This window comes from Urocitellus parryii, chromosome 5 (assembly GCF_045843805.1).
Source record: "Urocitellus parryii isolate mUroPar1 chromosome 5, mUroPar1.hap1, whole genome shotgun sequence".
Lineage (NCBI taxonomy): Eukaryota > Metazoa > Chordata > Mammalia > Rodentia > Sciuridae > Urocitellus > Urocitellus parryii.
Genome location: NC_135535.1, coordinates 83,653,778 through 83,780,539, shown reverse-complemented (window position 1 = coordinate 83,780,539; position 126,762 = coordinate 83,653,778). Strand labels below are relative to the sequence as shown.

The following is a 126,762-nucleotide window of genomic DNA, read 5'->3' as shown; positions in this document are numbered from 1 at the left end:
TATTAGTGCATTATAGCTATATATAATAGTAGGGTTCATCCTGAAGTAATCACACATGCGGGGAATATAATTTCTCCATTTCTGTTCCCAGTACCTCCTCCCTCATTCCCCTTCATGCTGCCCACCTCTCCATTCTCCACTGCAAAAGTCCCTTTAAGAGTAGGCCATTTGCAAAACCCCCAAACAAACAAACAAACAAACAAAAAAACAGCCTGGCTTCTATAAAATGTTAAGATTATTTGGTTGAAAAGTTTGAAGAATATGTTTTTATCATGAGTAAGTAACTGCACCTTCAAGATCCTTTCCATCTGAAAAACTATATAATTCTTAGTAACTCCTACATGCAAGCTTTACCCTTTACACCACATTTTTCTCTTACGCCTTCTCCCCTCCCACCCCTCCTTTTTTTTTCTTTTCTTCTTTCTTTTTTTTTTTTTGAGACAGGGTCCCACTAAATTGCCCAGGCTGGTCTCAAACCGGTGATCCTCCTGTCTCAGCTTCCCAAGTACCTGTGATTAGAAGCATGCACCACCACATCTGAGACAGGGTCTCACTAAGTGGTTCAGATAGCTTTGAACTTTCTACCATCCTGTCTCAGCCTTCCAAGTAGTTGGGATTCATGCTTTATCCTTTATACTGCATAAGATAGATATTATAGCCTATTTATAGTCTTACAAATGAAATTTTAATTTTTAGTATAGAATAAAATTTACTATACTTGATTTACTATAGTATACTGGGGAAAATAATAAAAAGTATTTTTTACTCCTCTAGCTCTGGTCATATCTATCCTCTTTAGACTTAAAGAAATATAAAAAAACAAAAAGAATTCATAACAAAGTAGAATAGGGATATAGTTCTATTTTTTTTTTCAGTACTGGAGATTGAACCCAGGGGCACTCAGCCACTGAGCCACATACCTAGCCCTTTTTTGTATTTAATTTAGAGACAGGGTCTCACTGAGCTGCTTAGCATCTCACTAAATTGCTGAAATTGGCTTTGACTTGAGATCCTCCTGCCTCAGCCTCCTGAGCTACTGGGATTACAGGCCTGTACCACTATATCTGGTGAATCTAGGTCTCTTAACATCTTGCTTATAAACTGAGAATTCTCTGAATATGATCATACTCTTTTTGCCACTAGATTTATATGCACTTATGTACTAAAATATACAAATTTGATAGAGAAAAAGAGGCTATTGCATTGACCCTGAGTTTAATTCCAGTGACCACCATTTATTCTATGTCTTCTGAAATGTATCTCACTTCATAACAACCAGGACAAGGAAGATATTACTGTTAACCTTTTCCTTGAAACTGAAGCTCAGAGAAGTTAGATGAATTTGCCTGAGATTGCATTCACACCCCACATCCATCTTATTAAAAGGGCCATGCTTCCAATCTTTAAAATGAGGAGAGGAAACACCATGTGAAGACAGAGGCAGATGTTGGTCTGATGTTTCCACAAATCAGGGATACTAAAGGTTGCTGGCAAGTATAGAAGTTAGGAAAGAAACATACAACAGATTCTCCCTTAGAAATTTCAGAAGGAACTAACCCTTTGGACACCTGGAATTTGGATTTCTAGGTACCAGTACTGTGAGACAATAAGTTTATGTCCTTCTAAGTCACCTAGTCTGTGGTACTTTGTTATAATCCTAAAAAACTAATATTCCATGCTTCTACTTTAGAGCAATAATGAGATGGTAAGAGATCATAAAAGATGAGGATGCTAGTTAATACAGATACTTATCCATCTCATGCCATTTATCCCCCCATGAACACACATATGTACTGAATGGTTCCCATGACACATTTAATGCTCATAGCTACAATACTGTGAGACACATGCATTCCCCCATGTTCTAATGGTTGTGTGCTTACCAAGTAGTTGGGATTCATGCTTTATTCTTTATACTGCATAAGATAGATATTATTACCAAGAATCAGTTGTGTTTATTCCCAGTTGTTCTTGCTATAATAATTTTGTAACTTGCTTAATAAAAAAACAGGGGTTCTATGAGGCCAATATCACCCTGATCCCAAAACCAGTCAAAGACACATCAAAGAAAGAAAACTGCAGACCAATATCTCTAATGAACATAGATGCAAAGATTCTCAATAAAATTCTAGCAAATCAAATACAAAAACATATCAAAAAGATTGTGCACCATGATCAAGTGGGATTCAACCCAGGGATGCAAGGTGGGTTCAACATATGGAAATCAATAAATGTAATTCATCACATCAATAGACTTAAAGGGCTGGGGATGTGGCTCAAGCTGTAGCGCGCTCGCCTGGCATGCGTGCGACCCGGGTTCGATCCTCAGCACCACATACCAACAAAGATGTTGTGTCCGCCGAGAACTAAAAAATAAATATTAAAAATTCTCTCTCTCTCTCTCCTCTCTCACTCTCTTTAAAAAAAAATAGACTTAAAGATAAGAATCATATGATCATCTCAATAGATACAGAAAAAGCATTTGACAAAATATAGCACCCCTTTATGTTCAAAACACTAGAAAAACTAGGGATAATAGGAACATATCTCGACATCGTAAAGGCTATCTATCCTAAGCCTCAGGCCACCATCATTCTAAATAGAGAAAAATTGAAGGCATTCCCTCTAAAACCTGGAACAAGACAGGGATGCCCCCTCATCACCACTTCTATTCAATATAGTTCTTGAAACACTGGCCAGAGGAATTAGGCAGACAAATGAAATCAAAGGAATATGTATAGGAAAAGAAGAACTTAAATTAGCAATATTTGCTAATGATGATATGATTCTACACCTAGAAGACCCAAAAACTCCCCCAGAAAACTTCTAGAACTAGTAAATGAATGCAGAAAAGTAATAGGATATAAAATCAACACCCATAAATTAAAGGCATTTCTGTATATCAGTGACAAAGCTGCTGAGAGGGAAATGAAAACTACAGAACCCTAAATAGAGAAATCCAAGAAGACCTTAGAAGATGGGAAGATCTACCTTGTTCTTGGATAGGCAGAATTAATATTATCAAAATGACCATACTACCAAAAGCATTATACAGATTTAATGCAATTCTAATCAAAATCTCTATGACATTCCTCATAGAAATAGAAAAAGCAATGATGAAATTCATCTGGAAAAATAAGAGACCCAGAATAGCTAAAGGAATCCTTAGTAGGAAGAGTGAAGCAGGTGGCATCACTGTACCAGACCTTAAACTATACTACAGAGCAATAGTAACAAAAACAGCATAGTATTGGCACCAAAACAGACTGGTAGACCAATGGTATAGAATAGAGAACACAGAGTCTAACCCACAAAATTACAATTATCTTATATTAGACAAAGGTGCCAAAAACATGCACTGGAGAAAAGATAGCCTCTTCAACAAATGGTGCTGGGAAAACTGGAAATCCATGTACAACAAAATAAAATTAAACCCCTATCTCTCACCATGCACAAAACTTAAAATGGATCAAGGACCTAGGAATTAGACCAGAGACTCAGTGTCTAATAGAAGAAAAAGTAGGCCCTAATCTTCATCATGTGGGATTAGGCCCCAACTTCCTTAATAAGACTCCTATAGTGTAAGAATTAAAACCAAGAATCAATAAATGGGATGGAATCAAACTAAAAAGTTTCTTCTCAGCCAAGAAACAATCTGTGAGGTGAACAGAGAGCCCAAATCCTGGGAGCAAATTTTTTCCCCTCACACATCAGATAGAGCAGTAATCTTTAGGATATATAAAGAACTCAAAAACCAAAAAACAAATAACCCAATCAACAAATGGGCCAAGGACCTGAACAGAAACTTCTCAGAAGAGGATATGCAATCAATCAACAAATATATGAAAAAATGCTCATCATCTCTAGCAATCAGAGAAATGCAAATCAAAACTACTCTAAGATACCATTTCACTCCAGTCAGAACGGCCAGCTATTGTGAAGATAAACAACAGTAAGTGTTGGAGAAGATGTGGGGAAAGGGTATACTCATACATTTCTGGTGGGACTGCAAATTGGTACAGCCAATATGGAAAGCAATATGGAGATTTCCTTGGAAATCTGGGAATGGAAACACCATTTGACCCAGCTATCCCTCTCCTCCGTTTATATGCAATGGACTTAAAAATAGCACACTACAGGGACACAGCCACATCAATGTTTATAGCAGCACAATTCACAATAGCTAAACTTTGGAGCCAACCTAGATGCCCTTCAGTGTATGAATGGATAAAAAAAATGTGATACACACACACACACACACACACACACACACACATACATACAGCATTAAAAGAATAAATCATGGCATTTACAGGTAATGGATGGAGTTAGAGAAGATAATGCTAAGTGAAGTTAGCCAATCCCCAAAAAAACAAATGCTGAATGTTTTCTCTGATATAAGGATGCTGACTCATAGTGGGGTAGGGAGGGGGAGCATAGGAGGATTAGATAAATTCTAGATAGGGAAGAGGGGAGAGAGGGAAAGAGAGGGGGCAGGGGACTAGCAAGGGCTGTGGAATGTGATGGACATCATTATCCAAAGTACATATATGAAGACTCGAATTGGGTGTTAACATACTTTATATATAAACTGAGATGAAAAATTGTGGTATATATGTGTAATAAGAATTGTAATGCAAAAAAAAGTAAATATATAAAGGCATGAATTGGCATGAACATACTCTGTATACAAAGATATGAAAAAATTGTACTTATATGTGTAATAAGAATTGTAAAGCATTCCACTGTCATGTATTTAAAAAAATAAAATCAACAAAATCAATAAACTAAAAAATAAAAATAAATAAAAAATACAGGATAATTTAATTAAGGCTCTAGTATTAATTTGTCCTAGAGTAGGAAGGATTAGGTCATTAAAAGTACACTATGGCTGGGGTTGTGGCTCAGTGGTAGAGCACTCACCTAGCACACACAAGGCCCTGGGTTCAATCCTCAGCACCACATTAGAAAAACAAATAAATAAATAAATAAAGGTATTGTGTACAACTACAACAACAACAAAAAAAAAACCCCAAATATTAAAAAAAAAAAGTACGCTATGTTCTAGGTTCAAGTGAGTTCTTACTTTGTAATTCTAATGCTATCTGACAAATTAACCAAATCATTAAGAGTTATAGGCTATACACACAGGAAGCTATACTTTTAACTGCAGGAGGATAACATCACCCTCCCCTTATCGCAAATCACTTGCACTACTTGAAGACTTTAATAAAAGTGTTGCAAGCAGCCATTGCAAATTGGGGCCCTGGAGTAGAAGGACTGACTCCTATTTTGAGAATCCCATCCAGAATACATCTGCCCCGTGTGAGTCACAATTCCCCAATCCTTTATGGGCCTTATTCGCAATTGTTTTTGAACTAACTGACTTGATTTTTAAAAATCGTTTATCTCTTTTTATTACTTTTTTCTATTTGGGGACATCTCCCTGCACTTCAGACTGGGTCTTTGAGTGTGCAGGCGCTGGAGCCGGCATCCCCTTCCCGGGGGCGGGGCCAGGCTGGCGGGAAGGCGTTCCGTAGCCCAGATCCGCCCGTTGGGGGCGAGGAAGACTTTTTTCCTCCTCCCGCTTTCCGTTCTCGCAGCATGGCGGCCCCCGTGGTCCGCCTGTGGCTCGGCCTTCAGCCGGGGGTTAGGACTCTGCGTGCCCTCTCCACCGTCGTGTCCCCGGCCACTCACGCTCGGAGACCTGGCCTGCGTGAGTGTCTGCCGAGTTGCCTCTAGGTTTGGGGGGAGGTGAAAGGGCGGAATACCGGCCCGACCAGGCCGTAGAGTCCCGGGCAGAGGCCGATTTTCCTCTGCCGGCCTCTTCCCGGCGGGGCCACTAGGAAGGCCGCAGGTGTGGGTCTGTCCTCTGCCCCCGGGTTTCCTGGCTGCCCGCTTCTGCGTGTTCTGGACACTAGCCCAGAAAGTTTGCTCTCTTTCGCGGTGACCGGCATTTTCTGGTGTTCCCACCCCCCGGGGCCACGGCCCGGGTCTCCCTCTTGTTACTAGTGCTCAATGATAAGGTTTGTCGGCAGTGATTGAACCTTGGAGTTTCCCTAATATTTAAAAGGTATACTGCTGTGCCAGAAGAAAGTACAGCTGGGAATCCCAGGTCACCAAATGGGATGACCTTCATTCCAACAGAGATTATAGGGATGCTTGATAGCGTTCTTGACAGAGAAAGATAGTGGAAAAGACAAATTTGTTGACAGAGAAATACTGTGTAGTGTATTTCTCATACTTATCAGAGCACAGTGTCAAGCCATCCCATCTGACTTCCAAGGGCTTTTCGTGTCTTTAAAATAAATTGTAAATTCCTTAATGCATCAATAGTGGCTCCTCATAGCCCTAACACTGTTTATTTTAAATTTTTTATTCTCTGAATACTTAACTTCTACTGTATGCTAGATAGTGCCCTAGATATTGGGGATACAGCAAAGTCCCTGAGCTAGTGAAGTTTACATCCTGTTGGGAAAGTCTGAGTAAAAAAAAAAAAAAAAAAAGTAAACCAGCTATATAAAATTCAAGTATTATAGATGAATGGATAAAGAAAAAATGTGGCATATATAACAATGGAATAGTACTCAGCAATAAAAGAGAATAAAATGATGGCATTTGCAGGTAAATGGATGCCATTGGAGAATATAATGCTAAGTGAAGTTAGCCAATCTCCAAAAACCAAATGCTGAATGTTTTCTCTGATATAAGGAGGCTGATTTATAGTGGGGTAGGGAGGGGGAGCCCCGGAGGAATAGAGGAACTCTATATAGGGCCGAGGGGAAGGGAGGGCGCATGGGGTTTGAAATGATGGTGGAATGTGATGGACATTATTATCCAAAGTACATTTATGAAGCTATGAATTGTGTGAATATACTTTGTATACAGCCATAGATTTGAAAAATTGTGCTCTATATGTGTAATAAGAATTGCAATGCATTCCACTGTCATATAAATTTAAAAATTAATTAAAAATTAATTAATTTACTGTTTTAAGTGGATACTGTTAGGAAGAAAAATAAAGCAGAATATTGAGAATGGTGTATTGGTCAAGTGTTTACTGTTAGGAAGAAAAATAAAGCAGAATATTGAGAATGGTGTATTGGTGGAGTAGTGGCTATAGGGTAGGATGAGATAGTCAGGAAAGACTTCTGAGGAAGTAAATCTTAAACAGAGCCTAGAGATATACAGTATTTGGGATAAGACCATTGTCAGCCTAGGAAACTACAAGTGAAAGGCCCACAAGTAAGAATAAGCTTAGCGATGTAATCAAGGACAGAAAGAAGGCCAACTTTCACCTAGAACTAGTGAGCAAATGGGAGAGTGGTAGGACAAGATGTCAGAGGTAATGGACTGCTCTTATAAATGGTTTGGAAGCATTTGGTTTTGGTATTTGGCTTGAATTTTATTAAAAGCTGGGGATCACGTTGGATAGCTGCTGGCTTTGAACAGGGAAGTGATGTGATTTGCACTTTTAAAAGGCCCTGGCTGCTGAATGGATAAAAATGGAGAATTAATTTTGGAGGGTAATAGTGGAAGCCAGAGACTACTGTTGCAGTAGTCTGAATGTCTTGATGGTGTCTTGAGGTTATAGGAAAAAAGTGGTGTAGTTGGATTTAGGATTTTGAAGTTTGGGCTGATAGGATTTATTGATTTGTTGTGGTCCTTGAGGAGAGGTCTCAAGGAAGCTTGTTAAGATTTTTGTCCTGAGCAATTGGATGAATATTGCAGTACCATTTAAATGGATTGGGAAGACTGGAAGAAATAAATGAAGAACTCTGCCAAGCATTTATTATAATTGAGACATCCATTAAATATCTTTAGCCTCTTTTTTGCTCTTCAGTTCTCTCACTGTTCTCTTACATTTTCAGCCATATTGAATTTGAATTTGTTTACCTACATTGATTTTCCAAATTTTTTTCTAAATACTTTTTCTTACCTGTTGGGTGCTTGGGCTACATACTACTCATCATTCAAGTTTTGGCTTAAAGTTTACTTCCTCTGGGAGGTTTCCCACAACCATATTAGTTACTGTTCCCAGGAGAGACAGAACTGGTAGGATGAATGGAAAGGTGGATAAGTAGATGAAGGGATTTATTAAGGGAATTGGCTCAGATTCAAGGAGGCTGAGAAGTCCTATAACAGACATCTACAAGCTGGCAACACAGGGATGTCAGTAGAGTGGCTCAGTCCAAGTCTGAGAAGAAAAGTATTCTAGCTCCAGCAGAGTTAAACAAATTCACCTTTCCTCTGCCTGTCAATTTTATCCTTCCCCTCATGGGGGGGATTAAGAATGGAACTTATCCACTCAATCTACTGACTCACACACTAATCTCCACTGGAAATACCCTCACAGACACACCCAGAAATAATGCTTTACCAGCCATCAAGTTATCTCTTAATTCAGTCAAGTTGGTACCTCAAATTAACAAAAATGCTGGCCTTAGTGGCACATGCCTGTGATCCTGGGTACTTGAGAGACTGAGACAGGAAAATCTCAAAAGTGTGAAGCTAGCCTGCGCAATTTAGTGAGAACCTGCCTCCAAATTTAAAACAGAGCTGGGGACAGCTCAATGGTAGAGTGCTTGTCTACATGCATGAGACTCTATGTTCCATACCTGGTAACTAATACACACACACACACACACACACACACACACAAACAAACAATTAGTTGACTAGATTCAGTTCCTTGCTGTATGTATCCATAATAGTACACTGTTTATTGAAATCACTTGCTAAAATTCTGCTTTATTTGACAGATTCTACATTCTGTGAAAGGAAGGACTGTCTCTTTTGTTCTTTGCTGACTTCCTAGTTTCTGGTACACAACAGCACTTAAATTTATCAATGAGTGAATGGTAAAGTATTGTGGGATGAAATGAAATATGTCAGATGAAGAAATGGAGTGAATAGGGATGGGGCAGGAGCTAGGAAGATGGGAGGCACATTATAAGTAAAGAACAGAAAGTTGAGAGAAATACTAAAGGGTCTGGTACTTGAAGTTCATTGTAGCTGCAGAACCTTGTAAGGGAAAGTGATCAAATTATGAAGAGTCATACTTTTGTCACCTTAACTTCTTGCTTTTTAGTTTTCTTGAATATAATAGACCTTTAAGAAGGATAATAATAGTACTTGTGTTTGTTGTAATGAGTAAGATTAAATGAAATAATGAAAATCATTTAGTACAGTGTCTTCATGTGAAAATGCTCAATAAATATAGCTGTTCTAGGATAGCAAAACATTCATTTAGATGTTTGAAGTAATCCACATTCTTCTATAATCATGTGATTGGTAGGAATAGCCAGTTTTGTTATTGGTGTTAATTATTGTATCACTGGCTTTTCTAATATATAATAGAGAAGAAAAAACTGAAGGGCTGACATTTTGATAGAATAGAGTGATTCCAAATATGAGCAAGTATATTTATAATTAGGACATTTCAAACCAATCATCTTTAAATATTCGGAATACTTATTTTTATACTTATAATTAGGACATTTAAAACCAATTATCGGGCTAGGGATGTGGCTCAAGCGGTAGTGCGCTCGCCTGGCATGCGTGCAGCCCGGGTTCGATCTTCAGCACCACATACAAACAAAGATGTTGTGTCCGCCGAAAACTAAAAAATAAATATTAAAAAATTCTCTCTCTCTTTCTCTCTCTCTCTCTTAAAAAAATTATCTTTAAATATTCAGAATATTTATTTCTAACTAGGTATTTTAACTTGGGAAAGTAAGTTTATTTTACTGTGAACCTTAAAATTTACTGAAAAATATTTCTCTAGATGATGAGTTCACTGTATCAGCAATCAAAATAAACTTTATGTAACTGTGAACTTTTAAAGACTATTTGTTTTTGTTAAGATGATTTTAATCTGAACTTAAAACAGATTGTCATTTCATGCTTATGTTACTAAGTATTGTTTTGTTTTTTTTTTTTTGAGGGGGGGGGTGTCTTGAACTCAGGGATTGAACTCAGGGGCACTCAACTACTGAACCACATACCCAGCCCTATTTTGTATTTTATTTAGAGGCAGGGTCTCACTGAGTTGCTTAGGCCTTGCTAAATTGCTGAGGCTGGTTTTGAATTCTTGATCCTCCTGCCTTATCCTCCCGAGCTTCTGGGATTACAGGCATGTACCATCATGTCCGGCACTAAATATCTAAAATTGTGTTAGCAAAAAGGGATAATGATGACTGTTGAACAACTCATAAAATCTTCTATCCCTATTATGTTATCTTTTAGGTACAATAGAAAGAACATCCAAAAGTGAAAGGCAGCTGAGAAGAAAGGTAAAACAATTTATATACTCTACTATACACTATTTTAATGATTTCTGAAATTCTAAAGAGAGGCAGATGCTCATTACAATGCAGAAGGGTTCTGTTAGAGAAGGCTTCACAAAGTCATGTTTATTGGGTGATTGCCACAGTCCCAGTAGGGGTTGTTCATCTTTGACCTTTTTTGCTCTGTACCCATAAAATGGGTCATCTTTAAGAGGTATACTCACTCATACTCCCAGGAAACAGAATATAGAACTATTTTTTATGATGCCCTTGTCAGTCATATAGCTTGGGTGTATGCATTCATCCAACCGGTCAGTATTACCCTGTAGGTATCTCTATGGAGGAATCCAAATTATAAGGTCAGTTGATGAGCTTGGAGTCAGAACAAAAGCACATTAGCTGGAAGTTAAGTGGCACCAAATTGCAATCATCTAGGCGGTAGTTTTTGTAGGAATATTACCTGCTTCTAGGACATACACTATACTGGTTTTGATGTTGCTTAGATGGACATTGCTGCATTTTGCCACCTTAAAGCCTACTTTTGTATGCTAGCCATCCTTCTACCATTAAAAAAATATGTATTGTGTGTGTTTTAATATATGTATTTTAAAACACATACATACGTGTGTGTGTGTGTGTGTGTGTGTTAATATGATTGACTAAGCTATCAAGTAGTTTTTCTCTGGGCTCGGGAGACATATAATTTCTCATTATGTATTTATTCAATCTGTTTAGCCCTAATTTACTTATTTCCAAGTTCCAAGTACTTATTTTTTTATTTCCAAGTTCTTAGTGTTCCCTTATATACTGACTTCCATGAAAGAAATATTGTATGATATATAAATAAATATACTGCATAAATAAAATATAAAACAACTGCCAAAAGTCTAATTAAATAATCAATTTTTAGTGAAGGAAATGTGACATTAAAGGAGATCTTTGCCAGAGAGTTTGAAGATACAATTCAGAGATTATTTAAGTAGGTTTTTCATTTGAACAGCAATAGATTTATTGGAGGCAAGATTTTATATAGGTTGCAATTCCACTTTTATTTCTCATAATTACTGCTTATGGTTTAAAATTAAAGAATATGTTTTAAAATTTTAAATATTTTATGTTTCTTAGGCACTGCCTCCTAGGACAGAGAAAATGGCTGTTGACCAGGACTGGCCTAGTGTTTACCCTGTTGCAGCACCATTTAAACCCTCCACAGTACCTCTACCTATTCGAATGGGTTATCCAGTAAACAAAGGAGTGCCTATGGCAAAGGAGGGAAATCTGGAACTTTTAAAGGTAAGATTAACTGCTAGTATATTGGCTCAGACATACCTAAACAAATGCTGATCTCCCCTCTATTCCCACCCACCTTCAAGGTTCAGTATATAGCAGCATATTGTATTTTAATTTAAATTTTCTTTCCAGGTGATAATATTGTACTTTGATCATTCATGATACAAAAGATTCAAAGAATCCTAAGCCTTTGAGAATGTAATTAATCAGTCTGTGTCTTTCCTTGTAGCCTCTAAGAATAGTGAAATAAGCTAATTTGAGATTGAGAATCAGGATGTGAAGATTCCATTTTTTTTCTTTTTTTATTATTTATTTATTTTGCATTACAATTCTTAATACACCATTATACAATAATTTATCATATCTCTGATTATATATAAGGTATGTTGACACCAAATTCACATCTTCATACATGTATTTTGTATAATGATGAGGGTCTCCTTTCACCATCCTTAAGATTCCATTTTTAAAAGAGGAATTTTAAAACTTTCTTTCCAGAAAGGTAGAATATTGTTTAATATTATTGTGATAGTCCACCAACTTTACCTGATTTATTGCTTAAAACAGAATAGTTCATTTTAAAAGCTTCATTTGATAGTATCTATAATGATTTATGTATTTAAAAATAAAACATAAATGCTTAGTCTGAGAGTACATATCTTAGATGATTTCCTTTTAACATACAATGGAAGTTATAGTAGAAAAGGAACTATTTTCCACTAGATGAGAGTCTTCTTTCAGAATCAAAAAAATTTTATTTAAAAGGTGATGTTAAAAAGTGAAAAGGGGGGTCTGCTTAGTGGCAGAGCACTTCCCTGGCATGAGTGAGGCACTGGGTTCAATCCTTAGCACCACATAAAAATGAAACAAATAAAATAAAGGCATGCTGTCCATCTATAACTACAAAGGGAAAAAAAAAAAACTTAAAGTGAAAAAGGAAGAGGAAGAAGCAGTACTCTGCTACTGGACAAAGTGTAAATCAAATTTGGAAATAGGAATACTTCAAGAGATACAAGAAAGCAAACATTGAGGAAAACAAACCTTTTCTTCAAATGAAGAGAAAGAGAACTTAATTGAAAGGGAAGGCCTTTGGAAAATGTCACTGGGTGGGAGAGAACAGCAGTATATTTATAATAATGTTGATGATTGTGAATGGTATCTTAATAAATATAAAAATCCAAACATTTAATGCATGCCATCTATTCAAAAAGTCACAGTATCATTGAATACACTTAACTAAGCTAATGTGTTAAAATGCTTAGAACATTGCCTATGTAAATCCATGTAAACAACGTAAGCTATTATTTTTTCTTTTTATGAACTTGAGGTTTACATTTTCATGTTTCAAAAATATAAACTGAAAGTAGTGGTGAGAGGCTATAATACCACTGCTTTCGGGGGCTGAGGCAGGAAGATCACGATTTCAAGTCCAGCCTGTACACATAGCAAGACCCTGTCTCAAAAAAATAAAAGTATAGTAAATGAAGCCACCCAGCCCATAATTCCAATGGTCAGTGCCTATTTTAATATTGTAAAAGAACTATCAGATTTTATATGCTACATAGTTTATTGGCCTATGATTTAGCTTTATGAGGAAAATTACTTTTTTAAATGTTTTTATTATATTTAACTACCGGACCTATAGTTCTAGCTCTTTAGGAGACTGAGACAAAAATCTAACTTGAGCCTACAAGTTCAAGACCAGGTCACCTTGGGCAACCTAGAGAGACATTGTCTCAAAAAAAAAAAAAAAAGTTGGGCTGGGGATGTGGCTCAAGCGGTGGCGCGCTTGCCTGGCATGCATGCGGTGCTGGGTTCGATCCTCAACACCACATACAAATAAAGATGTTGTGTCTGCCGAAAACTAAAAAATAAATATTAAGGGATTCTCTCTCTGTCTCTCTCTCAAAAAAAAAAAAAAAAAAGCTGTAATTTATTCTTTAAAATTTTCTATTTTAGATTCCCAATTTTCTGCATTTGACTCCTGTAGCAATTAAAAAACACTGTGAAGCTCTTAAAGGTAAGTGATATGTTTTCAAATAAACTTTATGTTGACTTTGAACAACATTTAAAAATTTAAAGACAGATTTTTAAAAAATTGATAATCTCAGGTCTGATGAGATTCAAAGTACTTAGAATAGTGCCTGCATAAGTCCATGTAAACATTAGCTATTATATTCTGATTGTCAGTTTCTTCTTCTTGTTTTTTTAAAGTTTTTTAGTTATTGATGGACTTTTGTTTTATTTATTTATTTATATGCAATGCTGAGAATTAAACCCAGTGTCTTACACACGATAGGTAAGCACTCTGCCACAGAGCTACAACCCCAGCCCAGTTTCTTCTTTTTTAATGAAGGATTTTTAAGTTGTTTTCAGTGAATTATTAGATATCAAATCTGCAACTTTTTTCCCCTCACCACTCTAGACAGTAACAAAGAGAAATTGAAACCATAATCCTTGCTCACATGTTATGAACTTACTGTTGAGTTGTTAAGTCACATACATTAAAAAAATTGAAGAAAATATTGCAGTTTTGCCAATAAATACAAATCAATATGATTCAAACTGAGGATAATAAAGAAGAATGCTAAGTATCACAATAGTCAGTGGGTTCAGTAATGGGATACAACACAGGGAACAGCTATTTTGATGAAATTGTTAAGATTTTTAAAAAATTAGAAGTGATATATGCATATGGTGAATCAAAAGAAGTCTTATGTTTTCTTTTCCATACCAAGCCCATTATTCTAGAAATGTTCTCTTTTAATCATTATTTAGTTCTAGTGATTACTTTCAGAGAGTATTTATTTATACTTATGTTTATAACAAGTACTTTTTATGTTGTGTGTGTATAGAATAAATAATAAAAGTAATCACCAGAATGTGAATTAACACCTCCAGTATGGATTTATTAATTTTTGATCAATATCTATTGATTCATAGGCATAAACATAGATTTCACCCACTTATACTAATTACTACTTCTCCTTACATGCATAAAGGAAAAGACAAATTTTTGTTCATGGTTCTATGTGTTTTCCTAATTATGTATACATTCCAAATTAATTTTGATCTAATTTGCATTGGACTATATATAGAATAAGCACATTTTGAATTGTTCCTGGTTCATAGCTATTAGTGATTGATTTTGTAGTTTAACTCAAGAGTTAGTTCCTTTGGATAAAGTCTTAATGTATTAATGCAGACTAAAAAATGTATAGCTGGCACAGTAGTCCACTCCTGTAATCCCAGGTACCTGGGAGGCTGAGGAATGAGGATTGCAAGTTCAAGGCTAGCCTTGGCAGCTTAGCAAGACCCTGTCTCACAACAAAAAATAAAAAAAGCGCTGGGAATGTTGCTTAGTGGTAGAGTGTGCCTGGGTTCAATACCTAGTACTATAAAAAAGTAAAAATTTAAAATAGAATTTTTTTTTAAAGTATTGTATAAATGTTCAGCATACTTGTTAAGGCTTTTCAGGGAGAAAAAAGAAACCCAGAAACATTTTATAGGTAAGTTGTTTATGTTGGAAGGAAATATAGGATAATGAACATAATTATGATTCAATCTGAGCTTTTGGGAGGACATTACATTAAAAAATATAAGGGAAAAGGTATCAAAGTGTCCTAAATCAGAGGAATAGTAATTTTCTCTTAAAATGAGGATAGAAAAACCTATTTTATTTATGTGGTCCTTTGCTTTGGGATAATGCAATGGCCTTTTCAGGTGTCTGTTTTTATTTGTGCTTAGAATTGAACTAAAATTGATGACTATTCCAAATTTTTGTGCCTTTTGGCACAAATCAGTATCCCTTTTTGATCCTTTGTAATGTCAGTTAACAAGTGCATTACTCTACACTGTGATAAATTCCAATTTTCTTCTTTTTAAACACTATTTTTAAATGTGTGTTTATAATCTAGTATTTGCTTATCTTAATGAAATACTTCTAAAATTCCTAATTTTTAAACCAAAGGCATTCATATGGCACATTTAGAAGAGTAGCATTTCTAAAAAATATTTTTAGTTGTAGATGGACACAATATCTTTATGTATTTTTATGTGGTGCCAAGGGTTAAACCCAGTGACTTACATGTGCTACACAAGGAGCTACATCCCCAGCCCATAGCATTCTCTTTTACAGTACTTAAATAAATTTTTTTTTTAAATCTTTGCTTAATTGTGCCTTTACACTTCTGTCAGCCTCTGGATTTAGATTCCATCTTCCAAAGAACTCAAAATCTTTCAAATATTCTCAGTTCTGTTTCAAATAGGGAAAATCTGAAATGCAGAAAAGTTAGGTAATTTGCCAGAAATTTAATAATCAGTGGTAGAAGTTGAATAAAAACCAAGGTCTTTTATTCATGTCTAGTCCATTGCTCACCTATCAGATGAGTAAAGGCTAACAGGAGTCTATTATATACTCTACAGTTGGCTGTGTTTTTTTTTAGACACATAATTTAGGTAATTGAATTTAAAAACTATAATTATCATCTGGTGATTGAGATGACTTATTCACAGTTTAAAAGAAAAAGATTCAGAACAAACCCAAGAACTCATAATTCTCCAAAGTAGTCTCTTATAAAGAGCTTGGCAGTATTATATCTTATGGTACAGGATGTTGGAATTTGTTCATGATGGGATTGAAATCTAAATTCAAAAGTCTTGCTCTGTTCATTTTTTTAAAATGTCAAATGTTCTTAATTCCAAAATTATGTTTCCCTTCAAGATAACTGAATATTGATCTTTTGAACAGGATGTTTAAAGAATGGTGTGAGCTATGCTTAAATTGTGGGCATGTTTTGAGTCACAGATATCAGAGAATGTTTGTAACTCAGAGTGAAATTTTACTGACTCTGATTTTAAAATTAAGCCTAAAGGGAACTAAATATAGTACTGCATATTAGAAAATTGTTATGTTGGGAATATAGTGTTAGCAATATACCTCTTACTGTCCCTTAAATTATCACAGAGGAGCTCCTACATCCACGTATGTTTATGACCAGCCTTTCTTGCAGTTGGGCTTTGTTGGAGAAAGCCATGAATCTGTGAGGTCTAACTTGTTTGGCCCAAGAAACCAGTTACTTAAAGTAGGGAATTTAAGGAATGAGAAGGGGAGCCTAATAGACTCAGAATTTTTCATCTCAAGCCAGAAGCCCTCTATCACACTAACTCCATAGGAATAGGACAGTATGAAGTCAGCTGTTGACACTAATGGGAGGCTGAAAGGCAGTGCTCTTCTCCTCATTGACCTGACATAATACCTCTGTGCTCTGGAAATCAATTGAAAGCCATAGTCACAGTTACCATGCTTGGAACTTCCTTTTGTGGCCTAGGTCTCAGACCCAGTCCCACCTCTACTCTGGGCTGTTTTGACCAAATATATGAAGACAAAGCTGTTTCTCTTTTCATTTAGCCCCATTGGCACACAGAAGTCATGTGGAAGAAACATGAGTTATTGTAAGGATTCGTATAAGGATGACCTAGGCTTTTATGCCTGTTCAAGTTGAGGCTTTAGTCAGTTCCATTTCTGGAGAAGTATTGACTACACCTTGCTTTCCTCTTAGAACTTTTCTAGAGCCTCTTTCAATTCCTTTCAGCTGATCTTTTATAACCTTCATTTTGGAGTGAGTTAACATTATCCATTGCTTTTCACAAACAGTAATGCTGTGGGCACTGTGAACAGTTTGTTTTTAATTAATAAGGAAGAATTAAATTGTCCCATAAAAGGTATATGTAGAGCCATAATACATTTCAATTTTATTTATTTATTTAAATCTTGGGGCTGGGAATTGAACCTCATGCATGATAAGCACATACTCTACCACAGAAGTTACTGCTCCACCAAAACCTGAGGGTTCTCTTTTAACTGAACACACTGTTCTCAACCAAACCTAATTTATCCAAATCATTCCTATAATTCCTCCTTAGGGCCAGGCATGGTGGCACATGCCTCTAATACCAACAGTCAGCTCTGAGGCAGGAGGATTACAAGCACAAGGCCAGCCTGAGCAACTTAGTAAGATCTTGACTCAAGAAAGTAAAAAGATTTGGAGATGTAGCTCAGAGATAGAACACACCTGGGTTTAATCTCCAGTAAAAAAACTGCCAAAAAAGTACCCTATTTGTACTGAAGAAGAAAAGGGATAAGGAATGATGATGTGTGTGTAAAGAAAATCTGTGTTGTCATTTCATGTGACCTGAGAGTTATATAAATAATTTGGTATTGTCATTATACATTACAATGAGGAATTATTTGCAGAACTATAACTTTTTAAATTCTCAGATTTCTGTACTGAATGGCCAGCTGCACTAGACAGTGATGAGAAATGTGAGAAGCATTTTCCGATTGAAATTGACACAGCTGATTATGTTTCATCAGGACCATCTATTCGAAACCCTAAAGCTCGAGTAGTAACCTTAAGGGTAAGAGATTTGTTAAAAAATAAGAATCATTAGAATACTATATTTAAAAATACATTTTGTAATATGATTACAAAATAAATACATATTTGTCATGGAAAATATAGAAGTTTTAAGTTACAGAATAAAATTGTCTCTAATTCTCCCATTCAAAAATAATAATTATTAATAAGTAGCTCATTTTAGTATAAATACAGGTACCCTTTGTATATTTTAATGGGATGATACCATGTATGTTGTAGTAATCTGTTCTTTTTCACTTATTAAGAATTAAGCAAAAAATAATAATAATTCCTAGTGATTTATGTTTATTTTTTATTTATATATGAGAGTGGAATGCATTACAATTCTTATGTATATAGAGCACAATTTTTCATATATCTCTGATTGTATACATAGTGTATTCACACCAATTTGTGTCTTCATACATGTACTTTGAATAGTAATGATTATCACATTCCACCATCATAATAACCCCATGCCCTCTCCCTTCCCCTCCAACCCCTCTGCCCTATCTAGAGTTTATCTATTCCTCCCATGCTTCCACTCCCTATCCCACTGTGAATAATTCACAATATTTTTAAGCATTCTTTAATTTTATAGTTAATGGCTACATAATGTATATGTGAGCATCTCTTATGTGCCTCGACAATGTTTTTGAGGTTGGGATGCAATGTGCTGTTTTGTTATTGTTGTTGTTGTTTTGTAGTGTTGGTATCAAACCCAGTGCTTTATGAATACTAAGCAAGTACTCTACCACTTGAGTTACATCCCAACCCCAATAATATTCTTTTATGGAAAAAGTTGGAAGCTAGGCGAACCTGCAAGCCACGGGCGGGCGGGTCAGGCCCAGCAACCAGCCAAGTGACTGCAGCTACACGCGCCGGCGGGGAACGCGGACCGGACCCACTAGGACAGGTCCGGTGGATGGCTGAGGGCTAGGCCCGTCCCCTCCCCCAGTGTCTGCAGGTAGGCGGGACTGTGAACACCAGCAGAGCGGGCCCAAAGCCTGCTGAGGGGCGGAACCGGCCCCTCCCCCAGTACCTGCAAGCTAGGCGAACCTGCAAGCCACGGGCGGGCGGGTCAGGCCCAGCAACCAACCAAGTGACAGCAGCTACACACGCCGGCGGGGAACGCGGACCGGACCCACTAGGACAGGTCCGGCGGATGGCTGAGGGCTAGGCCCGTCCCCTCCCCCAGTGTCTGCAGGTAGGCGGGACTGTGAACACCAGCAGAGCGGGCCCAAAGCCTGCTGAGGGGCGGAACCGGCCCCTCCCCCAGTGCCTGCAAGCTAGGCGAACCTGCAACCCATCGGGAGGTTAGGCCCAGCAACCTATGGAGTGACACAGGTGCCCCTGGCGCCTGCTGGGTAGGTGGACCTTTGACCGACCAGCAAAGCAGACCTAGGGCCTGCCAGCATGGTAGACGGATCACACTAATTGGAGGAGGATCACAGCCACTAGCTGCCCTGCAAGGGTGATTTTTCAACTATACAAGAGCAATATAAATAAATAGAGGGGGAAAATATCAAAGACACAACAATTTCACCAAGCAGAAAGAAACGCCAGCAGTATGAAACGACAAGGAAAGAAAGGACCACAGGCAATGCAGGTCAACTCAACTTTAGAAGAGGTAATAGCTGCAACAGATGGAATGTCAGATAGAGAGCTCAGGACATACATGCTTCAGATGATCTGGAGTCTCAAGGAAGACATGAGACAGCAAAATCAGACAATGAAAGATCACATTGACAAACAAATCCAGGAAGTAAAAGATCAATTTCACAGGGAGATAGAGGTAATAAAAAACAAACAAATACAAATACTAGAAATGCAGGAAACAATAAACCAACTTAAAAACTCAATTGAGAATACTACCAGCAGAGTGGATCACTTAGAAGATAGAACATCAGACAATGAAGACAGAGTATTTCAACTTGAAAAGAATATAGATAGCTCAGCAAGTCTACTAAGAAACCATGAGCAGCACATTCAAGAGATATGGGATAATATCAAAAGACCAAACTTAAGAGTCATTGGGATACAGGAAGGCACAGAGCTCCAAACCAAAGGATTAAGCAATCTATTCAGTGAAATAATACAAGAAAACTTCCCAGACTTGAAGAATGAGACAGAATCCCAAATCCTAGAAGCCTACAGGACGCCAAATGTGCAAAATCATAAGAGATCCACACCTAGACACATTATAATGAAGATGTCCAACATACAGAATAAGGAGAGAATTTTAAAAGCTACAAGGGAAAGGAAGCAGATTACATTTAGGGGTAAACCAATCAGAATAACAGCTGATCTCTCAACACAGACTCTAAAAGCTAGAAGATCCTGGAATAACATATTTCAAACGCTTAAAGAAAATGGATTCCAACCAAGAATCTTGTATCCGGCGAAATTAAGCTTCAGGTTAGAAGATGAAATTAAAACCTTCCACGATAAACAAAAGTTAAAAGAATTCGCAGCTAGAAAACCATCTCTTCAAAAAATCCTTGGCAAAACATTACAGGAAGAGGAAATGGAAAATAACATTGATAACCAACAATGGGAGGTAGGACAGTAAAGGGGGGAAAGTAGTCAAAGAGGATAACAAATCAGGTTTAGTAACATCAATAAACAAATATGGATAGAAGAACAAACCATATCTCAATAATAACCCTAAATGTTAATGGCTTAAACTCACCAATTAAGAGACACAGGCTAGTAGAATGGATCACAAAACAAGACCCAACAATATGCTGTCTACAGGAGACGCATTTGATAGGAAAAGATGTACATAGACTGAAGGTGAAAGGTTGGGAAAAATCATATCACTCATATGGACCACGGAAACAAGCAGGAGTGTCCATACTCATATCTAATAAAATAGATTTCAAGCCAAAGCTAATCAAAAGGGATAAAGAAGGACACTTCATACTGCTCAAGGGAACCATACACCAACAAGACATAACAATCATAAATATATATGCCCCAAATAATGGTGCAGCCGTGTTCATCAAGCAAACTCTTCTCAAGTTCAAGAGTCTAATAGACCACCATACAGTAATCATGGGAGACTTCAACACACCTCTCTCACCACTGGACAGATCTTCCAAACAAAAGTTAAATAAGGAAACTATAGAACTCAATAACACAATTAACAACCTAGACTTAATTGACATATATAGACTATACCACCCAACATCAAGTAGCTACACTTTTTTCTCAGCAGCACATGGAACCTTCTCAAAAATAGACCATATACTATGTCACAGGGCAACTCTTAGACGATACAAAGAGGTACAGATAATACCATGCATCTTGTCTGATCATAATGGAATGAAACTGAAAATCAATGATAAAAGAATAAAGGAAAAATCAAACATCACCTGGAGAATGAACAATAGGTTGCTGAGTGATCAATGGGTTTTAGAAGACATCAAGGAGGAAATTAAAAAATTCCTAGAGTTAAATGAAAACACAGACACAACATATCGGAATCTATGGGACACATTGAAAGCAGTTCTAAGAGGAAAATTCATTGCTTGGAGTTCATTCCTCAAAAAAAGAAAAAACCAACAAATAAATGATCTCATACTTCATCTCAAAATCCTAGAAAAAGAAGAGCAAAACAACAGCAAAAGAAGTAGAAGGCAAGAAATAATTAAAATCAGAGCTGAAATTAATGAAATTGAAACAAAAGAAACAATTGAAAAAATTGACAAAACTAAAAGCTGGTTCTTTGAAAAAATAAATAAAATTGACAGACCCTTAGCCATGCTAACGAAGAGAAGAAGAGAGAGAACCCAAATTACTAGCATACGGGATGAAAAAGGCAATATCACAACAGACACTTCAGAAATACAGAAGATAATCAGAAATTACTTTGAATCCTTATACTCCAATAAAATAGAAGATAGTGAAGGCATAGATAAATTCCTTGAGTCTTATGATCTGCCCAGATTGAGCCAGGAGGATATAGACAACCTAAACAGACCAATAACAATAGAGGAAATAGAAGAAACCATCAAAAGACTACCAACTAAGAAAAGCCCAGGACCGGATGGGTATACAGCAGAGTTTTACAAAACCTTTAATGAGGAACTAACACCAATACTTTTCAAGCTATTTCAGGAAATAGAAAAAGAGGGAGAACTTCCAAATTCATTCTACGAGGCCAACATCACCCTGATTCCGAAACCAGACAAAGACACTTCAAAGAAAGAAAACTACAGACCAATATCTCTAATGAACCTTGATGCAAAAATCCTCAATAAAATTCTGGCAAATCGGATTCAAATACATATCAAAAAAATTATACACCATGATCAAGTAGGATTCATCCCTGGTATGCAAGGTTGGTTCAATATACGGAAATCAATAAATGTTATCCACCACATCAATAGACTTAAAAATAAGAACCATATGATCATCTCGATAGATGCAGAAAAAGCTTTCGACAAAGTACAGCATCCCTTTATGTTCAAAACTCTAGAAAAATTAGGGATAACTGGATCATACCTCAACATTGTAAAAGCAATCTATGATAAGCCACAGGCCAGCATCATTCTGAATGGAGAAAAATTGAAGGCATTCCCTCTAAGATCTGGTACAAGACAGGGATGCCCTCTCTCACCACTTCTGTTCAACATAGTCCTCAAAACACTGGCCAGAGCAATTAGGCAGACGAAAGAAATTAAAGGCATAAAAATAGGAAAAGAAGAACTTAAATTATCACTATTTGCAGATGATATGATTCTATATCTAGCAGACCCAAAAGGGTCTACAAAGAAGCTATTAGAGCTAATAAATGAATTCAGCAAAGTGGCAGGATGTAAGATCAACACGCATAAATCAAAGGCATTCCTGTATATCAGCGACAAATCCTCTGAAACGGAAATGAGGACAACTACTCCATTCACAGTATCCCCCCAAAAAATAAAATACTTGGGAATCAACCTAACAAAAGAGGTGAAAGATTTATACAATGAAAATTACAGAACCCTAAAGAAAGACATAGAAGAAGACCTTAGAAGATGGAAAAATATACCCTGCTCATGGATAGGCAGAACTAACATCATCAAAATGGCGATATTACCAAAAGTCCTATATAAGTTCAATGCAATTCCAATCAAAATCCCAACAGCATATCTTGTAGAAATCGATAAAAGAATCATGAAATTCATATGGAATAATAAAAGACCCAGAATAGCAAAAACAATACTAAGCAGGAAGTGTGAATCAGGCGGTATAGCGATACCAGACTTCAAACTATACTACAGAGCAATAGTAACAAAAACAGCATGGTACTGGTACCAAAACAGGCAGGTGGACCAATGGTACAGAATAGAGGACACAGTAACCAATCCACAAAACTACAACTATCTTATTTTTGATAAAGGGGCTAAAAGCATGCAATGGAGGAAGGATAGCATCTTCAACAAATGGTGCTGGGAAAACTGGAAATCCATTTGCACCAAAATGAATCTGAATCCCTATCTCTCGCCGTGCACAAAAGTTAACTCAAAATGGATCAAGGAGCTTGATATTAAATCAGAGACATGGCATCTGATTGAAGAAAAAGTTGGTTATGATCTACACGCTGTGGGATCGGGCTCCAAATTCCTCAATAGGACACCCATAGCACTAGAGTTAACAAATAGAATTAACAAATGGGACTTACTCAAACTAAAAAGTTTTTTCTCAGCAAAAGAAACAATAAGAGAGATAAACAGGGAGCCTACATCCTGGGAACAAATCTTTACTCCCCACACTTCAGATAGAGCCCTAATAACCAGAATATACAAAGAACTCAAAAAATTAGACAATAAGATAACAAATAACCCAATCAATAAATGGGCCAAGGACCTGAACAGACACTTCTCAGAGGAGGACATACAATCAATCAACAAGTACATGAAAAAATGCTCACCATCGCTAGCAGTCAGAGAAATGCAAATCAAAACTACCCTAAGATACCATCTCACTCCAGTAAGACTGGCAGCCATTAGGAAGTCAAACAACAATAAGTGCTGGAGAGGATGCGGGGAAAAGGGCACTCTTGTTCATTGCTGGTGGGACTGCAAATTGGTGCAGCCAATTTGGAAAGCAGTATGGAGATTTCTTGGAAAGCTGGGAATGGAACCACCATTCGACCCAGCTATTCCCCTTCTCGGTCTATTCCCTAAAGCACTAACAAGAGCATGCTACAGGGACACTGCTACATCGATGTTCATAGCAGCTCAATTCACGATAGCAAGACTGTGGAACCAGCCTAGATGCCCTTCAATAGATGAATGGATAAAAAAAATGTGGCATTTATATACTATGGAGTATTACTCTGCATTAAAAAATGACAAAACCATAGAATTTGAAGGGAAATGGATTGCATTAGAGCAGATTATGCTAAGTGAAGCTAGTCAATCTTTAAAAAACAAATACCAAATGACTCCTTTGATATAAGGGGAGTAAACAAGGGCAGGGTAGGGACGAAGAGCTTGAGAAGAAGATTTACATTAAACAGGGATGAGAGGTGGGAGGGAAAGGGAGTGAGAAGGGAAATTGCATGGAAATGGAAGGCGATCCTCAGGGTTATACAAAATGTCATATAAGAGGAAAGGAGGGGTAAGACAAGATAATACAAATGGAAGAAATGATTTACAGTAGAAGGGGTAGAGAGAGAAAAGGGGAGGGGAGGGGAGGGGAGGGGAGGGGAGGGGGGATAGTAGAGAATAGGACAGACAGCAGAATACATCAGACACTAGAAAGGCAATATGTCAATCAATGGAAGGGAAACTGATGTGATACAGCAATTTGTATACGGGGTAAAAGCGGGAGTTCATAATCCACGTGAATCAACCGTGTAATATGATGTATTAAGAACTATGTAATGTTATGAACGACCAATAAAAAAAGAAAAGAAAAAGTTGTAATAAGTATCCTTAGAAACCAATATTTGTATATGTTCCAAATTATGTTCCCAAGATAATTTCCTAAAAGAAAAACTATCAGGGATGGGGTTGTAGTTCAGTGGTAGCATGCTTGCCTAGCATGTGTGAGTCACTGGATTTGATTCTCAGCACTGCATATAAATAAATTAAAAAAAAATAAGGTCTATGAACAACAAAAAAAAGTATTTTAAAAAAAGAAGAACTATCAATTCAAAAGAAGTAGCTCCTTTGAAGTTGTTTGATATAAATTGAAAAATTTCTGCTGAAAATGTAAAAAATAAAACACTAGCAGATTGTGAGAAAGCCTATTTTCTTATACATTCGTGAATGTAGATATTATTACCCTTTCTTTAACCTCTTTTCAGTTGCTCTAGATACCCGTCAACCACTAATCTTTCTGTCTCTATGAATTTGCTTATGCTTGACATTGAATAATAAAATATGTATTCTTTGGGTATGTTTTGTCTGTTCTAGCATGTGTCCTTTTTTACTCCTTTTTATTGCAAAATCACACTTTATTTTATGGATGTACCACATTTTATTTAGCAGTTTTCACAAGAATATAGATGTTGCTGTGTATTTTACATTACATCATAAGACACATAAGGTCTGGTTGTCTGATTTCTTAGTAGACTGAAAGTGAAATTGAGCACATGGTTAAGAGACTTAAAACCTGCGCATTCTATTGTGGAGTTGTTTTTGATTGTTTTGCTTTTGCCTTAAATGACTAACCTATGGATGGATATATTCAATAAGTTTTAATCAAGTAAAATATTTTTTTCCCCTGGTGGTAGTGAGGATTGAACCTAGGGATGCTGTATCCACTAAATGACATCCCCAGCCCTTTTTATTTTATTTTGAGACAGGATCTGCTAATTGCCCAGGCTGGCCTTGATCTTGAGATCCTCCTGCCTTGGCCTTCCAAGACACTGGAATCATAAGCATGCACCATCATACCCAGCTTCATTATATTTTTTAAAATATATTTTTTTTAGTTTTAGATGGACACAATACCTTTCCTTCCTCCCTCCCTCCCTCCTTCCCTCCTTCCTTGAGGATTGAACTGAGGACCTCATGCATGCTCAGCAAGCACTGTACCACTGAGCCACAACCCCAGCCCCCAGCTTCATTATTTTTGATGCTCAAAGTACATTCTAAACTTTCGCCAGTGGGTACTCTTTTAAGTTGGTTCCTTTTGTTTCAATTTATTAGCATTTGAGTTTGCTTGTATTCTAGTATAACACAGTGATCAAGGTGTATATTTCTTATTGTAGACTTGGAATCAGCCATTTCTCTAAGGAGCCCTGATACCTGTTAGTGTACAGTGGTATTAAGAAACCAAAATTGGTATGGTAGAAATTTTCAGTGGATTCTTTCAGAAGTTTTTCAGTAAATAATTGATAAGTTGGGGTTGGGATTGTGGCTCAGTGGTAGAGTGCTCGTCTAGCACATGCAAGGCCCTGGGTTCGATCCTTAGCACCACATAAAATTGAATAAATAAAATAAAGGTATTGTGTCCAACTACTTCTAAAAAATAAATGTTAAAAAAATAATTGATAAGTCATGGTTAATTCCCCCTTTTAATTACATGTAGCTTTTTTTTGGTCATTTGTATTTAACAAAATTTCTAAAATAGTATTTATATTGTCTGTTATGCTGTTCTGTACATTAATGACTATGCCTTTAGTGTTTTGTCTCTTAAGCCTAACGTAGAATTTCAGCTTAATAGTCTTGTTATATTAGAAATGTATCCTATTCCTAATTTATTAGCATTTTTGTAATACTCTCCTTTGAATTCCTGAAACAGTGAATTATATCAATAGTTTTCCAATTCTGAAGCATTTCTGAACTCTAGGCATATCATTCTTTTACTCTGCTGCTGATTTGCCTTGCTAGTAATGTATTTAGGATCATTGTCCTTTCCAATATTGCTTTGGAGAAACATCAAATCACCCCTCTTACCTGGAGCATACTACATGGTATTACATTTCCAAATTTTTGCCCTAGTAACTTGTAATTTAGTATTTGAAGTCTTGGTAAACACAGCAGTCATGGGGCAGTTACTTCATATATTTTTTTAAATTAAACTTTGTATTTTAGAATAGTTTTAAAATTTACAGAAAGTTTCGTGAAAACTACAGAAGATTCTCATATTTTCATTCTGAATTTTCTCCTTTTGGTAGCATTTTACATTATACTATGTTACATTTATCAGGGCTAATGATTTAATTTTTAAAAAATTTTTTTTTGGTATCAGGGATTGAACCTAGTTCTTTTTATATATTTTATTTAGAGACAGAGTCTTGCTGAGTTGTGTGAGTTCTCGCTCAGTTGCTGAGGCTTGCTTCAAGCTAAAGATTATCCTGCCTCAGCCTCTTGAGCTGCTGGGATTACAGGCATGCCTCACTGCATCCAGTTAATGATTTAATATTGATATAATATTCTTAAAGTCTATGCTTTATTTGAATTTGCCTAGCTTTTACCTGATGTTCTTTTTCTGTTTTAGAATGCCATTGAGGGTACCACTTTATATTTAGTCATCATGTCTTCTTGGACTCCTCTTATCTGTGATGTTCCTTAGACTTGTTTTTGATGACCTTAACAGTTTTTTTGTTTTTCCATGCTGGAATTAAACCCAGAGTCTTATGCTTGCTAGTCAAGCACTCTACCACTGAGCTATACCCCAGTCCTAAAAGATATTTCGTTTTTTGTTTTTGAGACTGGATCTTACTGTGTTTTTCAGGCTGGCCTCAAATTCCTAGGCTCAGATGGTCTTCCTGTTCAGCCTCCTGAGTGCTGGGACTCAGGTGTGAGAGAGACACTGTGTCTGACTTGACCTTGACAATTTTAAGAATTTTAATTATGTATTTTTTTAGAATGTCCTTCAACTTGTTATGTATTTTGAGGGGGAAAATTCCAGACATAAATTGTCATTATTATCACATTATATCAAAAGTACTGGCTGTTTACATGATTGTTTACTGATAATGCTAACCTTGATCACCTGGCTGATGCTAATTAGCATTTGTCAGTTTTCTCCAGTATAAAATTATCTTTTTCCTGGGCTGGGGATATAGCTCAGTTGTTAGAGTGCTTGCCCTGCAGGCACAAGGCCCTAGGTTCAATTCCTATCACCACACACACACATAAAAATTACCTTTTTCCTGTCTTTTCCAGGAAAGCGAAGTAACTATGCCAAGCCCACACTTAAGGGGTCAGGAGTTATGCTATACCTCCTTGAGGGAGAAATACCACATTCATTGTTTGGAATTCTATGTGGAAAATTTGTCTGTTCTCCCACATATATGTATTTGTTCAACCATTTATGTCAGTATGGACTCATGGATATTTATTTGATACTCTTTTAATTGGCTTTTCTATTTCTTTGCTATACCTCCATCATCTGATTTTTAAAGTTTTTCTTATTATATGTCACTATAAAATACTCCAGACTCATCTCACATTTTCCCTGTCCTAGTCGAAGAATCAGCCATTACTCCAAATAGCCCTGACTAATGTACTTTTGATTCATCTGGAGAACTGCCCTTCTCTTTGAGGTACCTTTAAGAAACCTCAAAAAAAAAAAAAAAAAGGTTTTTTTGTACTGTATGTAGCCTGTATCCTAGTAAGAACATATAGCAAAAATGTGTTAAATCTATTTTTGTATTAAGTGCTAACATAGATAATTGCCAGGATTTTCTGATGTAGCTGTGATTGATTTGTAATTTTTAAAGCATGGTTTCTTCAGTGTCAGAGACTGAGTATATCCCTAACTCCTGATTAATAACTTTCTTTACTAAGTTTTGGTATCAGGGTCATGCTATATTTATGAGATGAATTTATGAAACAATGGAATTAAGCATTTGCAGTCTAGTTTGTCTCAATCAATACAGTGGGGTAAATATGATTTAAAGATATTCAGATTTTTAAATTCAGAGAAGGAAAGTATTATGTTTTTCTCTATAGTCAGAGAAGTAGTTTAGAATTAAGTACTTATGTTTGTTTAAGACTTTACTTTAAAGCACTGTCTTCTGTTTGTCTCGTTTATTCCTGACAAAGATCCTGTGAATTAAGTTGTACTGAGGAAACTGTCTCAGGGAGGTAAAATAATTTGATTGAAATCACGTAGCAGGTGGCAGTCCTAAAAATCAAACCCAGCTCTTTTCTCATGTGTAATACCAGAATTTTTAAATCATACCATACTTGCATGTAGAGAAAATATCTCACATTTAAACTTTAAATTTATGTTGCTTCTTTTGTGTTAAAATATAGACATTTGAAGATAGACGCATACAGTCACAACCTCCTGTGATTTGAAATATCCATATTATTTTGGGGATAATATTGGTGGCACAATACCTGTTCTTTGAAAAAATAGCAATTTGAAAACAAAAAGCTTAAGCATTGCTTTGAATTTTGATAAGGAAAGACAATTGAATGCCACTCCACCTTGCAATCAGTGTTAGTCCATGTATGACTATAATTCTGCAGTGCCTTTGAGTGCTAGCAGGTGGCGTGAGTGTACTACACACTATTTCTCAAGTATTTATGAGTTTCTGGCATTTAATGTATGTAGTTTTGAACATTAAAATGTCAATGTGAATATGAGTTTTAAGGTTGTTGTTAGCTGCTGTGTTTTTTGATATCTTATGGCAAAAAAGTTAAAACACATTTTAAAAATGCCTTAATGTATTGCTAAACATTATTATGATTTTATTGAAGGGAGTTTCAAAAGGACAGATCACTACATTCTTACTATCCTAATATAAAAGCTATTCATTTTTCTCTGTAGACTGTGCATATGCGCAGATATGTGCATATGCACATGTATTTGCATAATTATAATAATGTAGGTACATTTTCTTTTTTTTCTTGTAATTCTCCATCTTGTTATTAATCTGATTTTTCATAAAATGGGTTATTTATCTCTTAAGCTGTAAACCTAGTTGTTGATACATATTCTTTCCAGAAGACTGTGATAATTCCTAGTCCATTGCCAGAAACAAAATAGATATTTTTCTTGCATTCAAAGATTTGCCATTCAGTGGGGAAAAATGACATATAAATAGGCTACTGTGGCATGGTGTCTTGAGGGAAGTGCAGGATTATTGAAGCTAGAGACAAGAACCAGATGGAATTTAAAAACACTTAGCCTGTTTGCTTCTTCATGAACACTTTCTTAATGCTCTACATGGAAGAATAATCTATGCTTGCTATGGTTTGGATAAGAGTTTGTCTCCCAAGGATTCTTGCATTGGTAGCCCCTCAGTGTGGCAGTCTTGGGAGGAGCCAGACCTTTAAGAAGTGATGTCTAGTGGGAGGTCCTTTGGTAATTTTGGGGAGGGATTAAGGTAGTTCTAGAAGAGAATAAAGTCATTCTCAGTGTGAGTCCTTTACAAGAGTGAGTCTAACCCCTGAATTTTTTTCTGGCTTCCTGTCTTGCAATATGTTTTCCTTTTTTTATATGTCCTCCTACATTCTGATGCCAGTGCCTTGATCTCAAACCTCCAGAACTGTGAGCTAAATAAATTTCTTTATAAAATTACTCAGTTTCAGATATTTCATATAATAATCAAAAATAGGTGAATACAATGCTTCACTTTATTTAACTGTATTATCATATCATACCTATTCATCTCTAGATACTTTTAGCTCATGCTATAATCTCTACAATTTAAAAAGTATGTTATTTTATTCCAGTATTTCCCAAAACATGTGTTAAGGAAGACTAATTCTGTGAATTATTCCTTGAAAATTGAAATCTGAGGTCAAATAAATTTGAGAATCATTTATATACCAATCCTGTATTTTAAAGTCTCAAAATACTCTAAGAAATACATTTTTAAAATCCTGTTAATAAACTCAGCATTTCCTAAAAGTAAAAAACAAAAAAAAAATCTTAACAGGCTGTGTATTAACTTTTGGAAAACATTGAACTGAATTGTTTAAAATGTTTTGAGCTGGGCGCAGTGGCACATGCCTGTAATCCCAATGGCTCAGGAGGCTAAGGCAGGAGGATTGCAAGTTCAAAGCCAGCCTCAGCAACTTAGTGAACCCCTGAGCAACTTAGCAAGACCTTGTCTCAAAATAAAACATAAAAAGGTTGGGGATGTGTAGCTCAATGGTTAAACACTCCTGGATTCAATCCCTGGTATCAAAAAAAAAAAAAAAGTTTTGATCCTTCCCTGATGTAATATTCCAGCCTCTGAGACATCTGTAGCTTTAAAAAATGAATGTCCCTAAAATAGTTGCAGTGATATAGGTCTTATAATTGCATGGTAGAAATTTCTTAAAGCTATTATATTTTATCCATTTATTCTAGTGTCCAACTTTGATAATACTAATTGAGCTTAATTCTGTTTGTGCTTCTAATAAACAGTGTAATTTGTCTTCTTTAGGACATGTCATTAATTCTTTCAGGAAGGTACACATGCTCAGAACTTTCAAAGAACTCCCAATAATATATTCTTTTTATTTTATTTCTTTTTCTTTCCACGAACAAGATCAGGCTTTATAGTGTATGCCATTGTAACTGTATAGAAAGTAGTTTGAAAAGATTTATGTTTTGTAGGTTTAATATCAATACAAATAACATTGCTACTTCTTTAAACAAATTATATGAAATTATTTTTTTCAAATAATTTTTTCTTTTATTTTTAAGGTGAAACTTTCCAGTTTGAATTTAGATGATCATGCAAAGAAGAAACTTATTAAACTTGTAGGAGAACGATACTGCAAGACCACAGATGTACTTACCATCAAAACAGATAGGTAAAGAAAGAAAAGTTGAGCAGACTGTGCACATGTGTTTTTTTGTCCTCCAGTACTTCAGCAATACTTGAGTAATGAAAGGTTATTAGCAAAGTTGTTCAATTCTTATTTTTAATATCTTCACACTAGCCTACTTTTGTTAGGTTGTTCCTGTATGCAGAGAGGACTGCTTAGCTAAATTATTGCTATTTTAATATTAATTTTTATATATCCGTGCATATAAAACTTAGATTTTGAAGACAAAGTATGATTTGCTAGTGATTAATGCTTAAACAGGTAGTTTGTTTTTTTGTTTTCTTAATTGGCTTTATTTGTGATTCTGTAATCTGGCAACATCTCATTCCATAAAATAGAATACATGTTCCCGTAAATAGGTTTTTACAAAATGAAAGCATCACAAAGAGTCTTGTAGTTCAAAATTAAAATTATCAAATTGTACATGTGGAAATTTATCTAGGCATTTCTGGGAATAAGCAGAATTCCAGAGCCAGGATAGATATTTATAAGTCCAGTTATAGTTTATCATATATGAATTTATTAGTTTTATGATTTTCAATTGATTAAAAGAAAGGTTGTTGGTATATCTTTGCTAAATGGTTATTTTGTTATTAGAATTATACTTCAATTGTTTCTAAATTATGTCAAAATATAAAAGACCTGTCTTTAGAGAAAAGTGAGTGTACAGGTCACCTTTCTCTCTGCCTAACCCAGTTTCAAAGCATTTGGAGGTATCAGAAACAATTTGGTGTTACATCATCAGTCTTGCTGATAGGAAGAGGGAACATGGCATACATAGAGATATAGTAATAGGGTAGAGGCAGAAAAGAAAGGAACCATAGTTTCTGATTATTTCTTATGAGGGAAATAGATATGAAACATATTAGGAATATTCCTTTTACTCTTTTTAAAAATTGCAAAATAATGTTGAATTTTTACTTTGTTCAACTTTAAAAATACCCTTTAAATGTTACTGTTTGAAACTCTATAAGTACCTGATAATGTTGCTTTTTTTCCAGTATCAGTATATATGTTTTATGGTAATGATTATATAGAATAGATAACTATTAAATAAACATAAAGGAAGAATGAACAGTGTAGTTAGTTAAGTCATTTGTCATTTTATGGTTTTATTTTATATCTTAAGAAATTGGAAGAAATTTTTTCTTTTTCTTTTATTAATTAACCTTAATACATGTGCTATCTTATGTATATGTAGAAGTTCTAACTAATTTTAGGATATTAGTTCTGTCTTAAATATAGCAGTAATAGTACAGAATTGTATGTAGTGTAACTCATATTTAAAGAGAATCAGCTCTGGAGAAATCAACACTTGATTAGCATCTATCATCTGCCTATTTGTTTTATTTATTTATTTTGAGATAGAATCTTGGTGGGTTGCCCAGTCTGGCTTTGAACTCCTGGACTCTAGCAATACTCCTACCTCAACCTCCCAAGTAGATGAGACTTTTTCACACCATTGCACCCAGCTTGTCTTAACTATTTTTAAAATGGTTCATTAGATATGCTTATGCCATTCAGCAGATTTGGACATGGCGAAGGGGACTTCAGTTGGACACAGTCATTAAAAATAGCATAAGCTGTTGTATACAAATAACTACATTAGTGACGAAAGCAGAGTTGAAAATAACACTAGTGTTCAGTATCCTTAAATAATGTTATACATAGAATGATATACATAGAATGTTCTTATTCTAAAAACAAAATTTTCTTAAAAGCAGAGAATTTCTAAAGATATTATCTTCTGTATATGCTTTGCAAATCATTCTGTATACTAAGTTTCTAGAATTTTGACTTCTTCCTTCTTTCTCTTTTAAAGGTGCCCTTTAAAAAGACAGAATTATGATTATGCAATGTATCTACTAACAGTTTTATACCATGAATCTTGGGTAAGTGTGTATGAATGTTTAATGATTTTTTTAGTGTAATTTAGATGACATTATCCTTTTAAAATACTCTTGTGTGGCGAGTACTTAATTGAATATTTTGTGGACCACCACAAAATATTATTATTCGATTATTCCATAGTCGAAGCATGTATGGAATAGCATAGGTGGCTTCTCTTGATACCCAAAATGAAAATCTTGAAGTAGTTTAGCTAGTCCATCTCAGGCCCATATTAAAAAGTGCCTGAAATACTCTTGAAATGCAGAGTTTCTGACTTTTGCTAGAAAATCACAGTGTTTTGCTTTGCTGTTATGTTTTGTTTTCTGTTTGAGTGAAAGTTGTCTGTTATGGGAGAATAATCATTTTTTGTGTAACTTTAGAATTTATGGTTTATCCTGTTTTCCAAAACTTTGTAGAAAGGTATTTTAGGTTTATTAAAATTTTTAGTTAACATTTACTATCTGACTGTTACACATTAGGAACAGTTAAGAGCAATTAATTATTTAGATAGTATTAAAAGTTGTCTTGTGGGGCTGTGGTTGTAGCTCAGTGGTAGAGTACTAGCTTAGAGTGGGTGAGGCACTGGGTTCAATCCTCAGCACCCATAAAAAATAAAGGCATTGTGTCCACCTACAACTTAAAAAAGAAAAGTGGTCTTGTGTCTGAATTTATTCAGTTATAATAGAAGTATATATACATTTATGAGAAAGATTTTGCTATATTTGAGCATCAACTCATCTGATTTAATGTTAGAAACTGGAATTTTTTTTAAAGCATTTTTAGTTGTAGATGGACAAAATGCCTTTATTTTATTTATTTTTATGTGGTGGTAAGGATCACACCCAGTGCCTCACATGTGCTAGGTAAGTGAACTGTCACTGAGCTACAACCATAGCCCACTGATATGTTTTGTGTTTAGGTAATTCAAAGTTTTAATTATTGTTGGGTATCCTAGCTACTGAAATAGGAGAACCACAAGTTCAAAGCCAGCCTTGGCAACTTAGCAAGACCCTGTCTCAAAATAAAAAGGGGCTGGGGACACAGCTCAGTGGTAAGATTCCCTTGGATTCAACCCCCAGTACCACAATAAAAAAATAATCATTTTAAGAATGCATTCAAATTAAGTTAAATTTTTGTAGATTGTCCAACATAAGGAACTTAGGAGATTTGGTAGCATTTCATATTAGGAACATTTGAAGGACTAGAGCTAGCTACAGAAAGTCACTCTCTTTAGATGTTCAAAGAACTTCATATGAAGGAGAACTTAAATAATTTGTTTTTATGACTTAAAGATATAACTCAGTGGAAGCAATAGTAAGATTTCAATTCATTAAATGAGAACCTTTCAAGAGAAACATCCATAGATGCCGTGGGCTACTTTGATGGGTAGAATATGTTCCATGTATTGTCCTTCTTCTCTAAGATATGGTAAAAGAAACATATTCCTGGGACAGGTAGTTGCATTAGATGGCTTTTGGGACTTCCTTCCAGCCTTCAGATACTGTGATTCTGTGAATACATGCAGCTGTTCTCCTAACTGTTCACAGCATGTTTATTGATGTTAATAATAAAACAGTTTTAAAAGAGAATGAGTGGCAAGTGGAAACAAAGAAAATTTTATTTCAAGGTTAGTAAAGAACAAAAAGTAGCTAGTTGCTCTTTTCTTCTTTTGCAGTATTCTCATTTTCATAATTCAGCTGAATTTTCTAATTTGTGGCTTCAGGAGCAATATGATAATAACAGTTAATCTCTCTTTAACTGTTATGTCAGTTGATTTTAGAAATCCCTTTGGCTTAAGATGATTAAGTTCCCTTCAGAACCAGCAACATGGCTGAATTAACTACAGTTGTATGGCTAGTGCCTAAAGAGTTAATAATAAACCATAAAATCCAAACAGTTTTGAATTTTTCCAACAGTCTGTAAAATGAATTGCCCCAAAGGAAATGCAGGCATAAATAAATTCAGTGAACGTTGACTTACTGGATTCTTTCTGTGGTTCCATGACATAGAATCCAAACAAGCTTGTATTCTGGATTCATGCAAGAAGCCTTTGATCTTTAATGCTAATTACTTTGATGCCAAGATGGGTAGCCACATATAACTGTCCTAAACAGATATAATTAAAGAATTCCTATATTAAAATTGGCTCATAGTCCTTTCTAAACAAGTACCATCAGTGAAGAAGCTTTAAGAGAATGCAGATGAGCCATGAAATTTTGCAGAGCTACTGGAACAGAATTTTTATTGAATCAAAATTCTTTTTTCCCTCACCAGCATGGAATTCATACTTGAAATTGATGTTACCACCTGGCATTTAATCCAGTATTTTAAAAGCCCCTGTTTAATCCATTGCTTTCTTTTTTATAGGCTAGCTTCTAAGCATTTCATACTCAAATATGTGTATGCCTTGGCTTTTTAACCTTTCCATGGAAGTTACCTTTAAATAGCATTGAGAGGAAAGTAGTTGGAAACCTTCTGAAGAAGGTTCATCTATACTTAAGCTTAAGGATGTTACTGTTGTATAATATTCAAAACAGTTTAACTATAGAAGTATCAAAAACTGGATTCCAGGGTTGGGGATATAGCTCATTTGGTGGAGTGCTTGCCTAGAATTTACAACGCCCTGGGTTCAATTCCCAACATCACCACCACCACCAAAAAAAAAAAAAAAAAGGACTGGATTCCAATGCCAGTTTCATTGCTTTCAACCTCTGAGGTTCAGTTTTCTTCTAGAGAGTTTTTGGATAATTTAGAGAACACCTATGTAAGTGTGGAGCAAATAATGGGTTCTCAGTAAATGGCTATTAATATTGTTAACAATACTAAAATGAAGAAACTTTTTTTCTTAGAATTTCAAATTCATTTATTTCTAATTTCAGTACATAGTTTACGTTGACAGAGTTTACCCAATTAAAGTCATATATGTACCCTACAGTGTTTAAAATTTTAGAACATATATTCTACTCAGACTTTGACTTAATTTATAATAGTGAAACTTCCGAAATTAACTTTTATTACATGATGTTTGTTAATCTAAACCTTCCAAAAGCAATTGGGTTAAGAAATGATTGAAAAAAGCATTTCCTAGAAGTCTTGCCGAAAGATAGAGTGAAACACAAACACAATAAAAAAATAATCATTTTAAGAATGCATTCAAATTAAGTTAAATTTTTGTAGATTGTCCAACATAGGGAACTTAGGAGATTCGGTAGCATTTCATATTAGGAACATTTGAAGGACTAGAGCTAGCTGCAGAAAGTCACTCTCTTTAGATGTACCTACATTTACTCTGGAAGATGTAGAGCTCTGAAATCAAATTCCAAAGATTCTTCAGTGGTATTGATATTGAATTAGTACTAACGATTACTTTTTAAAATTTAAATTTTGGGCTGTCTTATTGGATTTCATGACAGACTTATTGTCAAAAATATATCTAGCTTTGTAATAGAGTGATTCTGAAGTTAGTTAACAAAAATTTCTAAGTTAGATAATTTTATACTTACTAATACAGGTCATTTTTAAATGGGATCTTACTGCAAATACTTTTGATAAAAGTAAAGTTGAAAGGAGTAGAGGCATTCAAGCCATATTGAGTAAGCTCTACTGGGCAGTGTTCATGATACTTATAATGGTACCTCCATCAAGTCTTGCCCCACAGACTCTAGGGATGATCCAACCTTAGCACAACTGTGAACTTGGAATGGATGTTCATTGAGCAGAAATTGAACCTGTGCCAGAAGTACTACCTGGGTGGGTTGACTTTCCTGTTTGTTCTCTGGCTGGTCAACATTTGCTTTTTCTAAGTCTACCTTCCCTCCGCCTGCACTGAGCAGAGCTAAATCAAAAGTTAAGTCTGGGGCTTCCTTTTCTGGGTGATCATGCTCAACACCTGAATCACCATTTTCTAGATTTACCAGTTCTGCTGGGCCACACTATGCCCCTGATACCCCCTGCCAACTTCTGCACAGGACCTGCTCATTCTCAGAATGGGCTTCTCTTCTCTAAATTCACACTCAAGCCCCTAATACTTGTTCCCTTTTCCCATATTCTCTGCTGACATCCTCCAGCAAAGAATCTTGACTTAAAAAAATACTTTTGCAAAACCATAATCACCATTTAATTTTGAGTTCATTTTGATTGTATGTGTGTGCTGACATACACATGCATTGCCAAGTTCTATTAGAGAATACTTGAACAATGTTTGCTATGTTGTTTACTCTTTCTTATATTCAACAGCTGTTTAGTTCTTGTATACAGCCAGCCCTCCAAATCCATGGGTTTCACACCCATGGATTCAGTCAATCTCAGATCAAAAATAGTCTTTTAAAAATTGCAGCTGTTGGGGGCTAGGGTTGTGGCTCAGTGGTAGAATGCTTGCCTAGTGTATTCGAGGCTCTGGGTTCGATCTTCAGCACCACATAGAAATAAATAAATGAAAACAAAGGTATTGTGTCCAACTACAACTTAAAAAAATAATTTTAAAAAATCGCAGCTGTTGGGCTGGAGTTGTAGCTCAGTGGCATAATGTTTACCTAGTACATGTGAGGCACTGGGTTCAAGCTTCAGTACTACATAAAAATAAATAAATAAAAGTATTGTGTCCATCTACAACAACAAAAAAAATTTTAAATGCAGCTGTTTTGAACATTAGCAGTCTTTTTTGTTGTTATTATTCCCAAAATATTTGACAACTGTATATAATAACTGTTTACATAGCATTTACATTGAGGAAACTTAAACTTCTGCAGATTTAGGAATCTGCAGACTCCTGGAACCAATCCCCGATGGATTGGGACAACCATACAAGAAAAGGTGCTATAATCCGTAGGACTATCAAAATGAATGAGCCTTCACCCTTAGGCACCTTTATTTCTGGAGGGAAATTGATGGTTATAATACAGTCTGTTGAGCTGGATAGCAGAAATTAGGCATAGTGCTGTGAGAGATGCAGACCAGAATGAATTCTACCTGACAGCTTCAAAGGAGTGGTGACAATTTTGGAAGATGAATAGGAGAATATAGTACAGAAATGGGTGAAGGACTTTCCAGACTTTGTGAGGTTAGAGAGTAGGCAGAGGTTTGGTTTGGAAGGATATAGACTAACAGGATGGGGTTAGAAAATGAGACTGGCAATAAGTTAGGTCCAGATTGTGAAGCATGCTGTATAGCTTATTCACAAAGTACACATTTGTAATCAGAGGGCAACATCAAGCATTTTACTAGTTGTCTGAAAAGACATCTCTCACTATTTTAGAGTTTATAAAGGAATAAGTTGTCCTGTATCAAATGTCAAGTGTTCTTTCATTAAAAATGACAAATGTTTATTAATTGCCATTTATTTGCATGCCATCATTAGATATAGAGGTTTATATGAAACAGAAAAAACATAGTTCCCAATGGCAGAATACTAGTGAAAACCAGCATGTTTAGTAATAAATATTATAAGTGTTGTAAGGGTTGTTTTAGTTTGGGCTCTGCTCTAACAAATTACCACAGATTACGTGGCTTTAAAAAAAGAAATTTAATTCTCACAGTTCTGGAGCTGGGAAATCAGAAATCAGAGTGCAGCATGGTTGGACTAGAGTCAAGGCCCTCTTCCTGGTTTGCAGTAGCTGTCTTCTTGATGTATCCTTGCATCAACCAGAGAGAGAGGAAGCAAGCGCTTTCCTATCTTCTTATGGAGGCACTAGTCTCATCATGAAGTCAACATTGTTGGCCTCATTATTTCCCAAAGACCCTATCTCCAAATGCTGTCATATTGGGGCTGGGGTTTCAATGTGAATTTTGGGAAGACACAGACATTCAAGGGTTGTATTATTTAGTATTTAATTTTTTATTCTTTCCCACTTACTCCTTTAAATATATAGCCTTCAAGGCATTAAGATCTGATTTGAGCCTCTTATTCTGTATCTAACCCCTATTTTTGTACAGGTAGGTTTTTTGTTTTGTTTTCGCAGTACTGGGGATTGAAACCAGGGATTCTGTACCACTGAGCTCTACCTCTAGTCCCTTTTTAAAAAATTTTTATGTTGCTGAAGCTGGCCTCCAACTTGTGATCCTCTTTCTTCAGCCTCCTGTGTCTGGCGAAGTTATACTATCTTACTTTCTGTATTGGTCACTAAGCACTTGACTATAGATACTTTGTCATTTATTGTTGTTTTGCCTTTCTAACTAATTGTAAAGGGCTTCATTAGCAAGGATCTGACCTTATTGTAATTTGTGCTTCAAAGTATCTAGGTTAATGTTAGGTAAGAACACTTAATATTATAATAGCTTTTGAAACAAATATTATCCATTCTTTTAAATTTTTATAAATAGTCTTTTGAAATAGGTTTTCAACTCTATGTTCACAAATAAGGTGACAAATCAAGAGGTAAACTTCCCTTTCAGTATTATAAAATGTGCCATATTTATTAGATGTTAGCAATAATTAGCTTACTGGTGTGAACTATTAATAATTCTTAGATAAAATTATTAACAGTCAAAAATTATGACCTCTTTTGAAGAAATATCTTTGCAAAAGTTAAAGAGACAGTGTTCATAAATGTATAATTTGGATTATGTGTAGATCAGGTTTTTCATATGATTTTATTTTTAAAGTTTAAAATTGTTCTAATTCAAAATAAATAGATAAATTGTTCTAATTCTACATTATTTTGGAAGCTCTCCACAATGTTTGCTTTTGTGAGTTTATTTTATGATGCAAATTTATATTTGACAAAGTTCATAGAATCTGTATTCTTTAAAAATATTGGCTTCTCCTAGCAAGGTACATCTATTTCACATGAAGTGTGTATTCTGTTTCACACTTCATGCATAAACCTAATACTACATGTTTGCTAAAGAAATGCAACTGTCTAACCACATTAACTGAACTCATATAATGAGTCTGAGAATTAATGCTGGGCCAGTAACAATAAAGAGTGACTACATGCCACAGTTTTACTTGATTCCATACAAATATGTCTGACCTTTGTTCTAAAAGTGGATCTGTGGTGTTTCTACCACAGAAACACCTGTCATCTGTGTCTTTATCTAGATTTCTATTTTAATTTCTCTGCTGTTTCAAATGATCACCTTGGGTTAACATAAAAAAGAAACCATGCTGGGCATGGTGGTGAACACCTGTAATCCCAGCTGAGGCAGGAGGATCACAAATTCTAGCCTAGCCTGAGCAATTTAGCAAAACCCTTTCTCAAAATAAAGTTTTTTTCAATATGACAGAATAGAGAATGTCACTTTCCTGGCTACACCGTGGAGTAAAACCAAGAAAGCAGACAGGCAGCTTCTCAGCAAGGTGGGTAACCCAAAAAAAGGCAGGGAGGACTTTACTTGAATTTAAAACTGGACATTCAGAGCAGATTGGGGACTCAGGAGGTTGGATGTATAAAATGAGGAAAGAATCCCCAGCAGCACAGCCACTGCTGTGGCCAGGCTGGAAGCACCAGCCAGAGTGGTTTCTTCACAAGTGAGGTGGAGGTATAAGGGGATTAAAGGAAACTGAATTTTTAGGAGGCCTGATGTGTGTGTCTGGGTATGGAACATTTATAGATCAGCAACATTGCCCCGACAAACCTGAAAGGCACACTGCACATATCCCTGTGCAGAAAAGAAGCCATCATCTCTCCAGTTGAAGTGCAGAAGACAAAAGAAGGAACCATTTTGCAGCTGCAGTGGGGGAGTGGGGAGGGCGGACAGCTAAAGAAGCTAATTTCCTGACACACCCGAGTTTGACCCATAATACAGGCCCAGGAAGCACACACTGCATGCCATAAAGTGTGTATAAGCAACTAGGAAAAAAAATCAAACATGGAAAGAAGTTTACTGGTTGTGAAAATCCACCTAGCTTTACCCCTCCCCAGTAAACCTGCTGCTTGCAGCACTGGCAGGGAGAGAACACATCTGGTCAGGAACCAAAAGGGTGGGGGCAGGAGAGATTGAGTTTGAACTCAAGACCAGGAAATGTGGGGCCTGCAGGTGATGTAGGAGACTAAGAATTGACTCCTGTACTACATAAGTGGAACCCAGGGGAGATACCCGGGGTATAGTCTTCTAGTGTGGACTGTCAATTTCTGGGCCCTGGAGGTATGCTGAAAAATCTCCAGACCAATTGGCATTCAGCAAAGAACCTGGTGCCCACTTAAGCCTAAACCCTGCCTCTAGGAATTCCACCTACAGGATTACCTCTTTCCAGCAGCCCAGAGAGTGGAGCATCTCAATCCAGATGACCCTGCCTAAAACTGCTGAGAAGAGAAGCTGAGAATTTTTTGAACTCCAGTGGAAAGAACTCTTTAACTTTTCATCAGGATTTTTTTCTTTCTTTTTCTTTTCTCTGTTTAATTGTGATCTTAATGATACATGGGCATTTATACATACTCATATCTGGGCTTTTTTCTCATTTCTCACATTTCTAAAGCCAGTCATTTTTCATGGATCAGTTTTTTGAGAACTAGGATATTTGATCAGTGTATTTTAGTTTTGTTTTGATTCTCTTTATTTTTAATTTTTTTAAATTTATTTTTCACTTACCTGTTTCCCTTTATTTTCTCTTTTCTTCCACTAACAGTCAGTCTTTGTTGTTCTTTCACTCTTCCTTTAAATTTTTACTTCTGTCTTCTCTCCTCCTCCCTCATAATCATCACATCCTATATCACTTATGTTCACCCCCTGACCACCATTTGAAATTATAAATCCTTTTGCAAACTTGCAGTTTTTATTATAGGCAATAACTGATCACATCATTTCTGTTTATTGTGATGATTAACATTAAGATGATATAGTAGGAACTCTTTGGTTTAATGCTGTATATTGTTTGCATTGGTTATTATTATTTGTCTCCCCCTAAATGGTGAGGTACTGGAAACCTTCAGGAACACTACAAGCACACAGGGTAGAAACTCTGCTATCTCAGATCCTACTGCTAGATGGTTAGACACACAACTAACATGAAAAGCAAGGAAACAAATTGCCCCAAACAAACCAAGATACTTCAAAACAGAATCTAACACCACCATGGTGGAAGAAATGTCAGAGAAAGAATTTAGAATGTACATAGTTAGAACTAATCTGCAAGATAAAGGGCGATATCAGAGAAAAAAAATACAGGAAATGAAAGATCACTTCAGTAAAAAGAGATTCTGAAAAATAATCAAGCAGAAATCCTCAAAATGAAGGAATCAATAAACCTAATTAAGAATTCAATGGAAAGCATTATCAACATACTAGACTACTTGGAAAGCAGAATTTCAGGCAATGAAGACAAATATATAATCTTGAAAACAAAGTTGACCATGGAGAAAATATGTTAAGAGACCATGAACAGAACTTCCAAGAAATATGGGATAACTAGAAAAGACCAAATTTAAGATTTGAGGGGATAAATGAAGTCTTGGAGATACAAAACAAAGTAATGCACAGTCTTTTCAATGAAATAATATCAGAAAATTTCCTAAATCTAAAGAATGAAATGGAAAATCAAATACAGGAGGCTTAAAGTTCCACCAATATACAAAATTACAACATACCCATACCAAGTCACATTATTATGAAAATGCTTAACATACAGAATAAGGATAGAATTTTAAAGGCAGCCAGAGAAAAATAGTAGGTAACATTTAGAGGGAAAACAATTTGGATCTCAGCTGACTTCTCAACCCAGACCCTCAGAGCTAGAAGGTCTTGGATATATACCAAGCTCTGAAAGAAAATGGATGCCAGCTGAGACTACTACGTCCAGCAAATTTAAGCTTCAGAATTGATGATGAAATAAAAATCTTCTGGAGGAAGACGCCCGGCGCCAAGCCAGACCGGAGGAGGAAGTCCGGCCCCACCCCGAGTGCTAGTCTGGAGGAAGCCCATCAACCCTTAAAACCCATCAAAGGGGGTGTGGCTACCAGCACGGTTCTGCGGCTGATCCAGGTACCCGGTTTCCAACTCCCCCACCCTTAGCTGCGATAACTCAAAATATTTCCCACAAGCTTTTCGGGGTTGTAGCTATCAACGCAAAACAACAACTTTACAGGCACCTGGTTTCTACCTCAGAGACTAGAGTAGGGAAGATACAGGTGGAAGCTCATTTCCTTTCACACTGGCTATATCCACCACCCTGCATACAGAGGCTCAAGCTAGGAATAGATAACGCCACCTACTGGAAGCAAGGAAAACAGTGTTCTGAGAGACTTTTTTTTTCTCTTTTCTTCTCTCTCTTCCACAACTTCAGCATATGTGAAACCAAGAACTGTGCATGAACAACCGAATTACCAAAGTAATATAATATAGAGGAATTGCATATACCCCACCTTCCCCCCATTTTTTTCTTTATTTCTATCTTACTTTCCTTCTCTTATTTCTCTTTTCTTCCTTGTTATTTTTTTTTCTTTTTTTTTTTTCATTCTATTCTCTCTATCCCACTTTCAATCTCCTAACTTTTGCTATCTATACATAGGGTAACCATCTAAATACAGATAGGAGGTTGAGTCTATACATTCTTCCATAAATTACCAGTCTATTGGTTAGAGTTCTCCAAAGGTGCTGTTAGTTTAACCTCATACCCTCACTCCTTTCCCTCTAAGTATAACATGCTTCGTCTGAAATTAAGTTTTCTATAGGCCACCAGATATGGTACACCTTTTATGAAACTAATGAATATATTCTTAAGTAATAATTAAAAACAATATCTATAGTCTTAGAATCTAACTACAGGAGACTCATCTGATAGGAAAAGACATACACAGACTGAAGGTGAAAGGTTGGGAAAAATCATATCACTCATACGGACCCCGGAATCAAGCAGGGGTGTCCATAGTTGTATCAAATAAAATAGACTTCAAGCCAAAGTTAATCAAAAGGGATAAACAAGGACACTACATACTGCTCAAGGGAACCATACACCAATAAAACTTGAGGATCATTAATATATATGCCCCAAACAAACTCTTCTCAAGTTCAAGAGTTTAATAGACCACAACACAATAATCATGGGAGATTTTAACACACCTCTCTCACCAATGGACAGATCTTCCAAACAAAAGTTGAATAAAGAAACCATAGAGCTCAATAATACAATTAATAATTTAGACTTAATTGACATATACAGAATATACCACCCAATATCAAGCGGATACACTTTCTTCTCAGCAGCACATGGATCCTTCTCAAAAATAGACCATATATTATGTCACTGGGCAAATCTTAGCAATTACAAAGGAGTTGAGATACTACCATGCATTTTATCTGATCATAATGGAATGAAATTGGAAATCAATAATAAAATGAGAACGGAAAAATCCTACATCATATGGAGATTAAACAATATGCTACTGAATGAACAAAGGGTTACAGAAGACATCAAAGAGAAAATTAAAAAATTCTTAGAGGTAAACAAAAACTCAGACATAACATATCGAAGTCTCTGGGACACTATGAAAGCAGTACTAAGAGGAAAATTCATGGAGTTCATTCCTTAAAAGAAGGAAAAGCCAACAAATAAATGACCTCACACTACACCTCGAAGCCTTAGAAAAAGAAGAACAAATCAGCAGCAAATACAGTAGAAGGCAAGAAATAATTAAAATTAGAGCTGAAATCAATGAAATCGAAACAAAAGAAACAATTGAAAAAATTGACAAAACTAAAAGTTGGTTCTTTGAAAAAATAAATAAGATTGATAGACCACTAGCCACGCTAACAAAGAAGAGAGAGAACCCAAATTACTAGCTTACGGGATGAAAAAGGCAACATCACAACAGACAATTCAGAAATACAGAAGATAATTAGAAATTATTTTGAAACCCTATACTCTAATAAAATAGAAGATAGTGAAGGCATCGATAAATTCCTTAAGACATATAAACTACCCAGATTGAGTCAGGAAGATTTAAACAGACCAATATCAAGTGAGGAAATAGAAGAAGCCATCAAAAGACTACCAACCAAGAAAAGCCCAGGACCGGATGGATATACAGCAGAGTTTTAAAGACTACCAACCAAGAAAAGCCCAGGACCGGATGGATATACAGCAGAGTTTTACAAGAACTTTAAAGAAGAACTAATACCAATACTCCACAATCTATTTCAGGAGATAGAAAAAGAGGGAGAACTTCCAAATTCATTCTATGAGGCCAATATCACCCTGATTTCCGAACCAGATAAAGACACCTCAAGGAAAGAAAACTACAGACCAATATCCCTAATGAATTTAGATGCAAAAATCCTCAATAAAATTCTGGCAAATCGTATACAAAAACATATCAAAAAGATCGTGCACCATGATCAAGTAGGATTCATCCCTGGGATGCAAGGCTGGTTCAATATACAGAAATCAATAAACGTTATTCACCACATCAGTAGACTTAATGATAAGAACATATGATAATCTCGATAGATGCAGAAAAAGCATTCGACAAAGTACAGCATCCCTTTATGTTCAAAACATTAGAAAAACTAGGGGGGGCTGGGGATGTGGCTCAAGCGGTAGCGCGCCATGCCTGGCATGCGTGCGGCCCGGGTTCGATCCTCAGCACTACATACCAACAAAGATGTTGTGTCCGCCGAGAACTAAAAAATAAATATTAAAAATTCTCTCTCTCTCTCTCTCTCTCTCTCTCTCTCTCTCTCTCTCTCCTCTCTCACTCTCTCTTTAAAAAAAAAAAAAAAGAAAAAAGAAAAACTAGGGATAACAGGAACTTACCTCAACATTGTAAAAGCTATCTATGCTAAGCCTCAGACTAGCATCATTCTAAATGGAGAAAAACTGAAGGCATTCCCTCTAAAATCTGGAACAAGACAAGGATGCCCTCTCTCACCACTTCTATTCAATATAGTTCTCGAAATACTGGCCAGAGCAATTAGACAGACGAAAGAAATTAAAGGCATTAAGATAGGAAAAGAAGAACTTAAATTATCACTATTTGCGGATGATATGATCCTATACCTAGAAGACACAAAAGGGTCTAAAAAGAAACTACTAGAGCTAATAAATGAATTCAGCAAAGTGGCAGGATATAAAATCAACATGCATAAATCAAAGGCATTCCTGTATATCAGTGACAAATCTTCTGAACTGGAAATGAGGAAAACCACCCCATTCACAATATCCTCAAAAAAAATAAAATAAAATACTTGGGAATCAACCTAACAAAAGAGGTGAAAGATTTATACAATGAAAACTACAGAACCCTAAAGAGAGAAATAGAAGAAGACCTTAGAAGATGGAAAAATATACCCTGTTCATGGATAGGCAGAACTAACATCATCAAAATGACGATATTACCATAAGTTCTCTATAGGTTCAATGCAATGCCAATCAAAATCCCAAGGGCATTTCTTCTAGAAATAGATAAAGCAATCATGAAATTCATATGGAAAAATAAAAGACCCAGAAATAAAAATCTTCCATAATAAACAAAAGTTAAAAGAATTCACAACTAGAAAGCCTGTACTACAAAACATTCTCAATAAAATATTTCATGAAGAAGAAATTTTTTTAAAAGTGAAAATCAGCAAAAGCAGGAAGTAACATTGGAAGAATAGTCAAAGTAAAACTAATTCAAAGTAAAAGCAAGAAATAAATCAAAATGGAAGAGAATAAAAGTCATTTCTCAATAATAACATTGAATGTAAATGGCCTAAACCCACCAATCAAAAGACATAGACTGGGTGGGCAGAGCTGGGGTTGTCCCTGGTGGCCCTGTTGAGGCCCACCCTCTCCTTCCAGCCGCCTCTTCTGTCCCCTCCACCAACCCTGCCACAACCATAGGATCATCAGCCCTTTGCTGCAGACAAAAAAGCAAGTTGCAATTGGACAGGAAAAGAATGGCATTCAAACAGATTTCTAGCAACAAGTGCTTTAGGGGATTGCAGAAAGTATTTGAACATTACAGTGTTGAGCTGAACTGCAAAATGAAATCTACTCACCATTGAAGGCAGAAAGTGGAAAATGCCCTGCACTGTATTGGGTGTCTGGTTTCACTTGCATAGAACAGAATGTTATATCAAAATCTGGTTACTATCAAGCTGCCTCAAAACACGATCTTGTGGTCATTGCTTCAGATACTAGACCTTGAGGCTACAATATTAAAGGAGAAGATGAGAGCTGGGAATTGGCACTGGTGCTGGGTTTTATGTGAATGCCACCAAAGATCCTTGGAAGACTAATAACAGAATGTACTCTTAAGTAACAGAGGAGCTTCCCCAACTCATAGATGACAATTTTCCAGTGCATCCCCAAAGGATGTCTATTTTTGGCTACTCTATGGGAGGGCATGGAACTCTGATTTGTGCTTTGAAAAATCCTGGAAAATACACTTCTGTGTCAGCATTTGCTCCAATTTGCAACCCAGTGCTCTGTCCTTGGGGCAAAAAAGCCTTTAGCGGTTATTTGGGAACAGGTCAAAATAAATGGAAGGCATGTGATGCGACCCATTTTGTGAAGTTCTATCCAGATTCTCAGCTGGGCATACTAATTGATCAAGGGAAAGATGACTGGTTTCTTCTAGGTGGATAGCTATTCCCTAAACATTTCTGCCTATGCAGAAAAGAAAATCCCTATTGTTTTTAGATTACAGGAGGGTTATGATCATAGCTACCACTTCATTGCAACCTTTGTTGCTGATCACATCAGACATCATGCAAAATACCTGACTGCATGAAAAACTTCTAATAAGGGAGTCTCTTCAAGATTATAAAAATTAGAATTGCTGAGGGAAAATATTTCAAAACATTGGATTTCATAACTCTAAAGGAACTTCATTGAACGATTAAATCACCTAAATAAATATATATTTTTTAAAAAAAGACATAGACTGGCAAATTGGATTTGAAAACATGACACAACAATATGCTGTCTCCAAGAGACTCACCTCATAGGCAAAGACATCCACAAACTGAAGGTAAAAGGATGAGGGAAAAAACATATCTTTCATAAGGATCTCGTAAACAAGCAAGAGTTTCTACCCTCATATCAGATAAAGTGGACTTCAAGTGAAAGTTAATCAAAAGGGACAAAGAAGGACACTTTTTAAGGGAACAATATATCAACAAGACATGACAATTGTAATTATTTATGCCTCAAACCATGAGGCATCTATGTACATCAAACCCTTCTCAGTTTTAAGAATCAAATAGATCACAACACAATAATATCGGGTAATTTTGACATGCCTCTGTCACCACTGGATAGACCCTCCAAACAAAAACTAATTAAGGAAGCTATAGAACTAAAAAATACAATGGATAATTTAGATAATTTAGACTTTACAGACATATATAGAATATTTCATCCATCAACGACTGAATACACTTACTTCTTAGCAGCACATGGGTCCTTCTTTAATATAGACTATGTTATGTAAGTTATCTCGTATGTTAGCATGCAATTGTAGTACTTTAATATATTTTTATTGTCAGTAGGGTTATTTTGATAGCTCCCTTTCCACTGATATTTTTGTGATCTTTCTTTTTCTTGATTACATTTCTATTTCTACTCTTAGTTTTTCCTTCCTACTACCTAATTAGAAAATAATCTGATTGTTAATCTAGCTTCTTTCTGATACAGGTACTTTTAAGTTATAAATGTTCATCTGAGTAGTGTTTCATCCCAGAGATTCTGATATTTTAAGCTTTTATTATCACTTAGTTCAAAGCACTTTTTATTTACTTTTCTTGTGCTTTCTTCCTTCACCTGTGTTTATAAATGTGAATTTAATTTTGAAGTAGTTGATATGTAGGGGAAGGGTTCTATATATCTTAGGTGGTTGATTTCTAATGTCATAAATCATGCAGGAAAAACAGTCTGCATAATTTTAAATTTTAAAAGAAAACAATGGAAATGCTTTTTATAGTGATTGTATTGTTGCACGTGTGTCAAAACTGATCAAATTGCATACCTCAAATATGTACATTTTATTGTACTTCAATTTTGTCTCAGTAGAGCTGTAAAAAAAGAAAAAATAAATTATAAAGGGATAGGGATATAGCTCAGTGGTTGAATGTTTGTTGGTATGCACAAAGCTCTGGGTTCAGTTCCTGATACTCCATGGAAAAGAGGGGTGGGAAGGAATCCTAAGGGGTGGGAGAAGAATTATTCCTTTCTTAAAAGATTTTTCAATGTGGGGCTGGGGATGTGGCTCAAGCGGTAGCGCGCTCTCCTGGCATGCGTGCGGCCTGGGTTCGATCCTCAGCACCACATACAAAGATGATGTGCCTGCCAAAAACTAAAAATTCATTCATTCTCTCTCTCTCTCTCTCTCTCTCTCTCTCTCTCTCTCTCTCTCTCTCTCTCTCTCTCTTTAAAAAATAAAATAAAATAAAAAAATTTTTAAAGAAAGATTTTCCAATGTAAAATGTCTTTTTTTTTTTTTTAACACAAAGTATTTAGTGTGGCCATCCATTTTAAATTAGGGTTAAATTTGAAGATTAAGAATCAAATAATTTATCTTATTTCAACTTCTTCGTTTTTACATTGAGGAATTCAGACATAGAGAAGAGGTCAGGTACTTTTCCCAAGATCACAGGAACTTATTATCAGAGGAACCCAGACCTGAACTACAACTTCAGAGTTTCATATTCTTTGCATAGTATCATATTTAGTTTTGAATATTAGGTAATAACAGATAAAATCAAAGCTGACTTTGGCTAGTAGATTGCTGTCTTCTCAAAATTAGCATTTGACTGATTGAAAATTCACTGATCTCTGCAACCTGTTTTCAGCTGGGGTAAGATCTGTCTCAACTGTGAACCTTCTTAAACTATAGACACCTGGGCTCCACAGAATCAGACTCTAGCCACGAGTGTAGCTTAGAGGCTCCACAGCTGATTCTGATGCTGAACCCTGGTTATGAATGACTTCCTTTTTTTAAATGAATTGTTTTTCTTATGACAAAGAGACTTGGAAAGGAGAGCTCAGAGACAGAATTTAGGGTTTGTTAAACACACCACTGGGAGTTTTGGAGAGAGCCAGCTAAAGTTCTCTTTAGAGGAGTTGGTCCTTTTACCTAGAAGAATGAAATAGCACTATACACATTTTTTTTCCCTTAGTCTTTGAATGTTAATAAGGAAACTGATTAGAAATTTGGCCTCTTTTTTTTTTGGGGGGGGGGGGCGGGTACCAGGGTTGAACTCAGGGGCACTCGACCACTGAGCCACATCTCCAGCCCTATTTTGTATTTTATTTAGAGACAGGGTCTCACTGAGTTGCTTAGCATCTCACTTTTGCTGAGGTTGGCTTTGAACTCACAAGCTTCCCAAGCCGCTGAGATTACAGGCATGCGCCACCATGCCCAGCTAGTGCCACCACTCACCTCCTTTTGAGACAGTTTTTGTATTTGCATGGAGTATCAAAGCTGATGATGTCTGGTGGGAGTTAGAATGCCAGGAATAGGCAAGAAAGTGAAGGGATTTGTCTGTCACACACTTAGGAGTTTAGATTTGTTGTAGAAAGCAGTAGCTCTAGATCCCTGAGTGGGATGGTGATACCCTGAAGGTGATGCACATATGCACCTCAGATCTTGTTGCCTTCAGCCATGACCTTGTTTAACTTCTGACTCTCAAAAGCCTATATATGTAAAAATCTTTAAGAAAAACCCCTTGTTCATCTTTTCCATGCAGTGGCTGAAGTCAAAAATCTGAGAGTTATACTGTCTTCTTTCCTCTCTCCTATATCTGTTAACAATTTTTTTTCAGTTTTTGCTTTTATATACCTGCTAAAACTATTTTCTCCTCTTCATCCTCACTGCTATTACTCCAGAATAATCTTTATCATCTTTCACCTGAATAATTGTAAGAGCCTTCTAATTCAGTTCCTGTCTTAGTCACTTTCTGTATTACAGTTAGGGTAATTATTGTAGAAAAAGAAAGAAAAGGAAAAATCCCCCAAATCTGTTGTATCACATTCTTTTATAAAACCCTTCAGGGCTGGGCATGTGGCTCAAGCGGTAGCGCGCTGGCCTGGCATGTGTGCGGCCAGGGTTCGATCCTCAGCACCACATACCAACAAAGATGTTGTGTCTGCCGAGAACTGAAAAATAATAAATATTTTAAAAATCTCTCTCTCTCTCTCTCTCTCTCTCTCTCTCTCTCTCTCTCCTCTTTCACTCTCTCTTTAAAAAAAAAGAAAAAAAAAACCTTCAATGTTTCCCCATTTCCTAGGATAAAGTCTAAACTGTAGCATATCATTGGCAGTAATTTGCTACTTCATTACCAGTTACTTAGGAAATGTAGGTTTTAAACCCTGTACCTAAGCCATAATACAAAATTCTCTCAATTTTTCAAGTATTATTGTCTTATCCTTTTTTGCAATTGATCAGTTTTGCAAATTCATACGAATCTTTTAATACTCCCCAAATGTAACCTCTCTTAGATGTTTCCTGCCACTCCTTTTTCCTTGTCAAGTTAGCATTAGTTTTATCACTTTTATGGTAATTGCCTGTATATATGTCCACCTCACTCCATTAGAGTTTGTGATTACTGAGGGTAAGGACTGTATATTTCATTCATCTTTATTTTCTCATCATCTAGTATAGTATCTGGCGTGTTAGCATTCAGTCATTTTTTAAAGACTGATCTAAATTGAATTGATTTCTGTGCAATTCAGTTAAAATTTGGCTTTGGTAGCTGAAAGAATTGACAGCAGGGGTTTTTTTTTTCCACTTTTCATCCATTATGAATATTCACCTCTCCCTGTTTTTTTTTATGATTTTAACGTTCCTTGCAATTTTTTAAATCATTAAGCTGTTTTCCCTCATATAGTACAATTCTTTGCTTGTAATCATAAGTTGTGGAATATTACTATGATTCATGCTGCAAGCAAAGGGAGTTGTAAATAAAATGTTAGGAGGTGATAAATTTGTATGTTTAGTGAAGCAGATACTTTTTTGCCTACTGTAGCTTGAGAATATACTGACCATTACATCAATTAGCTGTGTATGCTTTTCTTTTTATTAAATTTATACTTAAAAGGGGGAAAAGATGATAGGTTCAGATTAAGTTATTCTTGTGTTCTTTTGATAATCTTTTTACCATGTCTCTGTGTTCCTCCTTAGAACATGTTGTTCTACCACTAACAAACAATGTGGTTTGTGGCAAATTATTTAATTGCTCTGGACTTTAGTTTCCTGGTCTGTAAAGCAGATGATAATATCACGAACTCATAGGATTGTGTGAGAATTCAACTAGTTAATGCATTTAAGGGTCTGAAAATAGTGGTTGGTATGTAGCAAGTATCCTAATAGCCATTTGTCCTCATCCCCTCATTGGCTTTCATTCACTTCCTTGAATGTGCTAAGCTTTTTCCAGCTCCAAGGCCTTTGTGGATGCTTTTCCTCCACTGGGATTACAAACTTTGACTGGCTCCTATTCAACTTAAGGTTTCTCATTAGACTGGCAGTTCCAGGAGAGTACAGTGTCTGGCATAGTAATTAGGCAGTAAAAATTATTGAATGAATGAGTAAATGATAATTGAGCCAACTGGAAAAGAAAACAGGATCACATGGAATGGAAAGTTGCTGCTTCTAGGTTTGTGGTCAGACAGGTTTTCTCATTGCAGGCAGTGAGGAAAAGAGAAACTGTGCATTATATACATACTTTTAGATTAAATTGTGAACACAAATGTTTAGTGATTGGAACATTAAAATAGGTGTCTATAATATAATTGAACCCTTTGCCTGAATGATGATCAACTTTAGCTTAGAGTGGAATTTTAATTGTCCCCAATAATTTATTAATTTAATATATTAATTTTAAAGCATAAACATACTTTATGCTTTAAAATTAATATATTCCAATCATACTTAGTGCTGGGCTTTATTATTTATTTATTTATTTTTAAATTGTGGTTCTGGGCATTGAATCCAGGCACACTGTACAACTAAACTACATACCCAGCTCCCACTTTTAAAAAATATTTTGAGACAGGATCTCACTAAGTTGCCCAGGCTGGCTTGAACTTGTGTTCCTCCTGTCTGAGTCTCCTGAGTAGTTGGGAATGCTTTCACACACTAACCATGCATAGCTATTTATTAATGACATCTAATAAGTTAAATTTAAAAGTTAAATTTATTATTTATTAATGACATTTTTCTTCTCTTCAAATATTTATTGTACAGCTGCCATTGTGTCTTAAGAGATCCATAAAGCTCCAGTTGGTATTGTCCAACAGAAGGAATTCCTGTTTTTTTCTCTTAAGCAGACAGGGTCAGGGTTTTATTTAATACATTCATGATTGACTTGGGTTAGGACTGGTTGTAGTTCTTTTAAGATTTTTTGGTTGAGTATTTGTAAAAGGACCTCCTCCCTCTAGCAGGACTGTCTCCTAAATACTGTGAGATTTTGGGACATTACACTTTGTTTTTTAGAAGCCCTGGCGCCCTAGTTTCCTATTTATAGCTTCAGAACTAAAACCAGTTATGTTTGTGGCTTCTCAAATTCTAATCTATCACACAAACCCTGGCTAGTAGCTCAAACCTCCCAAACCACTCATTTCTCTTCCATTAGATAGCATGCGCGAGGCCTTGGGTTCAATCCCTAGCACTAGAGGGAAAAAAGTATCACCTTTAGATTGTGACAGAAAAGAGCAGACTTCTTATTTCTGTTTATTTTATCCAGTTTTATAAATATCAATCATTTGATTTTTGTGAATAGGGATAACATGGTAAAATATTTGAGGCAACTGTGTTCGTCGTATTTACCTTTACAGTTTTAGTTTATTGCTTGATGGTGGTACAGGTCACATTCACTTTGAAGACATTTTCCAAAAGTTTTGTAAAAATGCCCCCGGCCATCATCCCTAAGTATTCCTCCCCAAACCCATGGCATAGGTACCTAGGTTTGAACTCTACTCTTCTTTGAAGTTATGTTATTAACAGCAAACATTTATATAGTGTTTACTATAAGTAGGTGCTCCTAGTGCAGGGAAATCCTTGACCTCTTTTAATGCTTAGAACAGCCCTATGAAATCAGAGATGCAGCTAGGATTTAAATTGAGGCCTGGGAAACACCGAAGCCCATGTTAAATATTGTTTTATATCACCTTCCTATTTGATGTTGACCACATTATAGATATGCAAACCTCTGTAACTCTGAAACCCAAAAAGCTTTAGAAATGGATAGTCTTTTCATGTCTCATTTGGTGGAAAAATGTGATCTGAATGTATAAGAAGATATTTATGTTATTTATTTTTTTATGATGGGGTTATATAATGTTGCCCCAGGCTGGCCTCAAACTTCTGGACTCAGGCATTTTTTTCTTGCCTCAGCCTCTTGAATGGCTGGGACAATGAGTACATGCCAGTGTGCCCAGCTATTGATATATTTTGTTTATTCCATGTAATGTGAATATTCGCATATCTTGCTGCAGATAGAGTAAATGTGTTAGATCAGTAGATACTGCTATAGAATCGTTCTAAAAGAGTTGCTAAATATATGGTATGTGCACTATGTTACTTCCTAGAATACAAGACATCCTGGCATCTAAAACCCTCTAAGAGATTGTAGCTCTCTATTTAATTTTTATAATATTTAGTTTTCTTTTCTGTAGAGATGTTAAAATCTCCTAGTAGGTCTGTATAAGAATTATGTGAAATAGTTAATATATATAACCATTTGAGATACTGGGTGATAGGAAATATTCACTTTGTTGGGTTATTACTATTGTTATCTTGGACTTTATATTCAGCTGTACAGTTTGAATTCTAAAGCTAGAATATGTAGAAAATGTGAATTTTGTTCAGCTTGCAGCTGAAACCCAGTGCTGCAGTATATTGGTAACAAGATTAGTGAGAGCCATGCCTTTTACAGAATGTTAGTTCATTTTATCTACCAGTAACTGTTTAGAATGTAGTGATTTTTCTCTTGTAAACATACATTATCCTGTAGGCAAGGTTTTCTTACCTTTTCATGTCATTATGCACATAGAAAATCCTTTACTGGAACTGGGGATGTGGCTCAGTGGTAGAATACTTGCCTAGCATGCACAAAGCCCTGGGTTTGACTCCCCAACACCACAAAAAGAGAGAAAAGAAGGAAAGAAAATTTCTTTTTTTCTTTTTTTTTAAAGAATCAAATGTATAGATCAGTTTTTATTGAGTGAATTTTGTGGGGTTTTTTTTTGGTAAATATATATATTTACTTATTTTTATTTTTTAGAAAATTTCTTATCTAGGCAAATGAGGGAAGAGAATGTATGACACTACTTCTGAAACTCCAGGCTTACATGGCCTCCCTGAGGGCTGAGGGAATCAATATGGCATACCTGAGAAATACTGTGGTAAATCACTATATATATATACACACACACACACACACCAAATGTAAGGTGAAGATAAATGAAATTCTAGAAATTATTAGTGGATTTACCTTTTATTACTTCTTCTGCTTAAGTATCTATTGAAAGCATTTTAGAAAGTCCAGATAATACATGGATGAAACTTATATTTTTTTTTTCAGTACTGAGGGTTGAACCTAGTGATACTCTACCATTGAGTTACACCTCTCACTCTTTTATTTTTTATTTTGAGATAAGGTCTCCCTTAGTTACATAAGTTGTCTTCAAACTTGGAACTTAGAATGTTTTAAATAATTAAGTCTCTTAATTGCTTGTCTTCTACCAGTCAGGAATGAGATGGAGTAACAATTTTACTTAATGTTTTGTAAAATATATTTGTTGGTATCCTCAATTAAGTATGCTTTACCCCTAAGGTAGAATTATGAAACAATCATGATGTTTTCTTACAATATCTAAAGCGTTTCAATGAGTATATGATATTTAATTTAGGGCATTCAATTTTTTTAAGGGTCTGTCATTTATTCTTTCTCCTAAAATTACAGTAAAAATTAGGTTGGGGGCTGGGGTTGTGGCTCAGTGTTAGAGTGCTTGCCCTGCATGTGTGAGGCACTGGGTTTGATTCCCAGTACCACATACACATAAATAAAATAAAGGTCCATCAACAACTAAAAAGTATTTTTTAAAAATAGGTTGGGTCTGATAATTTTGCCAGCTTTTTTTTTTTTTAATGTACAAATTTGGAGTTTGTTAGAAATTATTTGCCACAGGGTTTTAGGGCAAGGGCACAATAAGAAGTAGTTTCACATTATTCTACCCCACCTCCTGTCAAGCCTAGTCTTTCTACCAGATTAAAAAAGGGAATAAGAGCTTTATAGAACATAAGCTGGGAAAATTATTTCTATCTGTAAATTTCATTTAGGACTGCAAAGCAAACATTCAGGAATTGTGAATGCTTAAGACTTTGGCACAAGAATTTGGGGACCAGAAAAGATACCCGTTATCTTATTAGTTTCTCTTGAAGGATTCTCAATTTGAAGGATTCAAAGGAAGCTTTCTTCTTGCTGGTCTGTTTGTGTTGGGGGAACCTCTTCCTTGGGTCTCGGCAATCTAAATGGGGTTTACTGATTAAGTGGTGTCTAGTGATCTATTTATGGCTTCTCTTTTTTTCTCTTTTCTCGAACTTCTATAGAGAGGATGAGGATGAGAGAGGGGCATAGGTGGAAAATATGTACCCATGTCTTAGAACAGAGTTCTGATGAGACCTGAAGCTCTGCCTGCTCGAGGTTGGGTTCTTTCAATAGGATTTTTCTGAAGTAGAATAGTATTTCTGACAGGCTTACACACCTTTTTTTGTAACATTTTACTACTTTTAAACTTGTTACTCAGAATAGCGGATGATTCTACAATAGTCATTGGCTTAGAATATTTGTATGTGTTAATTTGGAAAGAATGTGGCTGTTCAGCATTTCTTTGAACCAGGGCATATTACTTATTAGCTAGGTTGCTTGTTTTTTTGCAGAATGTTACATCTCCATTCAAATCCCAAATTTGAATTATAATATCATAAAACCTACCAGTATTCCCTAGAATACATGGTAATAAATTTTGTTAAGAAAAAAACAAATTCTAACAAATTTGTTTTCATTATGGAAACAAAGAGTCATTTTGATAAAAACCATGTATTGCTTATGAACATGCACATATACTTTGAATTTTTATTGTAATTGCCCTTCCCTTTCATTCCCACAAGACTGTTAAAAAGATCAGATACAGTTTCCTCTCAACCTTCATTATTTTAACCTCAGAAGTGTGAAATATTGATGTATTAAGGGAATAGAAACTACAGAAGAGTTTTCTGTAATTGTTGGAAAATAGGATAGCTCTGTAAGTGAAATTTGCAAGGCAGATAGAGCGAATGAGTGGTATCAGCTTGTCTGACTGGTATTCTTAGAATAGAGCATGCAGCCCTAAAGCTGGGCCAGGTAGTCACAACAGTGCTTCATGAGGGGGTCAATCAGTGTACAGACAAAGTGTCCCCTGGATCTCTCTACCTTTTGCAAACTTCTCTTACCCTAAAACAAACAGGGGTCTAGGGCTTACCTAGCATGTGAGAGGCCCTGGGTTCAATCCTCAGCATCATGTAAAAATAAATAAAATAGGTGTCCATCTACAACTAAAAAAAAAAAAATTTAATATTTTAAAAAACAAAACAAAAATATTTTGTCTTTTGATAACAATCTCAGAATTGAGAACTCTTTGTTTTTTCCTTTTAGAAAACTGAAGAATGGGAAAAAAATAAGACTGAAGCAGACATGGAAGAATATATATGGAAAAATAGTGCCTCAGAAAAAAATATCCTGGAAACACTTCTTCAAATTAAAGCTGCTGAGAACACAGAAGTAAATAAAGAAGAACTTCTTGGAACTAAAGAAGTTGAAGATTACCAAAAATCTGTTGTTACTCTTAAGAATGAGGGGGAAAATGAAATTACCCTTTCTCAGTACAAAGAATCAGTGAAGAGAATATTAAGTTTGGCATGAATTACAACATAGAAAACCCTGCTTTGATATACTAATTTTATGATATATGTAATCAATATCTAATTTGATATAAAAGTGAAAATGTTTAAAAACCATTATTTTACATCAGAGTTAAAATTGTTCCTTTCATTCAAATGTATGATGGCAATGATTATTTCCAAGTTTTCTAAGCTTATACACTGGGTTTATTAGACTAATCAGAAGATCTCTGTGATTTCTCTGCTTCTAACTTTGATTTTATTTCTGTATAACATCTTTAATATCCGTATACTTACATATATATAATATTAAAGGTGTTAATATTCATATTAAGTATTATTTTGTCACCTGCCACATTTCTTTCCCCTCAGATTGGCATTATTGGCATTATTGGCTTTTGAGAGATGATTTTGGTTATTTGAAAAGCTAGGCTCAGAACCCAGCCCCTTCACTTGCAGCTCAGTGCTGTTTCCATGCTTGTTAGCCTTACAATCTATCCTACACTATCGCCAATTCTGGGTTGAAACAGATCCTCAATTAAAGTATTTTCTAATCTAAAAAGTTTGTTCCATCTCTCCCTTTTAGGGTTCTTCATGCTATTTCAACTCTTTCTATGTTCTGGAGCTCATTTTGGCAAACTCAAGCTAGCAGAAAAATACAAGTGGATATTAGCTGGTATTCATCTCTCTGATGGCCCAGTTAGGGATGCCACAACTTGAGAACGAGATGAGGATTAAGACCTTGAATTTCATTGGAGTAAGTGGCAAAATGAAAACTGCTCTTAAAAACATTCCATTCATTTGTCAAGTCAGTGTTTGGTTTTGGTTTTTGTGCTGGGGTTTCAACCCAGGGCCTCCTGCATGCTAAGCTCACTCTGTACCACGGAGCTATATACCAGCAGCCCCAACTCAGTATATTACAAGTTACTTTTACCATTTCCAAGTTGTTAACAGGTGATTAATTTAAATCACAATGAAGGAATTATTGAGATTGCATTTACCTAACAGATGTGTTTTGCCCAACAGAATTAGAGAATATAAATGAAAGTCAAAAGGAGTTTCGAACCAGTTGTCTAAAATATTTGTAAAATGATAGTGTGATTTGGTAGTAGTAAAACCAAAAGTCTACAGGTTATAAAAAGAATGAAAATGTTGCCTGGAGTACCAAACAACAACAACAAAGAAGAATGAGCAGTATGTTGTGTTCCAATTGGATACAGACAGTGAATGAAATGCAAGACAGTTAAAAATGACTTTTTCAATCATGTTAGAGCATACCTAAAGAAATATGTCAGCATATTTAAAATTCTGTGGTGTAAAGGAAAACAGATACAGAGTTGAAAAAGGAAATATTTTGAAAGCAGTAAAAGCTGAGGGGGTGATAATTTGCCATCATGTCAGGAGGCATCAGTTAGGGTAATCATTCAGTGCAGATGAAAGGTGAGGGAATAGTACTATGCAATGAAGAATTTGATCTTGCCAAAGATAGATCTGGCCTTTGCTGTCTGCCTCTGGTAGGCAATCTACATCATACCTGAGAGGAGTATCTTTATTTAGGGTGGGGGGCAGCCCCCAAGGATCTGAGGGTGGGACAAGCCATGCCAAAAAATAAATAAAACTCACAATTCAGGGTGGGAGTGTTGGGTCACTCAGTGTCAGTCCACCTAGCATCTGAGATCAACTATCCCTGTGATCTAGTCAGTTATACCTGTGTGATGGGTGCTTCCCTTGTGGGTGATTTTAACCTGTGCTTTCACTATAATAAACCACACTGTGCAAGTAAAAACTTTCATTGAATTCTGCTAAGTTTTTCTAGTGAATAAAATTTTTTTGTACTTGAGATTTATCCCAGGAGTGCTTTGCCACTGGGCCATATCCCCAACCCTTTTCATTTTTTATTTTAGGGACTTAGTTGCTAAATTGCTGAGTTGCTTAAGGCTTAGCTGCTAAATTGCTGAGATTGATCTAGAACTTATATTCTCTTGCCTTAGCCTCCTGAGCTGTTTTGATTACAGGGATGCCCCATTGTGCCCCACTCTCTAACCTGAGGGTGGTTTTGCAATCACCTGCAAACTTATAGTTTGTGTCAGAAGTGAGGACAGTGTTTGATTTAGATGTGGTGTTCCCTAAAAGCTCACGTGAGACAATGCAAAGAGCTTCAGAAGTAAAATGATTGGGTTATGAGAGTCTTAACCCAATCAGTGAATTAATCACCTGATAGGGATTAACTGAATGAAAATTTAAATTGAGGGTGGGACTGAAGGATGTGAGAATTGGGATGTGGTTTGAGGGTATGTATTTCTATCTCTCTGTGCTTCCTGATCATGGTGTAAGCTGCTTCCCTCTGCCACACTCACCCACCATGATATTCAGCCTCACCTCTAGCCTTGAGGAATAGAGCCAGCCTTCTATGGACTAAGGCCTCTGAAACTGTGATCCCCCAAATAAACTTTTCCTCTACAGTTGTTCTGGTTAGGACCTTTTAGTCATAGCAGTGAAAAAGCTGACTAAAACAGATAGCCTTGTAGGGGGCTGTGTCCTCTCAACTTCTGTAGTTTGCCAATTCCAAGTAACTGACTTGAGGCTGGGGGTCATAGCCATTGACAAGTTCAACTGCCTAAACTGGGTATGGTGGCACACACCTGTAATCCCAGCAACTGGGGAGGCTGAGCAGGAGGATTGCTAGTTTGAGGCTAGCTTGGACAATGTGGTGAGGCCCTAAGCAACTTAGCAAAATCTTGTCTCAAAAAACTAAAAAAGGGCTGGAGCTGGAGCCCAGTGATGGAATGTCTCTGGACTCAATCCCTAGTACTGCAACAGTATCTCAAAACTTGTTGTCATCATTATAATTTTAGCAGTAATGAAGTGGCTTTTTTTGTCATTAATTACCTCCTTGTCCTTTAAAATCTGTTAGTTGATACAATATATACTATGAACATTATCATATTTATCCTTAAGATAGGGACTCTAGGGTATATTGATAGTGCAGTCATTTCTTACCTCAAATTCTGTTGCATCATTCAGAAGTTGCTTGAACACTTAGGCAACTAAGAAGTAGATCAAATCTGCTTTCTTAATTGTGGGTTTTTGTTTTTTCTTTGCCTGTTTTCATTCCAACCCAAGTATGGTAGTGCAAGGCTATAATCCCAGCTACTTGGGAGGCTGGGGCAGTTTTGGTATTTCATAAAATTGAACAGTTGCATGCTTTTTTTTTTCTTTAAAAAGTCTGGTGAGTTATATTGTTAAGAAGATTCCATGGTTACTTCCTAAGTGGGCTTAACAACCTTAGCCTTAGTTACTGACTGGGCCCTCAGATTTTTTATTGTTTCTTAATAAAATTTTAAATCTTACTCTGAAGTTTTCTTTGGTCCTTTTGGCTTCTAGTATGGATATAGTTTCTAACCCCAGTTATTTTTGCTTCATTTCTGACTGATCTCTAGGTTGCCTGTCCAGTCCAAGTTTACTCAGTTTATCTAAAGGGCAAAAATAGGGCCTGAAGAAGGGCTGGTGTATGTTGGTTTCCTTACAATCGCAAATATGTTCTTTTAAAATTATGGCCATTTTTATGAAACTATGAACTTCAAGAAATAAGTAAAATTCTGAGAAACTCCAAAGAGGAAAATAAAAAATTCTTCCCCTTAGGAGCTGAAGTTTGTTGAAAGACCTAAGCAATTTATACATACTTAAAGTTATTTTTGAAAAGGATGAATATAATTGAGGGTGTAATTCAGCAGTAGTGTGATTGTCCAGCATGTGTGAGGCCCTGAGATTGATGCCAGTACTACATTAAAGGAAAAAAACTATAAATATAATTGTATGGTAATTTAAATTTTGATATTCCCTTTACCAGTGAAATGGGGGTGCCCTCTTAATGTGTTAGGAAATAACACATTCTCTCTTTGCTTAATATTATGATGATATCTATTATTATGAATCATTAGCAAGTTCAGGTAAATTGATTACATTTAAAAATCAAATTTCTGGAGCTGAGGATTTGGCTTAGTTGGTAGAGTGCTTGCCTTGCATGCACAAGGCCCTGGGTTCAATCCCCAGGCCTCACATGCACGAACACACACACACACACCAAAAAAAAAAAAAAAAAAAATCAGATTTCTATTTGTAGTTGATATTCCACTGATAAGAGATTTTGTATACTTTTTTTTTATTAAAAGAAATATTCATTCTCTATTTCACTCATTAACAATGCTGGAGAAAGAAACATCTTTTAAGCCATTGGACAGTTTATTTTAACACCTGAGAAAACAGTATTTTATTAATCTTGTAATAGGATGTTCCCTTATCCTTTATGCTTATTGACTATCTTTCAGGATTAAGATGAAGGGCCTAAAGATTAAGATCATTAGAGACTTGAATTACAGTATTCTATATTTAAGAATCTGAGTGTAGATGGGTGTGGTGTACACACCTGTAATCCCAGTGGCTTGGGAGGCTGAGGCAGGAGGATCATCAGTTCAAAGCCAGCCTCAGCAACTTAGGCCCTGAGCAACTCAGTGAGACCTGTGTCTAAATAAAACACAAAAAGGGCTGAGGATGTGGTTCAGTGGTTCAATCCCTGATACCAAAAAATAAACTAAATTTGAAAAATTTAGTGTTTAGAAGTAGGGATAAATCTGGTTTGACATTTAGACAGAGCTGAAATACCTAGAAATAGTATTTCCACCTGGGAAAAACAACGGTTTTATTATTTTTCTTTGGTCTTTTTGTTTAATGTGTGTGTGTGTGTGTGTGTGTGTGTGTGTGTGAGGATTGAACCCAGGTCTTTGCACATACTAGGCAAGTGCTCTCATATACCTAGGAAAACAATGTATACAAGCAAAGGATATAAAATAAAACTACCAAATTTTGTTCAACAGAATAAAGGAGCTCAGAACCATACTTACTGAAAGATATCTCAGCTTTAGAAAATAAAATTAGGATTAAGATTGAGAAGGATCAATCAATTAAACATAAAAGAAGGAAGTATTTACTTGTGGATTAATAACAATAATAGTGTGTTTTGGTTAAGCCACTAAATGATTTTATTACCACATGTGACAGTAATTTGACTTCAACTTTGAGATAAATCTGATGGTATTTTCTTCTTGGCGTCCTTTTTTTCATGTTAATTGGAAAAAATAGGTTCTTAGTCTATTGGTGATTTTGAGCATGGGCTTTTGAATTAGACTGCCTATGTTTTAACTAAGTCCTGACCCTGATACTTACTAGCTATGTGACTTTAGCCAAAATGCTCACTCTCTCTTCACCTAAGCTTCCTTAGCTGTAAGATACAATAGTAATAGTATAATAATAGCATAATATTGGGCAACAATGACAGTTAATAATAGTTCATCTAACAGAGTTTCAAGGATCCAGTTAGTTCATATCCCTAAACCACTGAGAACTTTTATCTCCTACATGGTAGTAAATAACAACTCTAGGAGTCAGACTTTTGGAACTGTGGCAGAGGGACCACTACTCAAAAATTGAAAATAATCAAGAAAGCAGATATGTTTACTAAACATTTTCCTTTTTAGAAATAGGAGTGACTATCCTGTATAATTATATTTTTTAATCAAACTTCCGTTGTCTTACAGAAAACTGAAAATTATTACCTTTAAAGCTTACAATCTCACAACATCTTTTAAGAGTTGTCTTTTAGCATATTATATTTTTTACTTTGCTTGGATCCTGACTTTCGTTGTCCTGGTTTATACTGGCCCTGATGCTTTCGACAGCATCTGGTTGCCAGGATGACCGTACAACAGCAAAGAAAGAGGACAGAGGTGCATAAGGCCACAGAAGCTAGCCAGGTCTTTGAAGTCACAGGTGCCCCATTAAGTGTCTCCTCTTCATTTTCAGATGTCTGGTTTCTGCTGTTGTACCCCTTGGTTTTATTTAGTAATTGCTTGCTACTGTTGAGTCGGGATGGAATAGGCATAAGAGAAAGCTTTGTGTTGATGGGCACAAAGAAAGGAGAAACAGTCTGATTGTCTGGATCACTGATTAAGTCAGTGCTTGGTGACACCATATTTACCTTAGTGGTAATGGAGTCATTCAGGGAAATGAACCTTGCCCAAAGATCTATTGTTAATTCCTTGGAATAACCAGTACTGTTTGTGTTTACAACCAAATCTTGATGTGGGGCTGATGATGGAGCCTCTATTGATGGCAACATACGGTTTATCGTGGTAGTTTGTTGTTTATTATCTAAATTCATAGCTTTTAGAATCCTTAGTCTATCCCACCTATCAGATGAAGAACGGGTGTTTAGATATGTGGGAAGTGATTGCTCAAAAACCAGCAAATCTGGATCCATACCTGAAAGATAAATAAAATACATTAATTCAAAGAGAAAACCTTAAGCACAAATTGGAGAAAACTGTGTTGGGTTTTGCTACAATTAATTATTGAACTAAGCTAAGTTCAACCATTGCAAACTCCTAAAAAGCTTAGCAATATACTAACTTCATTTGAATTTATCTTAACTTCCAGGACATTTTCTGCTATGGACAAATTCAGCCACACCCAAGAAGGTTTTGCACAATAATAGTGTTAGTAGAAAGCTGCAGAAACAGTAACCTTGTGAGCTATGATAGAACATTTTAAAATAAATTGATAAAATAGGATCATAATTCAAAATCAAGAGTAAAGCCTCAAATCTCATCCCTTTCCAATCCTTAAGGGTCTTGCTTTTAGTATTTCCTCTTTTGTATACTAACTCCTTTTCCTCTGACTTCAGGCATGCTCAAATCCTCTGCTTCTTTAGAGAGGAAGAAAAAAGCTCAATAGCTTTCTGATGGTCTCTGTTAAGAGACTACATGGTGGGTATGTCTGTCTGTCTGTTTCTCTCTCTGAAATCATGCCAACATCCATCTCCTTCTTTGTTTTGCGTCTGTAGTCTTCTTAACATTCCTCACTATTCTGTCAAAATAATGTTTCTAAGGCAATCATTTCTCTTGTTTTTTTTGGTCCTAGAGATAGAACCCAGGGGCACATTACCACTAAGCTCTATCTTCAGCCATTTTTATATTTTTTGTTTTGAGAACAACTTAATGAGAACCTTCTCACTAAGTTGGCCAGGCTGGCCTTGAGCTTGCAGTCCTCCTGTCTCACCCTCCTGAGTAGCTGGGATTATATGTGTGCACTACCGTGCCTGGCTTTCATTTATCATTTCTTGATTACTTGCATCTCATTGCTTTGGCTGCTCTCTGGTCCTCAGTAATGCTGAGGATCCTCTTGAAATTCTTCTCTCATGACTCACTAGACTCCAGACCCCTTCACATTTGCCCCAGGTTCCCTGCTTCTCAATTTTACTGTTTTGTTCTCTTCTTGTTCCTAACTGGCTGTATAGTTTCTACATTCTCAGTCCTTGGCCTTAAGTTCTGCTACCCCTTGACTGCTTTCTTATCACCCTCCCTCCCCCCACACACAAGAAAATTGTCCCCATCTGCCACCACAACATTGATGACACTGGAATCTATATCACCAATTTTTTCCTCTTTCTTGAGTTCTGGCTTTGTCTCTCCGATGTTTTCCACCTGCACACCTTATGTCGACTTAACTGAATAAGCCCAAAGCTGACATCATTACATCTGCCTCCTTGTCTCAGTCAGTGGCATTATTGTTCTTCCATCCCCCAAACTGGAGTCTGCACTGGAGTGATTTCTGACTCCTTCATTTCCTTCATTCAGAAGGTAACTAAGGCTAGACACAGTGTCACATGCCTATGATCGAAAGTTTGAGGCTGGCCTGGGCAACTTAGTGAGACCATATCTCACAATAAAAAAAATAAAAATTGCTGGAGATATAGCTTAGTGGTAGAGTGAAAGTGTCCCTGAATTTAATCCCAGGTACAAGACAGAGAAAGGAAGGGAGAAAGTGTGAAGAAAAAGAAAGAAAGGCAAAAAGATAAGTCCAGTTCACTCTGTTTCCAAAGAAATTCCAATATTCTGGTAATCATCCCTCCTTTCTATGGCAACTATAATTACCTTGCCCAGATCTTATGCCCCTCTGACCAAATTTTCTTTCTCTTCTTTTTTTCTTTTTTTTTCCCCCTCCGATACTGGGGAGGTATATCACCGGTCCCTTTTATTTTTTATTTTGAGACAAGATCTTGCTAAGTTGCTAAGGTTAGCTTCACACTTGGGACTAGACTTTCTGCCTTGTGCCCTGCATGTAATTTTCCTAGACTAAGGTCATCAGACTTACCATTTTAATTATGCTGTTTCCTCATTAAATGCCTTTATCAATTCCCTATTTGTGAAAAATCCCTTCCAAAACACTACTCTGTCCATAGCCCTTTGGCTAACTGACCCCACCCTCTCTAGATAGCCATATTTTCACTGCAACTTCAAATGTCACCATACAGTAACTACTCCAGTTTTCTTACTTTCCTATGATGTGATACAGAACTCATTTTGCTTCCTCCTGGCCTTTTCCAAGGACTCCCCACCACCACCTGCTGAATAAAATAGCTCTCATTAGTCTGCCCTTCTTGGAGTCTTTGTAATGAGGCAGTATCAAATATTTTTGTACTTAGTTTTATCTTTTACACTAATTGGAAGACTTGTCACATCAACAAGATTATAAGGAACTTGAAGGCAAAGATATGGCCACAGTTTTCTACAATGTTGAACCCAGAATGGAGCATTACGTTTTCAATGAATACAAATACCCTCTTTGTATTTTGATGACAAAACATATTCTTCAGAATCCTTGTATGCAGTGTCTATAAACCTCAAAGCTGCCATTTATTATTTTCTTTATTTCTTAGCATCACCCTTTGCCACTACAGTAGAAATGCTTAATTTGGCTCTTGTTTCGAGTTCTTGAAATACATGAAATACAACGCTTTAGCTTTTGTTCAATTGCATATGACTTGTTATTGTCTGGAATGAATTCATCCCTGTTGAATGTGCCAAACTAAAGGGAATCTCCTTCCAGTTTTCTGCCCTGAATATCCAAACCATTTCCAGGCAGAGTTTACTTGAAAATAATGATTTAGGGACATAACACAGAGCTATTGCCAGGATATATGCTTCTACTAGAGTATTACCAACATTCTTCAAAAGTTCTGAAATATATCATCATTACCATCTGTTATGTTGTACAAAATGGCACTGGTTCCGGGCTCTAATATGCAGCTCTCCAAGGTTGGGCAGTGGATATGTAGGCAGTTGACATTGTCATGAATAGGATCATAGAAGAAGACAGCCAAATTACAGGAAACTGAAAAGGAAAGAGACAAAGTACATCTGTAGAAGGTTTTGATTTCCATCAGTTTGATGAGCTCCGAATAACTTACATTTCTTTCAGAAATACTAGATTAACACTATATTGCAGAACTATATTCAGACTTTTTTTTTTAATGTACTAGAGATTGAACTCAGGGGAACTTAACATTGAGCCACACCCCCAGCCCTTTTTATTTCTTTTTATTTTTTATTTTGAGAGGTCTTGCTAAGTTGCTTAGGGCCTCACTAAGTTGCTGAGGCTGACTTTTTTCTTTTTTGGGTTCTGGTCTGAGAGAACTTTATTTACAAAAACAGGTGATAGAATATTTTTACAAATGTTTTAATTTGTTCTAATTCATTATACATGATAATAGAGCTGAGGCTGGCTTTGAACTTGTGATCCTCCTGCTTCAGCCTCCGGAATCCCTAGGTTTACAGATGTGTGCCACCATACCTAGTTTATGTTCACACATTTCACAGAACATTATGAATTACTGTAATGGCATTTATGAATATTAAAAAATGCCTTTTGAAATGAAAACATCCCTTAATTTTCTCTAAGTAATCTTTCACACATTCCATTCCAGTTGGATGTCTAGAATCATTATTTTCTAAGTCTCAGTATTTTGTATTCATGAAAAATTTAGTTGGCTACAAAAATCTCTGGGAACTTATATTGGTTTCTGGGTGCAATGACCTCATAGAATGCTAAGGTGCTGAGGCCCACCAGAGAGAGAAATAGAAAAATAAAGGAAAAAATTCTGTAACCTAAGAAGAGGGAGTAACAGGAAGGGCAAAAGAATAATGATATTACTGGGGGAAAGCAAATGATGGAAAAGCAGCAGGCCAAGTGACCCTGACTACGGGTGTGCACTAGCCCTGTGTGCAAAAAAATTACATCCAAGGAAAAGCCTAATCAGTGTTAATTAGAGTGGCAGGCCATGGATATGCACACAGATTGTAGTGATGGAGCACATCACTTGCTCATGCTGTCTCCCCTTTTCTAATCAAACTTGTTCCTCAAAAATGTGCTATTTTCTGGAAAACCTAAAGTCAGATTTGTTGGATGCAAATCTTCAGTCAGATTATCTATCTTCCCTAAAATGCAACAGATTTTTGCTTTTGCTCCAGTGTAGTCATAACCATGTGAAATATTCGTTGGCCAAAAGGTATCAAATTATTTAATAAAATTAGACTAGAGAGGGCAGTTTATGGTTACCAGACCCCACAGCACGTCTTAGCTGTGGAATCGCTGCTAGTAGAGACTGTATCACTTCTGTGTGAGGTTAACTATAAGGAGCGGCATCTCCACCATTACTTCTGGGACACCCTCAGCTTTCTGCATCCTTATTTTTCCAAAAGAAGAAAGAATAGGACAAAAGTTAATGAATAATACATTGCTAATACATTACAGATTATAAGTATAATCTCTAAGGACTGTGAGGTAAAGTTTTAAGGGAAAGGTATTAAAAAATTCAAATTTAAGACATTTAAATTTCTGACAAGAAAGTAGTTTATGCTGTAGAGAACAGTTTTTAAAGACTTTTTTTTATACTCCAGGTGTACATTTCAGAGTCCCATTTCTGAGCATGATTGTGGCAGTTGAAATTTCTGGCTTCTAGCTAAAATCTGGGCTATGCCTTCCTGCCCTTTCCTGTTCTGAAGGAAGAAAGCCACAATGTGGAAGCTACAGAGGCTCTAAGATTGTGGAATTGTCCTGGATCTACAATATCCCTGATAATACAGGGGCCACAGGCCTTGGGAATTCATGCCTTGGGAAATTTCAGAAAATGTACAGCCCCTCCTGCCCCCCACTTCCCCTCAGTGGTGGCTTATGAGAGTTAGAAGCATCTGGAAGGTAGAAATTTGGATCAACTGTCATTTTTTAAAAGAATTCCCCTTTATTAAATTAATTGCTTTCTTTGTGCCTTATTAACATTTTTCCTTTTTCTTTTGTGCTTCAGGGGATTGACCCAGGGGTATTCTACCACGGAGCGGAGCAACATCTTTCTTTGAATTTTTAGTTTTGAGACAGGATCTCATTAAATTGCCCAAGCTGGACTTGAACTTTTGATCCAGCTGTCTCAGCTTCCCAGGTTATTGGGCTTATAGGCATGTGCTGCCAAGCTGGCTGTGCCTGATCAGGTTTTAAGGACTTGGCCTGTGACATTTGCTCACATTGCTGTTCCTTGATGATCTGATAATACTCTCCAATTAGCTCCAAGTCTCATTTCAGACATCTTACAGGCATAATTGGGTCAGTGGGATTGGTGAGGGTACCGAATCATGGTTAAAAAAAAAAAAAAAAAAGTGTGAAATGAAAGGTACGCAGCTCATCGGTAGTGTGTGTCTAGTTTGCAAGAAGCCCTAGGATACATCCCCAGTACTAAAAAAGAAAAGAAAAAAAGTGAAACAATGAAGGGAATTATTTTAGTACTGTTTTGCTTTTGTTGTTTCTTTCCAAGTAGGTTTAAAATCATGGGGGAAATGAAAAATAAATGAAAGAAATCTTTAGGCAATTGCAACTTAAAATTCTGCAACAATGAAATGCTTTCCTGATTGAAAGTCTGAATCATATCATAGCCATGATGTTTACACCCATATTCCATTTCACAGAGAAAAAATCCATTTGAAAATTTGGAAAGTATGATTGTTATTATTTGATATTTAACAAAATATTTCAAAACATGATCTAAATTCTGTATTCAATACATCCCACATTTGTCAATCCACGCAAGCCCATTTCAGAAATCTGCTATGGTACTACTATCACCAAAAGGCATTTTGAAAAGGAAATTAATGTGAACATTTTTGAAATCATATATGTTACATTTTGGGCTATAAAAATACTAATCCTGGTGGAAATATTTTCACTTAGCACTTTTTTGAAGAAAAGAGGATTTTGTTTCTTTTATATTCTATAGCATTCTGGGACCTTACTAGATTTGTAAATTGAGCCTGCTCTGGCTCATCCTGCAAAGCCAGTCTGGTAGCTCTCTTTCTTTCTGCTAGCTTGCTCTCAGGTTCTCTGTGTCCCCCATCTCTCATCCCGCAGAATCTTCTCTGGTACTTTTTACCTCTTCACTGGCCTTTTGCTAAGACTCCTGACTTAGGTCTTCATTCTTGGGCATTCCCTCCTATTTTGCTCAAGTGTTTTATTAATACTCACCATCTTTCCTAAGACAGCAGCTCCTACTGCACTTCTGGCCAGTGCTCTCAGAATAATATTTCAAGAACTGGGCTCCCAGCTTCTGAGACTCTTCCAAATCAATTTGAAGACCTGGGAAGCGGTGGATCCAGCAGTCTCTGTAAAAAACAGTGGGTGAGCAGAGAGAGTCTGATGTCCATCCCATGCTTAGGAGCAGTATCACCTCGGCTGCCACCACTGCCACATGCATTTCTTTGCTGTGAAGAGAGACTCGGAGAAAGTCTGATTTCTGGCCAGAGTTTAAAACTGACCATTAGGGTTTAAGCTCTAAATCTTCTGGGTTCTGAGTAAGGGTAAGCATCCTTGGGACCTTTCTGGAGAGTCATTTTGTAGAAAAAGGAGGCTGTCCTTTGCACATTGGTTTTTCTTTTGTTTCTTCCCACCTGAGCCCCAGGTGAACTTGGGATTTATGGGAGTTCTTTCCAAACTCTTTTCAGGCTATTCCAATCTTCTGTTCCTTTGCCACTTGAAGACGCAGGTTCTCTCCTCTGCTTTTCTTCATTCTCTGAAAGCAAAGAGCCACAGACACCTTTTACTAAGTAAATATAAAGACAAGTGGAAATCCTAGTCAAGTCTTTCTGAGGAAAACAATAATTCAGTAGCTCAAAATCAGATAAAGGAAAGATCTGTTTCACCGGAAATAAGACATTATTTTGTGAGGTCTTCTTTATGGCTTTTAAGGAACTTGTGACCTTGGATTTTTTTTTATCAGCTATTTATTTTATTTGAATTTAAATCTGGTGTCCACTAGAAAAACAGTTTGTACATTGTCTAAGTTGTTTTGTTTGTTTTTTACCTAAAAATCCTTGAAAGTAAATAAAATATTAAAATAAAATTTTTATTTTGGAATAATTGTAAGACCATTGAACATAGATCTGGACCCTCTTTGAGCTCAGTGATTTTTTTGTAAAGTGCAGTCATAAGGGGTTGGGGTTGTGGCTCAGAGTAGAGCGCTCACCTCACATGTGCAAGACCTTGGGTTCGATCCTCAGCACCACAAAAAAATAAATAAGTGAAATAAAGGTTAAAAAAATGCTCTCCATTAAAAAAAAAAAAGGACAATAAGATTTCTTCTAAAGATTCAGCCATTAGAAAGTGTTCATAATGTACATGGAATACAACACCCTTTGAAGTGTATAGTGTCCAACCAAGAATAATTGTAATTTATAGTAAAAATTGTGAAGAGGTTTAAGAAGAGAATCACTGTTCTCTTTTTTGTTTTCTGATGTTCACATTTGCAAATTATAAAATGGGTGACAGCTTTGTGAAGTACATACAGAAAGGCATAGCATCTCTGAAACAAAGTAGTTGCTGTAGAATACACATTTCAATGGTTTTAAATATCTAAATAGTAACAGAAATACTTCAACTGCAGTGTCCAAACATTTGAGACTGCAGTAAACAATGGCTTCCTGGTTATATGATAGTTGTGGGTTCTTTATCTCAATCATGATAACTAATCATGTCCAAGCTAACGAATTAGTTTAAATCAAGAAATTGCTGCTTTCTTCTTTCCATTTTTATATAAAGCAGTGCTTCTGGCATGAAGTACTACTACTTTAAAAAGGAAAAGGTGAAACTAATCTTCCTGATCTTTGATCTGTGTTTCTTTCAGACCTTTTTGCACAATAACTTATTTACCTCATTAACCTACTTGACCCCAAAATGTTAACATTATTCAAATTTTCATCTCTCCATGTGTTTTCTAATTACAGATAGCCTACTTATATTTTTAACTTTTTAGAAACATATATTAATGGGGAAAATTAAGAAGAAAACATTTAAGACTGAACAACTTTAAAAACCATTTGACTTGATTTGGAGGAAAAATTATATCACACATTAACTCCTAACTTTGCATAAGCCACATGAAATACACTAAAAATAACTATCTTATTCTAATAACTTCTTACAGAAACAAAGTTTCAGTTGCTTACCTGCTAATAAATTGTTCCACCTGTTCTGAGGGGAGAGGGAAGATAGATTTTCTAATGGCAAAGCAAGGGACAAATGAGTAACAAAAAAATCACTCTCTGTTTTTTATGAAATTCCATAGTTATTTCTATTAAGAACTGCCTCAGGACATAAATGGAAACTCTACTTTCTAACTTTGTGACCTCCAAATCTTTTAGTTACGTTAAATGCAGTCTTTTGTGTTTGATATATAATTCCTTAAAGTTCTCTTGTTCCCTGCAGGGCTAATGGAACAATCCACAATTGTTAAAGCTGGAAAATGACATTTGAATGAAGATCAAAGTTTCATATTAAAGGATTTACAAGTTCCAATGCCAAAACAAGATTTTTATTTTTAAAAACACATTGTGTGTGTGTGTGTGTGTGTGTGTGTGTGTGTGTGTTTACATAAATATTAAGTCTGGGAGTGAGTAACTTCTTCAGGCTAAGTATTCTGAAAAGGAAAGATAGAAACTGGACTGCAGAGACTAGGATGGGGGGACAGTCCACAATACTCTCAAAACTTGTTTATGTGGGACAAAATTGCAGAAACTAGGGAGCAGCTGCAACTTTGAATCAAATTGGTATATAGCTTTTATTACAAATCTTATCAATTGTCCAGAACAATTACACTATTACAATGCAGTGATACATTATAATTATTTCCAGTAGGATGCTCTTGAGAGGGGCTGGGAAATTAGATTCATATCTCAAAAAGCACTTAATTTCTGCCAACAGAATGATTCAGTTGCTCTGGTATGGGGACCAGGATTTTTGTTTTTAGAAGTGCCCCAGTTGATTTCCTATGATGTTTAGAAAACACTGATCTAGATGACTGAAATAAATGGAAGTTTTTAGAAGGATGCTCACTTTGAATTAAGTAGAGTCATTTTAAGAACATGTACTTCCTTCATCTTATCTAAATCACCCCATGTTTCCATGAAAGAAGGACATTTCCATTTTGCCTGTTTAAAAAAGAAAGAAAGAAAGAAAGAAAGAAAGAAAGAAAGAAAATTATTCTAGGAACACTGGAGGAACAACAACAACAACAAAACACTAAAAACGAAAACACCAACAAAAAAAACAGAGATGAGTGGGGTACAGTGACACAGGTCTATAATCCTAGCAGCTCAGAGGCTGAGGTAGGAGGATTACATGTTTGAAGCCAGCCTCAGAAACTTAGCCAGACCCTGTCTCAAAATAAAAATAAAAAGGACTGGAGATGTGGCTCAGTGGTTAAAGCACCCTTGAATTCAATCCCTGATTGATTTTTTAGTAGTGAAGTAAAAAGCATGTATTTACTATATTCAAAAGACATTTGAAAAACAGTAAATATTTCACCCTTAAAGTTGTGAATTATGTTATTTATTTAACATTTTTATTTCATTAAATTGTATTTAAGGGGTTGGGGATATAGTTCAGTTGTTTGAGTGCTGGCCTAGCATGTACAAGGCCCTGGGTTCAATCCCCAGCATCACCAAAAAAAAAAAAAAAAAGGTATTTAAAGATGAATCCTGAAGAATAGAAATATGTCATTAATTTTTCTTTAATTGTTTTGGCTTTTACTAAATTGATGCATAGTCAGTTTAAGAATTCAAGCCATATAGAAACATGTGAAAAGAAATAAAAACCTTTAAATATCTTGTTATCTTAACATCTTGATAAACATCTTTCTGGACATATCTATTAAAATCATATATGTATATAAATATATAATATACATATATGTGTAGTTTTACATAAAATAATTTTTTATAAATTAAATTGCAGATTTTTTTTAATGGTACTGGGAATTGAGCCCAGAGACTCTCATACTAGGCTAGTGTTCTACCACTGAGCCACATTCTTATCACCTTTATTTTTTAAATTTGAGATAGTTTCTCACTAAGTTGCCTAGCTAGCCTCAAACTTGAGAACCTACTACCTTAGCCTCCTGAGTCACTGGGATTAAAGGTGTGTGCCACCATGCCTGACCTACAGAACATATTTTTTAAAAACCTAATATAGTAGGCTGGGGCTGGGGCTCAGTGGTAGCACACTTGCCTGGCATGTGTGAGGCACTGGGTTCGATTCTTAGCACCACATACAAATAAATAAAATAAAGGTCTATCAACTACTAATTTTTTTAAAAATCTATTGTAAAATTATGTCTTTTAGTGCCTTTAAAGAATGATCTACATTGAAGTTATAATGGTTATATGACGTTTCTTTTCGTTCTTTCCTTTTGTTTTTTCTTGTGCTGAAGATTGAACCCAAGGATGTTCTAATTCTGTGCTATATCCCCAGATGTTTCAATTTTTATTTTCAGACAGGGTCTCACTAAGTTGCCCAAGCTGACCTCAAACTTGGAGTCCTCCTGTCCTGGCCTCACAAGCAACTGGGATTACAATCATGTGCTACCACTTTACCTTTTTTGTTATTTTTGTTTTGTTTTTTATTTTATTTTTGTAGTGCTGGGAATCAAACCCAGAATCTTCAACACGCTAGGCAAGCACTCTACTTGACTGAGCCATATCCCAGCCCCTCATTCTTTATCCACACCAAAAGTTACTCTGCACCACAGCTTTCTCAGCTGTAAAATATCCTCCAAATGGTATTGTAATCCACAAAGATCACTTAACAACAGTGCCTGGCACATAATAAACACTCAGTAAATCTTAGCAACTATTATTATTATATATTGTGTTGGTTTCCAATTTTCTATTACTAAAAGCAATACTATGACTAAATTAAAAGGCATATTCTCTACAAATTCTTAAATAAACTGCCTATGTTTGATCATTGCTTTGGTCTTTTATAAAACACAGTGATGAAAAGTATTTGAAATGAATTATAGTTTCAACAAAGGCCAGTCTTTATTGTTCAATGATCAGTCAATAACTGACCCATATAATTACACCTCTAGTTATATAAAAATATTTTATAAAGTTTAGAAATAATATTTTAGGTCTTTTTAAAATAAAGGTTTCACAATTCTAGATTAGCAGAAAACTTATTATGTGGTTTGTTGAAATGATTGATCTTTTAAGATGCTTCCAGTCCTAAATGATGTTATTGTCATGTTGGGGACCAAAAGGCTTGCAGGATCAGTGTCCAGTGTTGTCAGACTAACACCCCAGATTCCCTGTCCAACCTGATCTAGCCCTGATAATATTACTGTACTTGAATGCGCATCATTCATTGAGTGTGATTTTTCAGTCTGCTTAAAAAGGTAAGAAAATACCAGTCTGAGGCATATCTATGACCGCTGGGAAACAAAAGCATCTATTCGTGAAAGATTCTAAAGAGTCAGAGTCGAGTCTAAGAGCTCATTCTTGGGGCTGACTCACTGCATCCTGCATTGTCTTTGAATGAGGCACAAATCAATCCCAAGTCCAAGTCCCTTTGATACAGGGTCTCCCAGCCAAAGACCCCCACCTAATGCTGAATAGTGGATGTTGCACTTTACCTTCCCAAAGACTCTGCTAAATCCTTGGACACTTACCTGGTGCTCACCGTAAAACCCCACCATACCCGAGGATGTCTCACTGCTATCTCACTGAGAATGGAAGTGTGAGGCCAGTGTGACAATGGAGTTTTATCAGTAATGATTTCCAGGCCAGGTGAAACAAGGGGAAGGAAGTGTTCAATAGACCTGAGAAAGAAACCTAACAAAACAAGTCCTAGATCCACATTTGGTTCTTCTGTTTTTACCAAGGAAGCCAGAATCTACTAGACTTTTTCCAGTCCCTTATTCCTGGTGTACAGAAAATAAATGATAACACCTTGCCATGAAGCAGCTAAATTACACATTCAGAAACACAGAGGTAGTGTGTTGAAAGAATTTCATGTTTTACCAGGATGACTTTTTTTTCTCTCTGGTTTTTAACCCTTCTTCCCCTTCCCCACATAAAATGCTTATTGGCATAGTAGGATGCATCTTCAGTTTGAAGTAGGGGAATTTTATCTATGAAGAAGATGTTATTTAACAACTTGTTACTCAAAAAGAAAGCTGAAGTTTATAGTTTGATAAATAAATGTGGGCTGGGGATGTAGCTCAGCAGTAAAATGAATACTGCCTGAGGACTAGGGTTTGAACCCCAGCACTCCCCACCACACACACACACATACAGAATTAATTTTTAAAAAATACTGCTGGGTGCAGTGGCACACACCTGTAATCCCAGAGATTCAGGAGACTGAGGTAAGAGGATCTAAAGTTGAGACCAGTCTCAGCAACTTAGCCAGACTCTGACTCAAAATTAAAAAGTAGCTGGACGTGGTGGCACATGCCTATAATCTCAGCAGCTCCGGAGGCTGAGGCAGGAGGATTGAGAGTTCAAAGCCAGCCTCAGCAAAAGCAAGGCACTAAGAAACTCAGTGAGACCCTGTCTTAAATAAAATACAAAACAGGCCTGGGGATGTGGCTCAGTGGTCGAGTGCCCCGGAGTTTAATCCCTGGTACCAAAAATAAATAAGTAAGTAAGTAAGTAAATAAATAAATAAATAAAGTAAAAAAGGGTTGGGGATGTAGCTCAGAGGTAGAGCACCCCTGGCTTCAAGCCCCAGTACCCAGAAAAAAAAAATCCAAATACATATTCTAAGTTGAGGACATTTGGTTCTGAAATCTTGGTCTGGGGAGGTTTTGAAGACTTTTTTTCATAAGATAAATATGTGAACACAAATTTCTCTCTTATAATCTTTACCCCTCCTTCTGTATTTTGTCTAAAGACCAAAAAAAAAAAAATACAACAAATTTAAATATATTAACTGGATTTTATTTTCAATTCTAGAACAAGACAACACCCTGATCAATAAAATACAATGAGTGTTCTGTATTAGCCAAGCAAAGGAGGTTTGTTTCATGGTCAGAAAAGGACCAAGAAAAGCAGAATCAGAGAACACAAAATAGATAGGTAATTCAGTTACTTTTCTTGTAAAGGTGAAAGCAGGGGTACTTCCTCATTATGTCAGCTATAGTTGGCCTCTTTGGAGATTGGTCTCTTCTCTCTCCTGAGATGGACAACTCTACTGAGATCAGCTAAGGAACTTAGTTTGGACTTGGTGAGGTGGAACTTCAGCATGAGTTTGTGCATTTTGGTTTGAACTAGTGCAGGAGCTCAATCCAAACCAAAGGTCTCCTGTAAATTTTATTTAACATATGGTCAAAGAACAGTACAACAATATAAAGATCTTAATAGGCTTGATTTTCAGTTCTAGAATGGAGCAACATTTCATACCATAGATTAGAATAAGTGTTCCCATGGTAGGAGCAAAGGAAGCTGGTTTTATAGACAGAGGGCCTGAAGAAAGCAAAAGTAAAAACCAAAGCAGATCGGTCACTTCAAAGTTACTGTGTAAAGCAGGGACAGGAAGGCAGAATACCAGAAAAAAATTGCTGACTAGTTAACATCAGGCTATTTCAGGTTACCTATTTTGTGTAAGAATTCTGTCAACTGGAACTGGCTTGTTTGGAAATTTGGATGTTATCACTCTAATCCTGATTTCTTGGAAGGTCAGAAAAACAGCTTAGTTTCAACTTGTTGACACAGAACTTCACTCTGGTTCCATTTTGATTTTTTTGCCTGGTCTGTTGGGGCCTAGTGCAGAAGCTCAATCCAAAATAATGGTCTCTTCTTGTTTGTAGATAATAACACCCCAATCTAACAATAGTTTTCTCTATCCACTTCTAGGATTCATTCATGTCTCATAAGCAACACAAGAAGGTCCTTATTATTTGGAGTAAGCCTTCTTACTCCCATGTTCTGGAAGATGGGGAATAATTGGTCTTCCCTAACCGTCTTCAGTCGATGGGGTATGGGTATGTAGGGGAAGTGGGTGGCAAGAAAAAGTCATCCCTGTAGGCAGATGTGAGCATAAGCGGTCAGACCTCTGCCCAAAGGTAACATTCCGTATTGGCTAGCCAAAGCAACCTGAAGCAGGAACCTGTTACCAAGATGTTAGAAGAAAAAAGGCACGCGACCTAACTTTATTTAGCTAAGTTGTACTTCCATCTTTCTTTTAATAACATAGAGAAGACAAGGGGTCCCAAGGGCAAATGCACTGCCCCCTACTCCCCACCCTGTTGGACCCGTGCACTGGGCACCTCAGGAGCGGAACCCTGCAGAACCTGGGGCCACTCTTTCTGGGCCTTCTGCAAGATGGCTTCTACAGGACAAACACAGACCTAGGTGCCAAGTAACGATTTAAGTGCCTCTCAGCCCATGATGCCGATTGGGCCAAATGGGCGATGACCCCGATTTGATGTCGTCTTCATTCTCTGGATCCGAGATTCTCTCCATCCCCTTCCTTCCACGTTCCTTTCTTTTTCTTTCGCTCTTGTAAAGCAGCACGGAACAGAAACACACTCTGCCTCACTACGTGCTCCCTGCCCCACCCGCACCCCGCTAGCATCTCCGCAGCCCCCGGCAGGCGGCAGAGCCAGTGCGCCCAGGCGGGCGGGGAAGCTGCGGGGACGCGCGCCCTCCTGCCTCTGCCGCCTGCGCGTCCGCAGCCCCGGCGTCCGAGGCCTGCAGCTCGCCCGCTCTGCCCGAAAGCCGGATCCAGCCGGCACTTCTCGCCGGCTGCAGGGGTCCCGCCGGCGGAAGTGAGAAGGGCGGCGTGGGAGGAGGCTGCAGGCTGGGGGTTGGGATTCCCTTCCCGCTTGACGCCGCCCGGGAGAACCCGAGCTAGGACGCCCGGTGCGGGGCAGCCGGGCCTTTTTTGGTGCTGAGAGAGAACAGGAGGGCAGGGCCGTCGCTTTGAGGGAGCGAGGCTGAGCCGCGGCCCCGGCGGACACCAAGAGGAGGGACTGTCCGAGAGGCCGGCCGAGCGCGGGAGCGGGCGGCCCTTTGCCTCCTGCTCCTGCCGGGCCGCCATCCCTCGGCGCGCCCTACCCGGAACCAGGCGAGCGCGTGGGGGCGGGGAGACGAGCGCGCAGAGCTGGCGGGGAGCCCCCAGACCCCCGGGGCCCCAGCCATGTCGGCGGAGGAGATGGTGCAGATCCGCCTGGAGGACCGCTGCTACCCGGTGAGCAAGAGGAAGCTCATCGAGCAGAGCGATTACTTCCGCGCCCTCTACCGCTCCGGCATGCGGGAGGCCCTGAGCCAGGAAGCTGGCGGCCCGGAGGTGCAGCAGCTGCGCGGCCTCAGCGCGCCGGGCCTGCGGCTGGTGCTGGACTTCATCAATGCCGGCGGGGCCCGCGAAGGCTGGCTCCTGGGCCCGCGGGGGGAGAAGGGCGGAGGGCTGGAGGAGGAAGAGGACATGGACGAGGTGAGCCTGCTGTCTGAGCTGGTGGAAGCAGCCTCCTTCCTGCAGGTCACGTCCCTACTGCAGCTGCTGCTGTCCCAAGTGCGGCTCAACAACTGCCTGGAAATGTACCGCCTGGCGCAGGTGTACGGGCTTCCAGACCTGCAGGAGGCCTGCCTGCGCTTCATGGTCGTCCACTTCCACGAGGTGCTGTGCAAGCCCCAGTTCCACCTCCTGGTGTCTCCTCCCCAAGCTCCGGGGGACATCAGCCTGAAGCAGAGGCTGAGGGAGGCCCGGATGACTGGGACTCCTGTCCTTGTGGCCCTGGGGGACTTCCTGGGAGGACCCCTGGCCCCTCATCCCTACCAGGGAGAGCCCCCGTCCATGCTCCGGTATGAGGAGATGACTGAGCGTTGGTTCCCGCTGGCCAATAACCTGCCTCCCGATCTGGTGAATGTCAGGGGTTATGGGTCAGCCATCCTGGACAACTACCTTTTCATAGTGGGCGGGTACAGAATCACTAGCCAGGAGATCTCCGCTGCACATTCCTACAACCCCAGCACCAACGAGTGGCTCCAGGTGGCCTCCATGAACCAGAAGAGGTAAGCGCCCCCAGCAGAGTCTGCTTCTTTCCCTTCGTTCACTTGTTTGTTCGTTCATTCCCCAGTGTTTACTGGGCCGTCACAGAAGGGTGCTTTGAGGTGGGAATGACATCTTCAGGAGTGTTGCTGGCCTTGACTCTGGCACAGTTCCAGTGAACTGAGAACTTGCAAGGAAGAAGAGGCTTCAGTGAGGTCAACTAGCTGAGTGATTTTCTCTCAGGTATTGTGTCTTTAGTTAAAACTGCTTTTTTTGCTTCTCTCCTAGTGGAAAGGTGATGTGGTTGCCCAGGATACTTTAAAAGAAAACTGCTCTTTCATTTTTCTTAACTTTTGTTTTTTAGCATCAGATCCTGATTATAATGACACACTGAACAGTGATTTAAAACACTGACTTTGGGAGATTTTTGTTATCCATGACTTTGAAGCCTTCCATACTGGGAAGACAATTTGGGACCAGAAGATCCTTTTTAGGGAGTTATAAATATGTACTGTATAGGATTGCCTCTCTTAGTTTTCCTTTCTTTTACTTCTTCCTTCCTTTCTTCCCAGACAGCCATCATCATTGACCCAAAACTTGAGCCTGGCAGTGGTCAACTACAGAATTGGATCACAGTCCACTTAGTATCTGGTATCTGTAGGAGATTGATTCCAGAACTCCCTCAGATACCAAAATGTGTGGATACTTAGGTCCCTTACATTAAATGGCCACAGTACTCACATATAATCTGTGCACATTCTCCTGTATACTTTAAATCATTTCCCCAGTACTTATAATACCCAACACAGTGTAAGTGTTGTGTAAATAGTTGTTATACCATATTGTTTAGGGAATAATGACAAGATAGTCTGTGCGTGTTCAGTAGATATGAAGTACCCCCATACATTTTCCACCCACAGTTGGTTGAGTTGATGCGAAACCTGCAGATATAGGGTGCCAAATGTATTTCCATCCAACGAAGCCATCTCCTTTCCCATTCTGCAGATCCCTCCTACCAGTTCTTGGGAGACTTGAAGAAAAGACTCAAAAAGGAGAAACTTGGGGGTGGTGGTGGGAGGGGAGGTAGGGAGAGGAGCCAGGAAAGAAAGATAAAAATAAGAGCAAAGGACAACTAAAGGAAGGAAGGGGTAGGAAATAAGATGGTAGGGCCCAAGATGCCTCAATCCATTATTCAGAAGTGGGAAGAAGAATCAATGTGATCCAGGAAAGAAATGAATACCTTTCTTCCAGGCTACCTGTTGTCATCTCAAGCACCACCCTCGTCCCTGCCTGACATGTAGAGCAAAGAATTGGGGAACTCATAGCCAGACAAAGAAAGTTTGAACAGTAATGGGACATCCATTATACATATATACTCCACTCGAGGATCCCCCTATATCAGAGATTATTTGGGGGGAGCACTGGCTTTATTTCTACCATAATATAAATTCATTTTGGAAAGTGTGCTTTTTTGTTTTTTTTCTGATGATAAACATACTGTGTGGTTAGAGAAAACTGAAAAAATGAAGGAGCAGAGAGACTATCACTCCTACTCCTTCCTCCTAGAGGAAGTATCTCCAGCTTGGCACATTTTAGTCCAGCCTCTTCTTAATGCGTTGTTTACGTCATTGAGATTTCATGTTTACAATTTGGTTTTAGATGTGTTATTTTTAAAGAGATTTTAAGAGCTTTATTTATTTTCAACATGGGTTCTTACTATATTGCCCAGGCTGTCCTCGAATTTGAGAGCCTCCTGAGTAGCTGGGATTACAGTAAGGTGCCACCACACCCACCTTTATTTATTTATTTGTGCAGTAGTGGGGATTGAATGCAGGCCACTGAGCTATACATACATCCTACCTCAGTTTTAACAGCCTTAATTGAAGCAACAAAGGAATATTTGATAGCTATAGGTGATGCTCGGTAGGGATGGAAGGCTCAAGTTCTCTATTACCTCTTTTATATGTCTCTAGGTATATCAAAAGTTATACTCAATAAGCCTTCCTTAGCACTGTAGCACTAACACTACACCTCAGACTTTTTTTCCTTGATAAATCCTTGGAAGTCTTTTTAAATTTTTTTTTTTTAATTTTTAGGAATGCTCTTTCTGTCTACTTGGAGGAAAATATTAAGTAATGTACAAGGACATGCTTCTTAGAAAAACTACAGATGAGTGATAGAAGGTGGAGGCAGGAGGATTGCAAGTTCAAGGCCAGCCTCAGCAACTAAGTGAGACCCTGATCAATTTAGTGAGACTTGGTCTCAAAAAATAGAAAGGACTGAGGATGTGGCCCAGTGGTAAAATGCCTGTAGGTTCAATCACTAGTACCAAAACCCCCAAAACTACAAATGACTGGGAAAAGTTTAGAATGAAAAAATATAAGTATCTGTAGATGTATATTAAATTCATGTACTATAAGTTTGTAAACATGTATTTACTTGTATATTGATAATAATTAACAATAGGGAGAACATATATGTATATTCCTGAATATGCCTGGGATATTTGTTGAGTGTATCCATGCTGTATATGCTACCTACCCATTACTCACTTAGTAGTTAATGTATAACTATATAGTATATTTATCATCAGGATGAATATCACTTTATACGTATTTATTTTTACTCTAAAATTATTTGTTTATGCTAATTATTTAATATTTCCACTTAATAGTGCACTATATCTGAGTTTTTTCTGTGTCAACAAATGAAGATTTACCACTGTCTTGTGTAGCATTCCAGCCTGTGGGTATACCTTAGTGTAATTAGCCTTTCCTTTATTCATAAACATTTAGGTCACTTCCATTTGCCATGATAAGCAATGCTGTATTGAACTTCTTAGTATATATGTATCTTAGTAGATGCATGTGAGTTAATTCCATATGTCAAAATCTTGAAATCCCTGGGTAGGTGGGACAAAGTGAAGTGCATGAACATTTTAAATTTTGGTAGCTCTTGACAAAATTACCTATCAAAAAATGTTCTAATGTCCTTTCCAATCAATAGCATTTGAACATGACAGTTCCATAGACTCTTGCAAAGATGAGATATTATCATCTTTTCCTCCCATTCTAATAGACAAAAATACTGGTGTGATTTTCCCTGATTAGAAGACTTTCTTTTTCATATGTTTATTGGATATTTGTACTTCTTTTGTAAATAAATAATCATTGTTGTGTTTTAAAAATTGGCTTACCTTTTTCATATTTATTTTAGAAATTATATATACATATTTTTCTTGTATATTAGGTAATATTGAGAATATTTCTCCATGCCTTTATTATTTGTTTTATATGATTCAAAAATGAAGTCCCAAAGTGGTCAAGGAGGTGAAGTGAATGAATAGAATGATGGGTGGGAGTTTTGATGAGCCCGAGAACTACTCTCCCCAGAAAAGTGGGCTCTACTCTCAGCCACACCTGGTTATTTCCAAGTGGAAGTGAGGAAATGGTATTGCTAGATATCCAAATATCCCAGGTTTTATATGTTGGCAATTAGTTTTATTAAAAAAAAAAAGCAATCAACAACAAAAACCTTGTAGAGCAAATAAAATGCAGCCTAGCATTAACCTGTGACCCATCAGTCTTAGACTTCAGATTTGTAACGTTTTCTTACATGAAAAAACTTTAAGTTTTTTGAAGTTGGATTTGTTACGTGTCCTATTAGTTTTGTGTTTTGCAAAGGAAAGTTTTCTACAGCTAAAATATACAAATACTGATTTGTATCATGTTCTATCTTATGGCATGGGCTTTTTTCATTTAGATCTGAAAGTGGGATTTGTTTTCGTAAAAGGTGTTTCCAGTTTGGCAAAGTGATCATTCCTTCATCAGTGCTGTATTTTAAAATTAATGTAGCTTGTTAACATATTTTATTGTCTGGTGGAACTGAAACCTCTTTTCTGTTTCAATTAATTTTACTCTTTGTAATGGTTTGGATATGAGGTGTTGTCCTCTGGTGCCACCCCCCATAACCCCCAAAAGGCTCATGATTAGATTATGAGAGCCATAATATAATCAGACCATCCTAATTGGAATGGGATGAGTGGTAGTAAAAGGCAGATGGGCATGACTAGAGGAAGTGGGTCATGAGGGTAAAAATCCTCTAAGAGTTCATCAATCTTTGGCCCTTTTCCCAGTCTTTCCATCTCTGCTTCCTCCATGAGATGAGGCGCGATCCTTGCAACAACCCTTTTATCATGTTGTTCTGCCTTACCTTGAGATCAAAATGATGGAGTCAGGTAACCGTGTAGTGAACCTAACCTCTGAAACTGTGAACCCCAAATAAACTTTTCCTCCTCTAAGTTGGTATTGTTGGGTATTTTGGTCTTAGTAATGTAAAACTGACTAATAGAGTTATTGGTACTGAAAAGTGGGGTTGTGGCTGTGACTGACCTGTTCTTGTGGTTCAGAAGCCTTTGGAACTGGTTGTGGGAGGAGTTTTGAAAGTTTGAAGATGCCAGCTGGAGAAGCCCTGGAATGTTGTGATTGGGGCTTAATGGGTGGATTCTGGTGAGAACTGAGAAGACTTGAATGCTGATAGGAATGTAGACTGTAAAGGCTGTGCTTATGAGGTTTTAGAGGGAAACAGGGATTCTATTTTGGCAAAGAACTCGTTTACATTTTGCCCATGTCCTGAGACTTCACGTGACTCCATATGTAAAGATGATGGACTGATTAACCTGGTGGAAAAAATTTCAAGGAAGCACAGCATTCAGGTGGTGGCATGGGTATTGCCACTGGTTTTTAGCCATGTTTACTGTGAGAATCAGAAGAAAAAAGCAGAATAGGACTTTAAAAACTTGCAGTATGGCTGGAAAAGTGGGTAAAACTGGAGACAAGGAAAGTATAGTTTTGAAGAGATTATAACCTCTAAGTGATGCACAGAGGCAATAGGAAAGATACCTTGAGGGCCTTCTCAGGAATTAGCAAGACCACACCCACCACAGGCTCAAAGGTGTAAAGGTACAAATTCCTTTGAGAATAGACTGCAGTAGCACCCTTCTCACATGGGGAGGGCCTGCAAAGTTGTTTCACTATACTCAGCTGCTGCATAAGAGGCTGCTGCAGCGGTGCTCTCAGAGGGCTCAGCTACTGGTAAAGCTGGCAGCAGACATTGGCATTGTCCTTGTGCTAGATCTGCCGGAATGCAGGATGCTTGAGTTGGGGGGTGGGGGTCATAGAGACTTCAACCAAGACTTCAAAGGAAGGCCTGGAAGGCCAGGCAAAATATAGTGTCAGAATTCCTAAGAGAGTGGTGGGCTGCCTCTGAGAGAGAGGTGTATAAAGCTGTGAAGATGAAGCCAAAGCTGGAATGGAGACCCAAGGAATTAAGAGATGCCTGTAATGTGCTCTCTGCCAAGAAAACCTGCTGTCTGCAGAGAGTGTCAGGCTAAGCGAAGCCATGAGCGCTACAACAAGTAAGGCCAAAGGAGCCAGACTGCTCCAGCTCCATTGGAGGGAACATGTTACCACCTTGTGCCCCAGATGCCAGAGGTAGAGCTGTAGTAAATGTTTCCTTGGCTGGTTTTCAGTCTTTTTTTGGGTCCTATCCCTTCTTTTTATACCCCTATTCCTCCCTTTTAGGATGCAAATATTTACTCTGTGCCATTGTATATTGGACATGTGTAACTTACTTTTGATCATCATAGGGGCTCATAGCCAAGAGTCTGCCTTGAGTCTGAGAAAAGACTTTAGATTTGGCCTTTTGGACTGTTAACACCATGGAGACTCTTGGAGATGGATTTTGCATTGTAAGATAAACATGATCTTTTGGAGGCCAGGGGTAAGATATTATGATTTGGATATGAGATGTCCCCAAAAAGCTTCTGTGTTAATGCAGGAATAATCAGAGGTGAAATGATTAGATTATGAGAGCTAAAACCTAATCGCTCCAAAATAGTTAGGACTCTGTTAGCTGTAGGCAGGTGGGGTATGGCTGGAGGAGGTGGGTCACTGAGGGCATCCCTTTGGCCCCTTCCATCCTCTTTCTCTGCTTCCTGGCCTCCATGAAGTGGCCCTCTTTCCTCTACCACCACCCCTCCACCATGATGTTCTGCCTCACCTTGGGCCCAAAGCCATGGAGTCAGCCAGTCTTGAACAGCACCTCTGAAACTGTCAATCCCTAATAAACTTTTCCCTCTCTGAGTTGGTCTTGTTAGATATTTTGGTTGCAGCTACATAAAGATGAGGAACACATTATTTTTTGCACATTTCTCTTTCAGTTAAGTTTTTAGAGTCAGCTTGTCAAGTTCTATAGGAATTTTGATTGGAATTACATGGTTTTTATAGATTAGAGGAAAATTAATAGTTTTATCCACAGTAGGGTTCCCCTTATCAGAGGTTTGGATGTCCTTGGTTTTAGTGACCATTGGTCTGATGATGTTAAGCAGAGAATTCCAGAAATAATTTGTAAGTTTAAATTGATGTCATTCTGAGTAGAGTGATGAAATCTCACACCATCCTGCTCCTTTCTGCATAGGACATGAATTGTCCCTTTGTCCAATGTATCTACATTGTATACACTACCCACCCATTAGTCACCGTAGTCATTTAGTAGTTATCAACAGTCTTGGTATTGCAGTGCTAGTGTTTAAGTAACCTTTTTTAAACTTAATAATGACTTCAATGTGTAAGAATAGTGATACAATTAGTATATGTCACAGAGAAACTGTAATATTTGTCCTTAAAGGAATAGATGATCTCTATTTAAAAAGGAAAGAGAAAAGAACGTATGCTCAGGTTGCTAAGATCTATAGTAAGAATAAATCTATTTGTGAAATTGGAAAGAAAGAAAAAGAAATTCATGCTAGTTTTGCTGTTGCACCTAAAACTGTAAAAATTATGGCCATAGTGTGTGATAAGTGCTTAGTTAAAATAGAAAAGGCATTATTATAGGGTTTGGTATTGTCTGTGGCTTCATGTATCCCACTGGGGGCTTGGATAAGAGGAGACTGCTATAGCTTGTAGCTAGAAAAAAAATTGTTTTTTCATATATTTAATTCTTTTAGTCTTTTGGAAAAATTTCCTTTATTATTTTCATATAGTCTGGGTTTTTTTGTTTGTTTGTTTGTTTGTTTGTTTTGTTTTTTTGGTGTTCCTGGAGACTCAAGCCAGGACTTCATCCCCAGCCCAACAGAATTTTGTTAAGTTGCCCAGGTTGGCCTCAAACTTGAGATCCTCCTGCCTCAGCCTCCCAAGTCTGGGATTAGAGGTGTATGCCACCTTGCCCAGCTGCAGTGATCATCTTCATTGCAAAAAATTTTTCCCCATATTTAAATTTTCTTTTCCTTTCAAGATATAAAGCGTTGTGTTTTTTGTACTACTATATTCGTTTTTAAAATGTCATCATAGAGTCTCAGCTTCACCATAGCACTTTCCCCATCACTACTGGAAAGAGAAACAGATGTTTATGGTTTCCTGGCCTCAGTGAGTTTAAAATCAAATTTGAATGATGAGACGAGTAAAAATAAAACCTGGAAGGGGATTGTTCCTGGATAATGCATTCAGGACAGATTCTTCTCTGGAAGAAATTTGGAACCCTGAGTGAGAAAGACAGGTTTTGGCCTCTGGCTACACAGCATTTCAAATTTACCTTGATTCACTTTTGGCAATGACTGCTTTTGGGATGTGTCCATACTGACTTTTACTTTGATGAAGGGGTCAAATTCTGAGTGGCGCACTTACCCTGGGAACTGAACCAAGCAGTGATCCAGAATCTTCAATGACAGAATTGAAAGATTTTTTATATAGCTCTTTGCACCTGCAGAACATGGTGCCGTGTGACCAGCAGTGGGTAAGAAAGAAACCTTGAAAATGACAATACAAGTGGGTATCATTCTTTGAGAGGTCTGTTTCAAGTTTAGGTGTGCAACACTGCCTTATTGTCTGAACAGGAATTTGATCTCAGGAGTCTTCGGGATATAACTCTTCATGTAAAAGCTTGTGTGACCACAAAATCGCTTTCCCTCCTCTCTTTAATTAGCAATAACTTGCAGTAGGTTCATTAGTGTTCTGCATTTCAAAGTCGTCTCGGGTCTCTTCCACGACACTGAACTTTTGCTCTGAACATGGAGCTGGAGTGTGTCTTCCTGCTGGAAGTGAGTACAGCAGGTTTAGGGATAGACTTCACAAACAATTGTCCCCGGCAGAGATGGGATCACAGTGGTCAGTCCCAGTGCTTCCCAAGCTGTCCCTGATCCTCACAGCCAGCTGAAATGTTGGCAGGGCATTTCTAGAAATGTGAAGCTTTGGCAGGTTTTACCCACCATGGTGGTGGTTGCAGTGGATGCAGGAATAGTGCAAAGCAAAGGATTGTCTGTTCATCCCTCCCCCCCGTTTAATTGTAACCAACAGTATAAATTGCTATTTGTGTTTTTGCTTTTGAATTTCTCGGAGGTGGGGAGGTTACTGCATAGGGAAACAGCAGGCAGAGGAAGGAGAAAGGTGGGACGAGAGGGGCTGGATGGTCTGCACACTGAATGGTCATCACCCGTGTGGTTGGGAAAGGATCCTAGCTTTTCGCTCAAATTTTGACTCTAGCAAACTTCTCTGTGGAGTAAGTTACCACGGTGGTTTACATTTCCTGATATTCTTCTGGGTCAGGGCTTGTGGTCACTACTCAGGTCCCACTTCATTCTTCATGCTCACGGCATCTCTGAGAGAGGTCCTATTAATGCCCCTTTTTCTCAAAGAGAGAACTGAGGTTCGGAGAGTTGAATTAATCTCCACGGGATCACAAAGCGAGGTTCTAAGCAGTTTGGATATTTCTGTGGCACCCTGCCTACCTGTGGTTGTCTATTAATCATTGATATCTGTGCACTAGATTTAGCATGTTTCAGGTTACATGAGGATTTGAAGAGGTTGCTTTTTTTTTTTTTTTTTTTTTTTTAAATTGGTGCTGGAGACTGTGTCGCAGTCCTGAAGAGTTTTCTTTTCATTGTATTTTTATTTGTTCCTTGGTTGGTTGGTTTTGTGGTTCTGGGGATTGAACCCAGGGGCTTGAGCACTGAGCTACATTCTGAACTTTTTTAAAATTTTGTTTTGAAAAAGGGCTTCACCATGTTGTCTAGTCTGGCCTTGAACTTGTGATCCTTCTGCCTCCACCTCCCAAGTAGTTGGGATTGTAGGCATGTACCACTACATATGGCCCTAAAGAGCTTTTTATTTCTTGTGATGTAGAAATTAAATCGCTGTATTTTCTAATTTTTCTCATTTGCATTTCTATATATTTCTGTTAATTAAGTGAATCAAGTATGTAGCCATGACAAATTACTTGTAATTTGATTTTAGATTTTTTTTTAGCCATAGTATATTAGGGATCAGTATGAAGAAAACACTGTAGAAATGATCATTTTTAAAAGTGATTGATAAGCCAGTCAGGTGGTGCATGCCTTTAATCCCACCTACTCAGGAGGCTGAAGCAGGAGGTTTGAAAGTTCAAGGCTAGCCTGGGCAACTTAGTGAGACCCTATCTCAAAATTAAAAAAAAAAAAAGGAAAGGGCTGGGGGTATAGCTCAGTGGTAGAACATCCTGGGTTTGATCCCCAGCACCAAAAAATAAATAAATAAAAATAATTGACAGCTTGGATGCACATCTTTACACTTCAGGGGTTGAAGACTAGAAGTATTTTTGGGAAGTTGGAAATGAAGTGCCAAATGGCAAGAAGCTGTAGATGAGAGAGCACTTTACAGAGTTCCACATATATCCTGGACAGTGACTGCTGCAGTTGACAAATAAGAAACCAACCTTCCCAAGTTCGAGAAACTCAGCCTTAGGACACAGAAAAGCACCCCCAGAGTGTCAACAGAGAGTGGCACTTCTTTCTGCAAGTGCTGTCCTTTTCACCCCTTACTGAGTGCCAAACACTGTGCTCTTATCCCCAGCTCTCAGATGGAAAAACTGAGGCACAGATAAACTGAGATCTGGTGATGTCCCAAGGCCTTCAAGCTGTTCAGCAATCAGCTTTTTCTGTGCAAGCCTGGAGTTAGAATCCTCGTGGTATGCCTCTTCAATGGTGGTTGTGTTGAGGTGGCAGTTTCATCTTAAGTCCCACATGAGTAAAGTATTTCTCTTCTCTTAAATCAGCGTGAGCAGGTTGGGATGCCGAGAAATGGACTTGTTTACTTTTTAACTGCTTAGTCACTCAGCCTCAGAAAGAAGCCCCTTACCTGTTTGCTTAGGACAAATGATCATGCTGGATAAATAGCAAAAACTGTTTTGATCTTACAAAATTTACTATCTGTGTACCTTTGGGGAGCAAAAACAAATTGAGGGCTGGTAAAATTTAGTGCTTATTTACTAGCTTGACTTCCTTTGGTTCCCCAAATTTGCACACACAGAGAGGGCACCTTGGTTGGATTTTAAGGACCATTGGCAGCAGGAAAGGCAAGCAGCATGAATCAGGGACCCCCCAGGAACTGCCACCCTGGTGGAGTCTGTTGGCATGAGAGACTGAATGGCTGGCTGGGTTTAATGGACAATGTGAGGCTCTTGTTGAAGAGTACTCTGTTCACTCTCTGATCTGAAAAATAAAACTAAATGAAAACACATTTTAAAGGTAAACATCATAGGCACCCTTTAAAAATCTTAACTTTTTAGTAGGTTATTAGTAACGTCTCTTCTGTCTCACGAGCCATCCGTGTTTATGGAACACCTATCAGGAGACCAAGCTCAGGCCTCTTTACTGCTGCTTCGTGATCTACTCTTACATAATTTTGTTTTGTTTTCTTTTGTAGTCCCATTCCTTCCTAGCATATTGTTACTTTTGAGCCTTGTGTTGGCCTCCAAATTCACTTGACCTAGCATCTGTATTTTGCACAACAGAAAGCAAAAAAAGGTCAAAAAACAGTGTCCTAAAATAAATAAATAAATGAAATTTAAAAAACCAGTGTCCTATCTCAGTACCTGATGAGCGTTTGAGGTAAACATTGTGACCCCTTGTGATGGAAATCATCCCACCTTAGAGACTAGGATGTGAATTGGTCTGGGTCAGGCTGAGTTAGGTGGCTGTCAGCAGAGCTGGATCTTGACCTGGGGGTTCCTGATTTGAGGCCAGGTCCTTTCCGGTTGCCTCTTGTTGCTCCTCAGCCTCTTGTTCACTTGTGACTGGTGCATGTATCACAGCTGACTGACTCAGCACTCCCAAATATTTATCCTTCCTGGCTTTCAGAGGACCCGTGAGTCCCATATGCTCATTGAAACAAATTGATTTTATCTTACCTTTCAACTCAAAAAGTCATGAGACTTATCTAGTATCTGAGGCTTATGAATAGTGTTTAATTTTATATGGGATATGATGCTTCAAATCAGTTTATTTTAATTTAATTTTTTTGGGGGGGGTACCAGGAACTGAACTCAGGGGCACTCTATCACTGAGCCACATTCCCAGCCCTATTTTGTATTTTATTTAAAGATAGGGTCTCACTGAGTTGCTTAGTACCTCACTAAATTGCTGAGGCTGGCTTTGAACTAGCGGTCCTCCTGTCTCAGCCCCCAGAGCTCCTGGGATTATAGGCGTGTGCTACTGCATCTGGCGGGATCGGAGTGTTTTTAATCAGTTCAGTAATTAATCTCCTTATTTGTATGTTGTGAAGCAATCTATGAGATTCCCTGTAGTGGAGGTGGAATGCCAGTGAATGGAACAGGCATATTGGTAGTAAGGGGCTCTCCCCAGACACCTTTGTCTCTGCCTGTCCATGTAGGCAGCACCCATATCTACCTACTATAGAGCCATCCCGCTCAGCAGGAAGAACAGATAACTATTCTGAGAGGAGAAAGACAAGGGGTGGTTGCTTTTCTCCCTTATCATTTACTCCTGCCCTGGGAAAAAAAAGTACAGTCCTCTCATGGGAAATTAGCTCCAGAACCCTGTCAGATACCAAAATCTGTAGATGCTCAAGTCCCTAATATGAAATGACACAGTATTTGCATAAAACCTGTGCACATCTTTCTCTGTACTTTAAGCCCTCTCTAATAACTTATGATACCTAATACAGTGTAAACACTATGCAAATAATTGTTGTGCTGCGTTTTTTAGGGAAAAGTGACAAGGAAAACAAAGTCTGTACATTTAGTGTAAATGCAGTTTTTTCCCCCCAAATATTTATAATCCGTGGATGTAAAACCTGTGGGCCTAGAGTATCGACTGTTTTAGTGTATAAAGTGTCTTCAGTTCCTAGCCTGAGGCTGAGCCAGATTAGCACTTGTTTTATTGAACTGCTCATCTTCAGTTGCTAATGCTGGAACGAAGTGCCATCCCTGTGAAGCCTGAGGGACAAGAGTCAAGCATGAGAAGTCCTTTCATTCCTCTGTCCTCAGGGAGGATGGCCCCCAACGCGGAGAGCTAATTTTCTGTAGCTGGCTCGCAGGTTCCACACTCTGCTTTAGCCGTTCACACCGTCTTCGTACTTCATGATCAGAAGAACTGACTTTAATGGTCCCTTGTGTCTCTTTTTCAGGTCTAACTTCAAACTCGTGGCTGTTAATTCAAAACTCTATGCCATTGGCGGGCAGGCCGTTTCTAATGTTGAGTGTTACAATCCTGAGCAGGATGCATGGAATTTTGTGGCACCCTTACCAAATCCTCTGGCCGAGTTCTCTGCGTGTGAGTGTAAGGGGAAAATTTATGTCATTGGAGGATATACTACCAGAGGTAAGTGGAGGGGCCAAGTGAGGGTTCTGTGTGGAAGCTTCAGTAGCCTGGGGGAGGCAGGAGGGTGCTGGGGAAACTCTGGAATGCCTAGTGTGATTTTATACATTGATTATATATGTACACATCTGAAGGAAAGAGAATCCATATGACAGGGGTGGTTTAGACTGGAGGGACCTTTGATGACTTTGTGAGTGTGAAAGTTCCAATAGGGTAGGGGAAGCCATGAAGAAAATATATTTTCTTTGTATTTCTGAAAAAACAGCCTTGTGGTCAGCTATGACCTGATTGGACCTGGTTTGTAGAGGTCGTTTGGGTCTCAGCTGCTCTCTGGGTGGGAAGGTCTTTGTAAGGGTTCTTTAGCTGAGAATCCTTCTCCCAAACACACCCAGTCCACCCACCCAGCACTGAGGTGCTGCTGCCTTCCGGCAGATGTGGGCTTTCATTTGCTCCTTTCATGAGCACAAGCACGTCAGGTATGGTTCCCGAAGCCCAGCTCTTGCACATTGTTCACATTGGTCCTAGGAGGTGCATCAATACTAGAGAATTCTTTTCTTGATCAGTAAGAGGCAATTGTGCTATTAAACTGTATGTGTTTTTCATTTTCTGAGACTGGCTCTCATTATGTTGCTCAGGCTAGTATCTAACTCCTGGGCTCAAGTGATCCTCCCACCTCAGACTCCTAAGTAGCTGCAGGGATGCACCACGTGCCTGACTCTGGGGAAGCCCTTTGTTGTTGAAACTGTTCAATATATTTTCTTCTTCCATTTTGTTTCTTCTCTTTCCTCCTTCCTTCCTTCCTTCCTTCCTTTTCTTTTTCTATTCTTTTCTTTTTTTTTGACCTGGGGATTGAATTGAGGGCCCTGCACTTGCTAGGTCAGTGTTCTACCACTGAGCTGCACCCCAGCCCCACTTTTCACTTTGTTTTGATTGTCATTTTATAATTAGTAATTTGAAAATAAACCATGTTTCCAGCAAGTTTTATCCTGCTGTACTTGGGAGGGAACATCCCAGGGAACAGAGGTGGAAACAGCATGTTGTGAGAGGGACAACGAGGGATAGCCAGGGAGAGGTGTCCTTTCCTCTACCTCCCCCCACCCCCCACCCTGTTCCTTAAAGCAGTTGTCTCCAAGTTATCTCTTGGCCAAGGAAATTTCTGTGTTTGATCAGTTTGACTGTATAGACTCCACAACTTACAGGAAGGTATAACCGGACTCAGGACTTTTAGCCACACTTGAATAGTAGAGTTACCGTTAAATTTGACATAGTGAAATAACCTAATGCTTCTTTATGGTACAGTGTGGGCAGGACAGAGCTGTCTAACCCAGCCTGGTCACAGGCATGGAAAAGGTTCTGCTAGGCCACGAGCAGCCATATGCCACTTCCTAAAGGGCAGAAATCCATGTGCTAGTATAGAATTCAAATAGATGACAAAAATTCTTTTCACCATATCCAAATGTCTTGTTTGGGGGATTTATGTTAGAGGAAGAAATTAAATGCCAAGTATTTTGATTGACTTTTTTTTGATGACAGAATATTTTGATACTTTTTAAATGTTGATTCAGTGGAGAGGATGGTGGGTCGTATATTACTTTCCTGTTGCTGCTGTAACAAATTAGCATGAACTTGAGAGTCTAGAACAACAGAAATGTATTTCTTCATGGTTCTGGAGACCAAAAGGCAGAATCAGAGTTATCAGCAGGGTCCTGCTCCTTCAAATGGCTCTAGGGAAGAATTCTTCCTTCCTTTTTCCCCACTTCTGTTATTCCTTGGCTAGTGGCTATGTAACATCAGTCTGCCTTCCATTTTCATGTGGCCTTCTTATTCATGTGCATCTTCTTTTCTGTCTAGTATAAGTGCAGTTATTGGATTTAGGGTCCCACCTGTGTAATCCAGAGTGATCTTAAGGTCCTTAATTATATCTGCAAAGATTTTTTTCCCCAAATAAGGATATACTCCCAGGTTTCAAGAATTAGTGGGTAGACATATCTTTGGGGGAGCCACCATTCAACCTACTACGTGTGGTATGTGTGTTCACACACTTAAGGAGAGGCAGTGGCAGAGGAGTGCATTGGAAGGAGTAAGGCTTTGTTGTTGCTTTGCTGTGCTGGGGTTGAACCCAGGGCCTTCTGTAAGCTGCATCCCCAGCTTCACCCCCCTGCCCTTTTTCACTCCACGTTGTCATCACTTGTGAAGCTATTTTCTCTCTAGTGACCTTCTGCTGAAAGTAATTGCCAGTTTTTTCTTTGCAAATAATTGAAAAAATATGAGACTTAGCAGATTCTTCTTTTACCTTCAACCTTGGTGTTTATTTAGGTTTCAGTGAACAACTTTCTATGCTCTGATAGCCATGGCCTCTCCAACCCCAAACTCCTGTCTCCAGGCACGTAAACTGTTATATATCTATAAGCAGTTTTAAGAATTCCTCCCTAGACTGAGTAACGTGGAACGCATCCTATGGCCTGACACAAGGTGCACACCTTCCTCAACTTCTCTTATCACCAGGAACTGCTGAACACCAGTGCCTGAACAATACTCTGCTGGTAGATTTCCTGTTTTTTCCATGACCTTGGCTGAGCAAATGTCCTTTAGAAGGAAAGCCCTTCTTGTGTGTTTGGTAGCATTACAAGCCACTGCTAGTGAGCCTTCTTCACTTGGGCCACCCACCGTGATTTCTGTCCTGGATTCCCAATGCCAAAGACCATGATGGGATGGTTAGCTGATGTGGGTGGATGGGTGTTTGTGTAAGTCTTGAAAACAAAAGTGTTTTCGAAGATGAGAGTTCAGGGCAGTTACTTGCACTCTGAAGCCCTCCTCCTCTGCATGAGCTTTCCCAGCTCTTTGTAAGAGTTCCCTGTAGTTCAGTCATCCCAGTTGTTATGGGAAAAATATATATCAGAACTTAAAGCTGCGTTCTTAGCCTGCCTACAACTTAAGTTAGGTGAGGCTTTTAAAATTCAGTGAATAATAACTCATAACTTCAAAATAGCTATTTGATTTTTTAATTCTTTGGCAAGCACTAAAGAAATAAGACTTCAACAGGAAGTCATAGTAACCACAGAGGGAAGAAGGATGATTTGTGAAACTTCAAAATCAAGTTTAAATGTAAAAATGAAAAGATTATCCCACCAACTCAAGATCACCTCAGTACACAGTCTAACTGTGCTGAGTGAGGACAGAGAACTCTACAGAAGACCTGGAGAGACCTTGATGCCTGAACTAAGAAATCAGTGGGACTGTCACTAGAATAAGTCCTTTATTCCTTTAGTGGGGAGTCTAGTTACTAAGTCAGGAGCACTTTTTAGCAGATGAGTGGCCAGACTCCCTCAAACCCCTCTCCTGGAATGGTTTTATCAGAGAGGGGTGCTAAAGGAAGAGGCAAATCCTTGAGAAAATGAGCTGTCTTCTGACCAGCTTCTGTAGCCATTGAAATGCTGTATGCTTTAATAGTGATCCAAGTCCCAAGTTGATCTGCCCCCTCCACTCCTGAGTTTTTGTTGTTTGTTTAACAACAAACAGAAAGTTCATTCTTTCTGATAACTCATAACACTCTTTTTCTTCAGAGACTAAAATATTACATTTATTCTTTCTTAGAGGAGAAAAGGAAAAAACAATTAAAAAGGAAAAAAAAAAAGCTAGCTGGGCACAGTGGCACACGCCTGTGCTCAGGAGGCTGAGGCAGGAGGATCGCAAGTTCAAAACCAACCTTGGCAAAAGCAAGTCATTAAGCAACTCAATGAGACTCTGTCTCTAAATAAAATATAAAATAGGGCTGGCGGGTGCAGGTGGGGGGGTTGCTGGGGTTGTGGCTTAGTGGCAGAGCACTTACCTAGCATGTGTGAGGCACTGGGTTCAATTCTCAGCACCACATATAAATAAATGAATTAAATAAAGGTCCATTAACAACTTAAAAAAAAATAGGGCTGGGAATGAGTTCAATCCCCTGTACCCACCTCCCCACCCCCCCGCCAAAAAAAAAAGAAAGAAAGAAAAAGAAAAGCTAGGCCTGGTGCTATGGTGCATGCCTGTAATCCCAGCTTCTTGGGCGGCTGAGACTTGAGGATTGCAAGTTCAAAGCCAGCCTGGGTAATTTATTGAGAAGCTGTCTCTAAAATAAGATGAGGGTCTGGAGATGAGGCTCAGAGGTAGAGCACTTGCCTAGTATCCATAAGGCCCTGGGTTTAATTTCTAGCACTGCAAAAATAAATCAGCTAGCTAGCTAGCTGGGAATGTAGGTCAGTGGTGGAGTGCCCCTGGGTTCAGTCCCCAGTACCAAGGAAATAAAAGCTAGATATTTTAAATTTCACAGGCTCTTTTCAAAGAGAGAAGAGGCAACCTTTTTCCCTAAAGAAAATAGCTATTAATTAGAAATAATATTAGAGAGACCTTTCAAGTGTGATTTCATCCACTCAATTAACCATCTCTTTAGAAGTGGGCAGGGGAGGGTGGGCCTTTCTTAGTTTTTTTTCTCCTGTGTTACAACTGGGAAGCAGTAAAGAACAGATTTATTTTAATTTATATTCATTGTATAGTTGAATTTCCAGGAGGTAGATTGGGACGAACCCAAATGTGTCTTTTCCCAGCCATTTGGAAAACTGTTTCTCAAACCTGTTTTTCTGAATGGGGTTTTCTTCCTTGTGACACGGAATAAGGCACATGGAGGAAGAGGTTTATGTACGGCCTGGGTCATCTACAGTGTTGCTGGTGGCTGTCATCATTTGCTTCTTTCTGTGTTTCAGACCGAAACATGAACATTTTGCAGTACTGCCCCTCTTCAGACATCTGGACACTCTTTGAAACATGTGACGTCCACATTCGAAAGCAGCAGATGGTGTCTGTGGAGGAAACCATCTACATTGTCGGGGGATGTCTCCACGAACTGGGGCCCAACCGGAGGAGCAGCCAGAGCGAGGACATGCTCACTGTGCAGTCCTACAACACTGTCACCCGGCAGTGGCTCTACCTCAAGGAGAACACATCCAAATCCGGGCTTAACTTGACTTGCGCGCTCCACAATGACGGCATCTACATCATGAGCAGGGACGTGACCCTGTCCACCAGCTTGGAGCACCGAGTTTTCCTCAAGTACAATATCTTTTCAGATAGCTGGGAAGCATTTCGGCGATTCCCAGCCTTTGGACATAACTTGCTGGTTTCTTCTCTTTATCTGCCCAATAAAGCAGAAACATGACTGAATTGACTTCGTACTTCAAACAAATCTGGTTCAAGACCAAAAAAAGGAGAAACAAAAAACAACAAAGGGAGACTGATTTCTAAAGGGAAAAAAATGTGGGCTAGAGTAGGTCACGGATATATACCAGTAGCAGCTGTAAATAAGCTTACTTGAACTAATTACTTGAAAACTTGTGGAAAAAAGAGACCAACTTTATTATTTTTTAAATTATTGATTTTTAAATTATGGGAACAAATCCATGATAATGTTTTCATCCAACACGATATTCTTGGGCCAATGATGGGAACTTAGCATTAAAAAATGGGTTGTTCAGGGGCTGGGAATATAGCCCAATTGGTAAAGTGCTTGCCTCACATGCACAAGGCCCTGGGTTCAATCCCCAGCACCACTAAAAAAAAAATAAGTGGATTCATTGGGTCTGCTTGGTAAAGGGCCAAAGTCAATAATAGACATGAATGGTAAAGATGATTTTAAAATCTGTTTTATTTAGGTCACTTTAAATATCAGTAGTACCTTAAGTAGGAGACTTTTTAAATTATCAATTTACTTGATAATAACTTTGTTATTCTCCTTCCTCTCCCCGTCTTACCCACAGGTACTTCCAATGTGTTTAAAATAGGGTTCCATGCTCATATATTTTATTTGCACACTACTTTTCAGGAAACCTACAATGGTGGAACCCTAGGGTGAATCCTTGCAAGCAGTCAGTCCACCCAAAATTTGTTTAAAACATTCTCAGTTTTCTAATCTTTTTTTTTTTTTCATTTATGAATGACAAAATAAATAGATTGATAAAACCTCTTTACTTCATATGTGGCATATTGCAGATCTATGTGGATCACATAAATTGCATTTCTAGGCGTACTATGTTATTTAAAAGAGAGGGTATATTGTTTAAAAGGATGGCTATAAACATATATTTTTAAAATTGAATCTTGTATAGGAAGGAAAGGAAATACCAAATAAGAAAAAAAATTGCCTTTAAGAATTCCTTTTATTGAATGTATTTGACTTAGTTTTTGTTTATCATGTTTAAATCAGGATACCTTTTAGCTTTGTAGTTCACGTTTTGCTTTTGTGGATTAAGGTGATGGTAGCTGTAAAACATTTGTGCTAGAAAGAGAGGAAGGAGAGAGAGAGGAATGGCCACTGTTTTTTTTTTTTTTTTTTTAAACCTCTGGTACTGGGGATAGAACCCAAGAGTGTTTTACCCTGAGTTACATCCCCACTGTGCTCTCCACCCCCTGCCATTTTTAAAAACTTTGAGACAGGGTCTTACTGAGTTGCCCAGGCTGGCCTCAAACTTGACATCCTCTTGTCTCAGCCTCCCGAATCACTGGAAGTGCAGGTGTTTGCCATCACCCCTGACCACCTCTGGGGGTCTTTCTGAAATTAGGTAAGATGCTTGACTTACCTTAGTTGTGAACCCAGGTGGCTCACACAGCAATAGCAGTGAACAACTCAAGCAATTTCATTAAGTCAGTTAACAATGAGTGAAAGCTTCTGCCAATCATAGATTAACATTCCTTTACAAATATATACTCGGGTAGAGTATGCCAAGTGCATGACTAGCCATACATACATGAGGGCCTGGGTTTAATCCCCAGCACTAAGCACCAACGAAAAACTCTATACCCATACTTATGGAAATTTTATTTTGATTGAAAAACATTTTCTGAGGTTATCTGGTATTTTGTAATGGAATCAGGAAAACCGTGAGCCAGAGTCCAACTTTCTGCACTAATGGCAGGCAAAACCACTTTAGTCACAGCGTGCCTCTCCTTAAGAAAGCCCCATAGAAAAATAGAACCGTCACAGTAGATAAACGTGTTCCAAACACTGTGTGCCTCCAGCATGCCATTCACGGTGCAGATGCAGTAAGGAGAACAGTCGATCCAGAGTTCTTCAGTTCGTTGAAGGAGTCACTACAGGGTTTCTTTACAACCATGTCCTCAAGTATCTGGTTACAAAAATCTCATTTGCATGACTTTTCAGAAGTATTAGGCAAAAATGATTAAGACTTTATTTTGGGCAAGGAGATGAATCTTTGTATCTTGTCAGCAAATAATTCTATTAGTCTACTTATAGCACTGTTTAAGGGTTTTAAAGCCATACCCATTGATTTTCAAGTACTAAGCTTTTTTTTTTTTCTTTCCTTTTCTAAGCAACACTGAACTGAATTCATCCCAGGAATGATACTTACTTAAAGAATAGATTCATTTTAAGTTATAGTCATTGTAGAATTGAATTTCTAGTGACCTCTATTTTCATGATGTATCTTTTAAAGTCTAATTTATTTTTGTTGCTACAGAGTTTAACTTTTTAAGGTCTTAGGTGTTCAGAAGACTAGCCAGTGGATTTAGTATGGGACAGATGTCTAGAGATTAATTTGTACATAATCACATCACATAAAACACAGTATTATTTCTGCCAACCAGTTAATTCTCTTGCTGATTACATACTTTGGGTCTATTTTCCTAAGGCTGACAATTAGATTTTTTTGGACCAAGTAAAGGTAAACTCTGATCCACAAAGCTCTTTTATAAGCTTGATTTGATTGTGTGTGTGTGTGTGTGTGTGTACATGTGTGCGCACATGTGTGTGTATGCTTGCATATTTTAGCCCTAAGATACACAGACTCCTAACAAGATTTTGTTTTCAGCTGCCAGCAGTGAAAGAATGTGTAATAGGAACAGATCTGTGGCTTTTATGACATCACCCTGCTGTGCGCATCATCTGTGTTGACATTTTGAGGGTAGTTTTTATTTAGCTCACTCTCTCATTGGTGCCAGTATTATATTGAAGACTCTGCCTATAATGAAGGCAATTTTCCATGAAAATCTCCCCTCATCCCTCAAGACTGTCCTTTACTAAATTTGCTAATATCTATTTTCTTCCCATTGTCCTTCTCTAAATGCTTTATCCTCCCCCACCCCCAGATGCTTCTGAGGGGTGCTGACTTACTCTGGGGAAGGAAGTGGTTGGGAGGACCCAGTTGGAAGCTGCCTGGCCAGAAGTACCCATCTTCACAGGAGGGTCTTTAGGAGGAGAGGTTGTGTCTTCTTCCTGTCATTCCTTCTGACTTTACTTTCAAAAATGCCTAGTTTCAGAGGTCTCTCTCTTTTAGCCTCATTTAAAAGGTTTTCTGATGGATGTGTAAGAGTTGATGGTTTTTGACAGTATTGGTTAAGTCGTCATCATAAGGTATTAAGGAGACATGGATACCAGTAGGAAATAAGCGAAAGACATCAGCATGAAACCAAAGAGAACTGAACTCTGCCATCTTTTTTAGTTTTTAAAACCAAGATCCCATGTAATTCCAAATGCCTTAGGTATTAACTAAAGCTATCCTGTGATAGACAAAGCTCTTTCTCTCTACAAAAGAAAGAAGTAAATGTTTCCTTTCAACGAGGGTGCAGTGCTTTCAGATGTCCAGGTAAAGTGATGATCCTTTCTGTTTGGCCAAGAGGTAAATTGAGGAGAAAAGCCTTGTTTTTCCTTATCAAACAGCATTCGGTGAAGAGTGGCTTTTGCAGACCACTCAAGAGGCAGCCTGGTGAAGGGAAAAGGGAAGCCTGTCGATGCCTTTTTCCTAGATGAGCAGCAGAGAGTGTGTGGCTTCTGTGCTGCTGTTCTTTCAAGGTGACATATGAAGGATTGTGGCCCTCCCTCCCTAGGTCAGGGTTTGCTCTCAGAACCCATGTCCAATCCATGCTTCCAGGTACCACTTACCCGTCCGTCAGAATGGAGTGAAACCTGTTTTCAACCCTGCTTTAGGAGTTAAGGCCTTGAATGTGTGGATAGGTACCTTGAGAAATGGCTTTCAAAGCAACAAGTGGATTCAGCTACATTCCCTGATTACCAGAAATGCTTCAGTGTCTCATCAGAGCAAGACAATGCTGAGAGCCAGGGACACATGCATAGTAAGCCACAGACCCTGAGCCTTGTAAATGTCTGCTCTAAGGGTCTAAACCAGGGCTTTCTTCTCAAAGGAGATAGCTTCTTTCGGGCACATGGCTCTGGTCTGGCAGCCTCTTCAGTCTGGGTCCACAGTCTATCTTTGACTTCATGGTTTCATCATCATCATCATGAACCTGTTTTTCTTTAAATTCAAACATCCCATCCTGTGGTTTAGTTTTTTACCATATTTTTTTCCCTCGCTACATATTATAATCTCTATACTTCATTTTTTGTGAAAAAGTTAAAGTCACATGTAATCTGCTTTATTTAGAAATATTAGCTAAGCATCACAGCGTTTGTAGCAGAGGGCTTGGCAGCTTGATCTGATCCAAGGAGGAGGGAAGAGAGCCTGCTCTCCGCCTGCCTGTGTGTATAGCTTTGCCTCCAACACCTTCCCGTGAGGGGGATTAATAAATGTTCGCTCAGACACTACTAAAATCAGTTGATTTTGCCTTTGTGATGATTATCCAACAGTAGCTTTCCACCCTTCGGTTTCATTCACCAAAGAGTGTTTGTTTCCCACCTTTTGTGTGAACTTGGGGACACAAGGTGCAGCACACCAGTGCACACCTGCTTCACTTTTGCCCTCACCGTTCTGATCCATTCCTACAGGAAACATTAATCACAAAAGAGGGTCCATTTTGAAGAGCAAAGGGTGCTGAAATCACTTTTGTAGGGTTGGCTGGTGCTTTTTCAAATGGTTGCCAAGGTTTATTATTGGTGAAGAAAAGGAAAATGTGATTTGCATTATTGTGTCGCTTAAAAAAATTTCAGAATAGGGACACTTTGGTCGTCCCGACGATGTTTTCCTATCTAGTAGTCATTTTAGGAAAAATGATATTCTGTAGGATGAATAGTTCTGTTTTGTTTTGACTGAACTTTGTTAAAAAAAAAAGTTGTATGGAGTCTTTAATTCTAAGTGTGGCTTGAAAGTGTGAACATTATCATGATTCATTTAAATGCAATGCCTGCGAAGCACTCACAGTGACAGCATTTTGTTTAGAACTAGAACTATAGAAGAAAATTTTCTTCAAATAAAATAGTTCTGAAATCAGTGTCTGTTGTCTGTTAGGTTCTGTGCACCACCATAGGGCTATGTCAGATGCCGGAGGAAAGAGGGGAGTCCCAGGGGAGGGGGGACTGACATTTGTAAGGAGGTCAGGGGATGGCAATCCTGCTGAAGCCACCCTGGGTAGTGGGTACTTGGAGCAGCAGTGAGGGTTTGGAAGAGAGGGATCTGTGAGGTGTAGATGTACTGGGAAGACTGGCTTAGAATCCTGAGCATCCCTGGATCCATCCTTGGCCCCATCCTATACTCTTTGAGTCCTTAGCATTCTGAATAAAAGAATGTGCACAGTGGCACACACCTCTAATCCCAGTGGCTCAGGAGGCTGAGACAGGAGGATCATGAGTTCAAAGCCATACTCAGCAAAGGTGAGGTGCTAAGTAACTCAGTGAGACCCTGTCTCTAAATGAAATACAAAATAGAGCTGGAGATGTGGCTCAGTGGTTGAGTGCCCCTGAGTTCAATCCATGGTACCAAAAAAAAAAAAAAAAAAAAGGCAGAGTCTAAATCCCACAATTTAGCAACAATGGCCCATTGTGTTCTATGCCTCTCTGTTTTGAAACTTCCCACTTTCCTTTTAATCACTTCTCAAAAGCTGAGACACAACTTCTTGCCTTTGCATCACGTTGGTTGTGGCTCTGGTTTTGAGGCTGGGAACGGAGTCCGGAGTTCAAAGTCATCAGATGCTGTTCCGTAGTTCATTCATTTCTTTTCAGCCTTTGGTTCATTTCAACGCACAGATCCTTGCATGTACTTCAACAATGAGCCCATTTAAAGTCCTCTACCACCCCATAAAAAAGTCAAAGACATACTTAACCTTTCTCCCCAAGGGAGATGATCTGAGCCAGAAACTACTCACGGATCCCAAGCCCAAGGGATGTCCATCCCTCCTAAATCCATGGATCACCACTTGTAGACTGTCAGAAGACAAGTCTACAAACACATGGATAATTAAACCATTTCCCTATACCACAATACATGGTAGGAGGATGATGCCCAACACTAATCAAGCTATTATCCTGCACCAGTCATGTAAGCCTCACATCAATCCCAGGTGGGAAATATCAGTTTTACCCCCACATGACAGTTGAGGAAACTGAGGCATTGCAGAGTAAGAATTGGACTTTGTAAAAGAGAAGGGAAAATTACTTAAGCTATCATGGGTTCAAAGTATACTACTGAAATCCCAGCGACTTGGGAGGCTGAGGCAGGAGAATGGTAGGTTCAAGGCCAGCCTGGGCAATGTAGACTCAGTTTCAAAAAATAAAAAGGACTGTGGACATAGCTCAGTGGTAGAGCACTTGCCTAGCATGTGTGAGGCCCTGAGTACCAGTACTTTAAAAAGCAACAAGTACACATTCTCTTTTTTTCCTTGCTGGTCAGGGTTAGCAAGACTCCCTGCCCCAATGGAGCAGTGGGTTTCTGGGTCATCCAGTCTGAAAGCCCATGGTTCTGGCTTTATACCCGGGTACAGCCCTTCCTTTTGGCACGGTTACAGGAAGTGCATGGAGGGAAGCCTGAAAATCTCTGTAGAGGACAAGGAATCCCAGGGCCTGTTGCAGGCCATCGACATTGCCTTGGCAATCAAATCCCTTTAAAACCCCCGCTAGATGCTGGTAGGTCTGACGTCTGACAACTCTGTGGGTTAAAGGCCCAGATTTAGTGGAGCACACTTTCTTGAACTTGGAGTTACCCTGTGATTAGTCATAGGCTTCCTGCCCCTAACCTTGCACCCTTAGCTGGATGGTACCAGTCTCTCTCTCAGCTTTGGGAAAACAGTTGTGCCTCCGCTTGCCAGATGGCATGCCAGGGGATGCTGCCATGTAAAACTCTCAGAATGGCACCTGGCACATTGTCAACACACAACACGAGCTAGTATTATTAACAAAGCTCTTGGCTATTCCTTTATATCTTCAAATGGGCCAGCTTGGCTGGAAGCCTTCACCTTCCTTAATATATCTTATTGAAGCCATTAAAAGGTAGGTAACAGCCTATATTCCCAGGAACTTGGGAGCCAGAGGCAGAGGGATAACAAGTTTGAGGCCAGCCTCAGCAACTTAGACTCTGCCTCAAAATAAAAATGCAAAAGGGCTGGAGGTGTAGCTCCATCGTAGAGCACCCTTGGATTAAATTCCCAGTACCACAAAAATTAATTATTTAAAAAAAGAGATAGGTAATGAACTCCAAGATCCTGGCGTATTCCTATCCCTTCTCCCCACCAATTGGCTTGAGTGGTCTGAATCCCAAGATCCAGCAGCATAATCATTTGCTTTGCTTAACACACAAGGAGAATCCTATCTTGTCTCTCTCCCATATTTAGTTCATTACATATTTCAGCTTTAGATATCTAAAACATCCCATCCCAAGCGTCAAACCCTTTATTCAGTATTGGCTTGGACTCGCCCAGGTCATGTGTCCATCCTCTGAGGTAAGCACGATGGCCAGGGGGATGGGGGAGGAACATCAGCTCAGCCATATGAAATTAATTCAACTCAGATAACATGGGTCTCACTTAGCAAAAAAAAAAAAAAAAAAAAAAGGGTTTGACTGTTAATGCTCCAAAGACCAGCTGAATAATCTGAGGATCAAGCAAAGCTCAGTTTATTATGCTGACTGCAGAAGGAGGACCACCCCTGCCAAAGGCTTAGTAGTGTCTCAGCAGGGAGAAGCTGGTTCTTTTGGCTTGGGTTGGGTGATTTTAGAGTGGGTCTTAAGACTGGACAGAGTTTATTATATACGGACTTTGGGCATAGGACTCTGTGGGCACAGCACCAAGAGTCTCAAGCTAGTCTTCATGAATAGTTTTGGTAGGTAAGCTAATAAATTTGTTCATGGTGTTATGGAAGATAAGCCTTATGAAAATACTTGTTCCTGGAGACAGCTAAGCTGCACCTTGGCACAGATGATTGTCTTTTAGAGCAGGTCTTACATACTTGTCTTATTCCTGTTCTATACTGCACTTTCCTTGACAAAATAGAAAGCATTTTTTTCAATCTCTTTATTATTCTAAGTCAGGCCATTTGCCAGATTCTTTTTTTTTTTCCCTCCCTGGTACCAGGGATTGAATCCAGGGGCACTGAACTACTGACCCACATCTCCAGCCCTTTTAAAAATTTTTTATTTAGAGACAATGTCTTGCTGAGTCGCTTAGGGCCTTGCAAAATTGCTGAGGCTGACTACAATGTTTATAGCAGCTCAATTCTCAATAGTTAAACTGTGGAACCAAATTAGCTGCCCTTCCACAGATGAATGAATAAAGAAAATGTGGTACATGTACACAATGGAATATTACTTAGCTTTAAAGAAGAATGAAATTATGGTATTTGCAGGTAAATAAATGGAACTATAGAATATCATGCTAGTGAAATAAGCCAATCCCCACAAAACAAAAGCTGAATGTTTTCTCTGATAAATGGATGCTGATCCACAGTGGGGAGGGAGTAGGGAAGAATGAAGGAAATTTGTATTGTGCAGAGGGGAGTGAGGGAAGTGAGGGGAGGGGTGTGACACTGGGGATGGGAAGGACAGTGGAACATGACACACATTATGACCCTGTATACATGTATGATTACACTACTGCTGTGACTCAGCAACATGTACAGCCAGAGGAATGAGAAGTTATGCTCCATGTGTGTACAATGTGTCAAAATGCATTCTACTGTCATGTACAACTAACTAGAACAACTTAATAATATTTCTGAGGCTGGCTTTGAATTCTTGATCTTCCTGCCTCAGCCTCCTGAGCCCCTGGGATTGCAGGCATGTACCACCAGCTATCAGATTCTTATAGACATCCGATTATTAATGTATTTGTTGCATTTGTGTGTGTGTATGTGCATGTGCATGTGTGTTGTGTGTGTGGTGCTAGTATTGAACCCAGGGCCTTGTACACACTAAATAAACACTGTACCCAAGCTCCATTATTTATTTAATTTGGAAGGTTTTGCAGACTTCTGGGGTTTTCTAAAAAGAAATATAGGGTTTTTTTTTTTTTTGGTTTATCCAGTCCTAAAATTTCCTAATAGGAAATAATAAAGTGTTTTCTTTTTTTTTTTAAGAGAGAGAGAGAGAGAGAGAGAGAGAGAATTTTTAATATTTATTTTTTTTTTTTTAGTTTTTGGCGGACACAACATTTTTGTATGTGGTGCTGAGGATCGAACCTGGGCCGCACACATGCCAGGCGAGCGCGCTACCTCTTGAGCCACATCCCCAGCCCCAATAAAGTCTTTTCTTAATAAACAGCGTTTATTAGGCAAACAGTATAATTTTCTGTCAATGCACATAACCCATAAACGTGGGGGAAATTTCAGCTTATGCCTGGAAACTTGACCACAAACAGTATTGATGTTAATGTCCAGGAACCCAGGAACCCGGCAGGTAATGGGAGTTGGGCTCCATCTTGTCATTGTTGTCTTATCAGAATTAATATTTGGAGAAGAGTGATGTCATTATCACTAGTACTGAGGGTTGAACCCAGGGGCTCTCTCCTACTGAGCTTTATTCACTGTGCTTTTTTTTAATTTAATTTTTATTCTAATTAGTTATATATGACAGCAGAATGCATTAAAATTCATATTTCACATATAGAGCACAGTTATTCATATCTCTGGTTGTATATAAAGTATATTCACACCAATTTATGTCTTCATACATGGGCTTAGGGTAATGATACCCTAATCTTATTCCACCATAATTTCTAACTCCATGCCCCCTCCCTTTCCCTCCAACCCCTCTGCCTTATCTAGAGTTCCTCTATTTCTCCCATGCTCCCCTTCCCAAACCTACTATGAATCAGCCTCCTTATATCAGAGAAAAAATTTGGCATTTGGTATTTAGGGATTGGCTAACTTCACTTAGCATTATATTCTCCAACTCCATTTACCTGCAAATGCCATGATTTTATTCTCTTTTAATGCTGAGTAATATTCCATTGTGTATATATGCCACTTTTCTTTATCCATTCATCTACCGAAGGGCATCTAGTTTGGTTCTACAGTTTAACTATTGTGAATTGTGCTGCTATAAACATTGATGTGGCTGTGTCCCTATAGTATGCTGTTTTTAAGTCCTTTGGGTAAAAACTGAGGAGTGTGAGAGCTGGGTCAAATGGTGGTTCCATTCCCAGCTTTCTAAGAAATCTCCATACTGCTTTCCATATTGGCTGCACCAATGTCCAGTCCCACCAGCAATGTATGACTGTACCTTTTCCCCCACATCCTCGCCAACACTTATTGTTGTTGGTATTCTTAATAGCTGCTATCTGACTGGAGTGAGATGGAATCTTAGAGTAGTTTTGATTTGCATTTCTCTATTAATGAGAGAAAAGATACCATATATTCTGAATTTAGCGTGAAAGAATCAAAGTTTCTGTGGTTGTAGCTTTGGATTGACTTATGTGTCCCTTTGCTCTTACCTTCAGTTCATGTGTTGTAACCCTAACCCCAGTGTGGCTACATTTGGAACAGAGAAGTAATTAAGGTTAAGTGAAGTCATAAAGGTGGGGAGCCCTGATCCAATCAGATTGGTGTCCTTCTAAGAAGTGAAACCAGGGAACTTCTCCCACCATCCCCTGGGTGCGTCTTCTGAGGAATAATCCGGTGAAGACATAGAGAAGACAGCTGTCTCTGAGGCAACAATCAAGCCCTCTCCAGAAAATGAGCCCTGCCACAACCTTGATCTTGGCATTTCTGGACTCCAGAACTATGGAAAACTAAATGTGTATTATTTAAGTCATGGAGCCTGTGTTATTTGGTTGTGGCAGTCCTAGCTGACTAGCATATTGCACATAAGTAAGTCGTTAGGCATGAGAAAAGGTGAGGACGGGTATGCCTCATGATCTCAGTTTCACTGGTAAAGAATGAAGCAGGATCATCCTACAAAAGAGAGGGATCTAAGGTGTGGGTAGGAAACAGCACACATTTGGAATAATTATTGTGGGTAATGGAAGTAGGTGCTGACCAAGGACAAGTGGTCAGGTAAGGCTCAGATGAATTTGGAAGCCGTGAAGGTGTATGTAGGGGAACCAGTCCCGTGAGCTGCCAGGTTTCTGTCAGCAGGGTATAGGTGATGGGCATTGGGATGGAGGAAGGGGCTAGAGAACTGACACAGGGTTGGAATTTTCCTGGGTGATGTGAGAGATAGAGATGCAAGGTAATCAAGGTTAGAGGACAAAGGAAACTTTGGGGAACTCATTTGAGAATGTAGGCTTGGTAAGGAAGGGAAAGTGATGCTGGTTGCAAAATAAATAAGTAAAATAAAATATTAAAAAAAATGGGGACCCAAGAAACTGAGATATTCCATGAGACCAGGGAACAAGTGCTGTAGGAAACGAGCAAATCAGAGCAGAGTAAAACATGCCCCCAAAGTAGAATATCAGGGTTCCAGAGTTTTGGTTCACTGTGCTTTTTATTTTCTAATTTTGAGACAGGGTCCCAGTAAATCGCTGAGAATGGCTTTAAACTTGTGATTCTCCTGCCTCAGCCTCCCAGATAGATTGGATTACAGGTGAGTGCCACCATCCCTGGCTATTATCATTTATAGAATCACTTTCTTCCTAAAATCTGAATTGAATGTTACAAGAATACAGTTACAGAATTTGAATGAGAAAAAGAGAGAAAAAGAGACAGAGAAAAACCAGGGACGTGTTTTTCCAGGGAGTGTGTTGTTAAAGAGCTAGTTTCTGGCCTGTGGTCTGGTTCCCCTGAGGGCCTGTGAAGGGTTTCTTGAAGGGAAAGGAAGTTCAGGGATTAGATCTAATTTCTCTCATGTCACTTTCAACCCTGATTAATTTACAGGTGTTGTTAGGTGGAAGGACAAGGAATTAAAGGAAAGAGATCTAGAAAGAGACACTGTGATACAAGTGGTTTGTGGCTGGGGCCAACTTTTCTGGCCAAATCTGATGTATGTGTATGTACGAGTTTGCCTGCTGGTCTTCTTTCGCCAGTGTTTCTGTAATTAAGTGTCCGTTGGAAAGGCAAGTTACAGGGGTGCTTTAACAAAGTACCACAAACCTGGTGGCTTAAAATGACAGAAATTTATTGTCTCACAGTTCTGGAGACTAAAATTCCAAAATCAAGGTGTCGTCAAGGCCGTGCTCCATCTGAACGCTGAAGGGCAGCCCTTCCTTACCTCTATTCCTAGCTTCTGGTGGTTTCCTGGCAATAGGGCATTCCATGACATATAACTGAATAAAACTCTGTTTTGTCACCACATGGTATTCTCCCAGTCTCCACTGGAACATGGCCACCTTCTTACAAGGGCACGAGGCACCACACCTTGGAGTTTGACCTCATTTTAACTTTATTAGTTGTATTTGCAACAACCTTACTTCCAAAACAAGGACTATCCTTAGGGGCTTTTGGTTAGACCTTCAACATCTTTATTTAGGGAAGACACAATTCAACCATAACATGTTTAATCTCCTTTCAAACCCCTATTAATTTTGCTATCTTCTACATATATCATTCATTAGGAAGGGATACTTGGATTTACATACCTTGCTGCCTCCCATAATGTAGTATCTTTTAATAATTACAAGTCTACTCAGGCACAATGACCCAGGCCTATAATCTCAGCAATTTGAGAAGCTGAGGCAGGAGGATCACAAGTTCAAGGCCAGCCTCAGCGACTTAGCGAGTGTTACACCAACTTAGACCATTTCAAAAAAAAAAAAAAAAAAAGGGTCGGGGGATGAAGGTCAGCAGTACAGTGCCTCTGGGTTCAATTCCCAGTATCAAACAAAAACCAAAACAAAAACAAACCAAGAAAATCACAAGTGTAAAAGAAAATGATAGGTAAATATGGTGCTGTTGGTCATACGTTGGTTTCAATTTTTACTTAAAAACAAAGTGTCTTCCACAATTGAATAAAATTATAAATGACAAGAGGAACAGTAGAAATTGCACAAACACTTGGGAATTAAACAATATATTCCCAGTGACTGATGGGTCAATGGAGAAATTAAAGAAAAATTTTTCAAAATGTCTTGAAACAGATGAAAATACCGGCTACATGTGATGTTTTCGGGCACTTGTCCCTTTGGCTTTTGGGGGCTCCTTCCTTCATAAAAATATACCAAGAATTTTGTTTTATTATTCTGTTAGTATACAGACAAATATAACCTAGTCTGAAGCCAGTGCTATTTTTTCATTGCTATTTATCATTCATTATTACCTATCAAATTATGATATTCATGTTTTCTTCTGATTTTAAAATTTGAATCACACTTTTACAATTTAAACACTTTTGTGTTTCTCTAGAAGTATCATGGCACCATTTTTTTTTCTGAAAGATGTTTTTTTTTAATTTTAATATTTATTTTTAGTTATCGGCAGACACAACATCTTTGTATGTGGTGCTAAGGATCGAACCCGGGCCGCACGCATGCCAGGCCAGCGAGCTACCGCTGGAGCCACATCCCCAGCCCATGGCACCATGTCGCTAGGCCTCATGGATAAACCAGTCCTGTCTTACTTAGTCCTAGATGTGGCCTCCTTGCCCTGTGTCTGAGTACGACAAGTCAAAGATCCCCTTCTGAGAACCCTAGCATCAGACAGCCTGGAAGCAGTACCAGGTGACCTGGATTTCACCCCAAGAACCTCAGTTTTGTCATTGGTGGAGTGAGGTAGTAGTGACCCTGGCTATCTTACTGGTTTCCTATGAAGATTACCTGAGAAACTGAACACTTTCCCTAAGATCTCAGCTATGCTGGGTACTCCATGCACAATAGCTGCACTTCTTGTGATTGCTCTTCCTAGTTTGTATATGTGATAACCCATAGAAGGGGCCCTAAAGGGGATCCAGTACATTATTTAATGACTTACTTTCTCCCCTCATTTCCGGATGCAGCTGCAGAGGGAGATTGATGGGGGAGTACAGGTACGTCACATAGAGTCAGTGCCATCACCTGAAAATCACTTACATAGAAAGAAGTAGAGGAGGGTTTCTCTGTTTCTCTTGGAAGGGTGCTGGGATGAGGAAAGCTGAAAGCACATGAAAATGTTCTGTGTTCCCTGCGATCGATGATGCTGCTGTTGGGCTCTGGGCTCAGGTCTGGACAGCGGGCTGTCCTGTCACACAGGAGCCAGTGCTCTGGATATGAACTGTTGTCATGAAAAGGGGTGCCATTTTCTGACTACTTACAACCTCCAGGATGGTGGGTACATGGCCAGTCCCTTGGCTACAGCAGATTGGGAGTCACTAAAAACCTAAAAAGACGTGACCTCCGTATTTTCCCAGCTCAGTTTTCAGAGAGGCGTTTTCTAGTAGTGCTGATGTTTATTTGTTCTGAAGTCTTTTCTGCTCTGTTGTGGGGTCTTGAACTTCACCAATCTTCAGAGGCAGCTTTGTGAAGTGGGGTTTAAATACCACACACTCCCAGATTGGTTGCATTGCTTCAAAATATTTCCCATCTTGGTGCCTGCCCAGGGGTCACTGTAAAGCATGGTGATTATTGTTTCACCCGCACAATTGCCCTTCTGTTTTCTTCTGAGGTTTGTAAGGTTATCCTGCTCTCCTCATAAAGAGCAGGGTAAATCTTTCTGGCAGGAAGGTGAAATGAAATGGCAGCTGCTGTGAATACTGTGGAAAGCAAAACCTGTCTCCCACACACCTACTTCCCTGCTTAGATCCTAACACATTCGAGATGTGAAGAAAATTTCAACGTTGACAGGGTTGAACAAAATTACCATAGAATTAGGTTTGTCTGCATGTACCTTAAATAAAATAGAAGTTAATTTGCCTGGTAGGGCTTTGCACGCCTATAATCCCAACCACTTGAGAGTTCAAAGCCAGCCTCAGCAACTTAGTGAGACCCTCAAAATAAAAAATATAAAGAGCTGGGGATGTGGCTCAGTGGTTAAGTACCCCTGGGTTCAATCCCTGATACCAAAAAAAAAAAAAAAAAATAGAAGTTAATTTTCTGTGATAAAAAAGAAGCTTTGGAGCAAGCAGTCTGGAGTGGTGTGCTGGACTGGCCTGTATGTGAAAACCAGATTTTGGCATCTCTTCCCTTCCTAACTTTATATTCAATAATATAATATTGGTAACTTGAAATTAGCCATGATGGAGTATTTATGTCCCAGAATTGGCAAATGCCACAAATCAGTAGGAATGACCCTACAGAGAGCCTGCTGTTTACCATTTAACTACATACCAGGCCAGGAATGGTGGCACAGACCTGTAATCCCAACTTCACAGGAATCGGAGGCAGGAGGATTGCAAGTTCAAGGCCACCCTCACCAACTTAGGGAACAGACAGATGTGAATGGTGGGAACATGAGACTGAGAGAATAATTCTATAAAATGGGCCCACTGTGCTGACTCTCACATGCTTTCTTTTCCAAGAAGCCATGTATCTGCAGCCCTGCTTGGTCTCAGTGGACAGGATAGGTCACATTCCTCAGCAAACTAACTGTTATTTGCAAGAGAAATGCAGGCCTGAAATTTGATAAGAGGAAACAAAGTTACCCTCAAGGGGAGACACTTTTGACCCTTTTCATGGACCAGATCCCAAAACTCAGGGAAATAAAGATAATTCCTCCTAACTACAAAATCTGTAAGAATTTATGGTTCCAATTAGAATAAGACAGCATGGGACAAGGTGACCTACAGTTGTCATGGCCGTGGGGATTTAAAATAGTCTGATGTCATGCTGCTGTCAGTCAAAAGTCAAGAGGTGGATCTGGATGGGACTCTCTAGAAACTTCTCTGGGATCCCCAGTAAAACTGGAATGCAGGAGAGGCACACTGTTCCTGTCCTCTAAGAGGACCCGCTCTCTCCCTTGAGAGTGTCCCCTTTCCCTTTTTCTTCAATAAAATCTGAGTAACATGTCTGAAATCTTTCTGACTTGATCATAGAATCAGGGTTTGGAGAGGGGAGTGTCTTTGCATTGCCTCATTTTCTCAGGAGGTCCCAACTCTGTAACAGTGAGACCCTGTCTCAAAATAAAAATACAAAAAGGGCTAGGGACATAACTCAGTGTAGAGCACCCTTGTGGACGAGGCTCAGTACTACAAAACAAAAACACAAACTCAAAACCCAGCACACCACTGCCCTGTCTCTCTCCAATGGATTCCAGGCTCTTTCTCTCCTCCTGCCTCACCCTCCTCCTATGAGGCTCTCATTCTTAATGTCACTTCATAGTCTAAAGTCCCTGCAAGAAGCTTAGCCATTAACGTACACACCTTCCAGGTGGCAAGAAGAAATCAGAACATAAGGGTACAGATACTGAACGCCAGAAGTGTTTTAAAGAGGTCTCTCAGACGCTGCTATACATTTCTTTGGCAAATTCCTAGATGCCTGGCTGTGCCTGTGAGGGAGGCTGGGAAATGTAGTCTTCAATAGGAGAATGATATGCCCCCCTGAAAGGTAGGTGTAAGGTGCCTGGTGGATCTGGTTGTCAACCTGACGGGCTTGGGAGACACCTAGGAAAGCCATCAAGCATACTTCAGCGTGTGTCTGTGAGAACATTTCCAAAGAAGACAGGACTGTGGGTCAGTGAGCTGAGGGCAGGAGCCGTTGTTTTGCTGCTGCCCTGTTCTGGAGATGCCAGACTCTAGGTTCTTCAACTTTTGGAGGTGGACGCACACCAGCGCCTCTCCAGGGAGCTTCCAGGCAGGCCTTCAGCCTTCACTGGTCTGTCTTGTTCTGAGGCTTCCAGCTTTTTGGACTGAGAAGTGACACTGATTTTCCCTGCTCACCGACATCGTGGGAATGTTACAGAGCTGGGGACTTGGCAGCTTGAAGACCCCCTCTTCAAACCCTAATTCTTGTGATCAAGTCAGAAAGATCTCAGATCTGTTGCTCAGAGTAATGGGAAGGAGTTTATTGAAGGGGATAAGGAAAGGGAAAGGGGACACTCTCCAGGGGGAGAGTGAGTCCTCTCAGAGAGGAGAAGGGCCATGTGCCTCTCCTGCCCTCCAGTTTTATTGGGGATCCCAGAGATGTTTCCAGAATTCCACCCAAATCCATCTCTTGACTTCTGACGGATAGCAGGGTGACATCAGACTTTCAAGTCCCCACTGTGATGGCAACTCTAGGTCACTCTGGCCCATGCTGACTAGTTCTAATTGGATTCTTAACCATATGTTCTTTATGGTTAGCCGGAACTATTCTTATTTTTCAGAGTTTCATGATATAGTCACAAAAGTCTCCTTTTTTTATTGGTTGTTCACAACATTACAAAGCTCTTGACATATCATATTTCATACATTAGATTGAAGTGGGTTATGAACTCCCAATTTTACCCCAAATGCAGATTGCAGAATCACGTCGGTTACACATCCACATTTTTACATAATGCCATATTAGTAACTGTTGTATTCTGCTACCTTTCCTATCCTCTACTATCCCCCCTCCCCTCCCCTCCCATCTTCTCTCTCTACCCCATCTACTGTAATTCATTTCTCTCCTTGTTTATTTTCCCATTCCCCTCACAACCTCTTATATGTAATTTTGTATAGCAATGAGGGTCTCCCTTCATTTCCATGCAATTTCACTTCAAAAGTCTCCTTTATCAAGGTAACTTTGTTTCCTTTTATCAACATTATGTGGGTCTACATTTCTCCTGCAAATAACAGGTAGTTTGCTGAGGAATGTGACCTATCCTGTCCATTGAGGCCAGACCGGGCTGCAGGTAAGTGGCTTCTTGGAAAAGAAAGCATGTGAGGATGAGCACAGGCGGGCCCATTTGATAGAATGAGTCTCTTGGTTTTATATTCCCACCATCCTCATCTGTCTGTTCCCTAACAGGACTATCAGCCGCTGATCTTGTAAGCCAATCTAATAATTCCCCACTCATGATTATGCCTCCATTCTCTTGATTCTGCTCCTCTAGAGAACCCTAATATAAGAGGGGTCTGTAGTTGAGTGTTAAGATATCCTTAATGATCTTCACCTTGCATAATATCTTGCCCTTGAGCAGGGGTGGACCTTGTGAATATGATGAACTAACCACTGCTCTGATTACATTAGGCCCCCAAATAGTTGACATTATGATGGGGAGGTTATCCAGGTGGGCCAGAAGAAGTCACAAAACTCTCTTAAGTCTAGATCTAGAAATTAGAGATAGAGGACACCAGGGATTTAAAATGTGAGAGTGATCTGACATGCTGGTTTCAATATCAGGGTCCCTGTGACAAAGATTGCCGGCAAGCTTCTACAAGTTGAGAAGGCATTCCCCGGCTGACAGTCAACAAGGAAGAGATGATCCCAGTCCTACAACCACAAGGAACTGAATTCTGCCAACAACAAAAGTGCTGAGTTTGAAAGTGGATTTTTTCCAGTCTGAAGAGAAGCACTCAGGTGGGCCAACACTTTGCTTTCAGCCTTGGGGTGCCCTGAGCAGAGAACTGTCCATGCCCTGCCAGTCTTCTGACCTAGAGAACCATGAGTTAATGTGTCTTGTCCTAAAACTGGCAAATTATTATGCAGCAAATGAAAAGGGATACAGACTCTACTCTTTTTTTTAATACCTTTATTTTATTTATTTATTTTTATGTGATGCTGAGGATCGAACCTAGCACCTCACACCTGCTAGGTGAGTGCTCTACCGCTGAGCCACAACCCCAGACCCTAGAATCTATTCTTAAGGAAGAAGGAATCTACAGATATTGGAGTGGACAGCTTGCCGTCTTTGCTCACTGATGCAGTCAAACCCTTATATTGGTTACACCTGATGGAATCAGAGGTCAGGAAGCCTAACCTCGTGCAGGCATCTGGGACTTCTCCTATTCCAAGGAACTTTAATATGCAGAACAATGGTCCCTTTCACACTTGGTGTCCCTGGGCAGACCTTGTACCTGAGTCCCTGCTTCCTCTCTTACTCTGAAATTCCCCTTGTGTTGTGAGTTGAGATCTGCAACCAGTAGCGCTCTAGGCTGACATTCTGCTGGTCCAAGGTGCTTTATAGAGAAGGAAGCCACCCAGGAGAAGGGGCCCACCCCATCCTCATCCCCTTTGTGCAGGAGAGGAAGAGGGAGGGTGTGTCTGGAGAAGAGAGAAGGGTTCTGCTCCTTGGTTTCCCTACTGAGAGCTGTGCCCTCTTTGGTCTGTGCCCCTCAGCCTGCTGGAATGAAGAAAACCGGAATGACCAAAAGAGCACTCTGGATCTCCATTTCTTCAAGTTTGGGATTTGGACTTTTGTCAGTTACAGAGCCCCCAGGCCTCTGTTGGTGAAGAGCTCCTTTAACCAGAATTATTACTCTCCAGGCTCTTCCTTCTAAAATTCCATTGCAGCTCTGAGGGCTTTTGGTTCTCCAAGAGTTAATGAGTAGCTAGGTGTGGTCCTGCATGTCTGTAATCCCAGAAACTCTGGAGGCTGAGGCAAGAGGATTGCTAAGGCCAACCTCAGCAATTTATCGAGGCCCTAAGCAATTTAGTAAGACCCTGTCCCAAAATAAAAAATAAAAAGTGATATGGCTCAGGGGTTAAGTGCCCCTGGGTTTGATTCCTGGTATTAAAAAAAAAAGTAAATTATGGAGGTGAGGTTGAAACTTTTAAATTCATGTTATCAGTCATAAGGAACTGCCACATATATTGTCTTTAATTAGGTGACAAGCCAAGCATGGCATCAGACATTTTGTATATAGATTATTATGTTTTTTATTTCTTTGGTGGTGGTGCTTTTTATTTTTATTTTTTTAAATTTGTTCTAATTAGTTGTACATGACAGCAGAATACATTTCAGGACATTGTACACAAACGGAGCATAGCTTTTCATTTCTCTGGTAGTATACGATGTAGAGTTGCACCATATGTGCAGTCATACATGTACCTAGGGTAATGATGTCTGTCTCATTCCACCTTCTTTACTACTCCCATGTCCCCTCCTCTCCCCACTCCCCCCTGCTTTGCTTAATCAAAATTCCTCCATTCTTCCCATGAGCGTCCCCGCCTCCTTATGGATCAGCATCCACTTATCAGGGAGACCATTTGGCCTTTGGTTTTTTGGGATTGGCAGTGGTGCTTTTTATTTGAGACAGACTCTTTCTAAGTTGCCCACGCAGGCCTTGAACTTGTGATTCTCTCATCTCAGTTTCCTGAGTAGCTGGAATTACAGGCATGCATGACCATAGCTAGGCGTATACACATCATTTTAATCACAGCAACCTCAAAGGATACATAGTATTAAGTAACCAGACTCTGTCTGATTCCAAAGCCCATTGTCTGAACTGCTGCATGATTCCCAGAGGAACTGCTCACTCTGAGGCAAATAACGCAGGAGTCCTGGATGTTTTTCCTGATAATGGTAAAGGATCTATACTCAAGCATAAAGGTAATAGGTGGGTGGGTAGCATGTTAGAATAGAATGGAATTTTTAGATCAATTTGATTAATCTGTGATTTCTTGTAGAGTGGCCTTTCCAAAAGAACCACAGTCTGTTGCTAAAATCCTTGATGAATAGGATTGAGGTGAAAATCTTTACTATAAATACACTTAGAGTCAGGTGAGGAAGGTATAAGGTCCTGGCTTAGCATCTAAATGGCCATCTTAAGTGACAGCTGCCATTTTAAGGAAAAAGTTTTGCTTTCCCACCCAAGGGCGTTTCTGAGAAAGGCTCAAACCTCCCTCATACCAACCCAACCCCTAACCTCCCTCATTAGGACCCGCCTGGCTCTGATTCCTGAACCTGCCCCATAAAAGTCCCAGAACCCAAGCGTGTTTGCCTCTCCCCTCTCTCTGCTATCGAGAGATGGCCTTTATTTGTCAGCTCTGACAAATAAACTCTCGTGTGTATCTCGGCCTGGTCTCCGACTTTCACGTCTCACCCATCTCTGGTTCCTCACTTTCCCTTCAGAAGGAAGCAGTTTACCATTCAATACTTTGTAACTCTTGCCCTGAGTCCTCTTTACCCCTGGCTCCTGCCAGAGGACCAATGGTAGCCACATGTCCTGGTCAACCTCTCTGTCCTCTTCTGATCCCCTCCTGGCTTCACAATCTCTCTTTTCCATTCTCACTCTCTGACATTTTCTTTCAGTAGGTAGCTTTCTTCCTTGTATCCGTCAATTGGCCTCCCTTTCAGATGCTTCTGATATTTCCACCTGTTTTTTTTTTTTGTTGTCCTTAAAACTAGAGTGTCCCAGTGGCTGAGCACAAGAACTCTCCTTGAAAGCCGGGAAAGGGAAAGATGGACTGTAATATTTTTGCGCATCATCGTAGGAGTCTAAGGCCATCTTTTTTTTTTTTTTTTTCAGAATAACAGGCATGAGTTTATTGAAGAGATAAGCAGGGAAAGGCGACACTCTCATAGTAGATAATGGGTCCTCTAAGAGAGCAATCCACTTTTGTTGAGTATCCCTCAGGCCATCTTTTTTGTTCAGAGTGCATAGAAACATAGCTGCTTGGTACCTAACATTGGTCATATATTTCAGGATCTTGGACTCCAACACTTAATGTGTGCCAGGTGCTCTGGGGAGTTCCTAAATAGATAAATTAACACAAAAACTAACATTGAAATACCAATTAGGATAAAGACCACAAAATAGAAAAGAGTGATCTGGAAGTGAAAAAGCAAGAGTAAAAATCAATCTTTCTATGAGGAAATATGAAAGCTGAGACCCAAGAGTTAGGAAGAATTTAGCCATGAAGAGACCTGATAACTGACAGCTGGGACTGCATGCTGAAGGCCTGGAGGATGGCAGGACCTTGGTAAATTGGGGGGACAGAAAGGAGGAAAGTGGGTAAGCAGGTGTGGGGAATAGGGCGGAACACAAGATTCTTTAGGCCACATTGAGATAGAGCTAGCTTTTTTCAAAATCATCTTGGAAATTGTTTTTATTAAATCTGAATACATGGGGGTGTACTATTTTCCTAGGCATCATATAGCAAAGTACCACAAACCTGCTGTCTTAAAACAACAGAATGTGTTCTCTCCTGGTCTGAATGGTAGAGGTCTGAAGTCAAGGTCTCAGCAGAGCCAAGCCCTCTCTGAAACCCTGGATTGTAGCCTCCTTTGCCCCTTCCTAGTTTATGGTGGTGGCTGGCAATCCTGGGGGCTCTTTGTCTCACAGCTGTGTGACTCCAGTCTTTCATGCATCCCCACATACCATTCTTCTCTCTTACAAAAACACCAGTCACATTGGAATAAGGACCCATTCTACTCTAGTATGATCTAACTTAATTAGTTGCACTTGACCTTACTTCCAAATCAAGTCGCATTCTGATGTAGTAGGTATTAGGACTTCAACATATTTTCTTAGGGAACACAAAAGAATTAGTGAGGGAATAGTATGTTTTAACATGTGGTGAAGAAATGGGCTCCCTCCCATCCCCTTGGACACTTCATGGATTTTAAAGTTGTCAGTGTCCTTAGTGCTGGTATATTTTTGTGCTAACTTGAATATGGTTGTTATGGTTTAGACATGAGGTATCTCCTAACAGCAAATGGTGAGACAATACTAGAACATGCAGAGGTGAAACGATTGGGTTATGAGGACCTTAACCTGATCAGTGCCTTCATTCACTGCTAGGGATTAATTGGGTGGTAACTTTTGACAGGTGGGATGTGGCTGGAGGGGAGTGACCACCTCCTTTGGGGTATATATATATATTTTTATCCCAGGTGAGGAATGCTCTTTTTGCTTTCTGATGACCATGTACAGAACTTCTTTCTTCCATGATGCCCTCTGCCTTGATGTTCTGCCTCACTTTGGGCCCAGAGCAATGGAGTCAGCCATTTATGAACTGAGACCCTCGAAACCTTGAGTCCCAAATAAACTTTTCCTCCTCTAAATTGTTCTTGTAAAGTCTTTGGTTACAACAATGGAAATGCTGACTAAGACCATGGTAGATTTTTTTAAAAAATTTTTTTAGAGATGAGATCTTGCTATGTTTCCCAGGCTGGTTTAGAACTTCTGGGTTCAAATGGTTCTCCTGCCTCAGCCTAGTAGCTGGGACTGTTGCCAACATGCCCAGTTAACTTTTTCTCTTTTATAAGTAAATTGCCTCAGATATTTCACTGTAGTAATAAAGCTGACTAATATGAATGGGATCCATGATCTCCAAGGATTTTAGTTGCAGAGATTAGAGTGTAAGGAGGAAAATAAACATGGAAAGCATTAAAATATGACTTATATACAAAAAAATTAATCAAACCCAACTTGACTGCCATGGCAGGCACTGTTGGTTACCTCACCATATACATTTGCCAATTCTCCCTTGATGTATTCGTTATCTATTGCCACACAATTTGCAGCTTAAAACATATACTTATTATCCTAGAGTTTCTGTAGATGAAGAGTCTGTGTATGAGTTAGCTGAGGCTATGGTTTAGGGGATCACAAAAATGTGTTTTCTCGGTGCATTTTAATCTGCAGGTTTATTTACTTATTTATTTTGGTACCAGGGATTGAAACCCAGGGGTTCTTAACCTTTAAGTCACATCCCCATGCTGAGAGCCATGGCCGAGTCTGTATGGCCCCTGGCATTTTGCCAACAGTATTGATTGACAGGCGAGGCATTACTCTCCGCCTCTGCCGCTACTTTGGAGTTCTTGTGGGGATTCCTGGGGATTCCCCTAGAGTTCCCATTGGTTAGGGAAGTGCAGGAGGAGGGATTTCCGGGAAGAGATTTTTCCGGCTGCAGGTTCCTGGATGAGCCTGGTGGTGTTCCAGAGAATTCCCCTGGAGCGTGTGAAGTGTTTTCTTGCAGTTCAAAAATAAAGTTTGTTCCTGCTTCAGTGGCTCATGATTTGTGCCCATCCAGATTGCGGCAATTGGCGGCCCGTGCGGGGAACGTCTGAAGCTTGGGGGTAAGTGAAATTGCTCATCCCTAATGGAAGGCGAGAGATTGGGTGACCATTTTAAAAAACAATGTATTCTTGTTTTGATTTGTTTTGTTTTTGTTTCAAGCTACCTATCCCTAGAATTTTCTCAGGCAGACTGGGAAAAATGGTTGGCTCAAGGTTTGAAGTTGTTCGCCCCTGAGGAAGAGATAGAAATAGACCCCAAATGCACATGTCAAGAAAATAGGAAAATTGGGGCTGGGGATGTGGCTCAAGCGGTAGCGCGCTTGCCTGGCATGCGTGCGGCCCGGGTTCGATCCTCAGCACCACATACCAACAAAGATGTTGTGTCCGCTGAGAACTAAAAAATAAAATAAATTAAAAAAAAAAGAAAATAGGAAAATTGATACAACGATTTTTTGTTCCATTTTTGTTTCATTCTGTTTCGGTTTTGTTTTGTGTTATCTTATTGGGTTGCGTTATCTTTATAACAGATTAGAAATTAGTAAAAAACAAACTGAAAGACTCTTAAGTAAATTGTTAGAGGTTCAGATGATGGAGAAAGACATTTTAGATCAAGCAAAAGAGAAGGTCTCTCGAGCTAGTCAGACAGAGGAAGAAAATTTAAAGGAAGAAAGCTTAGAGGAGAAACAGCTATTAGGGAAAAAGCTACAACAGGAGGCTGCTACTAACACCGTTCTATCACCAGAGGGCGTAATTCAACCAACAGCTCCACCTATGGAGATAGCTGAGTGGCCCTCAACCCCCGTAGTTGATAGATGGGATCCTGATACAGGACCTCAAAGATTAGCATGTCCTGTACTTGAGCAGGCAGGAGGGCAGCGAATTCACCATGCTTTAGATTTCAAAACAGTGAAGCAGTTAAAGAAGTCTGTAACAATGTATGGTCCTCAAGCACCCTTCACTGTAAGCATGGTCGAATCCATTACTAACTTGGACATGACGCCAGCAGATTGGGCTAGTATGTGTAAATCTGTGCTAAATGGAGGACAATATTTGTTATGGAAGGTTGCCAATGAGGAATTTTGCACGGAGACAGCTAGGCGAAATGCAGCAGCCAGTTACCCTCAAAGAAATCTAGATATGTTGTTAGGAAAAGGACCTTATGAGGGTCAACGGCAACCAATTGAATATGATCCTGGTGTATACACACAAATTGCTGTAGATGCGGTTAGGGCATGGAAAACTCTACAGGGGCATGGAGATTTACAAGGACAATTATCTAAGGTAAGGAACTAATGAACCTTACGCTGAATTTGTAGATAGGCTTATTCAAACAACTTCCAGAATTTTGGGGGATACAGAACAAGCAATGCCATTTATAAAACAACTGGCTTATGACCAAGGAAATCGTTGCTGCAGAGAGGTCATTAGACCATGGAGACATGAATATTTAAACACATATATTAAATTATGTAGAGACATTAATGAACAAGGGCAAATCTTGGCAGCAGTACAACAGGCTTTAGATGCTAGGCCAAAAACATGCTATAATTGTGAACAAACAGGACATTTTAAAAGGAATTGCCCCATAGGAGGAGAGTTTAACAAAGCTAGGTATCAAAGGAGTAGAATACCGGGCATTTGCCCACGATGCCGTAGAGGGAGATATTGGGCTAATGAATGCCGTTCTCAAACCACCATAGAGGGTACTCTGTTATCAAAAAATGGACAAGGACCAGGTGTTTACCCATGATATCGTGGAGAAAGGCATTGGGCTCCATTGCCAAAAAACGGACAGGGGGGCCCAATGCTCCGGGGCCCACGACCACAAATATATGGGGTACTGGAGGAACCCAGAAACACCATGGAGGAACCCAGCAACAGCATCAGGGTAGTGCCCAGGACACATTATCCATCAGATCTCTCATCAGACAAACCAGAGGGAGCAGAGGGTTGGACATCTATGCCACCACCAGAGCATTACTAACTCTAGAGATGGGAGTTCAGATCATTCCCACAGGAGTAAAAGGACCTCTTCCCCAAGGAACAGTAGGCTTATTATTGGGACGCAGCTCTTCTACACTAAAAGGACTTATGATAAGTCCTGGGGTAATTGATCCCGATTATGAAGGTGAAATAAAAATTATAGCTAGTTCTCCAAGAGGAATATCAGTAATTTCACCAGGAGACAGAATAGCACAGTTATTAATAATACCCAGCCTGCATGATAAATTTTCCAGTCATTCTGTAGAAAGAGGTTCCAGGGGATTAGGCTCCACAGGTGTGGATTGGGCTATGCTGTCTTTAAATTTATATTCTCGCCCAATCTAAAACTAAATATTCAAGGACATGAATTTAATGGGCTACTGGATACAGGTGCAGACCTTAGCATCATATCTCGTCAAGAATGGCCAAAACATTGGCTGTTACAACAAGCCACTCAAACGCTTCGAGGCCTGGGAGTGGCAACTAATCCCCATAGAAGTGCAATGGTATTAGATTGGAAGGATCCTGAAGGATGTGAAGGAACTATACAGCCATATGTATCGGATCATCTTCCTATAAATTTATGAGGACGAGATGTCCTAGATCAATTAGGTTTGACATTAATAAATAACATCAATCCAAATGTGCCCACTATTAGGGCTAGACAAGGTTTCAGGAAAGAAAAAAGATTAGGAGAACAAGGTATAGCAGCACCAATTCAAATAGATCAAGGAATAAATAGACATGAACTGAGTTTTCAGAAGGGGTCACTGAGGCAATAAAAATTACTTGGAAATCAGATAGACCAGTATGGGTTCCTCAGTGGCCCCTGACTAAAGAAAAGATACAAGCAGCCCATGACCTGGTCAAACAACAATTAGCGGAGAGACATATGCAACCTTCCGTATCTCCTTATAATACTCCATTTTTGTCATTAAAAAGAAATCTGGTAAATGGAGATTATTACAAGATTTAAGAGCCATTAATAATGAGATGGTTATTATGGGACCTGCTCAATTGGGGATTCCTCAATTGTCTGCTTTGCCAAAAACCTGGTACGTTTTAGCTATAGATATTAAAGATTGTTTTTTTTCAATTCCAATTCATCCTGAGGATAGTCCACGTTTTGCATTTGCTATCCCTGCACTGAATCATGAAGGTCCTGATCAGAGATATGAATGGAAAGTACTCCCTCAAGGGGTGGCTAACAGCCCAACTATGTGTCAAATTTATGTTAACAAAGCAATCCAGCCACTTAGAAATCAAAATCCTGAACTACAAATATTTCACTGTATGGATGATGTATTGTTAGCACACACAGATAAAAACACATTGCTAGAATGTTATGCCACACTTACAAATTTATTAAAAAATAAATCTAGAGATAGCAATAGATAAAGTACAATTAAATTTTCCAATTAATTATTTAGGAGTTCTATTATCCTCAACCATGGTCCGTCCACCAAAAATTCAAATACGAGTAGATCAACTCAAATCACTTAACAACTTTCAAAAGTTATTGGGAGACATAAATTGGATAAGGCCTTATCTAGGCATACCAACAGGAGAGTTGGGACCTTTATTTGATAACCTAAAAGGTCCATCAGATCCAAATTCACCCCGCATGTTAACGCCTAAAGCAAGAAAGGCATTAAAAATCATTGAAACATATATGGAAAATATGCATTTGGATAGAATTCATATAAGTTTGCCCTTATTATTTATTGTACTACCAACAAAAAATATTCCTACAGGAGTATTTTGGCAAGAAGGTCCATTATTGTGGATACATTTACCTTATTCTCCTACACTATTCTTACTCGGTATCCTGAGGCTGTAGGACAATTAATACTCAAAGGAATAAGAGCAGCAAAGGGAGTGTTTGGGATTTCTCCCAATAAAATTATTACTCCATATACTAAGGATCAAATTGATGAGTTAGCTAATGACTTAAATACTTGGGCAATAATCATGTGTAAATCTAATGTTTCATTTGATAATCACTTACCATCTAATCCTTTGTTGTCTTTTTGGTCATTGCATCCTGTAGTTTTTCCAAAAATGACAAAAAAAAAACCCTATCATGAATGCTCCAAATATGTTCACTGATGGGTCAAATAATGGTACAGCAGCAGTAGTTACCCCTGATCAAACTTTTACATTTTTAGTACCCAAACAATCAGCTCAAAAGGTAGAGCTTAATGCATTATTACAAGCTTTTGTGCTGTTTAAAGATTCTGTATTTAATTTATTTTCTGATAGTCAGTATGTAGTTAATGCTATAGTATCCCTTGAAGATGCTGGTAGGATTTCCCCTTCCTCTACTGTTTTCTCTTTGTTTTCCACTATACAAAGTCTAATCTGGGACAGAAAAGATCCATTCTTTATAGGACATATCAGGGCACATACAGGATTGCCTGGAGCCCTTAGTTTGGGCAATGAATTAGCAGATAAATCTACACATGACATACATATTTTCTCCACAATAGAAGAAGCTATAAATTTTCATAAAAGGTTCCATGTCAATGCTAATACTTTACAAAAGTGTTTTAAAATAACTAAAGAACAAGCCAGACATATAATAAAACAATGTCAAAATTGTGTGACCTTTTTACCAC

General features: G+C 38.5%; 3 protein-coding genes and 1 pseudogene across 5 annotated transcripts; 3 read left to right on the top strand and 1 right to left on the bottom strand.

The window, feature by feature from the left end:
- Positions 1-5,570: 5,570 nt before the first annotated feature.
- On the top strand, positions 5,571-73,131 carry Mrps35 (mitochondrial ribosomal protein S35). 3 transcript variants are annotated; one of them, XR_013343672.1, is made up of 10 exons: positions 5,571-5,716; positions 10,249-10,295; positions 11,415-11,582; positions 13,539-13,599; positions 17,860-17,999; positions 31,598-31,707; positions 33,545-33,614; positions 58,162-58,287; positions 58,993-59,163; positions 73,044-73,131. XR_013343672.1 is itself a non-coding variant. In XM_077799300.1 (9 exons), the coding sequence occupies exons 1-9, from the start codon at positions 5,605-5,607 to the stop codon at positions 59,053-59,055; spliced, it is 897 nt and encodes a 298-aa protein (XP_077655426.1). In that variant the 5' UTR covers positions 5,571-5,604; the 3' UTR covers positions 59,056-60,115. The 3 variants fall into 3 exon arrangements, 2 of the variants coding, with proteins under 2 accessions (XP_077655426.1, XP_026266478.1); XM_077799300.1 differs by lacking the exon at positions 73,044-73,131 and having other exon boundaries at positions 58,993-60,115; XM_026410693.2 differs by lacking the exons at positions 58,993-59,163; positions 73,044-73,131 and having other exon boundaries at positions 58,162-58,986.
- Positions 47,425-48,260, top strand: LOC113198101 (S-formylglutathione hydrolase pseudogene; annotated as a pseudogene).
- On the bottom strand, positions 61,778-73,033 carry Mansc4 (MANSC domain containing 4). The gene is made up of 3 exons (XM_026410692.2): positions 70,809-73,033; positions 67,500-67,634; positions 61,778-64,724 (listed from the first exon to the last, which is right to left on the bottom strand). The coding sequence occupies exons 1-3, from the start codon at positions 71,035-71,037 to the stop codon at positions 64,048-64,050; spliced, it is 1,041 nt and encodes a 346-aa protein (XP_026266477.2). The 5' UTR covers positions 71,038-73,033; the 3' UTR covers positions 61,778-64,047.
- Positions 73,132-79,571: 6,440 nt separating the features above from the next.
- On the top strand, positions 79,572-99,256 carry Klhl42 (kelch like family member 42). The gene is made up of 3 exons (XM_026410705.2): positions 79,572-80,629; positions 93,062-93,255; positions 97,992-99,256. Exons 1-3 carry the CDS (start codon positions 79,758-79,760, stop codon positions 98,441-98,443), a joined length of 1,518 nt encoding a protein of 505 aa, XP_026266490.1. The 5' UTR covers positions 79,572-79,757; the 3' UTR covers positions 98,444-99,256.
- Positions 99,257-126,762: the final 27,506 nt, after the last annotated feature.

Excerpts from the sequence above, each read along its gene's own strand:
- Mrps35 (XM_026410693.2), top strand. The coding sequence starts at position 5,605 with ATGGCGGCCCCCGTGGTCCGCCTGTGGCTCGGCCTTCAGCCGGGGGTT. Across the intron at positions 11,583-13,538 it reads GAAATCTGGAACTTTTAAAG|ATTCCCAATTTTCTGCATTT; the intron begins GTAAGATTAACT and ends TTTCTATTTTAG. Across the intron at positions 31,708-33,544 it reads CTTACCATCAAAACAGATAG|GTGCCCTTTAAAAAGACAGA; the intron begins GTAAAGAAAGAA and ends TCTCTTTTAAAG.
- Mansc4 (XM_026410692.2), bottom strand. The coding sequence starts at position 71,037 with ATGCATGTGGCAGTGGTGGCAGCCGAGGTGATACTGCTCCTAAGCATG. Across the intron at positions 67,635-70,808 it reads CTGCTGTCTTAGGAAAGATG|TTTCCTGTAATTTGGCTGTC; the intron begins GTGAGTATTAAT and ends TTTCCTTTTCAG. Across the intron at positions 64,725-67,499 it reads TTTGTACAACATAACAGATG|GTATGGATCCAGATTTGCTG; the intron begins GTAATGATGATA and ends TTTATCTTTCAG.
- Klhl42 (XM_026410705.2), top strand. The coding sequence starts at position 79,758 with ATGTCGGCGGAGGAGATGGTGCAGATCCGCCTGGAGGACCGCTGCTAC. Across the intron at positions 80,630-93,061 it reads GCCTCCATGAACCAGAAGAG|GTCTAACTTCAAACTCGTGG; the intron begins GTAAGCGCCCCC and ends TCTCTTTTTCAG. Across the intron at positions 93,256-97,991 it reads TGGAGGATATACTACCAGAG|ACCGAAACATGAACATTTTG; the intron begins GTAAGTGGAGGG and ends TCTGTGTTTCAG.